General features: G+C 37.6%; 6 protein-coding genes, 1 non-coding gene and 5 pseudogenes across 7 annotated transcripts; all 12 read right to left on the minus strand.

Annotated features, from left to right (window-relative positions):
- Window positions 1-4,498: 4,498 nt before the first annotated feature.
- LOC136168918 (olfactory receptor 8D2-like) lies at window positions 4,499-5,428 on the minus strand. Its single transcript, XM_065936657.1, has one exon. It carries the CDS (start codon window positions 5,423-5,425, stop codon window positions 4,499-4,501), a length of 927 nt encoding a protein of 308 aa, XP_065792729.1. The 5' UTR covers window positions 5,426-5,428.
- A 24,777-nt stretch (window positions 5,429-30,205) lies between these two features.
- On the minus strand, window positions 30,206-31,516 carry LOC136169247 (olfactory receptor 8B8-like; annotated as a pseudogene).
- Window positions 31,517-45,361: 13,845 nt separating this feature from the next.
- Window positions 45,362-46,294, minus strand: LOC136168754 (olfactory receptor 8B3-like). Its single transcript, XM_065936449.1, has one exon. It carries the CDS (start codon window positions 46,292-46,294, stop codon window positions 45,362-45,364), a length of 933 nt encoding a protein of 310 aa, XP_065792521.1.
- Window positions 46,295-55,098: 8,804 nt separating this feature from the next.
- Window positions 55,099-56,098, minus strand: LOC136169248 (olfactory receptor 8B3-like; annotated as a pseudogene).
- A 6,784-nt stretch (window positions 56,099-62,882) lies between these two features.
- On the minus strand, window positions 62,883-63,823 carry LOC136169249 (olfactory receptor 8B8-like; annotated as a pseudogene).
- A 7,481-nt stretch (window positions 63,824-71,304) lies between these two features.
- Window positions 71,305-72,233, minus strand: LOC136169250 (olfactory receptor 8B3-like; annotated as a pseudogene).
- A 4,401-nt stretch (window positions 72,234-76,634) lies between these two features.
- On the minus strand, window positions 76,635-77,974 carry LOC136168755 (olfactory receptor 8B3-like). The gene is made up of 2 exons (XM_065936450.1): window positions 77,059-77,974; window positions 76,635-76,639 (listed from the first exon to the last, which is right to left on the minus strand). Exons 1-2 carry the CDS (start codon window positions 77,972-77,974, stop codon window positions 76,635-76,637), a joined length of 921 nt encoding a protein of 306 aa, XP_065792522.1.
- A 6,078-nt stretch (window positions 77,975-84,052) lies between these two features.
- On the minus strand, window positions 84,053-84,985 carry LOC136168756 (olfactory receptor 8B3-like). The gene has a single exon (XM_065936451.1). The coding sequence runs from the start codon at window positions 84,983-84,985 to the stop codon at window positions 84,053-84,055; it is 933 nt and encodes a 310-aa protein (XP_065792523.1).
- A 6,947-nt stretch (window positions 84,986-91,932) lies between these two features.
- LOC136169251 (olfactory receptor 8B3-like) lies at window positions 91,933-92,892 on the minus strand (annotated as a pseudogene).
- A 12,691-nt stretch (window positions 92,893-105,583) lies between these two features.
- On the minus strand, window positions 105,584-105,689 carry LOC136170082 (U6 spliceosomal RNA). Its single transcript, XR_010663534.1, has one exon. It is a non-coding gene; the product is annotated as a U6 spliceosomal RNA (small nuclear RNA).
- Window positions 105,690-114,766: 9,077 nt separating this feature from the next.
- LOC136168820 (olfactory receptor 8B3-like) lies at window positions 114,767-115,696 on the minus strand. The gene has a single exon (XM_065936518.1). It carries the CDS (start codon window positions 115,694-115,696, stop codon window positions 114,767-114,769), a length of 930 nt encoding a protein of 309 aa, XP_065792590.1.
- A 15,375-nt stretch (window positions 115,697-131,071) lies between these two features.
- Window positions 131,072-132,001, minus strand: LOC136168785 (olfactory receptor 8B3-like). Its single transcript, XM_065936487.1, has one exon. The coding sequence runs from the start codon at window positions 131,999-132,001 to the stop codon at window positions 131,072-131,074; it is 930 nt and encodes a 309-aa protein (XP_065792559.1).
- Window positions 132,002-139,809: the final 7,808 nt, after the last annotated feature.

Consider the following 139,809-nt stretch of genomic DNA (forward strand, 5'->3'; position numbering starts at 1 on the left):
ATGATATGATGCTGACAGTAAATTATAGTTATATTTCTTGGTTATTTGCTTATTTGTTTGCTTATTCTGTTTGAATGAGTATAGTTGAGAGGGTAAAGAATCCACCTGCAATTCAGGAGACACAGGAGATGCAAGGTTGATCTCTGGGTAGGGAAGATCCCCTGGAGGAGGAAATAGCAACCCACTCCAGTTTTCTTGCCTGAAAAATCCCATGGACAGAGGAGCCTGGCAGACTAAAGTCCATGGGTTGCAAAGAGTGGGACACGACTGAGCGACTAAGCACAGCACTTCCGCCAAACTAAAAATGTGGCAGCCCTCTAGAGGTCAAATGCTGTGAACCGCAGAGCTTGGTAATATAGACAAAAGTCTTGTCTGCCTTCCTGTCTAAGGACTCAGAGCCTCATACAGGTCAGAAATCTCCTGGGAGCCCAAGACATATTTTCCATGAATCTTCCCCCCGAACTCATCTTTAATTACCAGAATGCAATGATGGTTCTCTGTCTGCTCTGATACTGTTTGCTGTGACAGGAGTTAATATCATTAAATGGCTTGAGCAACCTAAATCCCTTTTCGTTTATTAAGCCTTTCCAGCGCTCTTCTTATTCTAAGATAATTGTGGCATGTGTTCTTAGCGACCTAGTTGTTGCTCTTCAGTCACTCAGTTGTGTCTGACCCTTTGAAACCACATGGACTGCAGAACGCCAGGTTTCCCTGTCCTTCACTCTCTCCTGGAGTTTGCTCAAACTCATATCCTTTGAGTTGATGATACCATCCAACCATCTCACCACGATCAAAGACAACGGTAGCGTTTAAGGCCCCCTCAGCTTTTCTGCTCTAGGCTTGCCAGAAATACCAGGGTTTTACCACTGAACTCCCTTCTCTAATGACATCCATTTGTAAAGCATCCAAGGATCTCTAGCAAAGTTTACACATAAATGATGTATCAATACAGTTGATTCAGAGTTGGATTTGTTCAATAGTGTGTTTTCATTCTCTTGTTCCAAACCTGTTCCAATAATAATAATATCACTGACTACAACTGCTCTTCCTAGTTTTACAATTAGTACCACTGTTCATAGATGCTTATAACTAAGCATTTTACATATATACTGTCCATTTGGTCAAAATAATTGACCTGAGGAAGTGTCTAGAATTCTCTGAGACTCACTTTCTCCCGCCACTCATATCTGTTCTTCTTTCTCACCCATATAAATGGGAAAAATTATTCTGTATGTAGGCAGTGGTGGAGGTAGATTTGTTGACTAACCATATTGCATAGGATCTGTTTCTGCCAGCTTAGAACCTGTCTGAGTGAAATACAAATGATTAGATAATATGAAAGACATTCCACTTCAAATCAATCCAAGGAGCCAAACTCTCAGAAAAGATAAGTGAGATCATTACTAAAGTACTGGAGTTTGTTTTAAATGACAGAAATGAAAAAGCTATGAATGCCTCTAGTGAGCCTCCAGGGTGTAGAACATAAAACAAAGACATTGCTTTTTTTATATCCACAGGCCTTGATAATAACTTGGACTCAAAGAATATCCTTTTTCCAGGTATCTAGATACATGTCCTGAAAGAGTTACAGTAATATTTTATGGCTTTATGTCTTGTACTTTCAGTCATTTTTTTTTTTTTTTCATTCTGTTGTCTAAGACAAGGTATCTGAGAAGCCTAGAGGATACACACAATTCTGAATTAACCTCATAGGTCCTTGTTTTCCCATGGGCCTGTGATAAGCTGAAAAAATATCTCCCCAAAGATGTCTACTTCCTAAACCCTGGAACCTATGGGTGCTACATTTTAGGGTCACAACAGACTGTGCAGATGTGACTAACTTAAGATCTTGAGATGGGGAGAGTGCAATGGATTATCCAGAGGGCACTAAAACAATCAAGCACATGCTTATAAGAGGGAAGCAAAGGGTGATTTCACACCAAACAGGAGGCAGTGTGTAACCAATCAGAGATTGTGGTGATGCAGTCACAAGCCAAGGAATTCCACCAGAAGCCAGAAGAGACAAGGATCGGATTCTCCCTAGAGCCTCTGGGGGAACTAGGCTCTTGTCCACTCAATGTGATTTTTGGATTTTGACCTACAGAACTGTGAGAGAATGAAGTTCCGTTATGGTAATCTATTGGGCTTCCCTGGTGGTTCAGACGGAGAGCTGGGTTGGATCCCTGAGTAGGGAAGATCCCCTGGAGAAGGAAATGGCAACCCACTCCGGTCCTCGTGCCTGGGAAATCTCATGGACAGAAGAGCCTGGTGGGCTACTGTCCATGGGTTGGCAAAAGAGTAGGACACAAGTGAGCAACTAACATTTTCACTTTCTTTTTCACATGGTAATTCATTACAGTAGCCACAGGGAACTAATAGAAGGCCCAAAACAAAGATTTGCTATATTTCCTTGAGAGAAAGATGCCCCCACACCCCAAATTTCGCCTTCTTAGATGTAAGCTGTTTTCAGGCCAGGAAATGAGCATACGGAGGCTGGAGGCCCACTTACAAATGGTGATGGTATGGAAATGAGAAATTTGAGAAAAAGGCTTTCTTAAATTGTTTAAAAAAAAATGTGACTCTCTGCAACTTTCTTCCTCAAAGCTTAGTTATACCTTGTGGCAAAAACTACCACAAGTTTCACAACCAAACTTCTGCCATTTTTTTTTTTCTTTTTTGAATCTAAGCATCCCCCCAACCATATTCTCTTGCCTTACCTGATTTATTAAAAAAGTATTTTGTGACCTATTACATTACATATATGTATCCTTGTTTATTTTCTTTCTTTGATACCAAAACCTAAATCTAGTGAAGGTAAGGACTTCTGTGCTTTTATTTATCATATTATCACCAGTATGAGGAATAACGCTAGGTATATACTGCAATATTTGCTATATGAATAACCAAGAGAATGAATATAGGAATGGATATATGATTACAAGTCCCTTATTCATCATGCCCATAGACCTCAGAATGCAGAAGGAGCCAATGGCCTTTGAAAAATGATATCCACTGAATGAATTACATTCAAATGGAAGTATTCTAATTATTATAGTGCAAATGATATTTTTGAAGTTTTCTTACTCTGCTAAAATACAGCTATTGCAGCCAAGGTAACATTAACTTTAAAGAAGCTGCACTCTTATTTTATTGACTCTGTTGTCATCAAAAGTTCTTAATTCTCTACAGTTAACCAGTCTTTTCTGCTCATCAATTTTGTAAAAGTATAAATTTTATATTATCCAAGTACATTTTAACTGATTAATTGTGCTCATCATTCCAGCCTCTGGAGGTCTTTAAGAATCATCATTGCTTCATCCACTGATTAGTTGTTATGACAACTTCATACTTAATGAAGGTTAACGGCAAACCTAATTAAAAGTTTTCCAATATTCTTATTCAAGTCACTGAACAAAGATAAAAAATCATTTAGCTAGACCCCAGCCACTTCATTCATATACCTCTAAGAACCCCATACTTAAGAGTCGAGTAAGATGGAAGTTAGGCACTAATGCCCAAAATGATGTCTCAGGGCAAGGAACCACCAAGGAGGCTGTGTTTCTGATCTCAAAGAGGGCTGGATTTCTGCACCACAGGAAAATGGTGGACACAGGCAAAGTCACAAGGTGATAAAAACAAACAAACCAACAAAACAACACTATGATTCATACAGAGGGTGGGTGGGAAGGAGCTATATACAATTCCAGGAGAAAAGAAATAACATTGCCCTCATTAAACTAATTATTCTAATACAGAATAGTAAGTTAAACTCCACAAGTTGGAACCACACTCTATTAGACTTCTAATGGCTAGTTATGGCTTAAGTGATAGCCTCCAAAGAAAGGCAATGTGAGATTTTAGATTAGTTATAATTGATCTTAACTGAATATGATAAGACTAGGCTAACTCTGATATCTCTTACCCTCACCTCTTCACCCTAAAGCTATTCTCCCCCCCCCCCCATACACACACTCCACAATCCACCTCTGTGTGGTTCTTTGCTATAAGTACTGCATCCTCACAGCTCTGTCATGATATCAATATTCTCAATATTTCACTATAATGACTTGGGGATAGAAAAAAGAAATCTTCCCTTGGAAGTTTAAAAATACCTCTCTTCCTGCCCTTCAAGATATTGAATTAGTTAACATGATCTTTTTTCAAATACAACCCTGAACCCACTTCTTATTTACCAAGCACTTTCAAAATTAATATCTTTAACATATTTTTGTTTGTGTTCACTTGTCCTCCCTCTTCCGCCAAATCCTGTTCCTTGAATACAAGTAAAATTTCCAAATATTATATTGGCTATGAGAAAAGCTTATCATTTGATAAAAAATGACTAAAATGCCTCAAACATTCTCAAATACAAATATATATTTTGTAAGTAACAGTGAATTTTGTCTCTAGAGGAAAAAAAGAAATAATACAGAGCTCATGACAACATTTCATCTGGTTCACTTCTTCCTCTCTGCCGAAATTTACTTTGTTGGGGTGACTACTTTCCCCTAAGCACCTTCCTCAGTGCATTCTTCACATCCTTGTTCCTTAAACTGTAGATCAAGGGGTTCAGCATGGGGATCACGGTGGTGTAGAATATTGAGGACACTTTCTCCTGCTCCATAGTATTGCTCGAAGGAGGCTTGAAATACATGAATGTTATAGACCCAAAAAAGATAACCACAGCCATGAGATGAGAGCTACAAGTGCCAAAGGCTTTGGACCGTCCCTTGATGGAGTGAATATGGAGGATACTAGAGAAGATGAAAGCATAAGAGAAGAGTAAAGCCAGTGTTGGTGCCAAGGTATTAACTCCTCCAATAATAAACAACAGTATCTCATTAACATGGGTGCTGGAGCAGGAGAGACTCAACAAGGGAAGAATATCACAAAAATAATGACTGATAACATGAGACCCACAGAAGGACAACATTGACATGCGGGTAGTATGAACTGTGGCCCCAAACAAGCCCAGTGAATATACTACACCCATCATTATGGAACAGACCCTATGGGACATGATAATATTGTAAAGCAGTGGGCTGCAGATTGCAACATAACGATCATACGCCATGGCAGTGAGAAGATAACCTTCTGCTATTACAAAAATAAGGAAGAAGTAAAGCTGAGCCATGCATTCCTGGAAGGAAATAACATTCTTCTCTAACACAAAACTCACCAGCATCTTTGGAGTAATGACAGAGGAGTAGCAGAGATCAATGAATGACAAATGGCTGAGAAAATAGTACATTGGGGAGTGAAGTTGAGAACTGGTAGCGATTAAGAAGATCATGCCCAGGTTCCCCACCACGGTGACTACATAGATTCCAAGGAACAGGAGGAAGAGTGGCAACTGAAGCTCTGGGCATTTTGTTAACCCTTCAAGGATAAATTCACTCACTGAAGAATGATTTAAAGTAGTCATTCCTTACAAGATATTATCTGCAGAAAGAAGTGAGACAAAATAGGTGAATTAGAGTTATTTTCTGATTCCCAAAGCAGCATGACAGATCCTGTCTTGATTGGGTCCATCTTTCATCTGTCTCATGTCTTCATCCTTTCCAGTGATCTCTTGAAAGCTCAAGGACACGGTACTGATGAACCTATTTGTAGGGCAGGAATAAAGATGCAGACATAAAAAATGGACTTGTGGACACAGCTGGGGAAGGAGAGGGTGGGAAAAACTGAGACAGTAGCATTGACATATATATACTACCATATGTAAAATGGGCTTTCCTGGTGGCTCATCTGGTGAAGAATCTGCCTGCAATGTGGGAGACCTAGGTTCGATCCCTGAGTTGGGAAGATACCCTGAAGACGGGAACAGCCACCCACTCCAGTATTCTGGCCTGAAGAATTCCAAGCGCTGTATAGTTTATGGGGTTGCAAAGAGTCAGACATGACTTAACGACTTTCACTCTCATGTGTGAAATTGATAGCTAGAGGGAAGCTATCCATTTTACACATGGTAGTTTATGTACGTCAACGCTACTTTCTCAGTTAGTATAGCCAGCATTGTAGAGCTCATCCTGGCACTCTATGATGCCCTAAAGTGGTTCAGGTGGGAGGGAGTCTCTAGAGGGATGGGATGCACATGTAACTATCACTGATTCAATTTATTGTATGGCAGAAGCCAGCACAACATTGTAAACCAATTATCCTCCAATTAAAAAAAATTATAAAAAATAAGAATCTACCAAAAAATGAAAACAAACAAGCACTCAAAGACAAAGACTAGAAGTATAGCCCAGAGCCTTGGATCTACCCAACATTCAAATACCCTCCTATAAGTCATAGCCTTTTTATTTTACTCCCAGGCTTAAGCCAACAACTACCTCACTTTGAAAGAAAAAGCACAAACTTTCAAGGGCTAATTAGCTTTTCTTTAATATACTTAAAGGAATTCTGCCCATCCCTTTCTCTGACATATATGAATAGAACCTTCAAATTTGATTGAAAAATGGCTTCTAATCTAGCTCTAATGAAATGAAGTCATCCTTTTCAATTTCTCAACCCATCTATATGAGTCATCATAATATTCTCTAAAACTGGGAATTTAGAAACAGACTTATGAAAGAGATTACTTACACAAAAAGAAATTCAATCAGTGGTTTTAATCAATTCAGACTCCTACTTATCTTTCTATTGTTCTCTGGTTGGAACACTTTAGTTAAGCCAGGAAGCTCTTTTCATCCTCTGTCAGCAGATGTGGTTAACAGAAATATGGTGCCAAAGGCTGATCTTAGTCTGTATTTTAAAACCTTCTTGTTCAAGGAACTGCAAAGAAGGAAGATTAGCTTTCAGGTATATTTCCTGAGCCATCAACAAATCAGTGTTTTATCCCTGGTTCTTCCCCGATGTCCATAATCGAGGCCAAACTTGCACTGGCCTTTCTCTCTCAAAGCTGTTATATCAGAACTGAGGGTTTCTCCTTCACTGACTTAGTTTCTCCTAAAGAGGAATCAGGGGAAAGAGATTCCTGCTTTCAGTGCATGCATTCTTTATTACCTAAAGGAATCAAAGTTAATAACTTTTCATTGAGTGAAAAAAAAATAAATGGAGAAAAAATTTTGTACATCGAGTGATATATAATTTGATTTTATTTTGCATGAAAAATAAAAACAAATCCTGTTTCATCACAAACAAAAATTTATGAAACTTTGCTTCAATTTATTTTCTCTCTCTACCTTCCACAACATGCTGACGGTGCTCAATATATGTGTTGATTAAAAGGCTTAATTACACAGGGTCATTATCTTTGGGAACACATGAGAATAAATATCTTTTGAAATCGCTTATATGTGGAATCTAAAGTATGACACAAATGAACTTATTTGTGAGACATAAACACACTCACAGACATAGAAGACAAACCTGTGGTTAGCAAAGGGGAATGGAGGTAGGGGAGGATAAATTAGGGGTTTGGGATTAGCAGACATACACTATTATATAAAATGGATAAACAACAAGGCCATGCTGTATAGCACAGGGTATTATATTTAATATCCTGTAATAAACAACAATAGGAGAAGGAAATGGCAACCCACTCCAGTACTCTTCCCTGGAGAATCCCAGGGATGGCGGAGCCTGATGGGCTGCTGTCTATGGGGTCGCACACAGTTGGACACGACTGAAGTGACTTAGCAGCAGCAGCAGCAATAAACAACAATGGAACAGAAAAATAAAGAACATATGAGAGAGAGAAAAAAAATGTTTCTGAATTGAGAAAATTAGATAAAACTTAAGAAAAGAGAGTCAGAATTGCCAGGATAAAACTCAAAGTAACCAGATTAGCAAAGACCATGAAATTCAAACATCTCCAGGTAGATGCTCTGAATTTGTCCAAACAGAATTAAGACTGAAGGTGGAGGTTTTTGTTATTCAAACCAAATCAAAACTCCTTGAAAGGGAGAGAGGTAGGACAATTTGGGTTGAGATTCACTTTGGATTGAGTACTACAGTTTTTTAATAGGCTCACACATAAACTGAGTAAAATTCTTTTTTTAATCCCAAATAATACTAAAATCATTACCAGAAAGAAGGGTTGTCCAGAGATCAGAAGCACAAAAGATTGTTCTCCCTTTCCAGATATTTGTGCTGATGTTGAGACTAAAGTTGCTGGTCTGTCAAGTCAACAAAGCCCATTATTGGCTTATGCTTTGATGGAGTCCGGTAGAATAAGAAAAGTAATATATATGCACGAACTCTTCACTTATTTGGAGATATTTTTCTAGTAACTTACAACTTACCAAGAAACTGAATGTAAGTAAAAATACCTTGAAAAGTGAAAGTCGTTCAGTCATGTCCAACTCTGTGACCCCATGGAGTGTATAGTCCATGGAATTCTCCAGGCCAGAATCCTGGAGTGGGTAGCCTTTCCATTCTCCAGGGGATCTTCCCAAGCCCAAAGATCGAACCCAGGTCTCCAGTGGGTTCTTTACCAGCTGAGCCATAAGGGAAGCCCAAGAATACTGGAGTGGGTAGTCTATCCCTTCTCCAGCATATCTTCCTTACCCAGGAATCAAACAGGGTCTCCTGCATTGCAGCCGGATTCTTTACCAATTGAGCAATTAGGGAAGCCCCAAACACCTTGAAGACACCAATATAAATGTCACATTTTCATTTAATAAAATTTATGCATTTGTCAATCCACTTAGGATTCTCTTAGTTCCCTGTTATTATTTTCCTTAAGAAATACTTCTAACAAATGTGGATGAGACCACATTGAAGGCAGACTTTTAAAGGAGGGGAGAGTAGACACGAGAAAGAAGGCTCAGGATAGCAAGAAGAGCAGTTTAACAGCAAAAAAGCAGGCCTCCAGAAGAGTGCTTAAAAAAAAAAAAAGGAAAAAGTCCTCAAACTGCATAGGTATATAGGACTCGAAAAAATTTGAATGTATCAAAATGCAGATACATGCACAAAATAGTTCATGTGCATAAAAATAATTGCCCTGAATCACCAAAAGAAAGTTAATTTTTAATACCTTTAGCTAAAAATGTCAGGGAAACATGATATGCAATATTTAATATTCCTATCAAAGTAATTCAGTAAATGAAGCAAGAATAGTAAGATATTTATGTATGTGAGATTTTTACTGGAAGTGAAATATTATTATGCCAAATGAAATGAAAGTGAATAACTACTATATATGTAGGTAATATGCTTCTCTGTGGGGAAAGAAAAAAGACAGTGCTTTGTTTCCCTCCCAATTTTTCTCCCCCATAGCTAGTGGTCTAGGATGCTACTGTTTTTAAACTTTTATAATACAACCAATAGTGAAGGCAGGAAAGTGCCAGCTCCTATCCTTGGAGACCATAAATGGAAGTAGCATCATCAACTACTCAAGGATGTAAAAATACTGCTCCTTATATCCTTCACCAAGTTACCCATAAAAGATTCAGAATTAAAATTTAAATATGCATACAGTATAAGTGTGCTTCCCTGTGGCTCAACTGGCAAATTATCCACCTGCGATGCAGGAGACGTGGGTCCCATCCTTGGGTTGGGAAGATCCCCTGGAGAAGGGAAAGGCTACCCACTCCAGTATTCTGGCCTGGAGAATCCCATGGACAGTAGCATTTGCATATGTGTATGTCTGTGTGTATGTGTCTGTACGCCTAATTAATTTTTTTTTATTGTAAAGTTTTGTTTCTTTAACAGAGATACACAAATCTAAGAAAACTCTTCTTGCAAAGGCCTACTTTTCTAAAGTAGAACTATTTTGCTTTGTTATTTTCTTCTCTGAAAGATAACACTAATAACATTTTCCTAGACTAATTTGTTGCAGGATCTAGAATACAGAGTTATAGTTATGGGAGAAATCCTGTTCTTATTCTTTCTATGATGTAACTTTATTTGAGAGAGAAGAATAAAATTGTCTTGATACCTGAGTCTCAAATACTACCGGGAAAGTAGATGCCTGTCCCTTTAGGATCTGATGAAGTGGGTATTTTTGTCAAAAAAAGTACAATTCATAAAGTTTAATCTTTTGGGTAGAGAATGAAGCTTAATTCTTCATAGAATTCAAATATTGTGGAAAGGAGATACTCCTGTTTGTTTCTTTATCCAAAGCAAATGTTATAAAGCATCTGCATGATTTATATCAGAATAAAATGTTTGTTAATTTCAAATCTTACATGCTGTGATTGCATAATGACACACGGAGTGTGAAGAATGGGCTAAGAGCACTTTGCATAGAGTCTGTGTGACTAACGCAAGTCACCCTCTCTCAATCTTTGTTTCCTCAACTAGAAAAAGAGTAGCTATGAAGACAAAGACTTGTACTGAGATTTGAAAACTTTATACCACTGTGTTACCATTTATTTCTTACAGTTACAAAACATGTTCTGAGTTTACTTTACCTGTATATGCCATTGTTCCCCAAAGTGACAGGCACCCTTACCCACGTAATGAAAGTATAGGAGTGTATTCACCAAGAAAAGCAGTGTTTGTTCCAGGGTCTCATCAAGAAGGGCACTCTCTTTAACCATGAAAAGCAAAAATTTTTTTAAATTATAATTTAAAAATCAAAGCAGTCAGGAGATTCCAGGCATTTCTACAGTGGCTTTGGGAGAATCTTCAAGAGTTTGATGTACATTCAAGGCTATGAATAATAGAAAGTCAGGATTCAGATTTAAGAAGGAGCTGTGTTAGCCACTGTGTCAACTCTGCTGTTGCTGTTTTAGGAATAGATTGCAGTAAACTGGTCAGAAAAGCACTGGGAGCAACAAAAGGATGAGGTCATTAAATGCTGCCTATCCCCGAGGTTCTGTAGTCCATGGGGTCACAAAGAGTTCAATACAACTTAGCGACTGAACAACAATAACAATACAGCTGAGCATTGTGACCTTTGCATTTCATTGTTAAACTTGAACATTTCATTGTTGAAGTTTAACAATGATGGTTAACAACCCAGCAACTTAAGTTTGATAATTTAGAGCTGCATTTGCCAGTTCTGCCTTGAATAGGGCACCATTTTGCTAGTAATTTCCATCTACATAAGAAAGATCATTTAGTGTTCAGTTAAGCCAATGTAACAGATATCAGGACAAGAGGGATTTAGAATATTGGGCTCTGTGAAAATTATTTGGCTTATTGGAGCATCTGATAGGAAATACTAAAACTGAATTGCAGACATTGGGTAATTAAATCAAGAAAATTGTCATCTAGTTTACAGACTGACAAAAAGCAAGTAAGTACATTTAAAGCACAGGATTACCTTTCTCCAGGCAATTTTTCAGAACAGCTGGTTTGTCTTGAAATGTACGTCTTTTTTTTTCAGTCATTGAAAACTTAAATGAGTATAATCTCAAAAACTAAAGGATAGAGTAACATAGTGATTAGAGCTTTAATGCCACTCTAGCCTCAGTCTACGTAGAATTATGCATTGATTTTACCACTTAAGACTTGTGTGATTTGGGACAATTATATCACTTGTATCTCAATGTCTTCATCTGTAAAACCTGTACCTTAGATTTTTTTAGTTAACAGAGGTTAATTAAAAAAATGGTACATATTAAGTACTGAATAACTATTTCATATTATTAACCTAATATCATGAAGAAAAATGAAGAAAAAATGATTAATTAGGCTGTTTAAATAGAACCAATTCAGACATCACTTTGAACTTTTTCTCTGCAAAGAAGTTGATATCCACTCACCTTAAGATATTGGATCTTGATATTGTTTTCAAATATTGTGATGGGGCTTAGAAATACACAATAACTAATTCCCAAAGGTCTACAAATCTCTCAAGATTTGGCCCTATGTGCATTAGGCAATCAATTTTAAAAAAAAGAAAGAAACAAAAAATAGAAATTAGGTCTCAAAAAGATTTCATCACCCAAGGGACTGGTCTCTGTTAGTAAAACACAATAATAATGCAAACATTGTCTTCTATAATACCATAGAATTTACAAACTGTTTCATCAAATATTATTCCTCTTAGCAAAATTTTTTTGTCTGAATCTACTCTAGTTGTTCTCAGATAGCCCCAAAGAGATGTGCTGTCTGGGAAAGCTTTTGAATTTTTTTCTGATAGTCCATCTGTTTTCTGTCATAAGATTAATAAGGGGACATAAGGTTTCAAGTACAGTTGTTTCTGGAATAAATTTAATTCTTTTGTGTAGCATATGATTTCAATATTTTAATTACTTTGGGTCACCAGGTCAAATCTCAGCTTCCTAAGCTATGAAATAATGTTAGATAATTTAAGTATTTCTGTAGCATTACAGCAAAAGTAAATTACTGAGGCTTCTAAACAGGTTGAAAGTGAAAGTTGCTCAGCCATGTTCAACTCTTGTGACACATGGACTCTATTACAGTCCATGGAATTCTTCAGGCTGGAATACTGGAGTAAGTAGCCATTCTCTTCTCCAGGGGATCTTCCCAACCCAGGGATTGAACCCAGGTCTCCCACATTGCAGGTGGATTCTTTACCAGCTGAGCCACCAGGGAAGCCCTCCAAACAGGTTAGGTTGCCTTATTAATAGCTCTTTCTTATACTATCATCTTTTGGTGAGATCTTAGTGTTATTGTTAACAATTTGAGGGAGATATCCCTCTAGTTCTTCTCCACAAAAATGTTCACATAAATTAGAGATAGCTATGTTTGAAGTTATGTTAGAATTTATATGTAAAACCATCACAATATTTTTGTGAAGACAAAATTTTAAGATTTTAAAATACTGTTTTGATTTTTTATTCAGACTATTTTAAGCTATTTTTAATTGAAATTATTACTTTACAATATTGGTTTCATTTCTGCCATTCATTAAAATGAATTAACCATAAGAGGGGACATATGCACAGATGATTTTTTGAAACAAGTTTCTGATAAGTTTTTTTTTACACAAAGTTATTGGTTGCATCTAAACTTTCAAATTTATGTAAAATTATTCATATTCTCAGTATTTTTTAAATTGTATCTGATATTTTAAGTTTGTAACACTTCCTAATACACAATTATATAGTTGCTATTCTGGTCACCATGCTTACTTCTCCCTGCAGTGGGAGGGCCTGATCTTTGGGATAGAGGATGACAACAGAGCACATGAATGCCAAAGAATTGATACTTTTGAACTGTGGTGTTGGAGAAGACTCTTGACAGTCCCTTGGATTGCATAGAGATCAAAACCAGTCAATCTTAAAGGAAATCAATCCTGAATATTCATTAGAAGGACTGATGTTGAAGCTGAAACTCCAATACTTAGGCCACCTGTTGCGAAGAGCCAACTCATTAGAAAAGACCCTGATGCTGAGAAAAATCAAAGGCAGGAGGAAGAGGGGATGACAGAGGACGAGATGGTTGGGTAGTTATAACTGACTCAATGGACATGAGTTTAAGCAAACTCCAGGATATGGTGAAAGACAGGGAAGTCTGGCGTGCTGCAATCCATGGGATTGCAGACAGTCAGACATGACTGAGTGACTGAACAATGAAGGAAAAAGGAGAAGAAGGTAAATGTTCTTTCCAATCAGGTAATGGCTGGCAAAAGACGAGGTGATTTCACTAATGCTCTTACTCCATATGGAAGGAACCTCCGAGGGCAGAGAATAAGTATCCCCTTATCCTCTATTCTTGGAGTCCAAGTAGTCCCACAATATATTTTACAGATTAATATTCTACTAATAAAAATTGTTGAAGTTCTAATGTGTCTGTTTGTTGTTTGTGCTACTTCCCACTCATACTGAATCATTCCCTTTTCTGTTTAAGCATTTAATTTCCCCTGAGAAAATCCCCTACAGACTGACATATGAGAAATTTCCACCCAGAGAAGTTTTGCATATTTTTTAGGCACCCAGTATTATTACCTAAGATGAAGGAACAATTGAATTCAAAGAAGGGGAGGACATTAAGCAAATATACACAGTTAAGAGATATTTGGAATATTAGGGGGAAAAGTGGGTTTTGGGGGGGAGGGACTAGAAGGAGGCAGTATACCAAGAGAAAATGCTATAGCTTTGATAGAGGTTAAATTACCAAAGGCGGTGTTATTATGGTATTTACTTTGAAATATACATACATAGTGGCTATTTTTAATTTTTCCATATTACCTTATTCTGATCATTTAATGTAACCTACATATCTCTACATGGTATATTAGTTGATCTGATTTTGAACAGATATAAGACAGATTTTGTAAAAATAAATAAAGTGTAACTATCCTGGATGATAAATTTAGAAGCATTGGGACTTCTGAGATAGGTTTTCAAAATCATCTTCTTTTACCCAGTGAAATGCATCAGCAGCATATTTCTAAAGCAACCAGCTATGTTTGTCCTTGAGAAATATTCTTAGAAATTGCTACCAATGTTAACAAAACATCTCTAACTGTTCTAAAGCTCTTTTAATTTCTTTCTGCTTTTCATTTATCCTCAATAAAATTCCTTGCTTTCTATTTCACTGCACAATTTCTCTTGGGAATGAGAAAAGCAATATGCTTTCCATGTTTTAATATTTGAAAATTGACCTCTTATTTCAAAACAGCGTCTAAGACAAATATTCACCTAACTCATTGTCAAATCAAAGTGGAATTGTTTGTTGTCAGAAGTTAACAAATACTTTCATATATCTTATTTACGCCTGAAGATATGAAACTGCAACCACTTTTATAATGATTTTTAATGAACTCGTGCTCTAAAACTACAAAAATAAAATATATATGCATCATTTATATTGACTTTCTGAAATTTTTAAATTAAAAAAAATCACTAAGATTAGATGCAAAGATAGACACTGCAGAATTTTTAAGCATTTTAAATATCTCTTAAAATTTTATATAAGCAATATCTTCTTCATACTGAATGGTTGAAACACCAACTTTTATGCTTTAGAAGCAAAAAGTATCATAATTTATTTTATATTACAATATAAAGAATATAGAATACTGAATGATTTCCAAACAACAACTGTGTCAAACACCAGGAATATAAAGATTTAAAAAAGAAAATGTCTGAGTTTTATAGGATTTCATAATCTATTAAAGGTAGCAGAGAAATAATTATTTTTCAAGATTAACTGCGTCAAGTAGTATAAAAGGATTAACAAAGAACACTTAAAATGATGAAAACCCAATTGTTGCTAGAAAAGTTGATAGAAACCGAACTGTGAAAGACAGCATTCACCATAGTACTTATTTTCAACACACATCTACACTGACTACCATTTTATATTTTTTCATTTAATAATTTCTAAAGACTAATAAAAGTTGGCAAAAACTTTGCAGGTGTTAATAAAACCAGGAAATAGTGAAAGTAGTAAATCACAAAAGCTCTTATTCACTGCTTTTTCTTTTGTTAACAAATTTGAAACTGTGTCTGTTTCATATGAATTCTATCACTGACACCAAAGACATACTGGCACTAAGTCCTCAGCTTATTACACATACAGCTTTAGTGTGTAGATAGATATTTTGTGATATTATTCTATTAATTTATTACATAATTTTCAATATTTTCCCCAGAGATAGATATCATCCCACATTGCAAAGACTGAATAATATTAACTTCTCTGTTTTCCTTAATGTTACAATTACATAATTACAATTGTAAAAGCTAAGAGATGAGGGGAGAGGAAATGCTGAGAAACCTCAGAAAGAGAGAGAAAGAGAGAAGGAAGAAAGAAAAGAATGCAAAAAAAAGGAAGGAAAGAAGGATGGAAGGAAGGCAGAGACACTGAATTAAAGTAGAAAATGTAGTCCACTTCCATTTGATTAAGGTTAAGATCCAGCCATGAAGAAACCCAAACAAAATCAGCAGAGCAATCCAGTCCTAAAAACTCTTCACACAAATTGCTGCCCAAGAAAACACATTTCTATGGGGTGCAAGATGAGTCCAAAATTTGTATGAACGACTGAAGAAATATTTCCCTGGCCCATAGACTCTGCATTAGAAGCTGAGAGGTACATGAATGCTGTTGTCCAGAAGAAAAGTGAAATAATCATTATACAGGAACCTGAGGTACTGAATCAAAGCTTTAGCTCTGCTCTCTGTGGAGCTGACTGATGATAAAAGTATAGGTGAAAGTAGTGCTGGTGAACACAAAATGTTCATCCTACTAGAAGACAGACTGCAAGCTCATTGCTTCAAGTAGTGGTACAGGAAAGCTGAAGCACATGAAGAATATCACACAGATGGTGGTTGACAATATTGGCATCATGGAAGTTCAGTCTCGCCATACAAGGAATGTGGGCTCTTGTTCCCCTTGGCAATTTTCCAAATATATTATCACACAATTCAGTGTATATGATATCTTATACAAGACCTAGCTATTTTGTAGAAATGGGGCCCAACAGAGTATCTAATTCAGCATACAGAAAAAGGTGAAAGTTGGTATCTTTTATTCTCCATTTTTATATTTACAGAAGTTTTCATTGTTAACTTTTTGGAAAAAAAAAAGATTTTCTTATAGTTACTTCTTCTGCACTCACCCTGAGATTAGAATACTTCCATGAGTAATCTATGAATATTTTCTACTCCCTCCCTGTCCTCTACTCCTTAATGAACTGCAATCAGACTTCTGCTTCTATCATTTTCATGTTAACTTCCAGAGTTTATAGATCCCCAGTGCAGTTCAGTTCAATCACTCAGTTGTGTCTGACTCTTTGCAACCCCATGGACTGCAGCAAGCCAGGCCTCCCTGTCCATCACTAACTACCAGAGTTTACTGAAACTCATGTGCATTGAGTCAGTCATGCCATCCAACTATCTCATCCTCTGTCGTCCCCTTCTTCTCCCACTTTCAATCTTTCCCAAGATCAGGGTCTTTTCAAATGAGTCAGTTCTTCGCATCAGATGGCCAAAGTATTAGAGTTTCAGCTTCAGCATCAGTCCGTTCAATGAATATTCAGGATTGATTTCCTTTAGGATGGACTGGTTGGATCTCCTTGCAGTCTAAAGGACTCTCAAGAGTCCTTGCCAACACCACAGTTTAAAAGCATCAATTCTTCTGCACTCAGCTTTCCTTATAGTCCAACTCTCACATCCATACATGACCACTGGAAAAACCATAGCCTTGACTAGATGGACCTTTGTTGGCAAAGTAATGTCTCTGCTTCTTAATAGGCTATCTAGGTTGGTCATAACTTTCCTTCCAAGGAGCAAGAGTCTTTTATTTTCATGGCTGCAATCACCATCTGCAGTGATTTTGGAGCCCAAGAAAATAAAGTCTGTCACTGTTTCCCCATCTATTTGCCATGAAGTGATGGGACCAGATGCCATGATCTTAGTTTTCTGAATGTTGAGCTTTAAGCCAACTTTTTCACTCTCCTCTTTCACTTTCATCAAGAGGCTCTTTAGTTTTTCTTCCCTTACTGCCATAAGTGTGGTGTCATCTGCATATCTGAGATTATTGATATTTCTCCCAGCAATCTTGATTGCAGCTTGTGCTTCATCCAGTCCATGTACTGGATGTACTCATGATGTACTCTGCATATATGTTAAATAAGCAGTGTGAAAATATACAGCCTGACATACTCCTTTCCCAATTAGGAACCAGTCTGTTGTACCATGTACAGTTCTAACTGTTCCTTCTTGACCTGCATACAGATTTCCCAGGAGGCAGGTAAGGTAGTCTGATATCCCCATCTCTTTTAAGAATTTTCCAGAGTTCGTTGTGATCCACACAGTCAAAGGCTTTGGCATAGTCAATAAATTGTTGGTCCTTTATTGGACCGGAACCTGGTGGTCCAGAGTCGAAGATGAGAGAGTGAAAGAAGGAAAGAGGCTAATATTCCCTGGGTTACGCAGCCGGCTTCCGCGCTCCAGAGAATCAGCCAGAGAGAGAGAGAGAGACGGGGACCCAAGCTCTGATGGAGCAAAGATGTTTTAATCAACATGGCGTGGGCATATATACTGTCTTACAAGGTAGTTATTCTCAGCAAAGATAAAGATTAAAATTCCAGACTTACAAAACACTAGGTGATCCCTATGAAAGAGAGAAAAGCGTACTTATCACCATAATGAGAAACTAACAAAGTAAGTGCCTGGATTCCTCAGCCCCAGGAAAGGCATGCCTCTCCTCTTTATTCCTGAATATTCAGGAATTAATAAGAGCCAAAGATTTCCTGACAGATACAAAATAGCACACAGGAAGCCTCCTGTTAAATGCATCCTGACAATTCCCCCTATTTTATTATATTTGTAAAAACAAACAAACAAACAAAAAAAAAAAGTCCTGACCAAATGAGTTTGGTTAGTATTAACCAATGTTATAGAAAGGTGATGATAAACAACAAATATAATTTCCAAGACAATCACCAAAGTTACAGTTCCAGACCCGATGCTGTGGGTAATACTTTGAAACCATCCTCGTGGGCTTAGCCTGGATAATTTGTTAAGCTAAAGTTTCCAAATTAGTGGAAGAGGGCAGACGTTTAGAAAAAGTTTCAAAGATTTTCTTTTGCAGTAATTGTACATCCAGAGAGGCATTATCATGTAAATGAAATTTGATTTGTTCCCAGTTGTAGGTACTATGGTTGAATTGAACAAGAGTAACACAAAATTGGCAATTAATACAAGTTACAGAATGTAAAGACTTATTAAATTGTACATTTCCTATGGCCATAACAAAAGGAAGTGGGACACAGGCCTGTATAAAATATGACTGATTATAGGGAAAGAAATAGTTACTATGACCACGACTGGTCTCTGTGAAATGTTTAGTCCAAGTTTCAAGTTCTTCAGTGCTGGCAGCAAGTTTCCCGATGTCCCATTGTTTAGGCCCAGTTTGTTTATGGAGGACGATTCAAGGAGGAGTGGGGGGAAATGCCATTCCACCTTCAAGACAGCCAAGAAGTCCTTTGTCATGGTAATGTTTCAACGTAGTGTTAGTAACCTTTTACACAATGTTTTTTGTTCTTTCCCTAATTCTTTCCCTATAGTTTCAGTAGCAAACATGGTACACAGACAGAAAGGGCAGCAATGTCCAAAAGTCTTCTTTTGGAGGTAGGAAGAAGCCCAAGTTTGTCGGCCGACGTTTATGCATAATTTTCCTGGGCCCAGGCACAGTGGAAGGCCTAAAGGAACCCTAATTAGTTTTCCCTCTTACCCAGGGTATGAGGGTTCAGGGAAGGGGCATATGGGTGAAGTCATTGGTTGATACAATTGGTCTTTTCTCTATTTTATGATCTGTAATAAAGGGGGGTTGGGTAAGTAGTTAGTTAATCTGGCTCAAGAGAGGATCGCACAGGCCAACAGAGCATAGCAATAAGAAGGTTTTCAGGACTCTGAGGCATTCCCTGTTGAGAAATCAGATTTTTAACTTGATTAGTGAGGGTTTTTATTTGTCCCCAAGTGGGGAGGTTGTAGGGTTGATGTCGCCGAGGGCAGTGCTTTTTGGAGATCTTTAGAGCCCCCATGGCCCTTATTGGAATTTCTTCCTCTTGGGGTTCTTGTTGTTTCATCTCCATTTTGATTGCCGGGGGCCCCCTTGGGTCGAATTTTCCAGAGAGAAAGCCATGTGAGTTTGCTAGATCCATCTGGGGAAATACAAGCATATCCCTTTCCCTGTAAGATTAATTTTCCAGATTTCCATTGTTTATTGAACCCATCTTGATACCAAATGGGCCGAGTAAGAGAAATGTCCTTCAATTCCTCAAAATGTCTTTCTGCTCTTGTTAAAATATTTCCCTGTGATAGGTTTAAAAAATTTAAAACAAATAAAGCTGTATTAACAATAATTATAGGTTTAGAAAATATTTTATGTTGGAATCTAGTAAATTCTGCTTTAGATAAGGAAGACAGTAGTGTACCTGTGTATTCCCCCTTCTTTAATTTTTTTTTTTTTTTTTGTAACTTTAGTGTGTGATGTGTCCGTTCTACTATGTGTTGTGTCTATGGATTATAAGGAATACCTGCAATATGTTTATTAGAAAAAGATTGTAAAAATTGTTTAAAGTGTCTAGAAATATAGGCAGGGCCATTGTCTGTTTTAATAGAACTAGGAGTTTATGGTGGAGGTTTCTATATTTTTTAATATAAAAACTGAATATATAGAGTCAGAGACTATATTAATGGGGTAAGGATGTAGGCAAATAACTTGAATAAGAGCATATAATTCATTTTGTTGATCAGAATGAAATTTAGCATAAAAGACTTTATATTTTTTAAGAGACCATAATGAAGCTTTGGTGTTTTTAGTCCCATGTATATAAAAGAAATGTGAGAAATAATAAAGTCAGTGTTTTTGAAGAAATTCCACAGCTTACTAGAGGGATAATGAAATGATATTTCTCCAAAATATTTTAGAAAAGCTAATTGGAAATTGGTAGAAGTTTGTAATGTGTTCTCAAATTGAGATTTATTTGTAATAAAGTTTTATTAAAGTATAAAGGAGATAGAGAAAGCTTCTGACTTAGGCATCAGAAGGCGGCAGAAAGTGTCCCCCTGTTAGTCTTTAGCCAGATGTCATATAACTTCTAGCAGTCTGCTAATTGAAGAAAGGAAATGTCTCAAAACTGAAGAGAATAGCACCAGGCCCCTCACCCACAACATGCATTTTGAGATAACCTTGGCACCAGGTGAGCTGTCCCAGGCCACAAAATGATTGACATGAATCTTGAAGAAAAGCAGATTTCCATGCAAATACAGTTTCATTAACATAGCGTAAGAGAACATTTGCATGAGTAAAACATATGGTTTGTCAAGTAGGTTCTGAGCCATTAGGCAGAACCGACTTGAAGACAGATTCTGGGGTAAATGTATAGCACATTAACATAGCTTAAGACAAACATTTCCATAAGAAAAATGCATTGGTTAACTCAGGGTTTGAGGATAGTTAACGTCAAGTGAAACCAGGTGTCATTATGGCAACACAGTATTTTAAGAGAAACCTCCTTTTAAATTTGTATAGAGAAAGAAAAGAAAAAAAAAAAAAAAGAAATATCTCTAGTTTGCTTCCTCCTGCCACTTAAGAGGGATAAAAATGTCTGACACTTGCAGCCTATTGTCTCCATGTGGAGACCCCCGGCCTTCCTGCCTGTTAAGTCAAACTAGATCGGCCAAGTAAAAGACTGAAGATTTGTGGGGGTAGGGGCCCAAAAAGTCCAGCAGGTATTCTAGAGGACACTGCTTGAGGGTAAAGAAGAAAGCCATTTAGGGTTGGTATATCCACGGCAGCACTGCCGGATGTCAAGGGTTTGAGGGGAAAGGTGGAATTTGCCCCTGGTTTTTGTTGAAGGGGACCTGGAGGATCTCCTAGTGGAGTTTCCTGGAATAGGTTTCCCTTCAATATCAAATTTAGATTTACACTCTTTGGCCCAATGCATTTCTCTATGGCAGCGAGGACAGATTTTTGGAGGGTTTTTATTAGCTTTCTTAGGACAGTCCCTTTTTGAACGGGTTTTATCTCCACATGTAAAGCATCCTTCATTTTCTTTTCTTAAAGCAGCAACCATTGTCTCAGTTAGCATTTACATCTTTTGAGCTTCTGATCTTACATGGCGACAAGTCTTCAAATAATCAAAAATAGTCCCTTTCTCACGAATTGGAGCTATAGACTTTTGACATATTTGATTTGCATTTTCATAAGCAAGTAACTTTTTTTTTTTAGTTGTCTTTTAGCTTTTTTCTTTCTTTTTTTTTTTTTTTTCCAATCTAGAGGCTTTGGGATTTGTGCCCGCTGGCCGGGGAGGACCACTGGGAGCAACTAGGCAGGGTTAGTAGGAAAATTCTGAAATATCTTCAGTTCAGTTAGTTCAGTCATTCAGTCGTGTCTGACTCTTTGCGACCCCATGAATCGCAGCACGCCAGGCCTCCATGTCCATCACCAACTCCCGGAGTTTACTCAAACTCATGCCCATCGAATTGTTGATGCCATGCAGCCATCTCATCCTCTGTCATCCCCTTCTCCTCCTGCCCCCAATCCCTCCCAGCATCAGGGTCTTTTCCAATGAGTCAACTCTTCGCATGAGGTAGCCAAAGTATTGGAGTTTCTGCTTCAGCATCAGTCCTTCCAATGAACACCCAGGACTGATCTCCTTTAGGATGGACTGGTTGGATCTCCTTGCAGTCCAAAGGACTCTCAAGAGTCCTCTACAACACCACAGTTCAAAAGCATCAATTCTTCGGCACTCAGCTTTCTTCATAGTCCAACTCTCACATCCACACATGACCACTGGAAAAACCATAGCCTTGACCAGACGGACCTTTGTTGGCAAAGTAGTGTCTCTGCTTTTTAATATACTATCTAGGTTGGTCATAACTTTCCTTCCAAGGAGTAAGCATCTTTTAATTTCACGGATGCAGTCACCATCTGCAGTGATTTTGGAGCCCCCAAAAAATAAAGTCTGACACTGTTTCCACTGTCTCCCCATCTATTTCCCATGAGGTGATGGGACCTGATGCCATGAGCTTAGTTTTCTGAATGTTGAGCTTTAAGCCAACTTTTTTACTCTCCTTTTTCACTTTCATCAAGAGGCTTTTCAGTTCCTCTTCACTATCTGCCATAAGGGTGGTGTCATCTGCCTATCTGAGGTTATTGATATTTCTCCCAGCAATCTTGATTCCAGTTTGTGCTTCTTCCAGAACAGCGTTTCTCATGATGTACTCTGCATATAAGTTAAATAAGCAGGGTGACAATATATAGCCTTAACAGACTCCTCTTCCTATTTGGAACCAGTCTGTTGTTCCTTGTCCAGTTCTAAGTGTTGCTTCCTGACCTGGATACAGGTTTCTCAAGAGGCAGGTCAGGTGGTCTGGTATTCCCATCTCTTTCAGAATTTTCCACAGTTTATTGTGATCCACACTTTTGAAGGCTTTGGCATAGTCAAGAAAGCAGAAACAGATGTTTTTCTGGAACTCTCTTGCTTTTTCGATGATCCAGCAGATATTGGCAATTTGATCTCTGGTTCTTCTGCCTTTTCGAAAACCAGCTTGAACATCTGGAAGTTCTTGGTTCACGTATTGCTGAAGCCTGGCTTGGAGAATTTTGAGCATTACTTTACTAGTGTGTGAGATGAGTGCAACTGTGCAGTAGTTTGAGCATTCTTTGGGATTGCCTTTCTTAGGGATTGGAATGAAAACTGACCTTTTCCAGTCCTGTGGCCACTGCTGAGTTTTCCAAATTTGCTGACATATTGAGTGAAGCACTTTCATAGCATCGTCTTTCAGGATTTGAAATAGCTCAACTGGGATTTCATCACATCTACTAGCTTTGTTCGTAGTGATGCTTTCTAAGGCCCACTTGACTTCATATTCCAGGATGTCTGGCTCTAGGTGAGTGATCACACCACTGTGATTATCTGGCTCATGAAGATCTTTCTTGTACAGTTCTTCTGTGTATTCTTGCCACCTCTTGTTAATATCTTCTGCTTCTGTTAGGTCCATACCATTTCTGTCCTTTATCGAACCCATCTTTGCCTGAAATATTCCCTTGATATCTCTAATTTTCTTGAAGAGATCTCTAGCCTTTCCCATTCTGTTGTTTTCCTCTATTTCTGCATTGATGGCTGAGGAAGGCTTTCTTATCTCTTCTGGCTATTCTTTGGAACCCTGCATTCAAATGGGAATATCTTTCCTTTTCTCCTTTGCTTTTCACTTCCCTTCTTTTCACAGCCATTTGTAAGGCTTTCTCAGACAATCATTTTGCCTTTTTGCATTTCTTTTCCATGGGGATGGTCTTGATTCCCATCTCCTGTACAACGTCACAAACCTCCGCCCATTGTTCATCAGGCTCTCTGTCTATCAGATCTAGTCCCTTAAATCGATTTCTCACTTCCACTGTATCTTATGTTGTTCTAATTGAACCTTTTGTAAGGCTTTATCGTCTAATACATATTCATGTAATAAGTGTTCTGCCTGTTGCCAAATGTCAGGAGAGCTAGAATTACTTTGAAATGGCAGAATCACAGCTTCAGTGAGAGCCCATAGGGGCCAGAAATCTATTGGAATATTTTTTCCCTGTCTGATGGCTCATTCAACTTTTTTTTTGACCTGATGCCAAATTTTTAAATCAAAACTACTTTCATCAGGGAAGCAAGGGTTACATTCAACCACTGTCTGAAGGCAAGTCTCTGTTTGCTGGCATGAAATCGAAAATCCCTTAACTTTAAATAAGTGATAAAGTAAAGTAGAAAGGTGAGGGGGCTTTCCAGCTGATTGACCCATGTCTTAGTACTTACCGGCCTCAATAGGCCCTCTGGGTTCACTCCGTCCAAATCCACGTATGCCAAGTCCCTGTTTCTGGGCACCACTTGTTGGTCCTTTATTGGACCGGAACCTGGTGGTCCGGAGTCAAAGATGAAAGAGTGAAAGAAGGAAAGAGGCTAATATTCCCTGGGTTATGCAGCCAGCTTCCGTGCTCCAGGGAATCATCCAGAAATAGAGAGAGAGAGAGAAAGAAAGAAAGAAAGAAAGACACAGGGACCCAAGCTCTGATGGAGCAAAGGTGTCTTAATCAACATGGCGTGGGCATATTTACTGTCTTACAAGGTAGTTATTCTCAGCAAAGATAAAAATTAAAATTCCAGACTTACAAAACACAAGGGGATCCCTATGAAAGAGAGAAGAGGGTACTTATCACCATAATGAGAAACTAACAAAGGAAATGCCTGGATTCCTCAGCCCCGGGAATAGCATGCCTCTCTTCTTAATTCCTGAATAATCAGAAATTAATAAGGGCCAAAGGATTCCTGACAGATCCAAAATAGCACACAAGAAGCCTCCTGTTAAATGCATCCTGACCTATAAAGCAGAAGTAGATATATTTCTGGAACTCTCTTGTTTTTTCAATAATCCAATGGACATTGGCAGTTTGATCTCTGGTTCCTCTACCTTTTCTAAATCCAGCCTGTATATCTGGAAGTTCACAGTTTCATACTGTTGAAGACTGGCTTGGAGAATTTTGAGCATTACTTTGCTAGCATGTGAGATGAGTGCAATTGTGCAGTAGTTTGGGCATTATTTGGCATTGCCTTTATTTGGGATTGAAATGAAAACTGACCTTTTCCAGTCCTGTGGTCACTGCTGAGTTTCCAAATTTGCTGGCATATTGAGTACAGCACTTTCACAGCATCATGTTTTAGGATTTGAAATGGCTCAACTGGAATTCCATCACCTCCACTTGCTTTGTTCCTAGTGATTCTTCCTAAGGCCCATATGGCTTTGCCTTCCAGGATGTCTGGCTCTAGGTGAGTGATCAGACCATCATGATTATATGGGTCCTGAAGATCTTGTTTGTGTAGTTCTTTTGTGTATTCTTCAACAGCCCCAGCCTTCAACAGAAAATTGGATTAAAGACTTACTGAGCATGACCCCACCCATCAGAACAAGACCCAGTTTCCCCCTCAGTCAGCCTCTCCCATCGGGAAGCTTCCATAAGCCTCCTATCCCTCTCCATCAGAGGGCAGACAGACTGAAAACCACAACCACAGAAAACTAATCAGTCTGATCACATGGAAAACAGTCTTATCTAATTAAATGAAACTATGAGCCATGTCATGTAGGGCCACCCAAGATAGACAGGTTATGGTGGAGAGTTCTGACAAAATGTGGTCCACTGGAGAAGGGAATGGCAAACCACTTCAGTATTCTGGCCATGAGAACCCCAAGAACAGTATGAAAAGGCAAAAGGATAGGATATGTAACTCCACAGGTTGGTAGGTGCTCAAAATGATACTGGAAATCAGTGGAGAAATAACTCCAGAAAGAATGAAGAGATGGAACCAAAGCAAAAACAACACCCAGTTGTGGATGTGACTGGTGATGGAAATAAAGTCTGATGCTGCAAAGAGGAATACTGCATAGGAACCTGGAATGTTAGGTCCATGAATCAAGGTAAATTGGAAGTGGTCAAACAAGAGATGGCAAGAGTGAATATCGACATTTTAGGAATCAGTGAACTAAAATGGACTGGAATGGGTGAATTTGATGATGATCATTATATCTACTACTGTGGGCAAGGATCCCTTAGAAGAAATGGAGTAGCCATCATAGTCAACAAAAGAGTCTGAAATGCAGTACTTGGATGTGTGAGGCTGTGCCATGACAGGCAGCCTAGATTAGGAGTAGGCCTGGTTTTCCAGGGTAACATGATTATCAGGCCACCTGGAGCCAGCCAATCAACATGTGCCTAGCAATAAAAAGGGAACCTATCAGGGGAAAGCTGAAAAACCTGCAAACGCCTAAGTTTGAACAAAAGCCCTCGAAAGTTTGTACCAATAAAATTGCTTTGCAAACATGTAACCAATCCGCTTAAGCCAGCTACTAACTGCTTATGCATACCTTATAAATTTGGGTAACCGCCTCTGCTCAGGGCTTTCTGACCGTGCACCACTGCGTTGGTTGCGGCAGTAAGCCCTGACTCGAGTCAGCAATAAACTTCCCTTTTTTGCGAGTTGCATTGTCTTGGAAGCCTTCTCTCTTCCCGCTTGGGGATTCGGACATCGGGCATAACAGGATGTAATCTCAAAAACGACAGAATGATCTCTGTTCATTTCCAAGGCAAACCATTCAATATCACGGTAATCCAAGTCTATGTCCTGACCAGTAATGCTGAAGAAGCTGAAATTGAATGGTTCTATGAAGACCTACAAGACTTTCTAGAACTAACATCCAAAAAAGATGTCCTTTTCCTTATAGGGGACTGGAATGCAAAAGTACGAAGTCAAGAAACACCTGAAGTAACAGGCAAATTTGGCCTTGGAGTACAGAATGAAGCAGGGCAAAGGCTAATAGAGTTTTGCCAAGAGAACACACTGGTCATAGCAAACACCCTCTTCCAACAACTCAAGAGAAGACTCTACACATGGACATCACCAGGTGGTCAATACCGAAATCAGATTGATTATATTCTTTGCAGTCAAAGACAGAGAAGTTCTATACAGTCATCAAAAACAATACTGGGAGCTGACTGTGGCTCAGATCATGAACTGCTTATTACCAAATTCAGACTTAAACTGAAGTAAAGAGGGAAAACCACTAGACCATTCAGGTATGACCTAAATCAAATCCCTTATGACTATACAGTGGAAGTGAGAAATAGATTTAAGGGATTAGATCTGATAGAGAGAGTGCCTGAGGAAATACGGACAGAGATTCCTGACATTGTACAGGAGACAGTAATCAAGACCATCCCCAAGGAAAAGAAATGTGAAAAGGCAAAATGGTTGCCTGAGGAGGCCTTCCAAATAACTGTGAAAAGAAGGGAAGTGAAAAGCAAAGGAGAAAAGGAAAGATATACCCATTTGAATGCTGCATTCCAAAGAATAGCAAGGAGAGATAAGAAAGCCTTCCTCAGTGACCAGGGCAAAGAAATAGAGGAAAACAATAGAATGGGAAAGACTAGAGATCTCTTCAAGAAAATTAGAGATACCAAGGGAATTTTTCATGCAACAATGAGCACAATAAAGGACAGAAATGGTATGGACCTAACAGAAGCAGAAGATGTTCAGAAGAGGTGACCAGAATACAGCCAGTGCAAAGGTTATCTAAACTCTCTGCAGTCCTGAATACTACTGACTACTCTTTCCTTCTTGAAATACCTAGTTAACTTTCTTGATACCATGAAACTGCTTATTATTAAAGTTTATATGTGCCCACATACCTCCTTGTCCAGAGATAATTTTAGAATCACAGAACATTAGAAGTGGAAAGCTCTAAATTACTAGTTAACCAAACAGTAGCATAATCATTTGAAAAGAGTTTTAAAAGTGCATAATCTTGAGCCCTGATGACAGATCCATTCCAATACAGTGGGTCTTGAAATGGAAAAGAAGATAATAATATTAATTATTATTCTGAGTGACTCCAACACACACCCAAATAAGAATGATTAATCCAGTTCAGTCCTATTGGCATATGAGTCAAGAAATTGAGACACAGTGATTGCAAGATTTTTTTAATAGAACATGTTATTGTCCAGTCAAGGCTCTTATTTTTCAGATTATTAAATTGAGACTCTAGATGTGAAATGATACTACTATGTAGGGTCAAATCCAGGACTATACTTCATTTACTGTAGCTTGAATCCCAAACAAATAAATAACAACCTTCACAAAAATCCTTTTAAGTTGATATTATTATTTTTCTAATTTTGGAAATGAGGAAATAGATATTCTGAAATGTTAAGTAAGTCTTTCAGAGTCACATATTTAGCAAATAACAGAACTAAATTTTAAACACAGGTAGTAAAAATTTAAACCAGAAACTGTGAGCTTACTCACCCTAATGGGCTTCTAGGAGTCTGTCCAACTCATAACTTCATTTCCTGACTCTTAAACACACACAACAATCTACATAAAAATAAATCAATCTTTGTTTTCCATCACTGTGCAATAAGAAAAGCACCGTGGAAGTTAATTGTTACAAAACTCATTCCAGGAGGAAGTGGTAATAATTCTTAGGATGACTCACCTTCTCCCCAAATATCTCTTCTTTATGACTCAAAATTTAAAATCAAATTGAAGGACTCACTTATTCCAGACATAAATTACTGAGCCTTACCAAATATGTTAAGCCCTAGAGATATAAATGAGAAGACACCCAAGGTGCTTTCCCTCACAGGCAAGACAGATAATCAGATGATTAGAAAAGCATGTGAAAATTGCTCTCATTACTCCATGTCAGGCCTGACTGCTACACTCCGGGAAATTTAAAAAAAAAAAAAAAAGAGTACCTAAACTTTACAAGGTGGATTACACAGGTTTCCATTCAACTGATACCTAAAATATCAATAGAAAACAAAGTGGGTTATAAAGATAATAAGAGTATGCTAGAAAAAGGAAAGTACATAGAATATAACCAGGGAGCAAAATGAGTTTTCACAGAAAGGTAGGAAAAAGAAAACAAGAGAAACCCTTTATGTTCTCTATAAGTTATCATGTGATTCTCTTCCCAGTTTTGAAAGTTCAAGTTGAATAAATAAACATGTCTTACTTTACATATTCCTTTGTATTGAACTGAAATTTTTCCTGCAAATAAATATCTAAAAATTTTCTTATCTTTAAATACATAGAGTGAGATTGAATATTTAGGAAGGAAAGAAAATTCAGTACAGTGGAATATTTGCCACAACAGGGTAATCATATACCTGAAGGTCATCTACCCATCTTTCGGGAAAGACCTCCTGGAGTTCTGGATAACCTAATACCTGAAGGATAAATGGGCTGCATAGGACAAAGGTCTCTTTCTCTGTACATGAAGGTGTTCCAGGCTAAGAGAATAGATTGTAGAAATGTATCCAAAGGAACAAGGGTTTATTTAATTTGGGAAAGTTCAGTATAACTTTAGCAGAGTACTGGGAAGAAGCAGGGAGGAAGGAATTGTAGTGACAGTAGATCAGACTGGAGAGGTGAACAGGGTTCAGACCAAAAGATCCTTGTTTGTTCTACTATGGAAATTTGGTTTTACCTTGAAAGAAATTCCAATGAACACAGTAAACCAAGGTAAATGTGATATTATTGGAAGTAAGGAAGGAGCTTTCAGATTGCATTGTGGAGAATGGATTTTAAGGGGAAAGACCAGAAAGGGAGAAGCCAATTGAAAGGATGGTGTCTGGATAGAAATGAGAAATGTTCATGAGGAGAACAAGATTTATTAGCACTTGATAAGTTGGGTGTGGAGGACAAGTAAAGAGACAGGGCTCAAGGAAGATACCAATTTGGGATTTGAGCAATTAAGTAGATGGTGCCATTCACAGTGACAGAGACCAAAAGAAGAGAAGAGAGCTTGGTAGGCTTAGTGATGTTTCTGTGATTAAGTTGATTCTTACAAATTAAGTTCAGATGCCTGTTGAGCATTCTAACAGAGATACTAGGCAGTTAAACAGGTTTAAAGTTCAAATGTGAGTTTAATCTGTGTTTTCTGTGTAGAAATTTTCCATAATCAGAACATTCTTATTTGCTATGAACTAGTCAACTTACATTCAAAAGGTGTGAATATTCTTTCTGATTTCTAAGAGGAAAACACTGGAAGGGAAGATAGAGATATAGTAAGAAGAGAAAGGAGGAAGGAATACATTTCACAACTGTAAGACCGCCTATTCTTTGCTACAAATGTTAAGTTGCATCAACTTCTTCCCAATAATCCTATAAAGTAACAGGATGCCCGTATTTTGCAGGGTTCAGCTCAAACCTTCTATGTCAAAGTCTTTCTATTACACCTCTTTCTATTACACCTCACTTCTTCCTGTGTGAAAGAACTCTATACAGAAACAAAAATAATTTTGAAAGAAAGCTGTATTATATTATAATAATTAATACTGCACCAGCTCAGAAAGATATTTTTCTATTCAAGGTTTTTTTCAGGGCAACTTTAACCTCCTTGTATCTGAAGCTGTAGATCAGAGGATTAAGCATGGATACCACAATGGTATAGAATATGGTGGATACTTTCTTCTGGTTCATGGACAAAACAGAAGAAGGATGAAGATGCATGAATGCCCCTGGCCCAAAGAAAACAGGAATATGTGAGCTACAAGTACTGAAGTCTTTGGACCTTCCTTCCATGGAACTGATGCAGAGGATACTGGAAATGATAAAAGCATATGAGACAATGATGGTGAGACCAGGCACAGCAACATCAAAGCTGAAATGATGAGAAACACCAGTTCATTGATGTGAGTGCTGGTGCAGGAGAGCTCCAGGAGAAGGAGGATGTCACACATGTGGAGGTTGAGGGTGTTGGCATCTCACAAGGTCAACCTTAACATGCAACTAGTGTGGGTCCAGGCAGCAATAAAGGCCCCCAAGTATAAAATCACAGCCAGCAGAGATCAGACCTGAGTGGACATGGTGACCTTGTTCAGCAGGGGCTTGCAGATGGCCACATAGAAATCCTAGACCATCACTGTCAGTACATAGCACTCTGGTTTGACAATGAAGCAGTAGAAAAACAGCTGAGTCATGCATTCTGCATAGGAGATGATGTTCCTCTTCAACATAAAGTTTACCAACAGTTTGGGGGTGATGACAGAAGAGTAACAGAGATCAATATAGGATAAATTAAAGAATTGATGCTTTTGAACTGTGGTGTTGGAGAAGACTCTTGAGAGTCCCTTGGACTGCAAGGAGATCCAACCAGTCCATCCTTAAGGAGATCAGTCCTGGGTGTTCATTGGAAGGACTGATGCTGAAGCTGAAACTCCAGTACCTTGGCCACCTCATGCGAAGAGTTGACTCATTGGAAAAGACCCTGATGTTGGGAGGGATAGAGGGCAGAAGGAGAAGGGGACGACAGAGGATGAGATGGCTGGATGGCATTACCGACTCAATGGACATGAGTTTGGGTAAACTCCAGGAATTGGTGATGGACAGGGAGGCCTGGCATGCTGCAATTCATGGGGTCACAAAGAGTTGGACAAGACTGAGCGACTGAACTGAACTGAACTGAAAGAGGAAGTAGTACATAGGAGTGTGGAGGTGAGAAGTCAGTCTAATTAGAGTGACCAAGCCCAGGTTTCCTGCAACAGTGATGATGTAAATTCCCAAGAAGGGGAAGAACAGGGGCACCTGGATCTCTAGATGTTTAGTTTAACCCATAAGGATAAGCTCAGTGACCAATAAGCCATTTCCAGTATCCATTCTCTCCAGTGGGATCTGAAAGATAGGTGAATAGAGTCATATTTGAGGCAGAACTCAGATTCTCCATGCAATCCCATGCCCATTCTGGAGCCAAGAATCCCAGAGACTGCTGAGGCTTAACTTTTTTACAGAAATAAATAATAAATGGATCTGTCTCTGCTCATATGGAGAAAAATAAGTGCATGGAAGTCATCAGCATAGTAATACTGGGAGAATGTAAGAGTGCAAGAGAATATAAGAAGAGCAGTCATTTCTTACCTTTTCTCCCCTCAATTTGTCGCTAACAGTTTTTATTCCTTCACCTGCTAAAGTTTGTATTTGTTAATATTTACTCACCACACTTCATTTACCCTGTGCTAGCTACCAATCCAGATTGGACACTATGTAGGGGCAGATCATAATCACATGTCCACAGCAGAGTTGTGGAAACAGAGATTCAGAGAGAACCTTTGGCTTCTCAAGCATACACAACAAGGAAGCCATTAAGTCAGGCATAGAACCTGGGTCTCCTGCATAAGAAATTCCCTAAAAGGCACAAAGCTTAGAAACACTGCAAACCCACTGATCTCAGCACTACCTTTAATTTCTAATTTCCTCCCCCACAGATCTGTTAGTCATCTCTATACAGGGCCAGAACTGCAGGAAGCAGAAAAATCTATTACTTTCCAATGGCTATGGGTTGTGAAAGAAGTAAAAACAAAAAGGATTCAGTGCTCACTATTCTTTGCCTACAGGCACCAGAACTGTCTTTGTGGTTCCCCCTCCACCATGGCTCTCCAAAGAGGAAGAGCTCTTCTGCTGCAGCGGGCAGCAGAACTGAACTCACCCCATCTCCTCCATCCCTGTGGAGGGGCTCAGAGCATTTATAAGTCTCAGCATTTCTTTTGCTCTGAGAGTCAGTCAGATGAAGATCATGATTTTTAATTAAGGTTTTGCCCAGAGGTGATCATTAAACCACAAAAAGGAATCCAAACAGCATTTTTTGTTTTCAACATAATAATACGTATTTTATTCCGAGCTTCAAGGTCTCAGAGATTTGATAAAGAGATTTTCTCAGGAGCCTCTGCATAGTGCAAATCCTCGAGGAAGTATAGATTTATGAAATTGTTTACACAATGTGAAGATAATTTAACCCTGGTGTCTTTGGAAGCTCAATATTTTACTCAAAATTTCATATTAGGGATTGTACATTCTCCCAGGTAAAAATATTTTCTCTTCCCTTGTCTTTCTTCTAATGCTTCTTTGACTTTAAGGTACAATTGCTAACACATAGCTAATGATATTTTAAAACCTATAAAAATATGACATGCACATGCACATCTTCCCACACATACATGTTTTTAGCATTATGGCATAAATGACCATATAATGCATATTTTATATTTTTAAAGCATATCATTTCCTTTTCCTTAGCACTCTCCTTCCTATATGATCTCCTGTCCATCAATCACCTTCAATTATCCATGTTTATTTATAACCAAGAACACCTTTCTATATCTTCCTACTCACTAATATAAAAAATAATTACAACTATAAAGACTTTACAAATGATTACAAACTTCATATTTTTGACCCTTTGCTTTTTTCATCTAACAGAACCTTACTAAAATATCTCCAAAAGTCTATGTTGTGAACATATTGCAATACATCAAACCACTCCCTATTGATAGAGATCTATAATTTCTATCGAATAGCAATGCTAAAATATTCAACATTGTACATACTTTTGATATTCCAGTACTTTTGTTTTAATGGGATAAATTCCAGAATGTCTCCCACGGGCCCCCTCCTTAAGTTCAATTCATCAGCTAAAGTGACTCACAGAACACAGGAAAAGTTTACTTACAGTTACCATCTTATTATAAAATGATCTGATATAGGATACAGATGAACATCTGGATAGAAGAGATGAATAGGGCAAGGTCTGCAGAAAGAGTGTGGAGCTTCCTGCCCTTCTCAGGTACACAGCTCTCCCAGCATCTCCACACTTTCACCAACCCAGAAGCTCATGGAATCCCATCATTCTGAGGTTTTATGGTGGCTTCATTGCACAGGCATGATTGATTACATCACTGGCCATTGGTGATTGAACCCAATCTTCAGCCCCTCTCCCCTTCATGGAATTCTAGAAGTTCTAAGAAGAGACTGAAATCTCCAACCGCCTAATAACAAGGTTGGTTCTTCTGGCAACCAGTCAGCATCCTTAGATGAGGCCCCAAAGTCACCTCATTAACATTACAAAGTACACCTTTATCTTTGTCATCCCTTGAATTCCAAAGTCTTTAGGAGCTCTGTGCCACAAATGGGGTGGGAGACTGAATGTATTCAATACATTTTATATTATAGACCTGACAAGAATAGATATTAATCTAATGTTTGTCACTGTCATTAAACTATACATTTTTCTGATCTATTATTAGCCCCCTGGTTTGCTTAAGGTATCTCTTCCCAAACAAAAGTTTTAAATATCATGCAAAATAAAATGTGACTACTTTTATATTCATAATGCATCCATAATTATACTATATATCGCAACTCTGATACAGCCACCTAAATTTGAGAAAATGTTATTTCTTACTTTTGTTACCACAAAGTAAGTCCTCCTGACTAAATCCTTGATTCATCCATTGCCTCATACAGTCTATTCCCAACACAGCAACCAAGATCATTTTTTAAAGCATGTCACTGTGTTATAAATTCCTGCATTCCATTTCACTCAAAGTCCCAAGCTTTACAATGGCCGAATAGGGACCAACATACTACATCTCTGTCCTTATCATCGTCTCTTTCCCTCACTCCTGTCAATACATAATACCACTATGTTTTCCTCAAGCATGCCAAATTATCACCTTAGATCCAAGAACCCTATTCCTAGGCACATATCCAGTCAAAACTGCAATTCAAAGAGATACATATACTCCTATATTCATAGCAGCAATATTCACAATAGCCATGATATGGAAACAATCTAAATGTTCTTTGACAGATGATTGGATAAAGACGTGGTGCGTATATAAACAGAATGTGGTGCTGTGTGCTTAGTTGCTCAGTCATGTCCAACTCTTTGCAGCCCCTTGGACTGCAGCCCACCAGGCTTCTCTATCCATCGGGATTCTCCAGACAAGAATACTGGAGTAGACTGCCAGGCCCTCCTCCAGGGGATCTCCCCAACCCAGAAATCTAAATCAGGTCTCCCACATTGCAGCTGAATTCTTTACTGTCTGAGCAACCAGGGAAGTCCATGAATTAGTGGAGTGGGTAGCCTATCCCTTTTCTAGGGGATCTTCCCGGCCCAGAAATCAAACCACGGTCTTCTGCATTGCAGGTGGATTCTTTACCAGTTGAGCTACCAGGGAAGCCCAAAATAGAATACTACTCAGCCATAAAAAGGAATGAAATAATGTCATTTCCAGCAACAAGGATGGAATTTGATCATCATACTAAGTGAAGCCAGACAGAGTGATATGATACCATATGGTATCACTTATATTAGAATCTGCAATACAATACAAATGAACTTATCCACATAACAGAAACAGACATAAAGAACAGGCTTGTGTTTGGAAGGGGGGAGGACTGGTAGGGTAAGGATGGAGTGGGAATTGGAATTAGCAGGTGCAAAGGTTTATATATAAATGGATAAACAGTAAGGTCCTACTATATGACATATGTGACTATATTCACTATCCTGTGATAAACCAAAATGGAAAAGAAGATTTTTTTAAAATGTGTGTGTGTGTGTGTGTTTGTGTGTGTGTGTGTATATATATATATACACATATATATAACTGAATCACTTTCCTGTACAGTAAAAATTAACACAGCACTGTAAATCAACTATGTATGTGTGTGTGATAGTCGCTCAGTCATGTCCAACTTTTTGCAACCCCATGTACTGTAGCCCTCCAGGCTCCTCTCTCCATGGAATTCTCCAGGCAAGAATACTGAAAGGGTTGCCGTTCCCATCTCCAGGGGATCTACCTGACCAGGAACCGAACTCGGGTCTCCCGCATTGCAGGCAGATTCTTTAATGTCCGAGCCACCAGGGAAGCCCATACTTCAATAAAAAATAAATTATTTCATTTGAAGAGTTTGTTAAGAGCTGCTAGTCAAATAATATATTTCTATTTTAAATGAAACAAAATCTATGGTAATAAATGTGGTTGGATTTATAGATGAACACAACACATCTGCTGCATGATTCACCTCTAAAGGAAATGCACTCTGATATTTTCTTATGTGAAACTCTACTGCAGAAGGAAGGGAAATATAGAAGACAAGTATAGTTGATTTTCATTTCCTGTTTAATTTCCCCTTCATTTTGATTATGTCACATGTAACCTTGTATATCTCAGGAAATTAATTTTTTAAAGATGGATTGTATTATGACTACAGATCTGTCCTTAGGGATGTCAATCAAGATATTACCAATAGTTCTAAATCAAAATGAGTGATGGAAAATAGGTGAAATTAAGTAGTGTTTTAGAAATAGAAGTTATGATTATTGATTAAAAGCAGTCATAAAGGTGCTTAAATAAAACCCTAAATTTGAAAGTCATGTTTTTTTCTTTGCATTGCATAGCTTTTACCAATGCATACATGTTTGAATAAAATAACATATACTGATCCTAACAGGAGAATTCCTGATTTAATTCTGATGAAGCTCAGTACTTACTTAAAACTCCCAAAGAATTCTAATCTGCCGAGAAAGACAACCCAACAGGAATCAATCACTAAGCCACTGTATTAAACTTCCAGTAAGCATATATCACACTTGGCAGCAACATACTTATAGCTCAGCCACTAATTATTCAAATATTATTCAAATAATATTAGTTGAGCAGACATGATATACTAGAAACTAAGGATATACCAGTTAACAAAGTAATGGTATATCCCTAAAGATCTTACATTTTGGTAAGGAATGAAGGTACATGCTGGGCAGAGAAGCCCCAAACAATCTGCAGTTGGAAATTGTTGCTCTTCACTCAAATATCCATTTATTTGAGTTCATTTCACTTAAATATATAACTGAATAATACACTCAGATTGTGATACAGTAGTATGCATTTAGACACCAATTCTATGTTTGAAATGTAAACTTTTCAGTGAGATAGATTGATAGCCTGTATTTAGTAGTTAATTAATCAGTTCAGCTACCAAATGGCTGGCAACTGTCCACAGGAGTCAGGACTATATCCAGTGGCCCCATAAGAATAAAAGTAGACATCACTTTAGGGAAACTAAGGTGACAAGACTTGTATCTGCTGAGACTTGAACATAGTAGTGGTTTTGCTGCCTGTCCAGACAATAGAAGACCAGCTTGGTGGAAACCTCAGCATGTTCCATCCACCAAGCCCATTGAGGATGGATCTCTCCTATTTACTGGTGGGAATTTGTTAAGCCTTACTTCATTCAATTTTCCTCTCCACTGCCTCGAAGAGAGGAGATGGCATTGAACTATATGTGTGTATGTTTTTTTGTGCATACATTTGGTAAAAAAAAAAAAAAAACCCACCCACTTGTTTTGAAGAAAAACATATCTGCTTCTAGTGGTATTATATTCAGATGGACAAACACCTGTAAAAAGATAATTACAATATAATGTGATACATGCTACAGTAGAAGAAAATACCAATGGGATGTAAAACAGTCTCATAAAATCAGATTCTGCTTTCTTCGGGACCAGTAAGTAATAGAATAGGAAAAAGAAGGAGACAATGGGTCCAAGCAGAGTAAGAAGTAGAGATGAAAGGTTATAATTGTACCAACAACAAAATAAGTGTTCTCAGGTGTGATGGATGGCATTTCACTCTGCACGTACACAGATACTTTTCTGTCACATGCTGAAGCTCTATAATGAGCTCCAATTCCAAAGGAAGATTTCATTAAGCAGGAAATATCACCTCACTGGTGCTAATTTCCATAAATTAGCTTTCCATAGAAAATAATGAAGGGTTTAGAATTGGAAGGAAAATCAAAAGCTCTCCACCCCATTTTAACTTATATGAAGAGCACATCATATGAAATGTTGGGCTGGATGAAGCACAAGCTGGAATCAAGATTGCCGGGAGAAATATCAATAACTTCAGATAAGCAGATGACACCAACTCATGGCAGAAAGTGATGAGGAACTAAAAAGCCTCCTGATGAAGGTGAAAGAAGGAAGAGAGTGAAAAGCTTGTTTAAAACTCAACATTCAAAAAATGAAGATCATGGCATCTAGCCCCATCATTTCATGGCAAATAGATGGGGAAACAGTGATAGACTTTATTTTCTTGGGCTCCAAAATGACTGCAGATGGTGACTGAAATGAAAAGATGCATTGATGATTAAAAGATGATTTAAGGATGAAATTAAAAGATGCTTGCTCCTTGGAAGAAAACCTGTGACAAACTTAGATAGCATATTAAAAAGCAGAGACATTACTTTGCCAACAAAGATCTGTCTAGTCAAAGCTACAGTTTTTCTACTAGTCATGTATGGATATGAGAGTTGGACTATAAAGAAAGCTGAGTGCCAAAAAATTAATGCTTTTTGAACTGTGGTGTTGAAGAAGATTCTTGAGAGTCTCCTGGACTGCAAGGAGATCCAACCAGTCAATCCTAAAGGAAATCAATCTTGAATATTCATTGGAAGGACCGATGTTTAAGCTGAAGAGTCAATACTTTGGCCACCTAATGCAAAGAATTGACTCATTAGAGAAGACCCTGATGCTGGGAAAGATTGAAGGCAGGAGAAGGGGACAACAGGATGAGATGTTTGGATGGTATCACTGACTCAATGGATAAGAGTTTGAGCAAGCTTTGGGAGATGGTGAAGGACAGAGAGGCCTGGCATGCTGCAGTCCATGGGCTCACAAAGAGTCTTTTAATTAAAAATAATAGAAAACTATATAATATGCAAAGAGAAGTAAACCCTCTTTACTCTTAACTTAAGCACAATGATATATAACATACCTAAAGTCCAGGCAATAGGATTGTGCACTAACTTTTCTCTCTCCACAGACAGGTGGAAATTCTTAATTGTGTTGGGAAAGAGGAGACTCTCTTCCCTGGACTGGTCTGGGTAACTTTATATGTGTTCACCTTCCTCTGCTGGTTTCTTCTATGTGGCATATTCTGTACAAAGATTGTTTCACATACTTGGGCCTTTCTTCTCAGTCTTTATCCGTGGATTAGGTTAATGTTCAAGAGAGCCCTAATCAATGTTTTGTAACCTTAATTTATCATAAAATTTAACATAGATGCATAAATAAAAGGGTATAAGGTATATAATTCACACATCTTAATACAATGAACAGTATGCAACCAACATGCAGATCTATAAAAAGACTACTGCCAGTAGCCCAGAGACGTCTGTGAGTTCTATTCTTCCATTCTCCATCTGGTCTCTACTGCAATCTTTTTCTGGCTTTGCTTATACCTTCCTCATCTACATAGGGCCTCACTGTCATCTGCATCAAAGCCTACACAAAGGCAAAGAAAATCCAGAAAGGGCACACCTTGACCCTAGAATGGTGCTGACTACTTAGCACAGATGCGTGCCATATTTCACTGGGAGAGAGACGGAGAAATGTATATTCTAGAAGAAGAGGTGAACAGCTATCAGTTTTGGCCACACTGGGCTAATCATGAATCTCATTGGTTTGAAGGTTAAATAAGATGTTGAAAGTAAGAATTTAGTGCTGAGCTGAACCTGGTGAAACACTTACATCAATATTGAATACTATAGGCTGACTTTATGTGTTTCCATTTATTGCAAAGGCATTTCACTATATCAAATGAAAAGATGCTCACACATTCTAAATTGGGCAATAAAGATGCTAAATATGAAATATAAAAGAGAGTTTCTGGATATTTTTCTTATTTGAGTATGTTGCCCTTATTTATGCTCAGAGGCATTTTTATTCACTAAAATTGCTGTTCGTGTTTGCTGATTTTTTAAGTATAGTAAATTTTGTACAATAATTTTAAAACAACCACAAGAGGTTTAGAATCAAAACACCCAAGACCTAGTCACAGCTGTACCACTTATTAACTGTGATTTGGAACAAGCCATGAACATATCTGGGAATTAGTTTCATAATCTAGGAGATGGACGTTTTCCAGTCCTATGGCCACTGCTGACTTTTTCAAATTTGCTAATTGACTGAGTGCAGCACTTTCACAGCATCATATTTTAGGACTTGATATAGCTCAATTGGAATTCCATCACCTCCACTAGCTTTGTTTGTAGTGATGCTTTCTAAGACCCATTTGACTTTGCATTCCAGGATGTCTGGCTCTAGGTGAGTGATCACACCACTATGGCTATATGAGTCATGAAGAATTTTTTGTACAGTTCTTCTGTGTATTCTTGCCACCTCTACTTAATATCTTCTGCTTCTATTTGGTCCATGCGATTTCTGTTCTTTATTGTGCCCATCTTTCCATGACATGTTCTCTTGGCATCTCTAATTTTCTTAAAGAGATCTCCAGTCTTTCTCATTCTGTTGTTTTCCTCTAGTTCTTTGCATTGATCACTGAGGAAGGCTTTCATATCTCTCCTTGCTATTCTTTGGAATGCTGCATTCAATGGGTGTTTCTTTCCTTTTCTCCTTTGCCTTTTGCTTCTCTTCTTTCCTCAGCTGTATGTAAGGCCTCCTCAGACAACCATTTTGCCTTTTTTCATTTCTTTTTCTTGAAGATGGTCTTAATCACTGCCTCCTGTACAATATCATGAGCCTCCATCCATAGTTCTTCAGGCATTCTATCAGATCTAACCCCTTGAATCTATACTTCCACAGTATAATCGTAAGGGATTTGATTTAGGTCATACCTGAATGGTCTAGTGGTTTTCCCTCTTTTCTTCAGTTTAAGTCCGAATTTGGTAATAAGCAGTTCATGATCTGAGCCACAGTCAGCTCCCAGTATTGTTTTTGATGACTGTGTAGAGTTTCTCCATGTTTGGCAGCACAGGATATAATCAGTCTGATTTCAGCATTGACCATCTGGTGATGTCCATGTGTAGAGTCTTCTCTTGTGTTGTTGGAAGAGGGTGTTTGCTATGACCAGTGCATTCTCTTGGCAAAACTCTATTAGCCTTTGTCCTGCTTCATTTTGTACTCCAAGGCCAAATTTGCCTGTTACTCCAGGTATTTCTTGACTTCATACTTTTGCATTCCAGTCCCCTATAAGGAAAAGGACATCTTTTTTTGGGTGTTAGTTCTAAAAGTATTGTAGGTCTTCACTGAACCATTCCTTCAGCTTCTTCAGCATTACTGATTGGGGCATAGACTTGGATTACTGTGATATTGAATGGTTTGCCTTGAAAATGAAGAGAAATCATTCTGTCATTTTTGAGATTTCATCCAAGTACTGCATTTCAGACTGTTTTGTTGACTATCAGGGCTACTTCAATTTTTCTAAGGGATTCTTACCCACAGTAGTAGATACAATGGTCATCTGAGTTAAATTCACCCATTCCAGTCCATTTTAGTTCACTAATTCCTAAAATGTCGATATTCACTCTTGCTATCTCCTGTTTGATCACTTTCAATTTACCTTGATTCACAGACCTAACACTCCAGGTTCCTATCCAATATTGTTCTTTACAAAACTGCATTTTACTTCAATCACCAATCACATCCAAAACTGGGTATTATTTTTGCTTTGGCTCCATCTCTTCATTTCTCTATTGTTCTCCAGTACCATATTGGGCACCTACCAACCTGGGAAGGTCATCTTTCAGTGTCCTATCCTTTCGACTTTTCATACTGTTCATGGGGTTCTCAAGGCAAGAATACTGAATCCCAAAGAAAGGCAATGCCAAAGAAAGTTCAAACTACCGCACAACTGCACACATCTCACACACCAGTAAAGTAATGCTCAAAATTCTCCAAGCCAGGCTTCAACGGTACATGAGCCACGAACTTCCAGATGTTCAAGCCGGATTTAGAAAAGACAGAGGAAGCAGAGATCAATTTGCCAACATAGACTGGATCATCAAAACAGGAAGAGCGTTCCAGAAAAACATCCACTTCTGCTTTATTGACTATGCCAAAGACTTTGACTGTGTGGATCACAACAAACTGTGGAAAATTCTTCAAGAGATGGGAATACCAAACTACTTTACCTGCCTCCTGAGAAATCTGTATGCAAGTCAAGAAGCAACAGAACTGTATATAGTACAACAGACTGGTTCCAAATCAGGAAAGGAGTACATCAAGAGTGTACATTGTCAACTTGCTTTTTTAACTTACATACAGAATACATCATGCAAAATGGCGGGCTGAATGAAGCAAAAACTAGAATCAAGTTTCCAAAGAGAAATATTAATAACCTCAGATATGCAGATGACACCATCCTTATGGCAGAAAGTGAAGAGGATCTAAACAGCCTCTTGATGAAAGTGAAAGAGGAGAGTGAAATGACTGGCTTAAAACTCAACACTCAGAAAATTAAGATCCTGGCATCCAGTCCCACAACTTCATGCCAAATAGATGGAGAAACAATGGAAACAGTGAGAGACTTTAAGTTTTGGGGCTCCAAAACCACTGCTGTTTGTGACTGCAGCCATGAAATTAAAAGATTCTGCTTGCTCCTTGGAAGAAAAGCTATGACCAACCTAGACAGCATATTAAAAAGCAGAGACATTACTTTACCTACAAATGTCCGTCTAGTCAAAGCTATGATTTTTCTGATAGTCATGTTTGGATGTGAGAATTGGACTATAAAGAAAGCTGAGCACTGAAGTATTGATGCTTTTGTACTGTGATGTTGGAGAAGATTCTTGAGAGTCCCTTGGACTGCAAGGAGATCCAACCAGTCCATCCCAAAGAAAATCAGTCCTGAATATTCATTGGAAGGACTGATGCTGAAGCTGAAACTCCAAGACTGTGGCCACCTGATGTGAAGAATTGACTCATTGGAAATAACCCTGATGCTAGGAATGATTGAAGACTGAGGAGAAGAGTACAAGAGAGGATGGGATGCTTGGATGGCACAACCAACTCCAAGAACGTGAGTTTGAGTAAGCTTTGGGAATTTGTGATGGCATGCTGCAGTCTATGTGATCACAAAAAGTCAGACACAACTGAGCAACTGACCTGAACTGAGAAGATGGAAGCCAAGTTCCCCTTTCCTATTTACCTCAAAGTTCTCCCAGGAGTTACACATATACTGACAGAAGTAATAGTAAAGAGAAAAGTACAACACTAGTTCTAAGAGCAATGGTAACACTCTATTCATTCTCTTTATTATTAGTAGAAGTGGATTAATTCAGCTTGATGTCAGAGAGAATTTAAATATCCAAGGTGACTCCATTGTCCTACCACTCACTGAGGGACCTGGAAATTCCACCCTCAGAATGTAAAACTTCCCCACCCAGAGAGGAATTCTAAGATACAAAGGTATATATTTTGTACAGCAAAGCCTTGCATATAAACCACCTACTTCATCTGAAGCTAAAATGAATATACAATGAAATGTCATAAAGATGGAGAAAACACCAAGTGTGCCAGACTAAGGGAAAAATGGCATGTCTATCTTCAACATGGGCATTTGCTGACATAATCACTTTTGGGGAATAATTGTAACCATGTAAGATCTATTTTTGGATCTACCCACATGTAGAATATAAGTCTGTTGTTTAGTCACTACATCATGACCAACACTTTGGGGCCCCATTGACTGTAGTAACCGGGTTCCTCTGATATGGGATTTCCAAAGCAAGAATACTGGAGTGTTTTGCCAAAGCCTACTATATAGAAAATGAAAATTTAAATGTATACCTATCTCTTACATTTCTTCATTTGTGTGTGCTAGACTCTTCACAGTTACAAAATGTGTGTGGTGTTTTATTCTGTTTTTCTTTTACATAAACAATGAATAGTTGAAGCAATAATTATTATTTCTTCCTGAAATCAGCAAGCATTTCTAGTTCAACCCTTGTTCTTAGGAGGTGAAAACAGGAACCAAGTACCTGGAAGTGCTTGCAAAGATGGCAAGTGCATTGCATGCTCCCAGTAGGTTTTAGGCAATAATTTCACAAAACACAAGATTTGAAGGCAATCTTTGTATGTCTGTCTCTGTGTGTGCTTGTTTGTAGGGAGGTTGTGTAAAAGAGTGGAGGATGCAATGAAAACAATTAGTAAATTTTCTTTCTGCTTTCTATAATTGCCTAGAGAGTCCATGCTTTCACACTGAATTGGGTGGAAAAAAGAAGTGTTAGTGACTCAGTCATGTCCGACTCTAAGACCTGATGGATAAGCCTGCCAGGCTTATCTATCCATGGAATTCTCCAGACAAGATTATTGGAATGGGTTGCATTTCCTTCTCCAGGGAATCTTCCCAATCCAAGGATCAAACTCATTATAATCTGAGCCACCAGAGAAGCTCTCCTATTACACAGACACAGGAGAAACTTGACTTGCCTGTTTAACTCTCAGCTGTAAAATTTCAATAGAATTATATTTTCTCTCATAATTTCTTTAGTACATAACACAAAAAAGCAAACACTATAAAGGATAGCTCTGGGTTATACATGTAAACACTCTACGTTGATTCCCCCCTTTTTTTAGTGAGGTCCAAATAAATACTTGGTGGCTCAGATGGTAAAGAATCTGCCTGCAATGCAGGAGATGTAGGTTCAATCCTTGGATCGGGAAGATCTCTAGAGGAGGGCATGGTAACCCACTCCAGTATTCTTGCCTGGAGAATCCCATGGACAGAGGAGCTTGGTAGGGTATAGTCCATAGGGTCGCAAAGAGTCGGACACGACTGAGCAACTAACACAAAGAAACAAACAGAGCTTGAGTTGATAATTAAAGTGAGAACTAGGTTATTTCTTCTAAAACTTTGCTAAACACAATGTCTACAATGGTATGCCAATTTTAAAATTACTTTTTCCTTAAATAATCTGAAAGAATGAAATCTAATTTTAAAGAAAGCTTATTGTTTCTAAAAATGAAATGTTTGATTTTTATTTTAAGGCTTCTCAAATGAAAGATTTTTGACCAACTTTTAACACAATTTTGGCACCTCTAATAGTGATAAAATATATAATGGAATAGATGGGCCTCTATAATGCCTACAAATGTTCCCAAACTGTGTAATTATTATTTGCTTGTTTAGATACACTTTAGAGGCAGAAGTATACTAAGATTAGTGGACTTAAAATCAGAAAGCTAAATTTGGTCTAGACTTTTTTATTGAAAAGATATATAACTGCAAATAAGGCAATAACTACATTAAATTTTATTCTCCCAAACAAGCAATAAATATATATTGACAATCCATTATGTACAGGACTGGGTGTGCAAAAGTAAGAAAATCCTTTGCCAAATGAAGCATAATATGAAGTGTTTACAGATGCAAAATGGGATATACTAAACAGTCAGTATAGAACCTTCCATCTCAGGTGTTAAAGGAGAAATAAATATTCTTTCTCAGTGAAGGCTAGAGAGAAAAGAAAATCAAACATTGTCTGATTCATGTTTCCAATGGCAACAGGCAGATAAAACATCTTTAATGACACTGTGTCAGTCTAATATTCCCTGATTTCATCATCTATAGAACGGTCTTCTATTTCCAGAGAGAAAAACATTCAAAATGATAATGAAAAAAACCCAGAGATAGTACTTTTCTTCTTACTAGTATTAGTAAGTGGGAAAAGAGGAAAGGAAATTGTGCAAATAGTGAGGAAAGAGAGAAGACCTACTCTATAAAAACTGAAAATAAATTAAGAGAAGATTCAAATTTTCTTCAACATGATGAGAAAGAAAAAAGAAGATTGTCAATAAAATTATTCTAAACACAGAAAATTCCTGCCCTGTGACTAAGTGCACAGAAAGATAGTTTCTAATTAAATTTGTCTTCTACTCAGAGTTTTTCTCAGAGCAATTTTCACATCTTTATTTCTCAAGCTGTAGATTAAAGGATTCATCACGGCAACCACATTGGTGTAAAAGAGAGAAGAGATCTTTCTCTCATTCATAGACCCAGCAAAAGATGGTTTGAGATACATAAATATACATGATCCAAAGAACAGAGAAACAGCAATGATGTGGGAACTGCAGGTATTGAAGGCTTTGGACCTGCCCTCTGTGGAGCGTATTCGGAGGATGTTGGTGAGGATGAGGCCATAAGAGACAATGATGGTGAGATTGGGTACAATGATATTAATACCTGCCACAATGAAAAGTTCTAGCTCATTGACATAGGTACTTGTGCAGGAGAGCTGAAACAGAGGGAGAATATCACAAAAATAATGGTTGATGGTGTTTGCATCACAGAATGTCAGTCTCAGCATGCATCCAGTGTGAGCCATGGCACAAGAAAATGCCACCAAGTAGGAACCAAGAATAAGGCTGGAACACACTTTAGGAGACATAACAACATTATACAAAAGTGGGTTGCAGATGGCCACATAGCGATCATAGGCCATTGATGTCAGCACATAGATTTCAGAAATACAAAAAAAACAGAAAAAATAAAGCTGAGTCATGCACCCCAAGTAAGAAATAATATTCTTCTTTGATATGAAATTAATCATCATTTTGGGTGTAAACACAGAAGAATAACAGAGATCTATGAAGGACAAGTTAAAGAGGAAAAAGTACATGGGGGTGTGTAGGTGTGAATTTAGCCCAATTAGAACTATCAACCCCAAATTCCCCATCACAGTGACCACATACATTACTAGAAACAGGAGAAACAGGGGGAGTTGGAGATACGGTTGGTCTGTTAATCCCAACAGAATGAATTCAGTCACAAAAGAGTCGTTTCCAGGAGTCATACTTCTCTAAGGGCATCTGTGGATTTAGGAGAAAATAATAAGATTAGAAAACACCTCAGTTCTTGCCATAATATTTCATCTTACAATAGAGTGTATACACTGTCAATGCATGAGCTTAGACCTTACCTAGATGCGTGGAATTTACCTTTACCATTATCATGATACAGAGTGAAATGGACTTTCACTTTATCATAGCTTTTATAAGCTAATATAGCAAAGGCATCACAAACTTAGCCTATAGTGGGAAGACCACAGGCAATGATGACACTGGAAAAACTAAGGGAGAACTGTTGATCAGGACAGGGTTGTATGACTTTCCTCTCAAAGTTTCCTCATTCACCTCAACTCTTTCCTCACCAGTAAAATCGGAGGCAGTGTTCCTAGCAACCTGGTGCCAGCTTCTAACGCAGATTAGTCTTGACTGGTAGGAACCAACAACACTGTTTCTAATACAAAATGAAGGCACCAGAATCCTCCTGAGGTTAAGTTACTTTCCCTGTTAGAGAGTAAAAGCTACAAAGGTAGAAGACAGAGTTCCACCTACTTAGAGGAGACTTCCTGATTGATATACTCTTTGAGCCCCTGAATGACTCTAAATATTCTCTGACCAATCCCCTGAAGAGATTTTCCCACAAGCTTCACTTGAGTCTCAGAACTACACAGAATAGGAAAGAATGAACTTTAGGTCCCTGGATTTTCGTCTCAAAACAAGGATTATATGTTGTAAATTGAATTCAGAAACTTACCCTCCTTAGTTCAGAAAACCTCAGGGCTGGTTCTCTTATCAGTGGTCTCTACCCAGTTGATACTGGAAATGCATTTTCAGATTCTTGAGGCTTAATTCCTTTGATTCTAAGGGAGACAACCTGACTTAAATCAGCATATTTCTTGGAAATTTTTCTTAACTAATATAATATCTGATAATTATTTTCAGTGCCTTCGAACAGCAGAGAAAAATAAGCCTTTTTATTATTACACTTGCTACCTGATTAGACACAGAAGATTTAATGTGCATGTAATGATGTGATGCATTTGGTTAAAAATAGGCTAGAAGCTTGTTCAATCTTTTCCCCAGGGTATAGATTATATGTATAAATGGGAATAAGGCAATTATATATCTTGGATCATGACCTGTCTTTTGTTTCTTGGGGGATCACTGTTTTACTCCTTTTCATTTTAGGTAATATACATCCCTCAGTATAAATATGAAGTAAATTCTCATCTCCTCATTACTTTCACCTCAAAGGAAAAACTACTTAATTATTTCATTCCCTTTTTATTCCCAGTTCCCCAATGTACATATTCTCTGTAAGGCTCCTATTTCCGGGTTTCCTTATTTCTTTACTGAAATTTTTCAAGTGTTGCAGTAACTCATTTCAATTCTTCTCTCTCTAGAATATCTGTGAAATAATTTGCAATGTTGTATACTCCTTCTATGGGGCTTCCCCAGTAGCTCAGTGGTAAAGAACCTGCCTGCCAATGCAAGAGACACAGGTTTGATCCCTGGGTCAGGAAGATCTCCTGGAGAAGGAAATGTGCAACTTCTTCCAGTATTCTTACCTGGAAATTCCATGGACAGAGGAGCCTGGTGGCTTATAGTCCATGATGTCACAAAGAGTTGGACATGACTTAGCAACTCAACAATATATTCCTTCTATAGTTTATACTTTTAAAAAACTTACTTGAAATTTCTACCTGATTCTCCTGCTGGGTCATTTTCTGTAACATTTCAGTAACTGAGATTATCAATTTCTTCTCATCGCAGAAAAGAATAGGGGCTATGGAGTTAGAGAGAGTGTTGTTAATCTTAAATTCTTACTTACAAACTATAATTCTTTGGGCAGGTGACTTCTCTTTCTGTTCCATCCTGTAAAATAGTGGTGGTAGAGACAGCTTCTGTTTCATTGGACTACCATGCTAATTTAATGGAAAAAGTCTAAGTGAACTAGTTGAGAAAGTACCTGGAATATGGTAAATAGTCAATAAATGTCAGCTGTCATTATCCATGCACATAAATTCCACTAGGTTCTCCACCATAACACTCAACAGAACTTTTTGCCACCTGAATACCTGTGTTCCTCTAGAAACTGTAAATTCTATAAAGAAAAACATTTCTTTTATTTTGTTTACTATATGGTTCCCAGATCTAAGACAATGCAGAGTACATAGAAGAAACTCAATAAATATTTCTGAAAATCATGTTATTTTTCTCTAAGATCCATCAGAAAATATTCAACATTTCTCTTACACCAAATCACAACATCTACAATCACAATATCTACAACCACAATGACCTCCACCTATGTCCTTTAGCCACCACACAACTTCTGGCTTTTGATGTTTAAACTGAACTACTGTAGTACTGAACTTTAATGGCTTCTAATGATTATTTTAGCATTTTCCAACATACTCATTCTTATTTAGCCATAAACATTGTCATGAAGCTCACTCTTATTTAGCTATATACACCGAAATCAGAAATCATTGCTCTCTCTCTCTCTAGTTCAGGTACCTTCAATGATTCTCCATTACCCACTTGAAAATTCAAGCAGTGTAATAAAAATATACTTCTCAAAATTATGATTAAATATTGGTTAAAACTAAATAAGAAATTGAATCAGAGTCATCTTTGATGAGAAGCCATGAAAAGACCAATTTGATTTATGAAGTCTTTTGCACAAATTAACCATTGTACAAAATTTAACCTTCTTAAAACCATAAAAAAGAAAATTAAAGAATGTTACTTTTCTGAGACAATGCAGTTGCTTTGGGAAATTCGATCTATTTTAGAAATATATATGTGTGTTTGTATGTGAAAAATAAACATTTATCAGTTCAGTTCAGTCGCTCAGTCCTGTCCGACTCTTTGCGACCCCATGAACCTCTCAGCACGCCAGGCCTCCCCGTCCATCACCAACTCCCGGAGTCCGATCAAACCCATGTCCATCGAGTCAGTGATGTCATCCAACCATCTCATCCTCTGTAGTCCCCCTCTCCTCCTGCCCTCAATCTTTCCCAGTATCAGGGTCTTTTTGAATGAGTCAGCTCTTTGCATTAGGTGGCCAAAGTATTGGAGTTTCAGCTTCAGCATCAGTCCTTCCAAGGAACACCCGGGACTGGTCTCCTTTAGGATGGACTGGTTGGATCTCCTTGCAGTTCAAGGGACTCTCAAGAGTCTTCTTCAACACCACAGTTCATTTCCCTTTTTTTTTTTTTTTTTTTTCATTTATTTTTATTAATTGGAGGCTACACCACAGTTCAAAAGCATCAATTCTTTGGCACTCAGCTTTCTTTATAGTCCAACTCTCACATCCATACATGACCACTGGAAAAACCATAGCCTTGACATAAGTCTATATTTATACACACATTGCTTACATTTAGTGGAAGGAGGGAAAAGATTACCATTTACAATATAAGAGGCTTCTCTTATTAGTAGGAAAGCATCAAACTCTCAAAAAAGTAGTTCCCCACGCACAAAGGAGTCACTTGTGCTACCAAAATTAAGTGATTTTTTTTTTCATAACAACTCCAAAGAGAGAAATGGAAAAGACCAATAGGAACTGAAATTCTAATGAATAAAAATTAAGAGTATGGCATCTAAAATTTTGGAGCTTTTTGCAATTTTTTCATAGCTCCCTTCTTGTTTAGAATCTTTCTAATATATTGTATAATATTTAAATCGACTAGTCAACTAAATTAGGTAAGAGAAGGTATGATACATGATACAGCATTTTGGAAAAGAGTCCAATGAAAAGAAAAAAGTACTAATTATGTGAACACAGGTCAGAAATACCCCCAAGAAACTTTACAAATGCTTATGATATTAATATTAAATAAGAGAGACTAGCCTCTCTTCAGGGAAATCCTTGTACCAGTCTTGGCTCTCCATCTCAAAGAAAGTCTGATTATACACGATAACGATTCCAGTGGAAGTTACGACGTATTGAGCTGACTAAGCAGACTGTGCCTCTGAGACACGAAGTAAAGATAATGAAGCAGAAAGAAGACCTGTCAGTCCATGTGATCAGAGGTCAGTTTTCATGTCCTCTTCAGAACCAAGTGTCCATAGTTGAGTGCCCTTTCATTTCCTCAAAAAATTCCATAGCCAGAAATTTCTGAACAAATAAAAGAATGAAAAATGCATGCAGAAATGCGTCTTAACAAATCCCGCAGTGTAACAGTATATGCATTATTTGAAAAGACGTGCTGTAATCTGGGGTTCACTCTATTTAGGGTATAAACTATCCTATCAATGAACCATTTACAAGAAAGATATCTTGCCTCTGAGATACATTAGATCATAAATTCTCCAAACAGTCTACACATAGTAGATGACAGGTGAGGAAAAAGAACATTGGGTCTAAAGATCCTCTTTTCCTAAAGGGGAAAAGAAAGCTTTCTTACAAATATCTGTCCTAAAAGTAACAACTGATTTGATTGTTCTGAAGTAACAATTTGATTCTTCTGAATCAAAACTACCAGAGAGTGAAAAATCAATCTCTGATAACTCTCCCTGTAAATTAAGGAAGAATGTTATTTGTCTCTGAGTAGGTCCTTGTCAGAGAATGTGGATTTTATCATTTGGAAATGTTTTGGAAATATTTTAAAATGTTTTCAAGATAATCTAAGTAGCCAGCTCCCATTGGTGGGAAATTTTGACTTGGATAAAACTTAAATTAATTTAAAAAATTGCTTTAGCAAATTTCCCAAATGAGGCCTCTTAAGAAAAATTTTAAAAATCAGATTAAGATACTTGAAATATATGGCTAACATTTTTAATTGCAGAAAAATTTATAATATTATGGGAGAACAATTTGGCAATTATTTTGCAAGCTACTTTCACATCTTATCTCACTCTAGGAAGACTTTGAGTTCTTCAGAGGAATGTTAATAGGTCCTCTGGAAAGCAGTTCTTTCTCTAATTTAAACTTTTTATTTTCAATTGGAGTATAGCTCATTCACAGTATTGTGATAGTTTCAGTTGACAGTGAAAAGATTCAGCCATATACATTCATTTTTCCCTTCTCCCCCAAACTCCTCTCCCATCCAAGCTGTCATATAGCATTAAGAAGAGTTCCCTGTGGTATACCAGAGGTTATCCATTTTTAAATATAGCAGTGTGTACATATCCATTCAAAACTCCCTAACTGTCTCTTCTCCCTTCCTTCCCCCAGCAACCATTAGTTGGTTCTCTAACTCAATGAGTCTCTTTCTGTTTTGTAAGTTCATTTGCATTATGTCTTGTTAGATCCTGAATATAAGGGATTTCATATGATATTTCCCCTTCTCTGTCTGACGTACTTTGCTCAGTATGACAGTCTCTAGGTCCATCCACATTGCTGTAAATGGCATTATTTCATTCTTTTTTAATGGCTGAGTAATATTCCATTTGCACCATAACTTCTTTATCCATTCCTGTACTGATGGATATTTAGATTGCTTCCATGTTTTGGCTATTGTAAATAGTGATTCAGTGAACTTTGGGGTACATGTTTATCTGTTCAGATCATGTTTTTCTCTAATATATGCCCGGGGGGATTGCAGGGTCATATGGTAGTTCTATTTTGTTTGCTAAGGAACCGCCATGCTGTTCTTCATAGTGCCTATACAAATTTACATTCCCACAAGCAGTGTAGAAAGGTTCCCTTCTCTCCACACCTTTTCCAGTATTTATTCTTTGTGGATTTTTTTGATGATAACCATTCTGGCAGGTGTGAGGTAATACTCAACCTAAAGTTAGTAGAAGTAAAGAAATCCTAACGAAAAGAACAGAAATAAATGCAGTAGACAAAGAAAACAGTTGTAAAGATCAATGAAATGAAAATATGGTTCCTTGAAAAGAAACAAAATTGATAAACCTTTAGCAAAACTTATCAAGTAAAAAGGAAGAGGACTCAAATCAATAAAATTAAAAATGAAAAATAAAAAGTTACAAATGACTCCACAGAAATACAAGGAATCATAAGAGACTACTATGAGCAACTGTATGCCAATAAAATGGACAACCTGGAATAAATGGACAAATCTTATAAACGGTCTCCTAAGACTGAGTCAGGAAGAAATGGAAAATATGAACAGACCAACCACAAACACTGAAATTGAAACTGTGATTAAAAAACTCCCAAAAAACAAAAGCCCAGGACCTGATAGTTTCACAGGCAAATTCTACCAAGAATTTAGAGAAGAGTTAATACATATGTTCCTGAAACTGTTCCAAAACATTGCAGAGGAAGGAAAACTTTCAAACTCATTCTATGAGGCCACCATTACCTGAAACCAAAGCCAGACAAAGATACCACAAAAAAAGAAAATTATAGGCCAATAGCATTGATGAAAATAGATGCAAAATGCCTCAACAAAATCCTAGCAATTTGAATCCAACAATATTTTGAAAAGATCACACACCATGATCAACTGGAATTCATCCCAGGTATGCAAAGATTTTTCAAATTCTGCAAATCAATCGATGTGATATACCACACTGACAAATTGAAGAATAAAAACAATATGATCATCTCAATAGATGTGCAATAAATTTTTGACAAAATTCAGCACCAATTTAAGATGAAAAAAAAAAAAAAAAAAACTCTCCAGAAATTGGGCATAGAGGGTACATATGTATGTGTGCTAAGTCATGTCCGACTCTTTGTGACACTATGAACTCTAGCCCACCAGGCTCCTTGGTCCATGGGATCCTCCAGGCAAGAATACTGGAGTGGGTTGCCATTTCCTTCTCCAGGGGATCTTCCCAACTCAATGGTCAAACTTGGGTCCCCTGCATTGCAGGCAGATTCTTTACCACCAGGGAAGCCCATAGTAATTAGGGACTAACAAAGACCCTTAGGCTTTTGAAAGTCTGTTTCTACCTGGTTTTGAACCACAGATCTTTGGCATGTGAGGCAAAAGTGATAATCACTATACTACAGAAACAAGGACTAGAGGGTACATATCTCAATATAATAAAGGCCATGTACAACAACCCACTCCAGTATCCTTGCCTGGAAAATTCCATGGGCAGGAGTCTGGTGGGCTACAGTCCATGGGGTCCCAAAGAGTAGGACACAACTGAGTGATTCTGCAGAGTCGTTTAAGCATTTTAAGGTATCCATTTCCCCATATTTTCTCAAAAGGAAAGTAATCCAAAAATCTATTCAAGAAAAGTCACAACTTGAGTTAGTCACCAAATATTTCTTTCAAATTATCATTCCTTAACAGCAATTTAAGGATTTTATACCTTAAAATCCATGAGGAAGTAGCCGGCAAAAGCAGAAGTGGTTTAGTTTTGCCCAGGTCACACAGTGTTGGAGTTTGATGAGTTTAATTTTTTAATTAGCAAATAAGTTTTCATTCTATTCATAGAAATCCTGTGATCTCTTTCATATTTCTAGGTCTTCCAGAAAAAAAGAAGGAATCATAAAAAAAGGATTTTATTTTCAAAAGTTTATTTCCTAGACTCCTTATCTCTAATTTGAGTTTTAATCAATAATAGTTATTTTACCTTCAGGGAAAAAAAAATGTTTTCTAGCTTTTTCCTCACATGTAGCCACAAGTTTTCTACTTTCATTTCAAAAAACACTACTATCATAAGCTCACTGTGTATCATAAATGTATGAAAGCTTTATTGACTAAACATTTAATGTACTGGTGGAATAGGTTAAAAAAAAAAAACCCATATTTAAATGCAATTCCTAAGCCTCATGAGAAATCCCCACAAAAACCTCTTATTTATTGGCAATGTGGCCTGTTGAACCTTGGCCTCATGACAGGATTCTGGACTCTTTAATCTCCCAAGCCCTGTTCCTTGAATTACAAACACTTGAAAGTGTTCCATTTTTTTTTCTTAGTTTATTGGAAAAATAATGTCCTTACTTAAACCAATCATCTCCCCACTATTCACATCCATAAGGCTTCCTATTTCCCAACAACAAGAACAAAATTAATTATTTTAATAAACAAACAAACAAAAAAACTAAAAAAACAAAAAATACTCATCCTGAGAAAAATTCATGTACCATCCCAGAGAAAAAGCACAATCAAATTTCAGATTAGAATGTTTTGCTCTGTGCCATGTTTACTGAAACAAAAATAATGAGATAAAGCAGAAGCGAAGTATACTGAGATTAGTAGACTTTAAATCATAAAACTGAATTTAGTCTAGATGTTTTCATTAAAATATATGCAACTGTAAATAAAGCAATAACTGCTGTGAGTTATACTTTCCCATCCAGGCAGTATATGTTAATAATCTGTTATGTGCAGGACTGGGTGTGTAAAAGTAAGAAAATTCTTTGTCAAAAAAACCAAAATGAGGACTGTTAACAAAAACAAAATTGTTTATACTTAGCCATTATGTAACTTTATATCTCAGGGATTAAATGAAATATACTCTTTCTCAGGGAAGACTGGAAGGAAAAGAAGAGAAAACATTGTCTGATTCATGCTTCCAATGGCAGATAAGACAACCATAAAGACACGACATCACACTGTGTTCCCTGATTTGATCATCCATAGACCAGTCTTTTATTTCAACAGGGAAAAAGTTCAAACTGATAGAAAAAAACAGATTTAATAATTTTTTTGAATAGTATTAATAAATGGCAGAAAGTGAGGAAAGGAAATTGTGTCAGTGTTAAGAAAAGAGAGACCAATTCTAAAAAAGCGGAAATAAATTGTGAGATGATTCAGATACCCTTCCACATGGTGAAAAAGAAATAAGAAGATTGTCAACAAAGTTACTATGATGAAACACAGAAACTTTCTGCCCTTGACCAACTTCACAGAGAGAGATACTCTATTCAAAATTATCTCCTACTCAGATTTTTGCTCAGAGCAGTTTTGACATCTTTATTTCTCAAACTATAGTTTAAGGGGTTCATCATAGCAACCACATTCGTGTAAAAGACAGAAGGGATTTTTTCCATATCCATAGAACCAGCAGAAGATGGTTTAAGATACATGAATGACATTGATCCAAAGAACAGAGAAACAGCAATGATGTGGGAAGTGCAAGTGCTGAAGCTTTGGACCTGCCCTCTGTGGACTTGATTTGGAGGATGTTGGTGAGGATGAGACAATAAAAGACAGGCTGTGAAACTGGGCACAATGATGTTGATGCCCACCACAATGAAAATGACCAACTCACTGACATAGGTACTTGTGCAGGAAAGCTGGAGCAAAAGCGTGGACATCACAGAAATAATGGTTGATGGTGTTTGCATCACAGAAGGTCAGTCTCAGCATGCATCCAGTGTGAGCCATGGCACCAGAAAATGCCATCAAGTAGGAAGCAAGCATAAGGCTGGAACACACTTTAGGGGACATGGCAGCATTATACAAGAGTGGATGACAGATGGCCACTTAGCGGTCATAGGCCATTGATATCAGCACACAGCATTCAGAAATGACAACAAAACAGAAAAAGTAAAGCTGAGTCATGCACCCCACGTAAGAAATAATATTCTTCTTTGATATGAAGTTAATCATCATTCTGGGTGTAAACACAGAAGAACAACAGAGATCTATAAAGGACAAGTTAAAGAGGAAAAAGTACATTATGGTATGTCGATGTAAATTCAGCCTAATTAAGATTATCAAGCCCAGGTTCCCCATCACAGAGACCATATACATACCTAGGAACAGGAAGGAAAAGTGAAGCAGGAGATCTGGTTGGTCTGTTAATCCCATCAAAATGAACTGAATCACGAAAGACCCATTTCCAGGAGCCATTCTTCTCTAAAGGACTCTGTGGATACAGGAGAAAGGGTTCCATTAGAGAACAACTCACCTCATCCAGTGTCCCATCCTACAAAACAGTATACACACTGCGAATGCCTGACACCATCCTGACCTGATCCCATACAGTCTGCCTTTTCCATTATCAGGATACAGAGTGAAGTGGACTTGCCTAATTAGAGTTTCAATAAGAAAATATAACAAAGGACATCACAACCATGCTATAGAGGGAAGGCAAGAGCTGCCATATGTAAATATACCTTCTGGAAACACCCAGGGAAAAGAAAGATGGACAAGGATTCAAGTCTTCTACTCTCTTCTCAACATTCCCTCATTCCTGTGAACTCTTCCCTCACCAGTACAAATGGAGGCAGTGACCCTAGCAACCTGGCACTGGCTTCTCATGCAGATTAGACCTTATGTGGCAGGAACCAGGAGCACTGTTTCTAAATCTAGATGAGGGGACCCGAGTCTACGAGAATTAAGTTACAATTTGTCACAGAGTAAAAATCATAAAGATAGAAGAGTGAGAGATCTACCTATTTAGAGGAAACTTCCTGACTGATATGTCTTTTGAGCCCCTCTAATATTCTCTGATTCCTCTCCAACAGATGCTTCCAGTAGTTTTCCTTGAGTCTCAACTGCACAAAATGAGAAAGAATGGACATATAATAGGTCCCTGGACTTTCATAACAAAACAAAGAATGAGTATTGCAAATTAAATTCAGAAACTCACCCAACTTTGATCTTAAAACTTCACTCCTGGCTCTCTTACCTAGGTCTTTTTTTTTTTTTTTTAATTGGAGGCTAATTACTTTGCAATATTGTGGTGGTTTTTGCCATACATTCACATGAATCAGCCATGGGTGTACATGTGTCCCCATCCTGATCCCCCCTCCCACCTCCCTCCCCATCCCATCCCTCAGGGTCATCCAAGTGCACCAGACCTGAGCACCCTGTCTCAGGCATCAAATCTGGACTGGCGATCTATTTCACATATGATAACATACATGTTTCAAATCTATTCTCTCAAATCATCCCATCCTCTCCTTCTCCCAAAGAGTCCCAAAATCTGTTCTTTATATCTGTGTTTCTTTTGCTGTCTCACATATAGAGTTATCGTTACCATCTTTCTAAATTCCATATATATTTGTTAATATACTGTTTTTCTTTCTGACTTACTTACTCTGTATAATAGGCTCCAGTTTCATCCACCTCATTAGAACTGACTCAAATGCATTCTTTTTAACAGCTGAGTAATATCCCATTGTGTATAGCTACCACAACTTTCTTATCCATTCATCTGCTGATGGACATCCAGGTTGCTTCCATGTCCTAGCTACGGTGTTGTGATGAACACTGGGGTACACATGTCTCTTTCAGTTCTTGTTTCCTTGGCATGTATGCCCAGCAGTGGGATCGCTGGGTCATATGGCAGTTCTATTTCCTGTTTTTTAAGGAATAGCCACAATGTTCTCCATAGTGGCTGCACTAGTTTGCCTTCCCACCAACACTGTAAGAGGCTTCTCTTTTCTCCACACCTTCTCCAGCATTTATTGTTTGTAGACTTTTTGATAACAGCTATTCTGACCAGCTTGAGATGGTACCTCACTGTGGTTTTGATTTGCATTTCTCTGATAATGAGTGATGTTGAGCACATTTTCATGTGTTTGTTAGCCATCTGTATGTCTTCTTTGGAGAAATGTCTGTTTAGTTCTTTGGTGCACGTTTTGATTGGGTCTTTTATTTTTCTGGAATTGAGCTGCAGGTGTTGCTTGTATATTTTTGAGATTAATTCTTTGTCAGTTGCTTTGTTTGCTATTATTTTCTCCCATTCTGAAAGGTGTCTTTTCACCTTGCTTATAGTTTCCTTGGTTATACAAAAGCTTTTGAGCTTAATTAGGTCCCATTTGTTTATTTTTGCTTTTATTTCCATTATTCTGGAAGGTGAATCATAGAGGATCCTTCTATGATTTACATCAGAGAGTGTTTTGCCTAAGTTTTCCTCTAGGAGTTTTATAGTTTCTGGTCTTACCTTTAGATCTTTAACCCATTTTGAGTTTATTTTTGTGTATGGTGTTAGAAAGTGTTCTAGTTTCATTCTTTTACAAGTGGTTGACAAGTTTTCCCAGCACCACTTGTTAAAGAGATTGTCTTTTCTCCATTGTATATTCTTTCCTCTGTCAAAGATAAGGTGCCTATAGGTGTGTGGATTTATCTCTGGGCTTTCTATTTTGTTCCATTGATCTATGTTTCTAGGTCTTTACCCTGTTGGTTCTGCAAATGTCATTTCACATTCTCCAGGCTTGATCCTTTTGATTTTAGGGGAGAGGAGTAGACATTAATTCACCTATGGCATGGAAATCTTTCTGAACTTCTGTAATTTCTGATATTTTCAGTGTTTTCATAAGATAGAAGAAAATAATACATTTATCATGCTTGTTACTTGATTAGGCACAGAAGATTTAATGTGAGTGTAATGATGTAATACATTTGGTGAAAAATAGGTCAGAATCTTGCTTGTTCCTACCCAGGGTTTAGGTTATATGGAATAAGGAAATTATGGATCTCAGTTCATGATCTGTAGAGTTCCTTAGGGACTCACTCTTTTAATCATTTTTTATTTTCTCTAAGGACTGTATACCCCTCAGGTAGATCCATAGTGAATTCCCATCTCCTCATTATCTACACCTCTGAGGGGAAAGTTACCACATTGTCTCATTCCCTCTTTATTCACATGTACTAAATGGACATGTTTCTACAAGAGATCTACTTTCAGGTTTCTTTATTTATTTATCAGAAATTCTTCAAATGTTGCAATCACTCATTTCACTTGTTCTCTCTCTGAGATGTCTCTGAAATAATCTCTAATATAGTACATCCCTCCTATAGTTTATCCTTTTAACATATACCTGAAATTTCTACCTGACTCTTCTACGGCCCATTTTCTGTAATATTTCAGTAACGGAAGTTATCAATTTCTTCTCATCATAGAAAAGAGTAGAGGCTATGCAGTTAGAGAGAATATTGTGAATTCTACCTTTCTTCTTCCACTTTTTACAAACTACATCTCTTGGGACAAGTTACTTAATCTCTTGGTTCACCTATGTAGAATAAGGAATGTCAAAACAGCATCTCTTTTTTTTTTTTTTTTTTTTTTTTTTGAGCTGTTGTGTTAAATAAATGGAAAGAAAAATAAGTAAAATTGTTGGAACACTGTCTGGCTTATAATAGTCAATAAATGTCAGCTGTTATTCACGTTCTTATAACTTTCAGTAGATTCTGTTTCATAACATTCGTCAGTCTTTTTCCCTTTAACTTGTGTTCCCCATAAACTGTAAATTCTATAAGGACAAAAGCTTATTTTATCTTGTTAAGTGTTTAGATCCTGAAACTAAGAACAATGCAGAGTACACAAAAAATAATTCAATGAGTACTTCTGAAACTCATCTTATTTTTGTCTAAGTGCTTTAAGGAAACATTCAAAACTTCTCTTATGCTAAGCTATCACAACTACAACCACGATGACTTCCATCCATGTCCCTCAGCCTCCACCCAACTTCAGAATTTGTCTTTAAACTAAACTATTGTAATGCTGAACTATAGTGACTCCTAACTATTATTTTAGCATTTTCCCACATATTCACTCTTATATGGTCATGAATACTGCTCCTTGAATAAGGTCTGAAAGCACAGATTTGTTCTTCCCTAGTTCAAGAATTTTCAATGGTTCTCTATACACTTGAAGAATGGAGCTATGTAATAAAAATGCAAGTCTCAAAACTATGATTTAGGCTTGGTCAAAATTAAATAAGAAATTGAGTCAGCATTATCCTTGATGAGAAGCCATGAAAATACCATTTTGATCCATCAAAGTATTTTGCACACATTACATATGGTACAAAATTTTAACCTTCTCAAAGACATAAAAAAGGAAGTTGGATAATGTTTACTTTTCAGAGACCACTCAATTCTCTTGGGAGATTCAACCCATTTTAGAAATATATATGAGTCTGTGCTAAAAATAAACCTACATGAGTCTATATTTAAACACACTACTTAAACTGAGTGGAAAAAGGGAGAATATTATTCTATGATAAAGAAAAGAGTTCTTTCATTGATAGAAAAGCATCAAAATCTCAAACAAAACAATGACTTGTGCTCCCCCAATTATGGGATTTGTTTGTTTTTAGTACGGTGATTTATTTGCTAAGTCATGTCCAATCCTTATGACCCCTGTGAACTGTAGCCTGCCAAGTTCCTCTATCCATGGGATTCTCCAGGGAAGAATACTGGAGTGGGCTGCCATTTCTTTCTCCAGGGGATCTTTCCAACCCAGGACTTGAACCCAGGTCTCCTGCATTGCCAGCAGATTTTTGACCAACTGAGCTACAAGGAAAACCCATTTTTAGTACGGCAACCTTTAAATGAGAGAGCTGGAAGAGACTGTTTGGCACTGATGAATGATGATGAATGAAAGTTCATCATTTCTGATAAATAAAAATTAAAACTATGTCATGTGAAATTTTAAATGTAGTCTTCTTTGAAACATCTTAGCTCTCCATCCCTTGTTTAGAATCTTTCCAATACATTATATAATATTTGAAATCACTAGTATAGCTAAATTAAATAAGAAAAGGAATATATACAGTGTAGCATTTTGGAAAAGAATCCACTCTTCACACCAACGCAGAGAAAGCTCTATCCTGGTTCACAAGCACAGGAGAAATCCAGGGCTTACGAGGTTGACTCTTAGCTTTAATACCTTCAGCAGAACTGCAACTTCCCTCAAAACGTGTCAGTGCCAATCACATAACTCAAGAAAGCAAAAACTACTAAGGGTAGCTGTGTTATGAATGCCAAATACTCTGACTTGATCTCCCCTCTTAAAAGAAGTATAAATATGGAAATACACAGCTTCCATTGCTAACTAAAACATGATTAAGTTGCTGAACAATCAGCAAAGTTGCCTCTTTTAAAATGTTACCATCTACAGTTTTCACAAACTGTATTCTAAGTTACTTAAAATTTTTTTTTTCTTTCCTGCTGTACAGTTCTTTTTTTTTTTTCATTTATTTTTATTAGTTGGAGGCTAATTACTTTACAATATTGTAGTGGATTTTGTCATACATTGACATGAATCAGCCATGGATTTACATGTATAAGTTACTTAAAATTTTTCAAATTAACTAATGGTACAAATTACTCATTTTAAAGAGCAGTTCTTTTATGTAAATGAGCAGATTTCATATTAATTTTGAGGGTCTTGTAATGAAAGATTAGTGACCAGGCTCAACTCACTCTTGGGGATCCTCAAATTGTTATAAAATACCTAACAGAGTGGATGCAGCTCTACTCTGTAGGTTTCCAAATGGCCCAATTACGTTCACTTGTTGAGAGGCACATTCGTTTCCACTCAAAAAACAAGTTTATATAGGGAAACACTAATTTAAACATGCAAACTCTAACCAAGATCAAACATTTTATATGAATAGAAATTGTTAAGAGAAAATCAATCATGTTCATATTGCAGTCAGGTGATGGAATATGAGTGGTCATTGAAAACCATCAGCTAAGGATTTCTCTGTGCTGAACATCTAAAAACAAACCAGTCAAAAATCAGCTTTGAGAAATTTCAAAATGTACAAATACTGACTGGAGATTAAGAAGGTTTTAAATAAAGAAAATTATTCAAAATACCTTAGAAAATGTATATATTGTCACTGGTACAGCATATTGAGGAGTTTTAAAATAGCACATATTTAATAAAAAATAAAATAAAATAGCACATTTTTGCCTTAAAAAATAATCCAACATCATCTCATAATTTGCTTTATTCACCAAATATTGCTTTCATATTGTCATTATCCTCCAAGCTGCGATTTGATGTTTCTGTACCTAAAAATCTAAAAATCTGTACCTAAAAAAAGTCAAAAAAAAAAATATATCAGAAATAATCTAGTTGTTCAAAGGTCATCTAGCCCTGTTGGTTTAACATTTTAAATCATAAATAACTTAAGCTTTCACCTTATCTAGAGAAACTTGGTGATCTCAATAATATTTCTAGGGTCTTCCAACAGGAGTGAGTCCCTTGGTAAGATTTTCACTATCCAACACTTCTCGGTGTAAGTTACTTCCTTTCTTAATGCAATTACTCCTCACAATTTATCTCCTATAAACTGATGTCCTCTATCTACCTATTTTTCCTTCTAAAGTTGTGTTGAGTTTATGTAAATCATTATTCACTCTTGGCTTCACTTTCCCATCCATGCAAAACATGTCTTTTGATGATCAGCTATATGTCAATTTGACTTACAAAAGTAAAAAATAAACCTCTTTGCCAAGAAGTTTACACCAAACATTTACAGATGCAAAATGGATTATCCTTGATGGACTTAGAACCTTCAATCTCTGGCATTTAAACTAGGTATATTCTTCCCAAGTGAAATATGAAAGATAGGAGTAGAAACAGAGTATTTTATTCATCCTTATTGCAAGTGACAGATAAAAACACCCCCAGTGATATGTTTTCAGTCTAGTGTAATGAAATGCAGTATTTGGAGAGTATTCATCTTTCCCAGTGGAAAAAAATTTCAAAATAACAAAGAAAATAAAAAGAAAATATTTACTATTTAATGATTTTACAAAGAAGGAAATAGAGATGATATGTATTGTAAAAACAGTGGGGAAAACAAATACTTACCAAAAATGGAAATAAATTATTCAAATAGGACTCAAATTTATTTAAGGTATTAGGAAAAAAAGGTAATAGAAAGAATATGGTAAGAAAGCTGTGACTAAAATTAAACAGAATCTCACTGTCCTGTAATTCATGCGTGGTGAGTGTTTCTAATCAAAACTGTCTCCTCCTCAGGGTTTTTCTCAGAGCAAGTTTAACATCTTTGTTCCTCACACTGTAAATTAAGGGGTTGAGGAAGGGAACAGTCTTGATGTAAAAACAGAAGAAATTTTACCCTCATCCATAGACACAACAGAAGGTGGTTTGAGATACATAAATGCCCCTGATCCAAAGAAGAGAGAAATAGCAATGATGTGGGAACTGCAGGTGCTGAAGGCTTCGGACCTGCCCTCCATGGACTTGATGTGGAGGATGTTGGAGAGGATGAGGCCATAAGAGACAAAGATTGTGAAACTGGGCACAGTGATATTGATGCCCACCACAACAAGCATTTCCAATTCATTGATGTAGGTACTTGTGCAGGAGAGCTGAAGCAGTGGGTGAATATCACAGAAATAATGGTTGATGGAGTTTGCATCACAGAAGGTCAGTCTCAGCATGCATCCAGTGTGAGCCATGGCACCAGAAAATGCCATCAAGTATGAACCAAGCATAAGGGTGGAACACACTTTAGGGGACATGATAATATTATGCAAAAGTGGTATACTGTTGGCTACATAGTGGTCATAGGCCATTGATGTCAGCAGATAGCATTCAGAAATGACAAAAAAAAAAACCAGCAAAAGTAGAGCTGAGTCATGCATCACATGTAAAAAATAACATTCTTCTTTAATATGAAATTAACTAATTAACATTTTGGGTGTAAACACAGAAGAATAACAGAGGTCTATAGAGGACAAGTTAAAGAGGAAAAAGAACATGGGGTTGTGTAGATGTGAATTTAGCACAATTAGGATTATCAAGCCCAATTTCCCCAGCACAGTGACCATATACTTTCCTAGAAATAAAAAGAATAGGGGGAGTTGGAGATCTGGTTGGTCTGTTAATCCCAAGAGAATGAATTCGGTCACAAAAGAGTCATTTGCAGGAGCCATTCTTCTCTTAGGGAATCTGTGGACACAGGAGAAAGGGTTCCATTAGAGAACAACCCAGCCCTTGCCACAGGGTCTCATCTACAAGGCAGGGTAAACACTGGGAATGTCAGAGACTAGTCCTACCTGGTCCCACAGATTTTGCCTTTACCTTTATCAGGATACAGAGTGATGTGGACTTGTACAAGCTAAATGCAGCAATGGAAACCACAAACTTCAGAGTTAAGGCCAACGCTGCTCTATGCAAACGTAACTGCTGGGAAAACAAAGGGCAAGAAGGACAGATCAGGACAGAGCGGCCTAATGTCTCTGAACATTCTCTGATGACCCTCTGACAGATTTCTCCTCCAGTTACACCTGAGTCTCAGATTTGCACAAAATGAGAAAGAAAGAGCATGTATTAGATCCCTGTACTTTCATCTCAAAACAGGGAATAAGTATGTAAATTGAAGTCAGAAATTCACCCTCCTTAGTTCAGGAAAAAAAAGAAAACAGCTTCTGGGCTGGCTCCCTTATCCTTGGTCTTTACCCAGTTGGGACTGGAAATGCAATTTCGGATTGCTGAGGCTTGATTTCTTTGATCCTGAGAGGTACCAACCTAGATATATGCCTGAGAAGTCTTTCTGAACTACTATGATTTCTAATAATTATTTCAGTCCTTTCAAGCAGTAGGGAAAATAAAGCCTTTTAACTATCACACTTGATACTTTATTAGACACAGAGGATTCAAAATGAGTGTAATGATGAATGAACTTGGCTAGAAGCATCTCAGTCTTTTCCCCAGGAGTAGATCACGTGTATAAAAGGGAATACAGAAATAATATATCCTGGATCATGATCAGCCTTTACTTCCTTAGGGGTTCATTCTTTCACTCTTTTTCATTTTAGGTATTACATATCCCTCAGTGTAGAACCAAAGTAAATCCCCATCTCTTCATTACATTCACCTCTGAACAGAGAGCCACTATGTTGTTTCATTCCCTTTTTATTCCAATTTACCAAATGGACATATCTTTGGTAAAGCTCCTATTTCCAGGTTTCTGTACTTCTTCATCAGGAATTTTTCAAATGTTTCAGTAACTCATTTCAGTTCTTCTCACTCTGGAATATCTCTGAAATAATTTGCAGAGTTGTATATTCCTTCTACAGTTTATACTTTTAAAAAGTCAGTAACTGAACTTCTCAATTTCTTCTCATCAAAGCAATGAGTAGGGCCTATGGAGTTAGAGAGAGGGTTGTGAATCTTAATTTAAGTACAAACTATAATTCTTTGGGGAATTTATTTAATCTTTTAGTTCAAAGTTGTAAAATTGGATGGTAAAGATGGCAACCTTTCATCGTCCTGCTGAGTTAATTAAATGAAAAATGTCTAAGCAAAGTGGTTGAGTCAGTGACTGGCATATGGTAAATAGTCAATACATGTCAGCAGTCATTCATTTTCACCTAAATTCTACTAGATTCTCAATCATAACACACATAGAGTTTTTCTCCCCTGAATACCTGTGTTCCTTGCTAAACTGTAAATTCTATAAGGAAAAGTATTTTTCCTATCTTGTTACTGTTTGGCTCTTAGATCTAAGCACAATGCAGAGGACATAAAGGGAACTTAATAAGTATGTCTGATAACCATGTTATTTTTGTCCTAGAGTGTTCAGAATGTATTCAACATTTTTCTAATGCTAAACCATAGCATCTGCAACCACAATGACCTCCACCCATGTAGCTCAGCCACCACATCTGGCTTTTTGTGTTTTAACTGAGGTACTGTAATATCGAACTATATTGACTCCTAATGATAATTTTAGTATTTTCCAACATACTCCTATTTAGCCCTAAACACTGAGGTCTGAAATCACAGTTTTGTCCCTCCCTAGTTCAAGTACTTTCAATGGTTCTACATTACCCACTTGAAAATTGAAGTAAGAATTAAAAGTATAATTCTCAAAATTATGATTAATCCTTGGTTAATTTCTTCCTAAAGGAGAAATTGAGTTAGTTATCTTTGATGAGAAGCCAAGAAAGTACCATTTTGATTGATATATGTATTTTGTGCAGTTTAACCTTTGTACAAATTTTTCACCCCAAAAATCTAAAAAAGAAAATTGAAGAATGTTTACTCTTCTTAGTCCATGTAATTGTCTTGTGAAGCTCAACCTATTTTATAAATATATGTGTGTTTGTGTGTGAAAAATAAAAATATATGCCTATATTTACACTTATTGCTTATATGTACTGGAAGGAGGGGTAAGAATATCATTCTGTAATAAAAAAGGGTTCTCTTGTTAGTTGAAAAGCATCAAACTCTTAAAAAAGGTCTTCAAACTGCTCATAAAAAATGAACTCCTCCACACAAAACAGTGACTTGTGCTATCATGATTATGTGATTTATTGATTTATTCATTTGCATGGCAATGCCAAAGAAAGAGAGATGGAAAAGACCAATAGGCACTAAATTTCTGATGAATCAAAATAAAGATTATGCCATATAACTAAAGCTATGGTTTTTCCAGTAGTCATGTATGGATGTGAGAGTTGGACCATAAAAAAAGCTGAGCACCGAAGAACTGATGCTTTTGAACTGTGGTGTTGGGGAAGACTCTTGAGAGTCTCTTGGACTGCAAGGAGATCCAACCTGTCAGTCTAAGAGGAAATCAGTTCTGAATATTCATTGGAAGGACTGATGCTGAAGCTGAAACTCCAATACTTAGGCCGCCTTATGCGAAGAGCTGACTCATTAGAAAAGATCCTGATTCTGGGAAAGACTGAAGGCAGGAGGAGAAGCAGATGACAGAGGATGAGATGATTGGATGGCATCACTGACTCGACGGACATGAGTTTGAGCAAGCTCTGGAGATGGTGAAGGACAGGGAATCCTGGCGTGCTGCAGTCCATGGGGTCACAAAGAGTTGGACACGACTGAGAGCCTGAACAACAACAAAACTCTCTTCAGTGGTGTCCTTATATGGGACCTGGCTTTATATCTCAAAGAATGTCTGATTATAATGGCTTCCTTGAGCATTTTCATTCCTTGATAGCTCAGTTGGTAAAGAATTGGCCTGCAATGCAAGAAACTCTGGTTTGATTCCTCGGTCGGGAAGATCTGCTGGAGAAGGGACAGGCGACCCACTCCAGTATTCCTAGGCTTCCCTGGTAGACAGCCTGATTTTAAATAAAAACATTTACTCAAAGTTGTGATGTATTGAAGACTGACTAACCTGACTGTGTTCCTGAAACTCTGAATCCTGGATGGGTTGTCATTCCCTTCTCTGGGTGATCATGCTGACCCCAGGTCTCACACTGCAGGCAGATTCTTAGCATCTGAGCCAGTTGGGAAGATCCTAAGTAAACATAAAGAATCACAAGGAGGACCTGACAATCCATGATTCATGTGATCAGTGCTATTTTCACGTTCTCTTCAGAGCCAAGTGACCATGTTTGAGTGCCTTTACATTTCCTCAGACAGTTTCGTAGCTGAAAACTTTTGAAAAGATCAAAAGAGAAATAGGACTCAAAAATTCATTCTAGCAAATTCCGCAATGTAATGCAATCTGCATTATTTGAAGGAAAGTGCAATCATCTGGAGTTTATCCTATTTGGGGTGCCAACAATCCTATCTACAGCCCACTAATAGGAACATTTTGTTGCCTCTAAGATTTGTTAGATCATAAACTCTCTAAAAAGTCTGCAACATAATAAATAATACATGAAAAAAATAACATTGGCTCTAAAGACTTTTTCCTAAAGGGGAATGTCTTCCTACAGATTTCATCTGTCCTAAAGTAAAACTGTTCTTTTGAATCAAAACTACTACAGTGTGAAAACTAATCTCTGATAACTCTCTCTGAGAATTAAGGATGAAAGTTATGTGGTCCAAGTAGGTCCTTGTCAGAGAATGGGAACTTTATCATTTGGAAATATTTTGAAATGTTTTCATGATAATCTAGGTAAAGAGCTGCCTTTGGTGGAAATTTTTGACTTGGGTAAGATTTGAATTAGAAGAAAAAATTGCTTTAGGGAATTTCCCACATGAGGGCTCTGAAGAAACTTTTTAAAAATCATATTGAGATCCTTGAAATATATGTCTGATATATTTTAACTGCAGAAAATTTTATAAATTATAATACTAAGGATAACAAATTGGTAATTATTTTCCATTCTACTTTCACTACATTTTATCTCATTGGAAGAAAGCTTTGAGTCCTTTAGAGGAATATTAATAGGTAAAGGAAGTAGTTTTTCCAGAAATGAGTTCAGGAGAAAAAAGTGTAAATAAAGCCTCTTCCTTTTACCTCTCTACCCTTTCTCTTACTGTCAGGATGGTCATAAGTTGTAGCTTGAAAACATTATGACACCATGCCTACCTTTGTTTTTAACCAATGGAAATAAAACAATTTTAAATAAATACATTTAAAAACAGTGATGCAAGCACAGTAGAGAAATGAAGTGAAAGAAAATGAACAGTTAGAGCATAGATATGAATTCACTGCATTTACATACACACATGAAAGTCTGAAAATAAGCCATTCCATTTATGTTCACTTGATTTTCAACAGAGATGCCATGATTATGTGATGGACAGAGTAGTCTTTTCAACAGACATTTCTAGAATAATTAAGTCCATTTTGAAAGAATGGATTTGGAGCACTCCACAAAATAAGAAAGTTAACTCAAAATAAACCTTATATCTAAATAAGAAAGGTAATATTACTAAACCCCTAGAAGAAATCATCAGAGTAAATCTTTTTGACTTTGGGATGGACAATGGTTCTTTGACATAACTAATAAAGGACAAATGAAAAAAGAAAAAGAAGTGAATGCTGAGCATCATGAAATTAAAACTTTTGAAGTTTCAAAGATATCATCAAGAGAATGAACAGAGTACTAACAGAATGGAAGAGATACTTGTAAATGATATAACTGATAAGTACCTAGTGTCCAGAATACATTCAAATCCAAACACATGCATTTTTTCCCGTTTTTAAACATGTTTCTTCTGTGTTTTAAAATATAATCTGCTTCCCTGATGGCTCAGATGGTGAAGAATCTGCCTGCAATGCAGGAGACCTGGGTTCAACCCCTGGGATGGAAAGATCCCTAGAGGAAGGGAATGGCTACTTACTTCAGTATTCTTGTCTAGAGAATACCATGGAGCTTTTGGATACAGTCGATGAGGTCGCAAAGAGTAGGACACTACTGGAAAGCCTAATATTTTCACTTTTTTTCATATGATATTGTGTAAGTTTAAAGTGTACAGTATAATTATTTGATTTACATGCATCATGAAGCAATAACCACAATAAGAATATCCATCATATGATATGGATACCAAAAAAAAAAAAAAAAGGGAAAAAGTAACTTTTTTTCTTTGTGATGAGAACTCTAAGGATTTCCTCTCTTAACAATTTTCATATAAAACATACAGCAGTGTTATTTATATTTATCATATTATACATTACATCTAGTACTTTTGTGTCTTAAACTGGACATTCATCCTGTCTTCATCCACTTCACCTTCCCTCCAGATCCCCGCCTTTGGTAACCATAAACCTGATCTATTTTTCTATATACATCTGTTTGTTTGTTTGCTTTTAATGTATACTTTTCCAACAACATTAAATTAATTTCTAATGGGTAATAAGATGATTTGCTATTTCTATACTCTTTGAAATTAACACCAATATGTCTTGCTACCAACTTTCAGCATACAAAGATGCTACATTATAATCAACTACATTCCCCACACTGTTCATGCCTATCACTTGTTTATTTTGTAACTGGAAGATCATACCTTTTAAACTCTCTCACCAATTTCTACCCTATCCTCTCTTCCTTCCCTCTGGCAACAATCTGTTTATTCTCTGTATCTGTAACAGTTTCGGTTTGCCTATGGTTAATCTTTTCCATTTTGTAGATTCCAAATATAAGTGAAATCATACAGTACTTGTCTTTCCCTATCAGACTTATTTCACTTTTCACTTTGCATTCTATAAGTTCATTTATGTTTTCTCAAATAGCAAGATTTCATTCTCTTTCATGTATAAGAAATGTTCCATTGTATAAATATACACCACATCTCCTTTATCCATTCACCTATTATATCATCAGGTCTTTAAGCATACATAATTTGGCCATTATAAATAATGCTGCAGTGAAATTCAGGGTATGTATATATTTTTGAATTGGTGATTTTGTTTCCTTTAGGTAAATACTCAGGAGTGGAGAGGCTGAATTGTGTAGTAGTTCTATTTTTAATTTTTTAGGAAACTTCATACTGTTTTCCATTGTGTTTACATGCTGCCGACGGTGCGTGAGAGTTCCCTTTTCTCCACCTCTTCACCAACAATTGTTGCTTGTTGTCTTTTTGTTTGCCTTTCTGACAGTAGAGAGGTATCTCCTTGGATTTGATTTGCATTTTCCTGAAGATTAGTGAAGCTGAGCATTGTTTCATGGGTCTGGTAGTCATCCATATGTCTTTGAAAAAATACACCTCTGCCTATTTTTCAATCGGGTTCTTTGTTTTCCAGATGCTGAGTAATACAGATTATTTGTATATTTTGGATATTAGCCTGTTATCAGGCATATTGTTTGCAAATATCTTCTCCCATTCAGTAGACTGATTTTTCATCTTACTGAGTTTCTTATGCTACACAGTGTCTTTTCAGTTTGATGAAGTCCCTTTGGCTTAATTTTGCTTTTATTTTTTAGATTGAGTAGGCATGTGCAAAAAACTTTTCTGATACTGCTGTAAACTTTTCTGATACCCACCCTGAGAAAAAGCCATATACCACCCAAAGACGAAGTCAACTTTCAAATTACAGTATTTTCTCCTTTCCATGTTAACTGAAACAAAAACAATGACATAAAGTAGAAGCAAAATACTACTCTGAACTTAGCTCTCTCATCCAGGTAGTATATTTTAACAATCTGTTACATGCAGGACTGGATGTGCAAACTAAGAAGACTGTTTTCCATAAGCATACTGTGTAATGTTCAGAGAAGTAAAGCTGTTTACACTTAACAGTCATTATGGAACCTTCCATCTCAGGCATTTAAGGAGATACATTCTTGCTCAAGGAAGACTGAAAAGATGAGAAGAGAAAATAATGTCTGCTTCATACTTCCAATGGCAAGAGGCTGATAAGACATCCCAAATGATGCTCTTTTACCCTAACGTCCCCTGATTTCATCAACTATAGAGTACTTTTCTATTTCCAGAGGGGAAACATGTTCAATGAGAAAAAAACATAAGAGGTAATAAATTTTTCTAAATAATATTAGTAAATGGGAGTTGGTGACAAAGTCTGCAACTTGTTAGGTAAGAGAGAAGTCTGGCTTTACACAGAGTGAAAATAAATTGAGAGATGACTCAGATTTCCTTCTACCTGGCTAAAAAGAAACAAAAAAATTGTCAACCAAATTATTATGATTAAACACAGAACCTTTCTCCCCTGTGAACAACTGCACAGAGAAATACTCTAGTCTATTCAAAATTTGTTTCTACTCAGAGTTTTTCTCAGAGCAGCTTTCACATCTCTATATCTCAAGCTGTAGATTAAGGGGTTCATCATGGCAACCACATTGGTGTAAAAGAGAGAAGAGGCTTTTTGCATATCCAGAGATCCAGCAGAAGATGGTCTGAGATACATAAATGCACATGATCCAGAGGACAGAGAAACAGCAGTGATGAAGGAACAGCAGGTACTGAAGGATTTTGACCTGCCCTCCGTGGAGCTGATGTGGAGGATGCTGAAGACAATGAGACCATAGGAGACAAAGATGGGGAGACTGGGCACAGTGATGCTGATGCCCACCACAGTGAAAGTACCAGCTCATTGACGTAGGTACTGGTGAAGGAGAGCCGAAGGAGAGGGTGAATGTCACAGAAATAATGGTTTATGGTGTTTGCATCACAGAAGGTCAGTCTCAGCACGCATCCAGTGTGAGCCATGGCACCAGAAAATGCCATCAAGTAGGAAGCAAGCATAAGGCTGGAACACACTTTAGGGGATATGGCAGCATTATACAAGAGTGACTTACAGATGGCCACATAGTGGTCATAGGCCATTGATGTCAGCACATAGCATTCAGAAATGACAAAAAACAGAAGTAAAACACAGCTGATCATGCACCTCATGTGAGAAATAATATTCTTCTTCAATGTGAAGTAAATCAGCATTTTGGCTATAAACACAGAATAACAGAGGTGAATGAAGGACAAGGTAAAGAAGAAAAAGTACATAGGGGTATGCAGATGTGAATTCAGTGCAACTAGGATTATCAATCCCAAATTTCCCAGCACAGTGACCATATACATTCCTAGAAACAGAAGGAACAGAGGGAGCTGGAGATCAGGTCAGTCTGCTAATCCCAACAGAATGAATTTGGTCACAAAACAGACACTTCCAGTAGCCATTCTTCTCAAAGGGAATCTGTGGATACAGGAGGAAAGTGTTCCATTAGAGAACAACTCAGCTCTTCTAACAAAAGATCTCATCCTACAAAAGAATATTTTTGTTGTTGAGTTGCCAAATCATGTCCAACTTTTTTGTGACTCCATGGACTGTAGCCCGGAAGGCTCCTCTGTCCATGGGATTCCCCAGGCAAGAATACTAGAGTGGGTTGCCATTTCCTTTTCCAGGGGATTTTCCCAATCCAGGGATTGAACCTGTGTCTCCTGCATTAACAGACCGATTGTTAGCACTGAGCCACCAGGAAAGAGTATACACACCGTGGATGTCTGACACTATCCCAATCTAGTCCCATACAATCTGACTTTACCTTTATCACGATATGGAGTGAGGTGGAGTTGCCCTTAATTAGAGCTTTTATAAGCTAAATATAGCAAAGGATATCACAGACAGCCTACAGAGGGAAGACCAGTGATACCATACACAACCATACCTGCTGGAAAAACCAAGGTAGAGGAGGGGCGGATTAGTACACTATCATTCTACTCTCATCTCAACATTTCCTCATTCACTTGAGCTCTTCCCTCACCAGTAGAATTGCAAGCAGTGACCCTAGCAACCTGGCGCTGGCTATAAAAACACATTAGACTTCATGTGGTCAGAACCAAGAATTGTTTCTAACCCAAGAAGATAGTCTATGAGAATTAAGTAACTTCCCTTGTCACAAAGTAAAAGCCATAAAGTTAAAAGAGTGAGAGCTTTATCCTCTTACAGGAACTTCCTGACATGCTTTGAGCCCACTCATGTCTTGGAACATTCTCTGATCCCTTTCCAACAGATTCTCTGGATTCACTTGAGTCTCAGAACCACACAAAATGAGAAAGACTAGGCATATATTAGGCTCCCCAACTTTTGTCTCAAAACAAGGAATAAGTATTGTAAATTGAATTAGGTATGTAAGTTGAACTCAGAAACACCCTTCTTAGTTCAGAAAACCACAGAGCTGGTTCCCTTATTGCTGATTGTCACTCTGTTGATATTGAAAACATGACTTCAGGTGCTTGAGGCTTGATTTCTTTGATTCTAAGAGGAGACAGCCTAGACATAAGCCTAGGAAATGATTATGATCTAGTGTGATTTCTGATTATATTAAGTCCTTTCAAGCAGTAGAAAAAACAAAGCCTTTAGTTAAACACTTGCTAGTAATTAGACACAAAGATTTAATGTGAGTATAATGATGTAATGCTCTTGGTTAAAAATTGGGTAGAAGCTTTCTAAGTCTCTTCCCTGGAGTGTAGAATATATATATATATATATATATATATATAGAATAAGGAAGTTATAGATCCCAGTGCGCCCAGTGTGTGATCTGTCTTTAGTTCTTATGGACCTACTCTTTTACTCATTTTTGCTTTACTCTGGGAACTGTGCATCCCTCAGGTAGATCCAAAGTGAATTCCCATCTCTCCATTATCTTCACCTCTGAAGGGAAAGCTAGGACACTGCTTCAGTCCCTCCCTAAGCCCATTTCCTAAGTGGACATATCTCCATAACAGTCCTAATCCAGGTCTCTTTATTTCTTTATCTGAAATTTTTAAAATGCTGCAATGTTCAAGTTTTGCAATAATATGCTCCATATTATACACATAAGCATCCTAACTTGATTCCCCTCTTTTAGTGAGGTCCAAACAGACACACAGAGCTTCAGTTGCTAACAAGAAATGATAATTAAGTTGATTCCTTAAACCATTGCCAAACGTAAAGTTTAGAAGTATTATTTAAACTTCTATATTATTTTATACACAATATTCTGATAGAATGAAATCTAATTTCACAGAAAGTTTATTTAAAAAAAAAAAGAAAGAAATGAATTGTATTTTGAGGCTCCTCAAATGGAAATCTTGTGACTAACTTTAACATATTTTTGGCACATCAATTAATGCTAAAATACAAAACAGAGTGTCTGCACCTCTGTATGCCTACAAGGGTTTCCAAATAGTGTAATTATTATTTAATTCTTTAGATATACTTCTTTTTCAATAAGGAAGACAACTTTATAAAAAAGGGGTAAGATGTAAATGAAAAAAAATTGCCAACTAGGTAGACTATTTATAAAAATAGGCCCTGGTATGTGAAAGTAATATATGTTGATATTGAGATCAAGGGATGTGGTATGAGTGCCACTGAAAATGATAAATCAAGGATATAGCAAGGAGTTAAAAACTGTAGGTCAATGCTGAACATCTAAAAATACAACAAAAGCAAGCATATCAGTATTGCTAAATTCACAATATCTAACTCTTCAGAGGAGGTGAGAAAGCAAGAAAAATTTTAAAATATTATTAAAGTTATCTTTAAAAATGCTGAAATTGCCACAGTAAGGCAAGCATTTCAATAACCATTTCCTCCTATTTTCTCAAAAGAAAAATAATCCAACATTCTATTCCAGAAAAGACACTGTCACAATATTTGATTCATCCACCAAATGTTTCTTTCAAATTATCACAGTTCTCATAGTTCTAACTGCATACTGACTTACGATTTCATGCCTTAAAATCCATAAGAAAATACCATATGGAAACCAACAGAAGCAGGAGTGATTTAGTTGTGCCCAGGTTACACCAAATGGATGCAGGTTCGTGGGTTTAACTTTTTTTCTTTAAATATCAAACATTTTAAGCTTTTATCCTATCCAGACAAATCCCATGATCTCTGTAATATTTCTATGGCTGTCTAGAAATAGGAGACTCATAAATAGAGGTTTCTGTTTTCTATCATATTTTTCTAGATTCCATCTTTCTAATTTGAGCTTTAATTACTACTCACCATTTTATCTTATGAAAAAGTATCTTATTTCTTTCTGGTTTTCCACAATTATGGCCACAGCTTGTTCACCTTTATTCCTGCGAATACTAATGCTGTATGGTCACTGTGCATTATAAGTTTAGAAAAACTTTATGGACTGGATATATTTACTTCACCAGATGACACAGAATAAACATCCAGATTAAAATGCAGGTCCTAAGCCTCACGACTACTCTCCACGGGGTCTTCTTATTTATTGGCAATGTGTCTGTTGAGGTCCAGCCTCATGAGAGTTTTCTGGGCTCCTTTCTCTCCCATGCCCTGTTCTCTGAATTACAAACATTTAAAGCATTCCAAAAACTAATTTTTTTAAATTTTGTGAATGAAGAAATATTCTTAATTACCAATCTTCTCCCCAGTAGCCCAAAGGTAATATCTTTCCCATAAACAACTATAACAAAACTCCCGAAGAACTCTTTTCCTCAAATATTTAAATAAAATAACAAAAAAGCAATATACACTCTGAGAAAAATTCACGTAACACCCTGAAACAAAGCATACTCAGATTAAAAACTAGAATAGTTTTTCTCGTGCCAAGTTTACATTAACAAAATTAAAGAGATACAATAGAAGCCAAGTATATTGAGATGAGTAATCTTGAAATCATAAACCTAAATTTATTCTAGACTATTTCATTAAAAATGCATATGACTGCAAATAAATCATTAACCACTCTATGTAATGACCATATAATGAATACATTTTGACAATCCATTACATGCAGATAACAAAATCCTTTGTCAAAGGAGGCATGCACAGTGCTTACAGATACAAAGTGGGTTATACTTAACAGTCACTATGAAGTCTTCCACTTTAGAAATTAAAAGTGATATAATCTTGCTCAAGGAATTCTGGAAAGATGGAAAGAGGAAACATTCTCAGATTCATATTTCTAATGGCAACTGGCAGATAAGACATCCCCAGTGACATTATGTCGCCCTCAGGGTCAGTCACTCAGTCAGGTCCGACTCTTTGCAACCCCATGAACTGCAGCACACCAGGCCTCCCGGTGCATCGCAAACTCCTGGAGTTTACTCAAACTCACGTCCACTGAGTCGGTGATGCTATCCAACCATCTCATCCTCTGTTGTCCCCTTCTCCTCCTGCCTTCAATCTTTTCCAGCATCAGGGTCTTTTCAAATGAGTCGGTTCTTCCCATCAGGCGGCCAAAGTATTGGAGTTTCAGCTTCAGCATCGGTCCTTCCAATGAATATTCAGGACTCGTTTCATTTAGGATGGACTGGTTGGATCTCCTTGCTGTTCAAGGAACTCTCAAGAGTCCTCTCCAACACCACACTTCAAGAGCATCAATTATGTCACCCTAATGTTCCCTAATTTGATGATTTGTTGACCAGTCTTCTATTTTCACAGGGAAAGGTAAGTTCAGACTAATGCAGAAAATATATTATAATAAATAATATGATAAATAAAATGATTATAATGAATGATAAATAAGATAGTAAATGTTCTTCTTAATAGTATTAATAAATGGGAACATGTGAGGAAAGGAAATTATGCAAATGGTAAACAAGGAGAGAAGTCTACTCTGGGATAAGTAAATTGAAATGTCAAAAATTTCTTTCATATGATACAAAACAGGATAATAAGACTGTTAATAAGATCATTAAAATTAAAAAGACAATATCTCTACTGCTGCTGCTGCTAAGTCACTTCAGTCGTGTCCGACTCTATGCGACCCCATCCCTGGGATTCTCTAGGCAAGAACACTGGAGTCGGTTGCCATTTCCTTCTCCAATGCATAAGAGTGAAAAGTGAAAGTGAAGTCGCTCAGTCCTGTCAGACTCTTTGCGACCCCATGGACTGCAGCCTACCAGGCTCCTCCGTCCATGGAATTTTCCAGGCAAGAGTGCTGGAGTGGGATGCCATTGCCTTCTCCAGACAATTTCTCTATCTTGTGATTATCTGCACAAAGACATGTTGTTTCTAATCAAAACTGTATTCCACTTACAGTTTTTCTCAGAGCAGTTTTTACATCTTTGTTTCTCAAACTGTATATTAAGGGGTTCATCATAGCAACCACATTGGTATAGAAGAGAGAAGAGACTTTTTGCTCATCCAGAGACCCAGCAGACGATGGTTTAAGATACATAAATGCACATGATCCAAAGAAGAGAGAAACAGCAATGATGTGGGAACTGCAGGTACTGATGGCTTTGGACCTGCCCTCCGTGGAGCTGATGTGGAGGATGCTGGAGAAAATGAGACCATAAGAGATAAAGATGGTGAGACTGGGCACAGTGATGTTGATGCCCACCACAGTGAAAACAACCAACTCATTGACATAGGTACTTGTGCAGGAGAGCTGAAGCAGTGGGTGAATATCACAGAAATAATGGTTGATGGTGTTTGCATTACAGAAGGTCAGCCTGAGCATGCATCCAGTGTGAGCCATGGCACCAGAAAATGCCATCAGGTAGGAAGCAAGCATAAGGCTGGAACACACTTTAGGGGACATGGCAGCATTATACAAAAGTGGGTTGCAGATGGCCACATAGCGGTCATAGGCCATTGATGTCAGCACATAGATTTCAGAAATGACAAAAAAACAGAAAAAGTACAGCTGAGTCATGCACCCCATGTAAGAAATAATGTTCTTCTTTGATATGAAGTTAATCAGCATTTTGGGTGTAAACACAGAAGAATAACAGAGATCTATGAAGGACAAGTTAAAGAGGAAAAAGTACATGGGGGTGTGTAGATGTGAATTTAGCCAAATTAAGATTATCAAACCCAGGTTCCCCATCACAGTGACTATGTACATTCCTAGGAACAGGAAGAACAAGGGGAGCTGGAGATCTGGTTGGTCTGTTAATCCCATCAAAATGAACTGAGTCATGAAAGACCCATTTCCAGGAGCCATTCTTCTCTAAAGGACTCTGTGGATACAGGAGAAAGGGTTCCATTAGAGAACAACTCACCTCATCCAGTGTCCCATCCTACAAAACAGTATACACACTGCGAATGCCTGACATTATCCTGACCTGATCCCGTACAGTCTGCCTTTTCCATTATCAGGATAGAGTGAAGTGGACTTGCCTAATTAGAGTTTTTATAAGCCAAATATTACAACGGACATCACAATCTTACTAGAGAGGGAAGGCAAAAGCTACCATATGCAAATATACACTCTGGAAAAACCCAAGGAAAAGAAGGATGGACAAGGATTCAAATCTTCTACTCTCTTCCCAACATTCCCTCATTCCTGTGAACTCTTCCCTCACCAGTACAACTGGAGGCAGTGACCCTAGCAACCTGGCGCTGGCTTCTCATGCAGATTAGACCTTATGTGGCAGGAACCAAGAGCATTGTTTCTAAATCAAGATGAGGGGACCCGAGTCTATGAGAATTGTTACCAACCTTGTCACAGAGTAAAAATCATGAAGGAAGAAGAGTGAGAGATCTACCTATTTAGAGGAAACTTCCTGACTGATATGTCTTTTGAGCCCCTCTAATATTCTCTGATTCCTCTCCAACAGATGCTTCTAGAAGTTTTACTTGAGTCTCAGCTACACAAGATGAGAAATAATGGACATATAATAGGTCCCTGGACTCTGAACACCAAACAAGGAATAAGTATTGTAAATTAAATTCAGAAACTCACCCAGTTTGATCTTAAAACTGCAGGACTGTCTTCCTTACCCTACATCTTAACCCTGTTGGTTCTGGAAATGTTATTTCACGTTCTCCAGGCTTGATCCCTTTGATTTCAGGGGAGAGGATCTAGACATTAATTCACCTATGCTCTGGAAATCTTTCTGAGCTTCTATAATTTCTGATATTTTCAGTGTTTTCAAGCAACAGAAGAAAAATAACGCTTTTATTATTATACTTTCTACTTGATTAGACACAGATTTAATGTGAGTGCAATGATGTAATGTACTTGGTGAAAAACAGGTTAGAAGCTTGTTTGGTCTCCTCCCCAGGGTGTAGATTATATGTACAATATGGAGTAAGGAAATTATGGATCCTGCTTCATGATCTATCTTTAGTTCCTTGGGGGCTCACTATTACTCATTTTTGCTTTTACTCACTATTACTCATTTTTGTATATCCCTCAGGTAGATCCAAAGTGAATGTCCATCTCCTCATTATCTACACCTCTGAGGGGAAAGCTGCTACATTGTCTTATTCCCTCTTTATTCACATTTACCAAATGGACATATTTCCACAAAAGACATACTTCCAGGTTTCTTTATTTATTTATCTGAACACATCAAATGTTGCAGCAACTAATTTCAGTTGTTCTCTTTCTGAGATGTCTCTGAAATAATTTGCAATATAGTGTATCCCTTCTATAGTTTATACTTTTAACATATTCCTGAAATTTCTACCAGACTCTCCTGCTACCTAATTTTCTGGAATATTTCAGTAACTGAAGTTATCGATTCTTCTCATCACAGAAAAGAGTATTTATTATGGAGTTAGAGAGACTGCTGTGAATCCTACCTTCTTTCTTCCACTTTTACACACTATAACACTTGGGATAAGTTATTGAATCTCTTGGTTCTCCTATGCAAAATAAGGAATGTAAAAATAGCATCTCTTTCATTGAGCTGTTGTGTTAACCAAATGAAAAAAAAAAAAAAAACTAAGTAAAATGGTTAGGCCAGTATAGGCATATGAGTGTCAATAAATGTCAGCTGTTTTTAATCATGTTCTCAGAAATTTCAGTAAATTCTCTTTTCGTAATACTCATCAGACTTCTCCCCTTTAATTCATGCTTTTCTATAAACTGTATTCTATAAGGACAAACATTTATTCTATCTTGTTAACAATTTGGATCCTGAAACTAAGAACAATGCCGGAACACTGCTGAGTACACAGAAAGAATTCAATGAATACTTCTGAAACTCATCTTATTTTTATCTAAGAGCTTTCAGAATACATTCAAAACTTCTCTTATGCTAAACCACAACATCTACAACCACAATGACCTGTACCCACCTGTCCCCAGCCACCACACAACTTCTGGCTTTATGATTAAACTGAACTAGTGTAATGCTGAACTATAGTGGCTCCTATTATTTTCACATTTCCCCACATATTCACTCATATTTGGTCATGAATAATGCTACTAGTCCCTCCCTAGTTCAAAAACTTTCAGTGGTTCTCCATCACCCACTTGAAAATTGAAGCTATGTAGTAAAAACATAATTCTCAAAACTATGATTAAGGCTTGGTTAAAATTCAAGAAGAAATTGAGTCAGATGACAAGCCATGAAAGTACCATTCTGATTGATCGAAGTATCTTGCACACTTTAAATATGGTACAAAACTTTAACCTTCTCAAAAACATAAAAAAGAAAATAGGAGAATGTTTACTTAACAAAGACCATCCAATTGTCTTGGGAGATACAACCCACTTTAGAAATATATATGTTTTTGTGTGAAAAATAAACCTACACGAGTCTATCTTTAAGCATACTACTTATATTAAGTAGGAGAGAGAAGAATATCATTCTATGATAATAGAGTGTTCTCTCTTATTGATAGAAAAGCATCAAATGCTCAAAAATATGTCTTCAAAATGCTTCCAAAAAAGAGGACATCCACAAACAAAATAATGATTTGTGCTGCTACCACAATTATAGAATTTGTTTGTTTGCTTTTAGTGGGGCAACCCTTAAAAGGGAGATGGAAGAAACCACTAGGCACTGAATTTCTGATGAATGAAAATTAAAATCATGCCATGTGAAATTTTAAACGTAGGGGTTTTTTGAAACACCTTCTTAGGTCTCTATATCTTGTTTAGAATCTTCCCAATATATTGTATAATATTTGAAATCACTAGTCTAGCTAAATTAGGAAAGAAGATATATATTCATGATTCAACATTTTGGAAAAGAATCCAATTTCACACCAGTTTAGAAAAAGTTCTGTCCTGGTTGATGGGCACAGGATAAACCCAGGGCTTACAAGTTTGACTCTAAGACTGAACACCTCCAGCAGAACCACAACTTCCCTCAAAACCTGCCAGTGCCAGTCACATAACTCGAGAAAGGAAGAACTACAAAGAGATCAAACCAGTCAGTCCTAAAGGAACTCAGTCCTAATATTCATTGGGGGGACTGATGTTGAAGCTGAAGCTCTAATACTTTGGCCACCTGATGCAAAAAATGGAGTCATCAGAAAGGATGCTAATGCTGGGAAAGACTGAAGGCAGGAGCAGAAGGGGACGACAGAGGATGTGATGGCTGGATGGCATCACCAAATCGATGCACATGAGTTTGAACATGCTCCAGGAGTTAGTAATGGACAGGGAAGTCTGGAGTGCTGCAGCCCATGGGGTCACAAAGAGTCAGACACAACTGAGCAACTGAACTGAACATTTAAAATACTCTGGCTTGATTCCCCCTCCATTTAGTAGAAGTCCAAACACAGAGATGCACAGTTCCATTGCTAACTAAAACATGAATAATTTGTTGAACAATCAACAAAGTTCCCTCCTTTACAACATTACTACAGGTAATTATTACAAATTGTATTTTAAGTTATTTATATTTTTTCAAATTAACCAAAGATATAAATTACTCATTTTAAGGAGTAGTTCTTTTATGTAAGTGAACAGATTTCATTCTAATTTTGAGGCTCATGAAAGGGAAGATTAGTGACCAGGTTTAACTCACTCCTAGGGTTACTCAAATTGTTATAAAATACATAATAAAGTACCTGCATCTGTATTCTATAGGTTTCCAAATGACCCAGTTAATTTTACTTGTTTAGATGCATTTGTTTCCATTCGAAAAAAAAGTTTATAGAGGGAAACATGAGTTTAAACAAACAAACAAAAAAAAACCTCTAAGAAAGATCAACAATATTATGTAAATATAACTTGTTAAGGAAAAGTCAATCATGTTCATATCGCAATCAAGAGATGAAATATGAGTGATCATCTAAAAATATCAGCCAAGGATTAAGCTATGCTGAACATCTCAAACACAAACAAGTCAAAAATCAGCTTTGCCAAATTTCAAAATACACAAATAGTGAAGTGTTAACAAATGAATATTATTCAAAATATCTTAGAAAATGATCACAGTGTCACTGATACAGCATATTGAAGATTTTTAAAGTAATACATTTTTGCTTTCAAAAAATAATCCAACATTCATGTTATAACTTGCTTTATTCTCCAAATATTTCTTTCACATTGTCATTATTCTCCCAGCTGCAATTTGATGTTTCTGTACCTAAAACTCCATATGAATGTAGCACACAGAAGCCAACAAAACAGGAAAAAATCTACTTGTTCAAAGGTCATCTAGTCCTGTTGTTTTAACATTTTAAATCACAAATAACTTAAGCTTTTATCTTATATAAAGACATTCTGTGATCTCAACAGTATCTAGGGTCTCGCACAAGGGGTGAGTCCATGGGTAAAGGTTTTCATTATCCAACACTTCTCTGTGTAATTACTTGTTCCTTTCTTTATGCAATTACTCCTCACAATTTACCTCCTGTAACTGGTGCCTTCCTTCTATCCACTTCCCCAAATGAGACCACAGCCCTTCCACTTTCATTCTCCAAAATACTAATAATGTGTGCTCATTATGCAAGTAGTTTAAAAAAATCAAAGATTTAAGAATAGCAAAATATATTTACAGTACTCTGCAAACAGGGAACAGTTTCAGAATAAAAATGAAAGTGAAAGTCACTCAGTCATGTCCAATTCTTTGCAATTCCATGCACTTTACAGTACAGTGCATGGAATTCTTCAGGCCAGAACAGTGGAGTGGGTTCCCTTCTCCAGGGAATCTTCCCAACCCAGGGATCAAACCCAGATCTCTCGCATTACAGGTTGGATTCTTTACCAGCTGAGCCACAAGGGAAGCCCGGGTACCTAAATCTCACAACCAAGTCCCACACTGGGACATCTTATTTATTGGCCGTATGCCTCCTTGAGTCCTGACATAATTACATGTTTCTGAGCCCTTACTGCACGTGCCCTGCTCTCTGAAATACAAACACTTGCAAGCATTCCACATTCAGGTTTTTAATTTTGCAGAAAGAGTAATTTCCCTTTTTGAGCAAATAATTTCTATAATATACGAGCTCATAAGGCTTTCTCTTTCTGACAACAACAGCAAAAGACAATCAAACTGTTTTGCTAAAAAGAAAAGAAAGGAATACCCAGCTTGAGAGAAATTCATATGTCATTCTGAAACAGAGGAGAGTCAACTTTAAATCAGGAATGTTTTCTCATATTTCATGCTCACTGAAATAGAATAATGTAATCAAGAATGATGGAGTTTACTGAAGAATAATACACTTGAAGTCAAAGTGATAAGAATTTAGTCTACAATTTTTCTTTCTAAAGCTGTGTGACTTTAAGTAAATCATTATCCACTCTTGGCTTCACTTTCCCACCCATGCAAAACATGTATTTTGATGATTGGCTATGTGTCAGTATTACTTACAAAGGTGAAAATAAAACTCTTTGCCAAAAGAAGCTTAACACTAAAGGTTTACATATGGGAAAGAGATTATCCTTGATACTCTTAGAACCATCAATCTCTGGTATTTCAAGAAGGTATATTATTGCCAAGTGGAATATGGAAAGATAAGAGTAGAAACACGGTATCTTATTTATCCTTCTTATTGCAAGTTGATAGATTAAAAATAACCCTAGTGATATGTCTTCAGTCTAGGGTTATGTAAGTCATTATTTGAAGGCCATTCATCTTCCCCCAGAGGAAAAATAATTTCAAAATGATTATGAAAAAAGATAATATATTCACTATTTAATGTTTATGAAAGAAAAAGAGATGATATGTATTTTGAAAATAGTAGGAAAAATATATAAAAATGGAAATAAATTATTCAAATTGGACTTAAATTTCTTTAAGATACTATATTTTAAAAAGATAATAAAAATATGGTAAGAAGGTTGCCATTAAAATTAAATACTCAAGTTACTTGTGCACACAGACAGTTTTAATTAAAACTGTCTCCTACTCAGAGTTTTTCTCAGAGCAAGTTTAACATCTTTGTTCCTCAAACTGTAGATTAATGGGTTCATCATAGGAATCAAATTGGTGTAAAAGACAGAAGAGATTTTCCCCTCATCCATAGACACAGCAGAAGGTGGTTTGAGATACATAAATGCCCCTGATCCAAAGAAGAGAGAAACAGCAATGATGTGGGAACTGCAGGTGCTGAAGGCTTTGGACCTGCCCTCTGTGGAGCTGATGTGGAGGATGTTGGTGAGGATGAGACCATAAGAGACAAAGATGGTGAGACTGGGCACAGTGATATTGATGCCCACTACAATGAAGATTTCCAGCTCACTGACATAGGTACTTGTGCAGGAGAGCTCGAGCAGAGGGAGGATGTCACAGAAATAATGGTTGATGGTGTTTGCATCACAGAAGGTCAGTCTCAGCATGCATCCAGTGTGAGCCATGGCACCAGAAAATGCCATCAAGTATGAACCAAACATAAGGCTGGAACACACTTTAGGGGACATGGCAATGTTATACAAAAGTGGCTTACAGATGGCCACATAGCGGTCATAGGCCATTGATGTCAGCACGTAGCATTCAGAAATGCTAAAAAAACAGAAGAAGTAGAGCTGGGTCATGCAGCCCAGGTAAGAAATAATATTCTTCTTTGATATGAAGTTAATCAACATTTTGGGTGTAAATACAGAAGAATAACAGAGATCTATGAAAGACAAGTTAAAGAGGAAAAAGTACATGGGGGTGTGTAGGTTTGAATTCAGTGCAATTAGGATTATCAATCCCAAATTTCCCAGCACAGTGACCATGTAGATTCCTAGGAACAGGAAAAACAGAGGGAGTTGGAGATCTGGCTGGTTGGTTAACCCCAACAGAAAGAATTCAGTCACAAAAGAGCCATTTCCAGGAGCCATTCTTCTCTAAGGCGATCTGTGAGCACAGAAGAAAAAGGTTACATGGAGATCAATGACTCAATTTTCACACAGTATCTCCTCTCGCAAGTGTGGTGTTTGGGCTGGGAATCTCTGAGAGTAACCCAGCCTTTCTCACAGAATTGTCTTACCTACTCTCTTATGGAACTGTGTTACCATTATCCTGAAACTGAGTGACAGGAAATTTCACTTTTCCGGGTCTTTATAAACTAAGTAGGAAAGAGTATCAAAACTCAGTTTACAGAAGGAAGGAGACACCTGCCCTGTGCAGACTTGACTGCTTGGGGAAAAAACAAAGAGTGGATAAAGGAGAGGTCTGGACCAGGACTGACTCATTCTTCCCACATCTCAACATTTCTCTTTTCACTTGGAATCTCCCCTCACCAGTAAGACTATAGGCAGAGACTCTAGCAATTTGGTGCTGGTCTCTAAAGCAGATTAGACCTGGTGGGGTGAGAACAAAGAAAATTTCTTCTTAACTAAAACTAAAAGGCCAGAGTCTATGAGAGGTTAACCCTTCACCCCACATCACAGAGTAAAAGCTTTAACTGTAGATGAATGAGACTTCCGTCCATGGAGAGGGAACTTACTGACTGATCTAATACATCCTTTTAGGCTTCTAGTGTCTCTGAACATTCACTGATCCATGCTTTGAATAGACATTTTTCTAAGTTTTATGTGAGTCTCAGGGTTCTAAATTGGAAATAAATTGTGGTATCTTAGATCCTTATACTTCCATTTCAAACAATAAGGACATGAATAAATGGAATTCAGCAACTCACCTTCCTGTCTCCAGAAAACCCCAGGGCTTTCTTATCACTGCTTTTACCCTCAGGTCTTAGTAGGACAATTTCAGGTTCTGAAGCTTTGGTTCCGTTGATTCTAAGAGAATGCAGCCCACATGTATTTTCTGATTTGACTTCAAAATCTTTTAGAAATATAGATCATAATTTCTGTTTATGACTTTCAGTCCACTCAAGCAGCAGAGAAAAATAAACATTCTTCTTCATATTATTTGCCACTTGATAAGTCACAGATTTAATGTGAGTGTAATGCTATAATGCACTCAATTATAAATGTGGCTGAAGTTGTTCAAGCTCTTCCCCAGGGAAACAGTCTATGTATAATAGGGACCAGGGGGATTGCATTTGCATACTGTTCCTTAATCTGTCCTTAGTCCCTTAGAGATTCCATAGTTTACTCAAGTTTTCCCTTCACTTAGGGATTGTCCATTCCCCAAAGAAGAGCCAAATCTCCCATTTTCTGTTCATTTAGATTACAGAAATGAAGAGGAAGCCCGAGTCTTTTTTCCTACAAAAACAACTGACGCAAAAACAATTGATGTATCAAATATGTAAGATTCAGAAAATTGATAGAGAGTCTTTCACCCAGTTCATGCATGAAGCCAGACATATTGAAGCTGGGTGTAAGGGCAATGAGCAATTGCATTTCTGCACAATATGATTCAGAAATGAGTCCTAGCCAATCAGTGCTGGCGCTGTGTGTACTCGCTCAGTCTGTCCAACTCTTTGTGACCCCATGGACTGTAACCTGCCAGGCTCCTATGTCCATGGGGATTCTCCTGGGAAGAATACTGGAGTGGGTTGCCATGCCCTCCTCCAGGGGATTTTCCCAACCCCAGGATCGAACCCATGTGTCCCTCATTGCAGATGGATTCTACCATCTGAGAAACCAGGGAAACCCAAGAATGCTGGAGTGGGTAGCTTATCCCTTCTCCAGGGGATCTTCCTGATCTAGGAATAGAATCAGTTTCCCCTGCATTGCATTTGGATTCTTTACCAGCTGGGCTACCAGGGAATCCCAATAAACTGGCCTATCAATGACTCACTTATAGGAAAAATGTTCCCTCTGAGATTTTCTAATCCATCAATTCTCTACACATCCTAGAAAATAATTCTTATTAAAGGAGTAAAGGAACACTAGGTCTTCAGGTGAAAGCTTTCTTATAATTTAAACGGTTCTGAAATAAAAATTTTCCTCTGTATCAGAACTTGAACAGTGCAAAAAACTCAGGTTTGTGAGTATCCTCACCATTTTTGGTTTCTGTACCAGGGTAGAGTTTATCGTGCGACTGTATCTCAGCCTGTTCTATTGACCTCAGTGTGACCTTTTTTTCTCACCTTACAAGGTGACGAAAGTGCTCAGCAAGTTTTCAAATCTTTTTCAGATATGATCGTTTCATATATACCTGTAGAATCACTTTATTCATGGAGGGAGATGAGCTCAGGATCTTCCTATGTCACCATCTTGAACCATGTTCCCTAAAATTGTGCTTCTCTGATAGCTCAGTTGGTAAAGAATCTGCCTGCAATGCAGGAGACCTCAGTTCAATTCCTGGGTCAGCAAGATCTGCTGGAGAAATGATAAGCTACTCACTCCAGTACTCTTGGGCTTCCCTTGTGGTTCAGCTGGTAAATACCCACCTGCAATGCAGGAGACCTGGGTTCGGTCCCTGGGTTGGGAAGATCCCCTGGTGAAGGGAAAGGCTACCCACTCCAGCATTCTGGCCTGGAGAATTCCATGGGCTGTATAATCCCTGGGGTTGCAAAGAGTCAGACATGACTGATCAACTTTCACTTTCACTAAATGTATACAGTCAATTTTTTCTCAATAAAACTACAAAAGTATGAAAAAGTTACCAAATTAGATATTTTATTTTTAAATGACAGAAAATGTATGGCCATTGGACTTCCCTGTTGGTCCAGTAGTAAGGAATCCACCTGCCAATGCAGTAGACATGGGTACAATTCCTGATACAGGAAGATTCCACATGTCCTGGTACAACTAAGTCCATTCACCACAACTACTGAGCCCTAGGGCCAGAACAACTGAAGCCCATGCTCTAGAGTCCAAGTGCGGCAAATACTGAGTTCGCGAGCCACAGCTTGAGAGCAACCCTCACTCGCCACAACTAGAGACAGCCCAGATACATGCTTGGAACAACTTAAGTATGGGACTCTATCTCTTCAATTGTAACTTTAATGAAATCTAAACAGAGATCAAGTGCTCTTAATACTAAAAATTTGGTGCCACATTGATCTGGGTTGTTCTGAGAACACTTTGAAGGCTTAGCACAATAAAAGGTAAAAATGTCTTAATTTTTATATTGGTTGCATGATGAAGTGATAATATTTTGGGTCTGTTGAGATACAGGAAACATTATTGTAATTAACATCACATCTTTCTCTTTTATCTTTTTAATTTGGCTAACAGAAAATTTGAAATCACATGTAAAAAGACTTCAAGTATATTTAAATTGGATATTGTTATAATCATTCTTTTTTTAAAAATTTCCTTCCCATTTACGTCACTACAGAGAATTGAATAGAGGTTTTTGTGTTATACAAGCGGTTCTCATTAGTTATCTATATTATACATAGTAGTGTTTATATGTAGGTCCCAATATCCTAATCCATCCCACCGCCTCTTCTTTTTTGTTGTTGTTGTTCAGTTTCCCAGTCTTGTCTGACACTTTGCGACCCGGTGGACTATAGCACGCCAGGCTTCCCTATCCTTCACTATCTCCCAGAGTTTGCTCAAACTCTTGTCCATTGAGTTGATGATGCCGTCCAACCAGCTCATCCTCTATCGCCCCCTTGTCCCCCTGCCCTCAGTCTTTCCCAGCATCAGGGTCTTTTCTAATGAGCTCATTCTTTGCATCAAGTGACCAAAGCTTTGGAGTTTCAACTTCAGCATCAGTCCTTCCAATGAATATTCAGGGTTAATTTCCTTTAGGATTGAGTGATTTCATCTCCTTTCTGTCCAAGGGATTCTCTGTGAACCCTGAGCTGTAGCCCACCAGGTTCTTATGTCCATAGGGATTCTCCAGGCAAGAATACTGGAGTGGGTAGCCATTCCCTCTCCAGGGGATCTTCCCGACTCAGGGATCAAACCCAGGTCTTCCATGTTACAGGATGATTCCTTACCTGTCTGAGCCACCTGGGAAGCCTCTTCCCTTCTTAGTACCCATAAGTTTGTTCTCCACATCTGTGATTCTCTTTCTGCTTTACCATTTTAACTAACGGTCGTTAATCTCTACCATTTTTCAGGATGTAATTTAGGAACTTTCTGGTCTGTGATTCAGAGGACCATTTTTGTTAAAACTAGAAAACCAGAGTTTTCAGCTCTGTTTAGTACATAAGTACAGTCACATTCCATGGTTTACCTGATGAACTCTCAGTTGCGATAATTTTAACAGCTTCCCTTGTTACTCATCAGCTCCATTCACGTACGTTAAAAAAGCAAAAACAACTAAGAAAAGCTATGCTGTGCAAGTAAAATACCCTAAGATTTCCCTCTTTAGAAAGAAGTACAAATAGATAGACACAGTACTTATTTCTAACTAAAATGTGTTCAAATTGCCCAACTCTCTGCTAAGTTATCTCCTTAGAAATGTCACCACTCTTTATTATAACAATTACTATTTTAATAATTCTATTAATTTTTTTTCAATTAGTCAAAGGCAAATTACTTTCAAGGAAACGTTCTGTTTTCTGTAAATAAAGCACATTTCATTTGCATTTTGATGTTCATGAAAGATTAGTAACTGGGTTTCAGCCACTCTTGTGGCCACCTCAAATTATGATAGAATGTATAACCTAGTGAACACACCTCTGTGATGTCCACAGATTTCCAAATATCACTTGGATATTATTTATACCTGTTTATATATACCTTTCTTTCAGCAAAGAAAACAAGGTTTTCAAAATGAAGAGTAAGCAAAAGAAAGGGGAAAAGGCAGAAAGCTTCAGCCGAGATAAAATATTTCACATTATTAGAACTTGTAAAGTTAAAATAAATTGTGTTAATATTGGGATCAGGGGAAGGGAATGAGTGGTCTTTTTAAACTAAGAAAGGATTTAACAATCACAACATCCAAAAAACTAACAGACAAACAAACCAGTTATGCTGAATTTTAAAATAGTTGAACAGTGAGTGGAGACTAAGAATGTGGCAAATGGTGAATATCATCAAAGGCATCCTAGAAAATATTTAAATTCTCACTTGATACATTCAGTTGAGGATTTTTAGAGTTGCTTTTTTTAACCTTTTTACCCCCAAAATGATAATAATTCAGGATTCCTTCCAGAAGTCATGGTTACAACTTGGTTCATTCATCCAGTATTTTTTTTTTAATTTCTTTAATTTCTCATTGCTATACCAACTGCAGTTCAAGGTTTTCATACCTAAATATCCAAATGGAAATAGCATATGGAAGCCAACAAGAAGGTGCTATTTAGTCATTTCCGAGTCCTCCAGTCCTGTGGGTTTAGTTTATTTTTTCTTTTAATTCAAGTAAATTATGCTTTTATCATCCAAATAAATTATGTGACCTCCACAATATATCTAGGGCCTTCCAGAATGGAGAAAGCAATAGGTAAGAGCTTCCATTATCTACCATTCTTTGTTCTAAATTCCTTTTTCTTAAACTGAGTTCCAATTATCCCTAGCTATTTTATCTCCTGGGGCTTCCCAGGTAGCTCAGTGGTAAAGAATCTGCCTGTCAGTGCAGGAGACAAAGGTTCAATCCCCAGGTTGGGAAGATCCCCTGGAGAAGGGAGTGGCTACCCACTCCAGTATTCTTGCCTGGAAAATCCCATGGACAGAGGTGCCTGGCAGGCTAGAGTCCATCGGTTCACAGAGTTGGATGTAACTTAAGCTATTGAACAACAATTTTATCTCCTGAAGGTCTGTCCTCTCTCTACCTGCTTCCCCAAACATGGCTATAACTTTTCCATCTTCATTTCCAAACACCACCAATTTATGGACATTGTGTATTATAATTTTATCAAGGCCTTACAGACACTGGAATGTATTTACAATACTCAATGGGATATAAATTCAGATTGAAATTGTACCATGACCACTCCCAAGGGGGACCTCTTATTTACTGCCCATGTGTCTGTCTCGGTCCTGACATATTGCATGATTTAGGCTCCTTTTTCTCACATTCTTTTTCTCACATACTGTTCCTGAATTACAGATAGTTGCAAACCTTCTAAATTCAATTCTTTAAATTTTTTTTCAGAAAAACTAACTTCCTTGTTTGAACCAATCTGCTCCCCAATATATTAACCCCAAAGGTTTCCTAGGTCCCAACAAAAAGAACAATCAAGTTTTTTTCTACAAAATAACTCTAAAAAGTGATAGCCACATTGAGAGAAATTCATTTATCATCTTGGGGCAAGGCAGAGTCACTTTTGAAATTAGTGTTTCCTCATATTCTACTATTACTGAAATAAAAGTAATATAAGAAAGTAAAGCAAAATAGATTACAAAGTAGCAAATTTGAGATCAGGTTTTTTTTGTAAAGTTAGGTGACTGAAGTAAATCTAACCACTCTAAACTTAACTTTTGCATGCATACAATCAATATAGTTTGATGAAATGTTATGCCTATGCTTGACTGTACAAAGGTTAAAAAAAAAAACTCTTTGCCAAAAGAAGTTTGAAGCATAACATTTATATATGTAAAATGGATTATCCTTGATAGTCACCACAGAACCTTTAAACTCTGGCTTTCTTGAAAAGAGCATGAAAAGAGTAGAAATATTTAATTCATGCTTTTAATAGCAAGTGGTAGATAAAAACACCCTCGATGATACAAAGTCACTCTATTGTTATAGAATGCCATTATTTGTAAACCATGCATGCTCCAAAGGAAAAAAAAAAAAAAGAGTTCAGAAGTGACAATAAAAAGACGGAGATAATGTTATGATTTAATTAATGCTATTACTAAACAGGAACAAAAAGGGCAGAGAAGATATTTTGGTAATTGTGAGAAAAAAGACCTACTCCAAAATGACTAGACATTACTTATTAAAAAAGACTCAAATTTCCTTTATCAAGTTAAGGGAAAAATAGGATTAAAAGGCTGCCATAAGTAATATATAATTGCAGCACAGAATCTCATATAACCAACTGACATAAAACCAACTGCACAGACAGATACTCTTTGATCAAAACTATCTCGTACTCAGGGTTTTTTTCCAGAGTAAGTATAATGTCTTTGTTCCTCAAGCTATAAATTAAGGGGTACAGCAAGGGAATGGTATTGACATAAAAGATAGAAGAAGTTTTTCCCTCACCCTTCGGCCCAGCAGATGGTTTGAGATTCACAAATGAAGCTGATCCAAAGAACAGGGAAACAGCAATTATGTGGGAACTGCAGGTGCTGAGGGCTTTGGATCTTCCTTCCATGGGCTTGATGTGGAGGATGCTGGAGAAGATGAGACCATAAGAGACAAAGATGATATTGATGCCTACCACAATGAAAAGTACCAGCTCATTGACATGAGTACTTGTGCAGAAGAGGTGGAGAAGAGGGAGCATGTCACAGAAAAAATGGCTGATGATATTTGCATCACAGAAAGTCAGTGTCAACATAGAGTGTGAGCCATGGCACCAGAAAATGCCATCAAGTAGGAACCAAGGAAGAGGCTGGAATACACTTTAGGGGACATGATAACATCCGACAAAAGTGGATTACAGATGGCCACATAGTGGTCATAGGCCACTGATGTCAGTACATAGATTTCAGAAATAGCAAAAAAAAACACAACAAGTAAAGTTGTGTCATGCACCCCATGTAAGAAATAGTTATTCTTTGATATGAAGGTAACCAGCATTTTTGCTGTAAACACAGAAGAATAACAGAGATCTATGAAGGACAAGTTAAAGAGGAAAAAGCACATGGAGGTGTGTAGATGTGAATTCATCCCAATTTAAGTTATCGTGCCCAAGTTTCCCAACACAGTGACTGTTATATGTTACTAGGAACAGGAAGAACAAGAGGACTTGGAAATCTGGTTGGTCTGTTAATCCCAATAGAAGAAATTCAGTCCCAAATGAACCATTTCCAGAAGCCATTCTTCTCTAAGAGAACCTGTGGACAGAGAAGAAAGAACTACACAGAGAAAAATTCAACTTTCCCACAATATCTGTTCTCAAAAGAATGTTGCATGCACTGGCAAGATCTGAGATCTGACCAATGTAGACCGTGATCTATTTTATCATTATCATGAAGCTGAATGACATGGGCATTCCCTTGTTAGTCTTTATGAGCTATATGAGCAGAAAGTATCAAAACTTAGCCTACAGCATGAAGCACTTTGCTTTCCTATGCAAACTACTTCTGTAAAAACCACAGAATTGTGGAGAGGTTTGGACCAGGACATAATCACCCTTCTCTCTTTCATCAATTCGTCCTTCACATGACCCTTCTCTTCACCAGTAAAACTGGAGGCAGCAACCCCACCAACCTGGTACTGACCTCCAACACAGATTAGACTTGGTGGAGGGGGAATCAAGAAGATTTTCTAAACCAAAACTAAGGGACCAGAATCTAGAAGGGATTAATCTATTGCTCCATGTCACAAAGTAGAAACCATAAATACAGAAGAGTGAGATGTCCATGATGGAACTGATTGAGATAATGCATTCTCTGAGCGAAATAATGTCTTTAAACTTTCTCAGCACCCTTCTTTTAATGCATTCTTCTGTCAGTTTCACTGAATCCCAGCACTACAAAATTGAAAACGAAAGTCATCTATCTTAGCTCCCTGAACACCTATCACAAAAGGAAGGTATTAATATAAGTGGAATTCAGAAACTCACCTTCCATAGGCCATCAAACCATGCAATTTCCTTATCTGAGTTCTTACCCCCATGTCTTGGAAGAGCAACTTCAGGCTCTGAAACTTTCTTTCCTTTGCTTCTAAGAGGATGCAGTCTACACTTAATTTCTGATATGTACCATAAATCTTTCAGAACTACAGCTCATAACTTTTGAGCAAAATTGAGTTTTTATTATTATCATCTTTGCCACTTGGTAAACCACAGAACTCGATGGACATGAGTTTGAGTAAACTCCGGGAGTTGGTGATGCACAGGGAGGCCTGGCATGCTGCGACTCATGGGGTCGCAGAGTCAGTCACGACTGAGCAACTGAACTGAACTGAACTGAACTGAACTGAAGCCACAGAAGACTTAATGTGAGTGTAATGATGTCATACACTCAGTTATCCCAGGGCAGAAGCTTGCTCAGACACTTCCTCAGGAAAACATTCTAGGTGTAATAGGGACCTGAAGGGATTTTATTTACAAATATGACCATTATGTGTTTTTCGTCACTTAGGGATTCAAATGTTTACTCAAGTTTTCCCTTCACTATAGGTATTACTGACTTCCCTGGCAGTCCAGTGGTTAAGACTCTGAGCTTCCAATGCAAGGGGCCGAATTTGATCCCTGGTCAGGGATCTAAGATCCCACATGCCACGTGGTGCAGACAAAATATATTTTGAGTTTCCCTGGTGGCTCAACTGGTAAAGAATTTGTCTGCAGTGTGGGAGACCTGGGTTCAATCCCTGGGTTGGGAAGATCCCCTGAAGAAAGGAATGGCTACCCATCCCAGTATTCTGCCCTGGAGAATTCCATGGACTGTATAGTCCATGGGGTTGAAAAGAGTCAGACACAATTGAGTGACTTTCACTTTCATAGAGATTATACATCCCCCAAGGAAAAGCCGAAAATAAATTCCTGTTACCTATTCAGCAAGATGACAGAAAAGGAAGCCCTAGAACCATCTAGCCCCCGCCCTGCTTCAGAAACATTTCAGGTACAGATTTCCTTTGTAAGAAATCCAGAGAGTCATTAAAAAGGTCCAGCTCCTAGTAATGTGTGAAACCAGTTATACAGAAACTGTTAGAGAAATTCAGGAAATCCTCTTTTCAAAGTACTTATTCTTCCAAAGAACCTTCAGGTTGGGACCAGCTCCCCAGTTCTAGCTTCCCCCGGGGAAGGAAAGGTATGCACTATGTGGCCAATGCCCCAAGTCCAGAAGACAGGCTTCAAGACTGCCTGTGTCAGAAAGCATAGGGGACCCAGGATACAGAATTCTGTGGCTATCCTGGGTGAGAGAGAACCACCCAGGGCTGGAAGTCACTATAGCTTCCCCTCACCAGATCAGCATAGAACAAAATATTGAAAACCCCTCTCTTACAGCCTTTCCTGGAGAGGAAGGAAGTGCACCATGCATCTCAGGACACAGCATATCTGGGGGCTGCATGTGGACCTGGCTTCGGTCTTGCTTGTTTTAGGGCACTGAGGGGACCACACATACCTGGAATACCTGGAAGCCCACTAAGAGCAAAGAGAGAAGCCTGAACTAACACAGAGGTTGAGCAGTCCACACTGGCCAGGCTTATTAGTGTTTTCTCCAGCACAAGGCCAGCCCATGAAAATCAGGACAGGTGGGTGTTCCGTGTAACATGCAGACACCAAAGTAGAGAGTCAATGAAGATGAAAACTAGTTGAAATATTTTCCAAAAGAGATTAAGATAAAGCACTCCAAACTGACTTTAATAGAATGGATATGTAAATTATCTGACATAGAATTTAAAAATACATCACACTTGCTGTAATCAGAGAATAATACATGAACAAAGTGAGAATTTCACAAAGATACAGAAAACTTAAAAATACTAAGCAGAAATCATGGAGCTGAAGAGTAGAATAGAGAGAACAGTCACTCAGTCCTGTCCGACTCTTTGTGACCCCATTGACTATAGTCCGCCAGCCTCCTCTGTCCGTGGAATTCTCCAGGCAAGAATACTGGAACAGGTTTCTGCTTCTCCAGGGTATCTTACCAACCTACGGATTGGACCCGCACCTCTTTCACTGCAGGACTCTTTACCGTCTGAGCCACCAAGGAAGCCTAAAGAATACATACACATTTATTTACACACACACATTGTCTGAGCCACCAAGGGAGCCTAAAGAATACATACACATTTATTTACACACACACATATTTAGTAGGGCTATCCTAGTGGCTCAGTGGTAAAGAATCCACCTGCAAAGGAGATGTGGGTTCAATCCCATGGTCAAGAAGATACGCTGGAGAAGAGACTGGCAACCCACTCCAGCATTCTTTCCTGGGAAATCCCATGGACAGAGGAGTCTGCTGGGCTACAGTCCATGGGCTCACAGAAGAATCAGACACAACTTAGCAAATAAACAACATTTATAGGGGAAAACCGTATCACTTTTACCTATATAGCAAGGTCCCCTTAGTAGTAAAAGAAAGTACCAGACTCTTTGAAATTTGTCAAACTGCACAGAATAAGAAGTGCTCACAATTCAAAACTCAGAACAATGACCTGTGCTACCACAATTATGGGATATTTTTTGCAAGGCAACTCTAAAGGGAGAAATATTGAAAAGGTTAAAAGACATAGTATGAATAAATAAAAAATACAATAAAATAAATCTGGGGCTTCCCTGGTGGCTCAGATGTTAAAGTATCTGCCTACAATGCAGGAAACCCAGGTTCGATCCCTGGGTTGAGAAGATCCCCTGGAGAAGGGAATATCAACCCACTCCAGTATTCTTGCCTGGAGAATTCCATGAGAATTCAGGACAGAGAAGCCTGGTGGTTCCAGCCCATAGGATGGCAAAGAGTCAGACATGATTGAGAACTAACACACACATACACACACACACACACACACACACACACACACACACACACAGAGTAAAAATCTACAGATTGAGGTACTTATAAAAAAGAAACCAAAGTTTATTTCTCAAAGTTCTGGATCCAAGGAAGTCCAAGATCAAGGCTTTGGAAGATTCAGAGTCTGGTGAGGTCCCTCTACCTGGTTCAGAGCCTGCCATTTCTTGGCTATAATCTCTCAGGACCAAACAGAAAGGAGACCTCTCTGCTGTCTCTTTTACAAAAGCACTGATCCCATCCATGAGAGCTCTATCCTTATGTGAGATCAACTACCACAGTTCTCACCTCCTAAGGCCATCACGTTGAGGATTAGGTTTCAACATATGAATTTCAGGAGGACACAAACATTCAGTCTATAGTAATCTTCACTCGAAGATTACACATGTTGACATTTTAATTTTAGGTTTCACTTTGAATTTTTTCCTTCATTCTTTGTATCTACAACCTAAGATCTATGTTTAGGATCATTACAGTATATCACACTGGATTTTGAAAATGCTATCCTCACACAGTTATGTAGAATGGGGAAAATCATGATGTAGCATTTTGGAAAAGAATCCAAATAAATAGAAAATTATTAATTATGTGAATTGTGATTAGATATCCTGCTAGGAAACTCCAGAAATGTTTAGTCCATGGCTGATTCATGTCAATGTATGGCAAAAACCACTACAATATTGTAAAGTAATTAGCCTACAACTAATAAAAATAAATGAAAAAAAAAAAAGAGAGAGAGAGACACCAGGCAGGCTCTCTTCACAAGAATCATTTTAACAACCAAAACTCCCCATTTCAAAGCAAGTAGCCACGATTGAGGGATATTCTTTTAGTCAAATCTTGTCATATTTTGAATTTTTAAACAGATGAAAAGAATAGAAATCCTGGCTGCAAAGGCAATGGATAATTGCATTTCTGGACAACAGAACTTAGAAATGTGTCCTAGCAAATCCCACAATGTTACAGTGCATGTATTATTAGAAGAGAAGTGCAATTATCTGGGGTTTACCCTACTATGCATATCAACAGTCCTATCAATGACTTATAGGAAAAAGGTTTTCTCTTAGATTTACTAGTTCATATAGATAAATTGTCTACATAGTCTAAAACATAACTCTTGGCAAAGGAAAGAGAGAACACTGGGTTTTAGGGGACAGATTTCTTAAAATTTCAAGTATCCTAAAATAAGCTTTCCTTCTGTATCAGAACTACAACCTTGTGTGAAAAAAAATAATGTGTTAATTGTCCCTGTCTATTAAGGAATAGAGTTATGAGGTATGAAACAGTTCCTATCAGTGAAGAGAATTAGTCTCAGTTGGAAATTGTTTCAGCAATAATCTAAGTAAACAGCTCCCTCTGATGGGGACTTCTGCCTTAAATAATATTACAACTAACTTAAAGAAAAAAAATCGCTCTAAGAAATATACCAAGAGTATAGAAGAGATTTTCCTAGAAACACACAACCTACCAAAAATGAATCAAATAAAGATCTGTGGCAACCAAAAGAGTAAAATTAGACCATTATCTTACACCAAACACAAAAATTAATTCAAAATAGATTAAAGAATTAAGTGAAAGACCTGAAACCATAAAATTTCTAGAAGAAAACACAGGCGGTAATCTCCAAACAATCCTAGAAATGTTTTTTATTAATCCATTTTTAATGAAAGAATAGTTGATTTACATTGTTATATTAGTCTCACATTAGTTATATTAACAGCATAGTTATTCATTCACGTAAATTTTTATATTTCATTTATAAGTGAAAAATGTAGAATTTATCTTTCTCTATATGACTTATTTCACTAAGCATAATAACTTCCCAAGTCCACCAGTCTTGCAAATAGCAAAATTTTTTTTGACTAATTAGTACCTACTGCATATATATTCCAAATCTTCATTTACTAATGAACACAGGTTGCTTCCACATCTTGACAGTTATAAATAATGCTGCTATGAGCAATGTGGTTGGAATCAGTGTTTTCATTTTCTTCAGATATATACACAGAGTAGGAATTGCTGGATCATACAGTGATTCTATTTTTCTTTTCTGAGGAACCTCCATAATGTTTCACATAATGACTGTATCAGTTTACATTCCAACCAGACTCCATGTGGGTCTCTCTTTACAGCCTTGGTTGTGAACAGCTGTTCTGCTTGTCCCCAGGCTGATTTCAGCAAGAGCTGCTCTATATGTGGTTGTAGTGTGATTTGTTCTTCAGGGAAGGTGAACCCACTGTCTTCCTACTGTGCTATCTTGATCTCCCTTTTTATATTTGTAATTTTGATTGTTATAGGCAATCTCTGTGCTGAGGGTTAGGCTCAAGCAAAACAAGTTCTCTGGTCTTTCTGAGCCTGCACCTCTCACTGTACATGCATGAAGACTTTCTAATTTTTTGTGTGTATGCTTCTTAAAAGTCCCAGTCTTTAATGTCTGGCTGCCAAAAGAAAAAAAAAAAAAAAAGAAGAAGATGGAAAGGATACAAGGTACTGATCTTTAAATTCCCTGAAACTCACTTCAGCTGGGCTGGGGAGGCGGGGAGGGAGGGGCAAAGCCATGGTGGGGAGATGCACCAGTTATGGCTGCTCTCCTCTCTGCACCTCTGATTCAGAAGCAACAATCAATAATCAGAGAACAGACATTGGATATTTGGAGGAAAATGTCCTATTTACCACCTGGCTCCCATAAGCATTCTTGCAAAATTCAACTGGAACTTATGCAGGTGGGTTAGCCGTAGAGTTGTGTGGAGGCTTGGGTACCTGCACTACAGTGAAGTGACTGAAATCAACCACAATTAACTGTTCAAGTTTCCTGGAAGTTGTGAGGCTTCAATAGACTACACAGCTCCAAAATAGTTATATAAGAGATTCTGGCAGTGCAATTGTTTTTAAGTGGGGAAATATTTGCAGTGCTTCCTATTTGCCCTCTTCCCAGAATCCTCCTCCTTCCCCTTTTACATAGCAATCTGTTCCCTTTCACAGCTACCCTCCAGCTCATCAACCCAGTTACACGTGTTTAAACCTAGCATACCCTCTCCTATTTTCTTACTTGTTCGATATACTCAAATACATTTAGAAGGGCTATGTCCTTGATTAAAAAAAAATATTATTTGAAAGAGTATCTGACCTCTTGTTTTTGAAGAGCATTTCTGACCATTTAAAACAACTTTATCGAAACCTCTTCAGTGTTCTATGCTGTAAACATAATTTATCCAACCATCTCACATAGACAGATTTTATAAACTTCCAGTTTTTATCATCAAAAGCAATGACAAAATAAACACCAGTATACATACATCATTTTATGCCAGTTCTTTTACTTCAATAACATCCCAGAAGGTTGTCTTTCTGCGTGTTATATAAACCAAATATTTTTCTGAAGTGAGTCAGTCAGTCAGTTCAGTCACTAAGCCTTGGACTCTTTGGAACCCCATGGATGGCAGCACTCCATGCTTCCCTGTCCATCACCAGATCCCAGAGTTTGCTCAAACTCATGTTCACAGAGTCAGTGATGCCATCCAACCATCCCATCCTCTGTGTCCCCTTCTCCTCCTGCCTTCAATCTTTCCCAGCATCATGGTCTTTTCAAATGAGTCAGTCCTTCACATCAGGTGGCCAAAGTATTGGAGTTTCACCTTCAGTATCAGGCTCTTCCAATGGATATTCAGGACTGATTTCCTTTAGGATTGACTGGTTGGATCTCCTTGCACTCCAAGGAACTCTCAAGAGTCTTCTCCAACACCACAGTTCAAAAGCATCAGTTCTTCAGTGCTCAGCTTTCTTTATAGTCCATATATCACATCCATACATTACTACTGGAAAAACCATAGCTTTGACTAGATGGACCTTAGTCAGCAAAGTAATGTCTCTGCTTTTTAATATGCTGTCTAGGTTGGTCATAGCTTTTCTTCCAAGGGGCAAACATCTTTTAATTTCATGGCTGCAGTCACCATCTGCAGTGATTTTGGAGCCCTCAAAAATAAAGTCCGTCACTGCTTCCAGTGTCTCCCCAATATTTGCCATGAACTGATGGGACTGGATGTCATGATCTTAGCTTCCTGAATGTTGAGGTGTTTTTTTTTTGTTGTTTTTAATTTATTTCCAATTGAAGGATAATTGCTTTACAGGATTGTTTTTTTTGTTGTTTGTTTTTTGGTTTTTTTTTGCTTTACAGAATTTTGTTGTTTTCTGTCAAACCTCAACATGAATCAGCCATTGATATACGTATATCCCCTCCCTTCTGAAACTCCCTCCAGTCTCCCTCCTCATCCCAACCCTCTAGGTTGATTCAGAGCTCCTGTTTGAATTTCCTGAGCCAAATTACCATTGGCTGTCTATTTTACATATGGTAATGTAAATTTCCATGTTACTCTTTCCATACATCTCACCCTCTCCTCCCCTTTCCCCATGTCCATAAATCTATTCTCTATGTCTGTTTTTCCATTGCTGCCCTATAAATAAATTCTTCAGTACCATTTTTCTAGATTCCATATATATGTGTTAGAATATAATATTTATCTTTCTCTTTCTGACTTACTTCACTCTGTATAATAGGCTCTAGGTTCCACCTCATTAGAACTGACTCAAATGTGTTCCTTTTTATGACTGAGTAATATTCCATTGTGTATATGTACCACAACTTCTTTATCCATTCATCTGTTGATGGACATCTAGGTTGCTTCCATGTTCTAGCTACTGTAAATAGTGCTGTAATGAACAATGGGATACATGTGTCTTTTTCAATTTTGGTTTCTTCAGGGTATATGCCTAGGAGCTGGGTAAAATGGTGGTTTTATTCCTAGTTTTTAAAAGAATCTCCATACTATCTTCCATAGTGGCTGTATCAATTTGCATTCCCACCTACAGTTCTCCACATCCTCTCCAAACTTTTTGATGATGGCCATTCTGACTAATGTCAGGTGATATCTCATTGTAGTTTTGATTTGCATTTCTCTAATAATGAGAGATGTCGAGAATCTTTTCATGTGTTTGTTAGCCATCTGCATGTCTTCTTTGGAGAAATGTCTGTTTAGGTCTTTCCCCTATTTTTTGATTGGGTTGTTTGTTTTTCTGGTATTGAGTTGTATGAGCTGCTTGTATATTTTGGAAATTAATATTTTGTCAGTTGTTTCATTTGCTATTATTTTCTCCCATTCTGAGGGTTGTCTTTTCACCTTGTGTATAGTTATGTCATCTTTGATTTCTTTCACCAGTGTCTTATAATTTTCTGTGTACAGTTCTTTTGTCTTCTTAGGTAAGTTTCTTCCTGGATATTTTATTCTTTTTGTTGCAATGGTGAATGGGATTGATTTAATTTCTCTGATTTTTCATTGTTAGTATATAGAAATGCAGGTGATTTCTGTGTATTGATTTTATACCCTGCAAGTTTGTTAAATTCACTGATTAGCTCAAGTAATTTTCTGATACTATCTTTAGGGTTTTCTATGTACAGTATCATGTCATCTGCAAACACTGACAGCTTTATGCCTTCTTTTTTGATCTGGACTCCTTTTATTTCTTTTTCTTCTCTGATTGCTATAGCTATGACTTCCAGAAATGTGTTGAATAATAGTGGTGAAAGAGGGCACCCTTGTCTTGCTCCTTACCTTAGGGAGAATGCTTTAAGTTTTTAACCATTGAGAATAATGTTTGCTGTAGGCTTATCATATATGGCCTTTACTATGTTGAGGTAGGTTCCTTCTATGGCCATTTTTGAAGTTTTAATCATAAATATGTGCTGAATATTGTCAAAGGCTTTTTCTGCCTCTGTTGAGATTATCATATGGTTTTTATCTTTCAGTTTGTTAATATGGTGTATCACATTGACTGATTTGTGTATATTGAAGAATGCTTGCGTTTCTGGGAAAAAAACAAACTTGATCATGGCGTATGAGCTTTGTGATGTGCTGCTGAATTCTGTTTGCTAAAATTTTGTTGAAGATTTTTGCATCAGTGTTAAAAAGTGATATTGGCCAGTAGTTTTCTTTTTTTGTGTTGTCTTTTTCTGGTTTTGGTATCAGGATGATGGTGGACTCGTAGAATGAGTTTGGAAGTGTTCCTTTCTCTGCAAATTTTTGAAAGAGTTTTAGAAGGATAGGCATTAGATCTTCTCTAAATGTTTGATAGAATTCTCCTATGAAGCCCTCTGGTCCTACGCTTTTGTTTTTTGGAACATTTTGATCACAGTTTCAATTTCAGTGCTTGGAATTGGCTTGCTCATAATTTCTATTTCTCCCTGCTTCAGTCTCAAAAGATTGAACTTTTCTAAGAATCTGTCCATTTCTTCCAGGCTATACATTTTATTGCCATATAGTTTTCTATAGTAGTCTCCTATAATTCTTTGTATTTCTGCATTGTCTCTTGTAACCTCTCCTTTTTCATTTTTAATTCTGTTGATTTGATTCTTCCTTTTTTCTTGATGAGTCTGGCTAAATGTTTGTTAATTTTGTTTATTTTCTCAAAGAACCAGCTTTTAGTTCTATTAATCTTTACTATTGTTTCTTTCATTTATTTTTCAATTATTTCTGCTCTGATAATTGTGATTAATTTCCATCTACTAATTTTGGGGGTTCTTCTTTTTTCAGTTGTTTTAGGTGTAAAGTTAGGTAGTCTACTTGATGTTTTTCTTGGTTTTTGAGGTATGATTACATTGCTATAAACTTCCTACTTAGATCTGCTTTTGCTGCATTCCATAGGTTTTGAGTTATTGTGTTTCATTGTCATTTGTTTCTAGAAACTTTTTGAATTCCCTTTTGTTTTCAGTAACTTGTTGGCTATTTAGAAATGTGTTCTTTAATCTCCATGTGTGTGTGTTTTTTCAATTTTTTTTCTTGTAATCAATATATAGTCTCATAGCTTTGTGGTCAGAGAAGATGACTGATACAATTTCAATTTTCTTAAATTTACTGAGGTTTGACTTGTGACCCATAATGTGGTCTATCCTGGAGAATGTTTAATGTGCACCTGAGAAGAAGGCGTATTCTTCTGCATTTGGATGTATGTCCTGAAGATATCAATGAAATCCATCTCATCTAATGTATCATTTAAGACTTGTGTTTCCTTAGTAATGTTCTGTTTTGATGATCTGTCCATTGGTGTGAGTGGGGTGTTAAAATCTCCTACTATCATTGTGTTACTACCAATTACTCCTTTTATGTCTGTTAGTGTTTGTTTTATGTATTGAGATGCTTCTATATTGGGTGCATACATATTTACAATTCTTATGTCTTCCTCTTGGATTGAACCCTTGATCATTATGAAGAGTCCTTCCTTATCTCTTGCAATATTCTTTATTTTAAGTTCTATTTTGTCTGACATGAGTATTGCTACTCCAACTTTCTTTTGCTTTCCATTTGCATGGAATAAATTTTTCTATCCTCTCACTTTTAGTCTATATGTGTATTTAGGTCTGAAGTGAGTTTCTTGTAGACAGCATATATATGGGTCTTATTTTTTTATCCATTTAGCCAGTCTGTGTCTTTTGGTTGGAGCATTTAATCCATTTATATTTAAAGTAATTATTGATATGCATGTTCCTATTGCAATTTTCTTAATTGTCTGGGGTTGATTTTGTAGATCCTTTTCTTCCCTTGTATTTCTTGACTATATAAGTTCATTTAGCATTTGTCATGAAGCTGGTTTGGTGGTACTGAATTCTCTTAACTTTTGCTTCTCTGAAAAGTTTTTTATTTCTCCATCAATTTTGAATGAGATCCTTTCCAGGTGCAGTAATTTTGGTTGTAGATTTTTCTCTTTCAATACTTTAAATATATCCTGCCATTCCCTTCTGGCCTGCAGAGTTTCTGCTGAAAGATCAGTTGTTAAACCTATGGGGTTTACCCTGTATGTTAATTGTTTCTTTTCTCTTGCTTTTTTTTTTTTTTTTTAATATTTTTTCTTTCTGTTCAGTCTTTTTAGTTTGAATAGTATGTGTCTTGGCATGCTTCTCCTTGGGTTTATCCTCTATGGGACTCTTTGTGCCACTTGGACTTGATTGACTGTTTCCTTTTCCATGTTGGGGAAATTTTCAACTACAGTCTCTTCAAAAATATTCTCATACTTTTTCTTTTTCTCTTCTTCTGAGGCCCTTATAATTCAAATGTTGGTGCATTTGATAATGTTGCAGAAATCTCTGAGACTATTCTCAGTTCTTTTCATTCTTTTTGACTTATTCTGCTCTTCAGAAATTATTTCCACCATTTTATCTTCCAGCTCACTGATTCATTCTTCTACTTCAGATATTCTGCTATTGATTCCTTCTAGAGTATTTTTATTTTCAGTAATTGTGTTGTTTGTCTCTGTATGTTTATTATTTGATTCTTCTAGGTCTTTGTTCATTGATTTTTTCATTTTCTCCATTTTGTTTTCAAGGTTTTGATCATCTTTACTATCATTATTCTGAATTATTTTTCAAGTAGTTTGTCAATTCCTCTTCATTTATTTGAACTTCTGTGTTTCTAGTTTTTTCCTTCATTTGTGTTGTATTTCTCTGCATTTTCTTTATTTTTTTTAACTTATTATGTTTGAGGTCTCCTTTTCCCATGCTTAAAGGCTGAGTTTTTTCTTTCTTTTGGTTTCTGTCCTCCTAAGGTTGGCCCAGTGGTTTGTGTAAGCTTTGTATAGGTTTCTGCTGAGTTCCCGCCCCCCTCCCCCCCTCTGATGGGCAAGGCTGAGTGAGGTGATAATCCTGTCTGCTGATGATTGGGTTTGTATTATTGTTTTGTTTAGTGTTTAGATGAGGCATCCCACACAAGGTGCTACTGGTGGTTGGGTGATGCCGGGTCTTGTATTCAACTGGTTTTCTTTGTGTGAGTTCTCATTACTTGATACTCCCTAGGGTTATACTTTCTCTGGCAGTCTAGGGTCTTGGAGTCAGTGCTCCCACTCCAAAGGTTCAGGGCTTGATATCTGGTCAGGAATGAAGATTCCACTAGTGGTTTGCTATGGCATTAAATGAGATTAAAACAAACAACCAAAAATGAAAAACCAAAGACAAACTCCAGACAAGTGGCAGTTACAAACTCAGGCAAATAATTTTTTTTTTTTTTTAAATATATGGAACACTTCATGACTTTGCATGCCATCCTAGCACAGTGGCAATACTATCTTCTCTGTAAGGTTCCAATTATAGTATATGTGCTGCTGAAGCGAGCAATGAAGATTGTGTTTTAAGTAAGCTTTTAAACTCTCCTTTTTCAATTTCATCACCAGTCTCTTTAGTTCTCTTTTGCTTTCTGCCTTAACGTTGATGTCATCTGCATATCTGAGGTTATTGATATTTCTCCTGGCAATCTTGATTCCAGCTTGTGCTTCCTTCCACCCACCATTTCGCATGATGTAGTCTGAATAGAAGTTAAATAAGCAGGGTGATAATATACAGCCTTAGCATACTCTTTTCCTGATTTGGAACCAGTCTGTTGTTTCATGGCTAGTTCTAACTGTTGCTTCTTGACCTACAGACAGATTTCTCAGGAGGCAGGTTACATGGTCTAGTATTCTCATCTCCTTAAGAATTTTCCACAGTTTGTTGTGATTCACAAAGGACTTGGCATAGTCCATGAAGCAGAAGTACATGTTTTTCTGGAACTCTTGCTTTCTGATGATCCAACAGATGTTGTAATTTGATCTCTGGTTCCACTGCCTTTTCTAAATCCAGCATGAACATCTAGAAGTTCACAGTTCACGTACAGTTGAAGCCTGGTTTGGAGAATTTTAAGCATTACTTTACTAATGTGTGAGATGAGTTCAATTGCACAGTAGTTTGAACATTCTTTGGCATTGCCTTTTCTTTGGGATTGGAACGAAAACACATTTTCCAGTCCTGTGGCCACTGCTGAGTCTTCAGAATTTGCTGGTATACTGAGTGCAGCACTTTCATAGCATCATTTTTTAGGATTTGAAATACCTCAACTGGAATTTCATCACCTCCACTAGCTTTGTTCATCGTGAAGTTTCCTAAAGGTCACTTGACTTTGCATTCCAGGATGTCTGGCTCTAGGTGAGTGATCATGAAGATCTTTTTGTGTAGTTCTTTGTGTATTCTTGCCACCTCTTCTTAATATCTTCTGCTTCTGTTAGGTCCATACAGTTTCTATCCTCTATTGTGCCCATACATGCATGAAATTTTCCCTTAGTATCTCGAATTTTCTTGAAGAGATCTCTGGTCTTTTCCATTCTATTGTTTTCCTCTATTTCTTTGCACTGATCACTGAGGAAGACTTTCTTATCTCTCCTTGATATTCTTTGGAACTATGCATTCAGATGCTTATATCTTTCCTTTTCTCCTTTGCCTTTAGCTACTCTTCCTTTCTCAGCTATTTGAAAGGACTCCTCAACCATTTTACCTTTTTGCATTTCTTTTTCTTAGGGATCCTTTTGTTTTTTGATCACTGCCTCTTGTTCAATGTCACAAACCTCTGTCCAAAGTTCTTCAGGCACTCTGTGTATCAGATCTAATCCCTTGAAATGATTTGTCACTTCCACTGTACAATCATAAGGGATTTGATTCAGGTCATACCTGAATGGCCTAGTGGTTTTCCATACTTTTTTCAATTTAAGTCTGAATTTGGCAATAAGGAGTCATGATCTGAGTCACAGTATGCTCCTGGTCTTGTTTCTGCTGACTGTATAGAGCCTCTCCATCTTTGGCTGTAAATATAATCAATTTGATTTTTATATTGACCATCTGGTGATGTCCAAGTGTAGAGTCTTCTCTTGTGTTGTTGGAAGAGGGTGTTTGCTATGAGCAGTGCATTCTTTTGGCAAATCTCCATTAGCGTTGGCCCTGCTTCATTCTGTACTCCAAGGCCAAATTTGCCTGTTACTCCAGGAGTTTCTTGACTTCCTACTTTTGCATTCCAGTCCCCATTATAATGAAAAGGACATCTTTTGGGAGTGTTATTTCTAGAAGGTCCTGTAGGTCTTCGTAGAACCATTCAACTTCAGCTTCTCCAACATTACTGGTTGGGGCATGACGTGGAATATTGTGATATTGAGTGGTTTGCCTTGGAAACGAACAGAGATCATTCTGTCATTTTTGAGATTGTACCAAGTACTGTATTTTGGACTCTTTTTATGACTATGAGGGCTATTCCATTTCTTGTAAGGCATTCTGGCCCACAGTAGTAGATATAATGGTCATCCGAGTTAAATTCATCTATTCCAGTCTATTTTACTTCTCTGATTCCTAAAATGTCTACGTTTACTCTTGCCATCTCCTGTTTGACCACTGCTAATTTACTTTGATTCATGGACCTAAGATTCCAGGTTCCTCTGCAATATTGTTCTTTACAGCATGGAGCTTTACTTCCATCACCAGTCACATCCACAACTGGGCATTGATTTGACTTTGACTCCATCTCTTCATTCTTTCTGGAGTTATTTCCCCACTGAATTCCAGTAGTACATTGAGCACCTATTGACCTGGGGTGTTCATCTTCAAGTGTCCTATCTTTTTCCTTTTCATACTGTTCATGAGTTTCTCAAGGCAAGAATACTGAAGTGGTTTGCCTTTCCCTTCTGCCATGAACCACATTTTGTCAGAACTCTCCACCATTTTCTCAAAGGCTATAACAATTCCCATTCTCACAGGGAATAAATGAAACTTGCCATTCTTCCCCAAACATTTCTAAATTACATTCCTCTATTATTCAACTTGAGAATCTTTCATTAACTTCTAAATTGTTTGAATTTGCTTTTCTGTGACTTACACTTAGGTCCTCCCACCATTTTCCATGAGGTCAATTCTCATTTGTTGCTCAGTTACAGAGTACAATGGATAGTAATCCTATACTTGTTACTTGCAATTAAATTCAATTTTTTTCCTAATCTACTATTGTCCACTGATTTACTTAGGGTATATTTTGACCAAAAAAATTAAATTTAACTCAGTAAAAGATGACTATATTTATTATATATATATATATATATATATATATATATATACATATATACACACACACACATAAAATTAGACTTAGACAGTAAAGAATCTGCCTGCAAAGTGGGAAACCCAGGTTCGATCCCCTGGAGAAGGGATAGGCTACCCACTCCAGTGTTCTTGGGGCTTCCCTGGTGGCTCAGATGGTAAAGAGTCCACCTGCAATGTGGAAGACCTGAGTTTGATCCCTAGATTGGGAAGATGCCCTGGAGAAGGGAATAGCTACCCACTCCAGTATATTTGCCTGGAGAATTCCATGGACAGAGGAGCCTGGCGGGCTACAGTCCATGGAGTTGCAGAGTCAGACACGAATGAACGACTAACACAACATTTATACAACAACAACATCGTGTATATCACATCTATGACACCACCCCGTTGATTTGAGAACCATAGTCTGTTACTATTATTAGTGCTACTACAGACTTCCCCTAAGTAGATCTCTCATTTATTCATTGCCTTCTACAGTTAATTACTCCCATTAGAATCATGCTTAAAAATCTTAATTCAATTTAATTTTCTGGACTCCATTTCACTCAAAGAAAAAGTCCGATTTTCACAGTAACCCATAAGATCCAAGGTGATCTTCCTCTTGTTACATCCCTGTCCTCATCTCCTTTAACTCTCTCCTTTACACCATCATTCAGTACAGGAGCCCTTATTATTTCTCAAACACATAAAAGCATCACCTTAGGGGTTTTGTATTGGCCATTAACCCCTCCAAAACTATTTTTGCAAATATCCACTTTAAACATCACTTTCTCAATGAAACAGGATTTATGTCCAATTTATCTTTGTATATTGATCTTTAACACATTTTGTTATCTAGGGATTGTGATGTATTTGGATAAGTTTTCCTTCTTTCACAACACCTAAGCAGGGGTGGGGTTACAGTGAGGATCTCTTGAAATGGAAGGTTAATTTGACTGGCTTTGAAATATTCTGAAGTGAGTGAAAATATTCTAGTAGAATAATTCCTTTAACAGCCTTTAATAATTCCTTTTTAAATTAATGACAAATTTTTCTAACAACCTTTAACAATTCCTATTAATTAATTAATAATTCCTTTTTAAAGTAATGTCATATTTTTATTTTGAAATTTGAGGAAAATGTATGGTCATTTTTTTTGTTCAGTCGCTCAGTCATATCCAGCTCTTCACAACCTCATGGACTGTAGCACATCAGACTTCCCTATCCTTCACTAGTTCCTGGAGCTTACTCAAACTTATATTCATTGAGTGGATGATACCATCCAACAGTCTCATCCTCTGTTGGCCCCTCTCCACCTGCCCTCAATCTTTCCCAGGATCAGGGTTTTTCCCAATGAGTTGGCTCTTCACTTCAGGTGGCCAAAGTTTCGGAACTTCAGGTTCAGGATCAGTCCTTCCAAGGAATATTCAGGGTTGATTTCCTTTATGATTGACTGGTTTGATCTTGCTTTCCAAGGGACTCTGGTCATAAAACAGATAATCAAATGTCAGGAGCAATGCTGATTATATAAGGTGAATTTTAGAATTCATTTCTGTGTAAGATATTATTCTATTGTGTTGCATTATCAAAATCTGTCATCAGTTTCTTACATCGCCATCTTAATGTCTCAAATACAGCATACTGCAACACATTACCAGGGACTCAGTGGGTTAAAAGAAAAAAATGGTTGCTGTTGTTGGGTTTTTAATCGAAGCAAATTAATGTCTGAAGCAATAACTATACCTTCTTGTTAGATTCAGCAAGTACTTCTCACTCAGTCTGAGAGCTGGAGCAGGAACTATCTACCTGAATGTGCTTGAAAACATTAAAAGTGGGCTCCACAGCATGCAATAATAGACAGTGACCTCATCAAATACAAGACTTGAAAACACTGTGTGTGTGTGTGTGTGTGTGTGTGTGTGTGTAATCCCTGTGAAGGAAAATAGAGGATGAAATTCAATATAGTGCAGTTTCAGCAAATAAATGGATAAAGAACTCAAAATGCCTTTTACTTCTCATTTCCATCAACCCTTAACCACAGTGACCCTTCATCATGCTCATTCCAAACCCAATCTTGAGTAATTAATATCAGCTCTCTCAGAGAACATTTACATTGAACAAATTTGGGATGTAACCAGGGAACAAACTTTCTGCTCTTTAACTTGGAGGACCATTTTCTGTTAAACTTACAAATGAAGTTTTCACACTGACTCAGACACATCTCTGTCCTTTTACAGAAGCACAGGGGAATCCCACGGCTCACCCAATTGATTCTCAGCTGTGGTAACTTCATTAGAACCATTCTGAGAGGGTAACAGGCAGCTAGGCTAGGTGTCTCCAAAAGGAGGAAATAGGCTGCAGGTGTCAGACATTTTTTTCTCTCTCTCTCTTAAGCGGCGGCTGCTGCTGCTGCTAAGTCGCTTCAGTCATTTCTGACTCTGTGCGACCCCACAGACAGCAGCCCACCAGGCTCCTCCCTTCCTGGAATTTTCCAGGCAAAATACTGGAGGGGGTTGCCATTTCCTTCTCCACTCTTAAGCTGCAGGAGGAAACAAACTATAAATGTTAGGGTCTTTTTCCCCTTCTCTATACAAATGTTAAAAAAGGTTTCTTTTAAAGTTCTGTGTTGCCTTGACGACACCTGGTTCCACCTGAACTCAACTTTTCTTAAACTTTGACTTAACCAATGCGTTTTTCTATTGAAATGTTTGTTTTAATCTATGTTAATGAACCATGTATTTACCCTAGACTATGCCTTCAAGTCAGTTCACCTAAGATTCAAACCCTACTTGACAAGCCAGTATGTTTTACTCATGCAAATGTTCTCTTAAGCTTTGTTAATGAGACTGTATTTGCTTGGAAACCTGCCTTTCTTCAAGATTCATGTCAATCAATTTATGGCCCAGGACAACTTACCTTGTGCCAATGGTATCTCAAAATGCATGTTGTGGATGAGGGGCCTGGTGCTAGTCTCTGAGTTTTGAGACATTTCCTTTCTCCAATTAGCAGAATGCTAGGAGAAGGAAATCGCAACCCACTCCAGTGTTCTTGCCTGGAGACTCCTGTGGAAGGAGGAGCCTGGTGGGCTGCTGTCCATGGGGTCACACAGAGTCAGACACGACTGAAGCGACTTGGCATACATGCATGCATTGGAGAAGAAAATGGCAACCCACTCCAGTGTTCTTGCCTGGAGAATCCCAGGGACAGAGGAGCCTGGTGGGCTGTCGTCTATGGGGTCGCACAGAGTCAGACACGACTGAAGCGACTTAGCAGCAGCAGCAGCAGTAGCTACATAACATCTGGCTACAGACTAGCAGGGGGGCACTCTTTCTGCCCCTTTCTGATGCCTATGTCAGAAGCTTTCTCTATATCTTTTATGCTTTAATAAAACTTTATTAAACAAAAGCTCTGAGCAATCTAGCCTCATCCCTGGCCCCGGATTGAATTCTTCTCCTCTGGAGGCGAAGAATCCCAGCATCTTTCATGGCTCAGCAGCAACCTTTCAATTCCTTCCCTCAAAAGATGTCAGTGTCATTCATATAACTCAATAAAGCAAAAATGATTAAGAAAAACTATGTTGTGCATGTAAAATACTCTGACTTGATTTCCCTCCTTTTGATGGAAATCCAAATGATAGATAGGCTTATTGTTAAATAAAAAGTGCTTAAATTGATCAGCTATCAGCAAACTTGCCTCTCAAATTTAAATTGCCACCCTTAACTATTACAAAGTGTAATTTTAAATATATTTATTACTTTTTTTCAAATAAGTCAAATATATAATTAACTGTGAAGACAGTTTACCTTCTCTGAAAATGAACACATTTTATCTGAATTTTTAGGCACATGAAATTAAACATTAGTGACCACACGAACCCACACTTTGTTTTTGTTGTTGCTCAGTTGCTAAGTTGTGCCAACTGTTTTGCAACCACACAGACTGTAGCCCGCCAGGCTCCTCTGTCCATGACATTCTTCAGGCAAGAATACTGGAGTGGGTTGTCAATTCTTCCTTCAGGTGATCTTCCCGACCCAGGGATCGAACTCGAGTCTCCTGCATTGTCAGGTGGTTTCTTTATACTGAACCACCAGGGAAGTTGTACCCTTGGGAAACCTCAAATATTTATACATACATACAAATATTTATACATAACAGAGTGAGTGGATGGAGATATGAAACGTTTCCAAATGGCTCGACACACGAACTTGCTTAGACACACATTTGTTATTATTGGGGAAACAAGCTAGAGACAGAAAGTAAAAAAACAAAAGGAAATTCCAACCAAGATCAAGTATTTTAAATAAATATAACCTTTTCAGTGAAAAAGAAGCATGTTGATATTAGAAGTCAGGAGATGCGAGATGAGTGGTCATTTTAACCATAAGATAGGGATTTAGCCATGCCAAACAACTAAAGACAAACAAAAAAAAAATTCAACAAATAATCTATGCTAAATTTCACAACACCCAAATATTGAGTGGAGATTAGGAAAGTGATATATAATAATATTGTTAAAGTATCTTAGAAATCATTTTCATTAGATCTTCACATATCATATTGAGGATTTTTAAGGTAGTATTTTTCCTTTAAAAAAAATCCGACATGCTTTTCAGTAAAGTCAATGCCAAAATTTAGTGTATCCGCCAAAGTGTTTTTCAAGTTATCATTATACTACCAGCAGGACTTTGAGGCTTAGCACCATAAAATGCATATGGAAGTAGCATTTGGAAGTCCACAGAAACAGGAGTGATTTCGCTGTTCTCAGGCTCTCCAGTTACATTGATTTCACTGTTTTAAAAAGTCCAATAATTTGGGATTTCATCCTACCCAGAGAAACCCTATGAGCTCCATAATATAGCTAGGCTCTTCCAGCAAGGAGAGGGGAATCATAGGTATGGACTTTCTTTATCCATCATTTTTCTTCTCTAAATTCCTATTTCCTAACTGAGTTTCAAATGCTCTTAACAATTTTATTACTTGTACCTGCGGCCTTCTTCTTTCCTGGTTCCAAATGTGAGCACAGCTTTTTCACCTTTATTTCCCAAAGCACTATTAATTTACAGTCATGTACATCATAGCTTTATCAAAGATCTACAGACAGTTAAATACATTTATAGTCCTGTACAGAAAGCATACAGATTCAGAACAATATTTGTCTCCTAATGAACATGAATACTTCCCACACAAGACCTCTTATTTATTGAACATGTGTCTTGTTGAGGTCTGGCATAATGACATGATTCTGGACTCTTTTCTCACCCATATTCTCTTAATTAAAAAAAATCTCAAAATCAGTTTTCTTAATTTTGAAAAAAAAAAAAAAGAAAAAAGCTCCCTATTTGAGTCAATCATCTCACCAATACACTAGCCCAAAAGGCCTTCTTTACCCACCCAAATAAACCATGAAACTCTTTGCCTAAACAAGCAAACAACAAAAAAGCAGCAAACAGCATGAGAGAAATTCATGTATTTCCCTGAATAAACAAAAGTTAAGCTTCAAATTTAAAATGTCTTCTCATTAATGATCATACTGAAGGAAATAGAGTAGAATGAAGTGGATTTAAGCAGACTACAAAAGTAGCAGACTTGAAATTAGAAGGTTAACAGTTTAATCTAAATCTTTTCTTTATTTAGCTGTGACATTAAATCATTAACCATTCTGAGCTTCATTTCACCATCTATGAAATAAACATATTGATATTATCTGTCACTTGCTGGTTTCATTGAACAAAAGTAAAAAGAAAACACTTGCCCAAAGAAGTTTGGTGTAAAATATTTAGAGATGCAAAATAAACTTATAGTCAACATCTTAAGGAAGGCTCAAATCTCTGACATTTAAAGGAGACATAGTCAGATAATAGAAAAATTGGAGTAAAAACAGTAAAAACATCTGATACATGCTTGTAAAGCATGTGGAGAATACACACAACTCCAATAAAACAATGCTACTCTAGTGGTATCCAGCTGATTTTCATCATTGCTGTCTCATATCAAAGGTATCTCAAATTTGATCACTCGGAGACAATTTTTTTCAGTAAACATTAAAACTTTGAAATGAAGCTAGAAAATAACAGAGTTACATTTATAATTCAATATTATTAGCTAAAAAGAAAACTGGAGGAGATATTGTGCAAATCACTTGGGGAAAAAAGAAGTCCCAGACAGAAAAATTGTAAATACATTATTGAGAGAAGTCTTAAATTTTTGTAGGCATGTTATTTAAAAAAAAATAGAAAAATAAGGCCATTGACTAAAAATATTTAATTGAACACACAGAATCTCCTTGTCTTGTAACTATATGCACAGACAGATAATGTCTCTAATCAAAACTCTGCCACACGTAGAGTTTTTCTCAAAGCAAGTTTAACATCTTTGTTCCTCAAGCTGTAAATTAAGGGATTCATCATGGGAATCACATTGGTGTAAAAGACAGAGGATATTTTTCCGTCATCCGCAGACACAGAAGATGGTTTGAGATACACAAATGCACTTGATCCAAAGAACAGAAAAACAGCAATGATGTGGGAACTGCAGGTGCTGAAGGCTTTAGACCTGCCCTCTGTGGAGTTGATGTGGAGGATGTTGGAGAGGATGAGACCATAAGAGATAAAGATGGTGAGACTGGGCACAGTGATATTGATGCCTGACACAATGATAACCTCCAGTTCAATGATGTAGGTACTTGTGCAGGAGAGCTGGAGGAGAGGGTAGATGTCACACAAATAATGGTTAATGGTGTTTGCATCACAGAAGAGCAGTCTCACCATGCATCCAATGAGGGTTGTTGCCTCAAAAAATGCCATCAAGTAGGAACCAAACATAAGGCTGAAACACACTTTAGGGGACATGGCAATGTTATACAGTAGTGGGTTACAGATGGCCACATAGCGATCATAGGCCATTGATGTCAGCACATAACTTTCAGAAATACCAAAAAAACACAAAAAGTAAAGCTGGGTCATGCACCCCATGTAGGAGATAATCTTCTTCTCTGATATGATGTTGATCAGCATTTTAGGTGTAAAAACAGAAGAATAGCAGAGATCTATGAAGGACAAATTAAAGAGGAAAAAGTACATAGGTGTGTGCAGGTGTGAACTCAGCCCAATTAGGATGATCAAGCTCAAATTTCCCATCACGGTGACCATATACATTACTAGAAACAGGAGAAACAGGGGGAGTTGAAGAACTGATTGGTCTGTTAATCCCGCTAAAATGAACTGAGTCATGAAAGAGTCATTCCCTGGAGCCATTCTTCTCTAAGGGGATCTGTGAAAACAGGGGAGAAGGGTCTCACAGAAGAAAAAGAGTATTTCTCACATCTCCTCACATAAGTGATATACGCACTGGGAATGACTTTGGATAGCCCGAACTGAATCCATAGAATTTACTTACTGTTACCATGGAAATGAGTGACAAGAATTTCCTCTATAAATGCTTTATAAACTAAGTAGCAAAAAGCATCAAAATTTAGCTTTTTATCCAAAAGGATAATGGAAAAGAAGTTTGAACCAGGACAGAATCTTCATTCTCTCATCTCACCATTATTTCATTCACTTGGACCTTCTTCTTACTTCTCCTCTTCTTTTGGCAGCAACCCCCAAAGCCTGGCTTTTGTCTCTAGTGCAGATAAGAATTTACAAGGTAGGAACCAAGAACATTGCTTCTAACTAAAAAAAAAAAAAAAAGAAATAAAGAAAAAGAAACACAAGAGCAACCAAAGTCTAGGGAAGGATAAGTCACTCCATATATCACAGAATAAAAGCTATAAAAGTAGAAGAAAGAGTCTTCTATCTGTGGAAAGGGAACTTACTAAGAAACTGTATCACCTTTATTCTTTAATATTTCTGAACATTCCCCGCTCTCCCTTCAAACAGTTTTCTCTGCAAGATTCAGTTGAATCTCAGGACTGCACAAAGAGGAAATGAGCTGTCATATCTGAGTCTCAATTGTGTCGTATCTCAGTCTTCATCTTGGACAAGGAAAACATGAATATAAATGTAATTCGGAAACTCACTCTCTTAAGCCAGAATATTCCAGGCCTTTCTTCTTAGTGATTTTACCGCTATGGTCCTGGAAGGGCAACTTCAGGTTCTTAGGCTTTGGTTTCATTTTTTCTAAGAAAATGTCACCTGTAAATAATTTCTGATGTACCTTAGAAATCTTGCAGAATCATAGATCATAATTTTGATTATGATTTTTGTCCTATCCAGCAGCAGAAAACAATAAATGGACTCTAAAATCATTTTTGGTGCATACTAAGTCACAGAGGATTTTAGTGTGCATGTAATAATAACAACGCACTTGGTTATAGACATGGAAGCAGCTTGTTCAGTCTCTTCCCTAGGGAACAGTTTCTACCTATAATAGGGAACTAAGGGGTTTGTCTTTACAGTCTGTCTTTAGTCCCTTTTAGCTTCAATATTTTACACAATTTTATCCTTCACTATCAGGATAGTTCCCCAAGGAACAGCCAAAATTAACAACTTCCCATCAACAAGATTGCAGTACAGCAAGCCCTAGAATCTCGTTCCTGGCATGAACACACTGACTCAAAAACAGTTTATGTCAGATTCTCTCTGTAAGAAATCCAAAACTTAGTTTAAAGGATCCTGAGCACAGTTCAATCATAGTATCAGTTATGTTGAACCTGTTAAGATAATTCAAGATATGTCTTCCATATACATTTGGAGGTCCAAAACCATGTGACTGGGACAAAATCGCCATTTCCCAGGTTCTCCCTGGGAAGAGAAAGAGATGCATAAAACATCCAAAGCTCCAACTTTTCTAGGGGCCATCCAGGAGACTGGTTTCTGTTTAGCCCGTGTCAGAAAGCAGGACAGGGACAGGAAATGGCATAATCTAGCTGCCTCAGGTGAGAGAAGAGAGACAGCAGTTTATGATAAAACTCCCTGTAGCCACCCCCCTCACTTTGGTTTAACACAGCTAGAAGTAGAAAATACTTTTCCTACAGCTTCTCCTTATAAAGGAAAAGTTGCACTGTGCAGCCACTAACACAACCTACCTAGGGGCTGCCAGGGGAATTGACTTTACTCTCCCACATTAAGGGTGTGATGGGATCCTGACATTCTCCTGACTCCAGGGACCTACTAAAAACTAGAAAAGTGGATTGTGCTATGACAAGATTGAGAGGTCTGCCTTTTCTAACCAGGCTTATTAATAGGATCAGGCCAGTTCATGAGGATTAAAATAGTTTGCTATTTTTGTCTGTGTGAAGATATGAGTGCAGAAAGTCAAGGAAAAATAAAGAAAAGTTCAATTACATTAAAAAAAGAAACATTCCAAGAAAATGAGCATACAAAGTGAACCTAAAGAAATGGAGATATATTACTTAAGTGACAGAGAATTCCTTTAACTGTCATAAAGATGCTCGATGTAGTCACAGAACAATGCATGAACAAAGTGTGACTTTTTTCTTCAAAGAGTACCAAACAGAAGTCATGAAGTCAAAAACATGATAATTTAACTGAAAAATTCAGTAGAAGGTCAAAACCACAGACTAAACAGACAAAGCAAAGGATTATAGAATTTGAGGAAAAAAGGACAATTCAAACAATTCAGTAAATGGAATAAATAGATAAAAGAATGAAAAAGAATGTCAAAAGTCTAAGATTTATGGAATGTATTATATCACATGACACACAGGCATTATAGGGATCACCAAAAGAGAAAAATGTGAGTAATAGTCTAAAAGATTTCCCAAAGAAAAACTAGCTGAAAAAAAATCCCCAAATCTGTGCAAGGAACTGGACATCCCGAATGAGGAAACAAAAATATTCCAAATCCCAAAGAAATCCACTACAAGGGACATTATAATTATCAGAAGTCAAAGAAAGATTTTTTATTGAAGTATATTTAATTTAAATACTATGTCAATTTTAGGTGTACAACATAGTGATTCAATATTTTTATAGATTATAGTTCACTTAAAGCTATATAAAAATATTGGCTATATTCATTGCATATCCTTCTTCTTTATATATTTTATATACAATGGTCTGTATACCTTAATGCCCTCCTCCTATATTTTCATTTATCCCTTCCCTCTCCTCATTGATAACCACCAATTTGGTCTCTATATCTGTGAGAATGTTTCTGTTCTGTTATATTCGTTTTTTTCTTGTATTTTTTTTTGTATTACACATATAACTAATAACATACCATACTGATCTTTGTGTTAGTTCCCTGAATATACTATTCTCTAGGACCAGATACATGACTGCAAATGGCAAGATTTCATTCTTTTCATGACGAATATAATATATATATTATTGAGCCATTAAATGTATGTGTATATATTATATAAATTTCAGGTGTACAACAGAGTGATTCAAATTTTAAAGTTATATTTCTTTTATATTTATTATACAACATTGGTTATAGTCCCTGTGGGTACAGGATATTCTTATGCCTTATTTACTTTATACATACTAGCTATATCTCTTAGTCCCCTACCCTCTTCTTGCTCCTCCATCTTCTAATTCCTCATTGGTAACCATTAGTTCGTTTGCTATATATGTGAGTCTGATTCATTTTTATATTTACTAGTTTGCTGTATTTTGTAGATTAAAATATAAATGATACTATGTAGTGTTTGTCTTTCTCAGTGACTTATTTCATTTAGTATAATAACCTCCATTCATTTATTGCTAATGGCAAAACTTCATTCTTTTTAACCGCTGAGCAGTATTCCATTGTGTGTATTTACCACATCTTCATCCATTTGGTCCTTCATGGACATTTAGGTTTCTTCCATATCTTGGCATTATTTTCACTTTTAACCACTATATTAGCTTAAAGTGGTTGATCCACAGCCTTTACTATATACTTGCCTTTACCAATAGAAATTTCCCTTCCTCTAATTTCTTATTCTTCTTGTAGTCTTTTTCAATAAAGAAGACTTTTTAACATTTCTTCTATAGTTGGTTTAGTATTGGTCAACCCTTTTAGTGCTTGCTGTTGGAGATGCTCTTTATTTTTACTTCAATTCTGAATGATAGACTTGGCTTGGAAGAGTATCCTAGGCTGCAGGGTTTTTTGGTTTGTTTTTGGTTTTGCTTTTCCCTTCAGCACTTTAAATATTGTGCTACTTCCTTCTGTCCTGCAGAAGCCCTTCAGAAAAATCAACTTATAATAGATTCATGTGGGTTACCACAAATGAGATTCTTTGTTTTCCTCTTGCTGCCTTTAAAATTCTATTTTGATCTTTAACTTTTGCCATTTTAATTATGATATGCCGTAGTGTATTTCACATTGGGTTCATCTTGTTTGAGACTCTCCGTAATTCCCAAACCTTGATAGCTATTTACTTCAAATGTTTAGCGAAATTTTCATTAAATACATATTTCACATTTTCTCTTTTTTCCTGCTGCTTCCACTAGAACATGAATGTTAATAAGCCTGATGTTGACACAGAGGTCCATTAGACTACTCATATTTTTTAAATCTGTTGTTCTTTTTTGCTATTCTCATTGTGTTATTTCCATTATTCTGTCATCCATATCACTTAAGCATTCTTCTTTATCACTAAAATGCTGCTAATTCCTGCTAATGTATTTTTCACTACAGTTATTGTACAGTTGATCTATAACTGTTTTTTCTAGTTCCTTGTTAAAATACTCATGGTGTTCATCTATTATTTCCCCTGGTTTCATTAGCATTCTTACTACTTTTGCTTTAAATTCTTTATCAGGTAAATTAGTTATCTACTTTTCATTAGGGTTTTAATAAGGATTTTACTTGTTCTCATTCTTTGGTCTGAAACAAATTTTTATAACTTCTGATTTTTCTTAACTTTTTCTGTCTCTCTGGCATTCAGTTCAATTCAGTTCAGTTCAGTCACTCAGTCATGTCCGACCTTTGCAACCCCATGAATCGCAGCATGCCAGGCCTCCCTGTCCATCACCAACTCCCGGAGTTTACTCAAACTCATGTTCATCGAGTCGGTGATGCCATCCAGCCATCTCATCCTCTGTTGTCCCCTTCTCCTCCTGCCCTCAATCCCTCCCAGCATCAGGGTCTCTTCCAATGAGTCAACTCTTCATATGAGGTGGCCAAAGTATTGGAATTTCAGCTTCAGCATCAGTCCTTCCAATGAACACCCAGGACTGATCTCCTTTAGGATGGATTGGTAGGATCTCCTTGTAGACATTAGATAAAGCAATTACATATTCCAGTCTTGAAAATGGTTTCTTGTATGGGAGTGTCCCTATGAAGTCTATGTATGTTCAATGGCTTTGGTGGGAGAATTGGATCTGAAGTAAGCATGTACTGTATCTTCCCCTGAGGTGTGATGGCAGCTACTGCATTGGTAGGATGTAGGGCTGGAGTTGGTGGGACCAGGGCCAGAGCCATGTGTGAGCAAGGGCTTCCCAGTTCTCAATGGTTTTCACCACCTTATCAGGGGATAGGCATGTGGGCGGAGGAGCTGGAACAAGAGCCTTGAGAAAGTGGGTTTTTCCTGTATGTGATGGCAGTTTCTGAATTATTCCAGGCCATGATCAAGGTATGAGAGCGTGGGGTTGCATTTCTGGGCTGGTTTTGCTTTTTCCGTAGTGTGCTAAAGGCTTCCTTGGTGGTTCAGTGGTTAAAAAAAAAAAGAAAAGAAAAGCAAGAAGTGTCTACCAAGGGCAGGAGACCCAGGTTTGACTCCTGGGTCAGGAAGGTCCTCTGAAGCAGGAAATGGAAACCCGCTCCAGTATTCTTGCCTGGGAAATCCCATGAACAGAGGAGCCTTGTGGGCTACAGTCCATGGGGTCACAAAAGAGTCAGACATGACTTAACAACTAAATATCAACAACATCACCTCAGTTAGTGGCTGAGTAGTAGTGAGGGGTTGGTGCCACAGAATAGAACTGAACCTTCCCCCTCCCAACATGGACAGGAATGTGCACACTGGTGACAGTGTTCTCTCCCCTGGACCTAACTTCACTCCTGGAGTGCCTGCAGAGACATATGAGCTGACAGTGGCTCAGTTGCAGCCTCAGTGTCCAAGTCACGTCCCACCCCTCCAAGGCTGCACACGCTTGTTAGCAATGGAATCCATCCTCCCCTTTAGTGGGCAGCAACCACAGGAGCATGAGAGATTGGGGCAGGAGCTCAGTTAGGGCTGGGTAGAGGGGATGCTGGGGTGGTCCTTGCCATCCAGAACATTGGCCTCTGTATAGTCTCTGTGAGAAAGCTGAAGGGATATGGGATATGGCATAGTTTAGCTGCCTGAGGTGAGAGAGAAGAAAGACAGCAGTTTGAGCTAAAATTCACTATAGCCACATTGGCTTAACACAGCTAGTAGTAGAAAATAGTTTTCCTTCAACTTCTCTTTGGTAAAGTAAAAGGTACACTGTTCAACCAAAGTCCCAAATGATCTGCGAGCTGCCCAAGGAATTGACTAATCTCCTGTGTTAAGGGACTATGGGATCCTGACATTCTCCAGAGGCCTGGAGCTACTAAAAACAAAGAACTGGGTTATATTATCAAGAGATTGAGAGGTCTGCTTTCTCTAGACAAGTTTATTGAGAGGGTCAACTCCTTTACAAGGCTCAGTCCAGTTCAGTTCAGTCATTCAGTCATGTATGACTCTGTGACCCCATGAACCGTAGCACAGCAGGCCTCCTTGTCCATCACCAACTCCCATAGTTTACCCAAACTCATGTCCATTGAGTCAGTGATGCCATCCAACCACCTCATCCTCTGTCATCCCCTTCTCCTCCTGCCCTCAATCTTTCCCAGCATCAGGGTCTTTTCAAATGAATCAGCTCTTCGCATCAGGTGACCAAAGTATTGGAGTTTCAGCTTCAACATCAGTCCTTCCAAAGAACACCCAGGACTGATCTCCTTTAGGATGGACTGGTTGGATCTCCTTGCAGTCCAAGGGACTCTCAAGAGTCTTCTCCAACACAACAGTTCAAAAGCATCAATTCTTCAGTTCTCAGCTTTCTTTAGAGTCCAACTCTCACACCCATACATGATCACTAAAAAAACCATAGCCTTGACTAGATGGACCTTTGTTGACAAAGTAATGTCTCTGCCTTTTAATATGCTGTCTAGGTTGGTCATAACTTTCCTTCCAAGGAGTAAGCGTCTTTTAATTTCATGGCTGCAATCACCATCTGCAGTGATTTTGGACCCCCAAAAGTTGTCACCCACTGTTTCCACTGTTTACCCATCTATTTGCCATGAAGTAATGGGATCAGATGCCATGATCTGAATGTTGAGCTTTAAGCCAACTTTTTCACTCTCCTCTTTCACTTTCATCAAGAGGCTCTCTAGTTCTTCTTCACTTTCTGCCTTAAGGGTGGTATCATCTGCATATCTGATGTTACTGATATTTCTCCCAGCAATCTTGATTCCAGCTTGGGCCTCTTCCAGCCCAGCATTTCTCATGATGTATTCTGCATATAAGTTAAATAAGCAGGGTTATAATATATAGCCTTGATGTGCTCTTCTTCCTATTTGGAACCAGCCTGTTGTTCCTTGTCCAGTTCTAACTGTTGCTTCTTGACCTGCATACAGGTTTCTCAAGAGGCAAGTCAGGCGGTCTGGTGTGCCTATTTCTTTCAGAATTTTCCACAGTTTATTGTGATCCACATAGCCAAAGGCTGAAAGCAGAAATAGATGTTTTTCTGGAACACAGTTGCTTTTCTGATGATCCAGTGGGTGTTGGCAATTTGATCTCTGGTTCCTCTGCCTTTTCTAAAACCAGCTTGAACATCTGGAAGTTCACAGTTCATGTATTGCTGAAGTCTGGTTTGGAGAATTTTGAGCATTACTTTACTAGCATGTGAGATGAGTGCAATTGTGTGGTAGTTTGAGCATTCTTTGGCATTGCCTTTCTTTGGGACTGGAATGAAAACTGATCTTTTCCAGTCCTGTGGCCACTGCTGAGTTTTCCAAATTTGCTGACATATTGAGTGCAGCACTTTCATAGCATCATCTTTAAGGATTTGAAATAGCTCAACTGGAATTCCATCACCTCCACTAGCTTTTTTCGTAGTATGCTTCCTAAGACCCACTTGACTTCACGTTCCAGGATGTCTCGCTCTAGGTGAGTGATCACTCCATCGTGATTATCTGGGTTGTGAAGATCTTTTCTGTACAGTTCTTCTGTGTATTTTGCCACCTCTTCTTAATATCTTCTGCTTCTGTTAGACCCATTCCATTTCTGTCCTTTATTGAGCCCATCTTTGCATGAAATGTTCCCTTGGTATCTCTAGTTTTCTTGAAGAGATCTCTGGTCTTTCCCATTCTATTGTTTTCCTCCATTTCTTTGCATTGATTGCTGAGGAAGGCTTTCTTATCTCTCCTTGCGGCTAGTTCATGAGAATTAAAATAGTTTGCTGTTTTGTCTACATGCAGACCTGAGTGCAGAAAGACAAGGAAAAATGAAGAAAAGAGCAAGTACACTGAAAAAAAGACCCTTTCCAAGAAAGTGATCCTAAAGTGGCCCTACTGAAATGGAGATACATGATTTACCTGACAGAGAATTTCTTTAACTATCATAAAGATGCTCAAGCTAGTTGAAGAACAACACAATGAACAAAGTGGCAGTTTTATTCTTTGAAGAGTACCAAACAGAAATCATGAAACTAAAACACAGTAATTGAACTGAAAAATTCACTATGTCAAAATAGCAGACTAAACAAATATAAGAAAGAATTATAGAGATTGAAAAAAGGATATCTGAAATAATTTAGTAAGTGGAGCAAAAAGAAAAAAGAATGAAAAGTTGCACCAAAGTCTAAGATTTGTGGAAAGTACTAATATCACATGGACCACATAGGCACTCCATTGATCACCAAAGGAGAAAACGCAAGTGCTAATCTAAAAGATTTCTCAAAGAAAAGCTGACTGAAAAAATTCTCAAGTCTGTGCAAACAACTGGACATTCAGAACTAGGAAACAAAAACATCCCAAATAAGATGATTCCAAAGAAATCCACCGCAAGGCACACTACAATCAAGTTAACAGAAGTCAAAGAAAGAGCTTTTTCTTCAAGTATAGTTGATTTACAATATCATTTTAGTTTCAGGTGTATGATATAGTGATTCAATATGTTTATAGATTATACTTCATTTAAATCTTTATGAAAATATTGACTATATTCTCCATCTATATAATATATCCTTGTTGATTTATTTTATGCATACTGTTCTGTATCTTTTAATCCCCTACTCCTATATTTCCCTTCACCCCTTCCCTTTCCTCACTGGTAACCACTAGTTTGGTCTCTATATCTGTGAAAATGTTTCTCTTCTGTAATATTCATTTTTCTTTCTTTTTATATTTCACATATAACTGATAACATATAGCATTGATTTTTGCACTATTGTCTATGGTCAACTACATAATTACAAACAGCAGAATTTCATTCTTTTTCATGACATATATATATATATATATATATATATATACACACACAAATATATAAAACTCAGCCATTAAATGTATATATGTATCTATGTATAATTCATCTGTTGATGGATACTTAAATGACTGCCACATCTATGCTATTAAAAATTATGCTGCTATGAACACTGGTTTCATATATTTTTTCATATTATTATTTTTGTTTTCTTCAAATATATACCAATTGTTGGATCATATAGAAGTTTTATTTTTAGTTTTTTGAAGAACCTCTGTAATTTTTTCCATAGTGGTTGCACCTGTTTGCAGTCCCAGAATTGTATTAAGGTTTTCTTTTCTCCACATCCTTGCCAAATTTTGTGATTTGTGTTATTATCCATGATAGCCATTCTAACAGGTGTGAGGTGATAAGCTCATTATAATTTTGACTTACATTTCTCTGTAGTTCAGCTAAAGCGGAGAAGGCAATGGCACCCCACTCCAGTACTCTTGCCTGGAAAATCCCATGGACAGAGGAGCCTGGTAGGCTGCAGACCATGGGGTCGCTAAGAGTCGGACACGACTGAAGCGACTTAGCAGCAGCTGGTAAAGAATCTGCCTGTAACGCAGGAGACCCCGGTTCGATTTCTGGGTTGGGAAGATTCCCTGGAGAAGGGATAGTCTACCCACTCCGGTATTCTTGGGCTCCCCTGGTAGCTCAGATGGTAAAGAATCCACCTGCAGTGTGGCAGACCTGGGTTTGATCCCTGGGTTGGGAAGATCCCCTGGCGGAGGGCATGGCAACCCACTCTAGTATTTTTGCCAGGAGAATCCCCATGGACAGAGGAGCCTGGCAGGCTACAGTCCATGGGTCGCAAAGAGTCGAACACGACTGAGCAAAGAAGCACAGCACAGCATTCCATTGTGCACATATACCACATCTTTTTCATAAACTCAGTTCTTCATGGCCACTTAGGTTGCTTTGATTTCTTGGCATAATCTCACATTTTTCATTTTTAACCATTCTACTAGCTTATTTAAGTGGTTGATCAACAGCCTTTACCATATATTTGCCTTTACCAGTGGAATTTTCTCTTCCTATATTTCCTAATATTCTTTTAATATTTTCTTTTTCAATAAAGAAGACATTTTAACATTTCTTATATGGTTGGTTTAGTACTGATGAATGCCTCTAGGTTTTGCTTATTGGAGATGCTTTTTATTTCTTCTTCAATTCTGAACAATAGCTTGGCTTGGGAGAGTATCTTAGGCTATAGCTTTTTACTTTCAGCACTTTAAATATATTATGTTACTCTCTCTGGCCTTCAAAGTTTCTTCAGAATAATCAGCATATATTTATGTAGATTTCCTCACATGAAATTCCTTATTTTTCTATTGTGACCTTTAATATTCTACTGTGATCCTAAATTTTGCCATTTTAAATATGATATGGATTGGTTTGGTTCTCTTCGGGTTCATCTTATTTGAGACTCTCTGTACTTCCCAAACCTAGATATCCTTCTTCAGGTTCAATAAGTGTTTAGCCATAATTTCACTAAATACCTTTTTTTTTTTAACCACTTTCTTGCTTTCTTCTGCTGCTGGGTTCACTAGAATACAAATGTTAGTAAACTTGATACTGTCACAGAGCTCCCTTAAACTATTCATATTTTTAAATTTTATTTGCATTTTTTTTGCTGTTTTAACTGGGCTATTTCCATTATTCTCTCTTTCATGTCGACTTAGGCATTATCCTTTATCACTAATCTGCTGTTAATTCTCCTCCAGTGTATTTTCCACATCAGTTATTATATACTTCAGTCAAGATTTTTAAATATTTTACAGTTTCTTGTTAAAATTTTCATGGTGTTCATCTATTCCTTTCTGCACTTTAGTTAGATATCTCATTACGATTGCTTAAACTCTATCAGGTAAACTATTTGTCTCCTTTCTGTTAGAGATTTATTGAAGTTTTTTTCTGTTGTTCTTTTGTTTGAAACAAATTCTTCTAACATCTCATTTTACTTAATTTTCTCTATCTCTATGACACTAGGTAAAGCAATTACCTATCCCAGGCTTGAAGGTGGTTTCTTGTGTGGGAATGTCCCTATGCAGTCTGTGAACGTCCAATGGTTTTCCTGGGAGAACTGGATCTGAAGTGAGCATGGACTGTGTCTTCTCCTGGAGTGTGATGGCAGTCACTGCACTGATGGGATTTAGGATGGAGTTGGTGGGACAAGAGCCGGGGTGAGCAAGGGCTTCTCCAGTTCTCAATGGCTTCTCCAGTTCTCAATGGCTGTCTCCAGTTCTCAATGGCTGTCACTTCCCTATCAGGCCCAGAGCTGTAGCCTAAGGAGGTGGTGCAAGAGTCTTGAGAAACTGGGTTTCTTCTGCATTTGATGGCAGTCAGTATTCTGGGACAGGACCAAGGCCTGAGAGCTTGGAGCTATGTTTCTGTGCTGGTTTTTCCCCAGTGTGCATGCCTTGGTTAGCAACCTTTTTCCCCAGTGTGGTTAGTGACTTGTTAGTGACCTTTCCCCACATTTTCCCCAGTGTGCTCGCCCTGGGTAGTGACTTGTTAATGACTTTTCCCCAACTTTTTCCCCAGTGTGCATGCCTTGGGTACTGACTTGATAGTGACTTTTTCCCCACTTTTCCCCCAGTGTGTTTGCCTTGGTAGTGACTGAGTCTTGGTGGAGGGGTTGGTGCCACAGCACAGAGCTGACCCTGTCCCCTCCCAATATGGACAGGAATGTGCACTCTGCTGACAGTGTTCTCTTCCCTGGACCTAACATCCCTCCTCCTAGAGTACCTGCAGAGATATATGAGTTGACAATGGCTCAGTTGCTGGTTCAGTCCAAGTCACCTCCCATCCCTCCAAGTGTGCACACTTGTTAGCTATGGTATCCTCCCTTTTAGTGGGCAGCAACCACAGGAACATGAGAGGCTGGGGCAGGAGCTCAGTTAGAGCTGGGGAAGAGGGGATGCTGGGGTGGTCCTTGCCAGCTGGCCAGAGTCCCAGACAGTTTTCAATCTGCTGCCTCCATGCTGTGGTTGGGAGTGAGCAGGTCTAGCACATGTTCTTCAAGAGCAGAGTCTCAGTTACTTGCAGTACTCAGGTAAATCTCCACTGGTTTTCGAGCCAGAAAGGGGGTTTGTTTCCTGTTTTTAAACCCCAGGGCTGGTGTGCCTAAACTCTGGCTCCAAATCCTTGCTCCTCCAGGAGTATTTCGAAGCTTGTGATATCCCCTTCCTCTTCTCTGTTCCAGGTGAGAAGTATAGGTCCCAACCTTATCGCTTCTCTCCCCTTCCTGGCAGACTCCATACAAATCATTCTTTACAACCTTGGTTATAAAACAGCTGTTCTGCTCTTGTCCAGGTGGATTTCAGCAAGAGTTTCTCTATATGTAGTGGTAATGTGATGTGTTCCTAAGGAGAGGTGAGCTTAGCATCCTGTCAACCTGCCACATAGAACGCCCTCCTCATTTTTGTAGTTTAGATTGTTATAAGCAATCTCCGTGCAGAGGATCAGGCTCAGGAGAAAATTTAAATTATTTTATGGTCTTTTTGAGCATGTATCATTCCAAGCACAGGCACAAGAACTTTCTCATTATCTCTATATAGGCTTCTTGCTTTTTAAAAGTCCTATCTTTAATGTCTGGCTCATGAAAGACCAAAAAGAGAAAATAATGATGACAGGGCAAAAGTGTGCTGGCCTTTAAATTCCCTGGAAGTCACTTCAGCTGGATTAGGAGCAGCTTGTAGCCACGGTGGAGAGGTGCACCAACAGTGGCTGTTCCCCCTATGTCTGCACATCTGATTCAGAAACAACAATTAGAAATTAGAGTACAGACACTGGATATTGGAGGGGGAAAGGTCCTACTTTCCCAATTTGGGTTTCATAAGCTCTATGGAAGCTTCTCCTGGACATTTGCATGCCTGACATCCATGGAGAAAATATTTAAATTATCCCTTGCCACATCACATTGAGGATTTTTAAGGTAGCACTTTTGCCTTTAAAAAAAAAATAAAAAAGCAACATCTTTTCCAGTAAAGACAGTGCAAAAATTTGTGTATTCACAAAATATTTCCTTCAAGATGTCATTATACTGTCAGCTGCACTTTGAGGTTTAGTAATTTAAAATCTGTATGGAAGTACTAGGGGCTTCCCTGGTGGCTGAGACAGTAAAGAATCCACCTACAATGCAGGTTTGATCCCTGGTTCAGGAAGATCCTCTGGAGAAGGGAATCACAACCCACTCCAGTATTCTTGCCTGGAGAATCCCATGGAGAGAGGAGTCTGGTGGGCTACAGTTCATGAAGTTGCAAAGAGTCAGACATGACTGAGCGACTAAGCACACACAAGGAAATATTAATAGATATGAAGGTCCACAAGAGCAAAAATGATTTAGTTGTTCCCAGGTTCTCCAGCTCTGTTGGTTTAACTGAAAAAAATCAAATACCTTAAATTTGTGTCCTATCCAATGAAACACCATTGAGCATCACAATATTTCTATAAAAAGGAGATCGATGTCATAGGTAGGATCTTTCATTATCCATCAATTTACTCTCTAAATTTCTTCTTCCTAACTTGAGTTTCAAATGCCCGTAGTTATTTTATCACCTCCAGCTTCCCTCTTTCTCCCTGTTCCAAATGTGACCATAGCAAATATGACCATAGCATTTTCACCATCATTTCCCAATCCACTAGTACTTTACAGTCATGCACATTACAACTTTATCAAAGATTTATGGACCATGAAATACACATACAGTTCTGTGTAGATGAACAAAATTTCAGAATAAAATTTGTTTCCTAAATCTCATGACCACTTTCCACAAACAACCTCTTATTTGTTGGCTGTGCCTTGCTGAAGTATCTCCTAATGACATGATTCTGGATTCCTTTCTCACCCATATCCTGTCCTTTTAATTAAAAATAAAAAAGAAACATTTTCAAACATCCCAAATTCAGTTCTTTTAATTTTTCAGAATTAGTAACTCCCTATTTGAAGCAATCATCTCAACAATATACTAGTCCAAAAAGCATTCCTTTCCCACCCAAAGAAAACCGTGAAACACTTTGCCTAAACTAAAAAACATCAAAAGCAACACATAGTATGAAGGAAATTCATATATCCCCCTTGAAAAAATAACAGTCAGTTTTCAAATTAAAAATATTTTCTCATAGTATGGTCTTAATGAAACAAATATAATAGAGTAAAGTGAATATAAGTACAAAAGTCATAGACTTGAAATTAGAAGGCTAACAGTTAAGTCTAGATTTTTTTTATGGAGCTGTGAATTTAAATCATTAACCATTCTGAAGTTCATTTTACCATTTATGAAATAAATATATTTATATGATCTGACATGTAATAGTTTCACTGTAAATAGTAAAAGGAAAACACTTGCTAAAAGCTAGATGCAAATATTTAGAGATGCAAACTGAATCATAATCTAAGCCTTTATGGAAACTTCAATCTCTGGCATTTAAAGGAGACATAGTCTTCCCAGTCAGAAAATGGAAAGACAGGAGTGAAACAGTATCTAATTCATGCTTCTGACAGCAAGTGGAGAATAAGCACAACTCAATAGAATAACGTTACAATAGTGCTATCCAGCGGAGAGGGCAATGGCACCCACTCCAGTGCTCTTGCCTGGAGAATCCCATGGACGGAGAAGCCTGGTGGGCTGCAGTCCATGGGGTCGCTAAAAGTCAGCCACGACTGAGCGACTTCACTTTCCCTTTCCACTTTCATGCATTGAAGGAAATGGCAACCCACTCCAGTGTTCTTACCTGGAGAATCCCAGGGACCGGAGCCTGGTGGGCTGCCGTCTATGGGGTCGCACAGGGTCGGACACGACTGAAGCGACTTAGCAGCAGCAGCACCAGTGCTATCTAGTTCACTTTGATCACAGATCTCTTAGTATATCACAGGTATCTCAAATTTGATCACTTGGAGACCATTTTCTTTTAAAAACTTTTTTTTTTAAGTTGGAAATGACAATAAAAAATAACAGCGATACTACATATATCATTTAAAGTTATCAAAAAACAGTTTAAAAATGTGAAAAAAGATAGTATGCAAATAGGGAAAAAGAAATCCCAGACTAAAAAACTGGAAATACAGTATGGAGAAAACTCTCATATTTTCTTAATCATACTAAAAGAAAATATTTATACGAATAAGGCTGAAACTAAAAGCAAGTAATCACACTGAATCTCCTTGTCCTGTAACTATATGCACAAACATCATTTCTGATCAAAACTTTCTCATCCTCAAAGTTTTTCTCAGAGCAAGCTTAACATCTTTGTTCCTCAAGCTGTAAATTAAGGGATTCATCATGGGAACCACATTGGTGTAAAAGACAGAGGATATTTTCCCATCATCCACAGACACAGAAGATGGTCTGAGATACATAAATGCACTTGATCCAAAGAACAGAGAAACAGCAATGATGTGGGAACTGCAGGTGCTAAAGGCTTTGGACCTGCCCTCTGTGGACTTGATGTGGAAGATGTTGGTGAGGATGAGACCGTAAGAAACAAAGATGGTGAGACTGGGCACAATGATGTTGATGCCTCCCACAATGAACACTTCCAGTTCAATGATGTGGGTACTTGTGCATGAGAGCTGGAGCAGAGGGTGGATATCACACAAATAATGGTTGATGGTGTTTGCATCACAGAAGGTCAGTCTCAACATGCATGTAATAAGGGTCGTGGCATCCAAAACTGCCATCAAGTATGAACCAAGCATAAGGCTGGAACACACTTTAGGGGACATGGCAGCATTATACAAGAGTGGGTTACAGATGGCCACATAGCGGTCATAGGCCATTGATGTCAGCACATAGCATTCAGAAATACCAAAAAAACTGAAAAAGTAAAGCTGGGTCATGCACCCCATGTAAGAAATAATCTTCTTCTTTGATATGATATTAATCAGCATTTTGGGTGTAAACACAGAAGAATAACAGAGATCTACGAAGGACAAGCTAAAGAGGAAAAAGTACATGGGCGTGTGTAGGTGTGAACTCAGCCCAATAAGGATGATCAAGCCCAAATTTCCCATCACAGTGACCACATACATTACTAGAAAGAGGAAGAAGAGCAGGAGCTGGAGATCTGGTTGGTCTGTCAATCCCATCAAAATAAACTGAGTCATGAAAGAACCATTCCCCAGAGCCATTCTTCTCTAAAGGAATCTGAGAGCACAGGAGAAAAGGGTCACAAAGAGGAAAAACAGGGTTTTGTATAACATCTCCTATACAAGACAGTGTATGTGCTGGAATGACTATGATAGCCTATCCTGCACTCATGGAACTTCCTTATCATTATCATGGAAATTAGTTTCAGGAACTTTCCCTTATAAACCCTTTTTTAACTAAGTAGCTAAAAGCATTAAAAGTAAGCCTATGGAGTGAAGGGAACTGCATATGCAAAGATAATTATTGGAAAAAACCAAAGGATCATGAAAAAGAACTTTGAATGAGAACAGAAATTTTATTGCCTCTTCTCACAATTTCTTCATTCACTTGGCCTTCCCCTCACCAGTAAATTTAGAGGGAGTCATCCCAAAAGCCTAGTACTCACCTGCAATGCAGATAAGATTTTACAAGGTAGGAACCAAGAAGATTATCTCTACATCAAAAAAAAAAAAAAAAAAAGGCGGTGGGGGGGGGAAGGGACCACAGTCTAAGAGAGGTTAAGTTAACTCACCATGTCACAAAATAAAACTTATAAATCTAGAAGAATGAATGTTCCATCCATGGAAAGGGAATTTACTGAGAAACTGCATCACCTGTGCCCCTTAGTAATTCTAACATTCCCTGCTCTCTCTTCAAACACATTTCCCTGCAAGATTCAGCTGAATCTTAGGACAGCAAAAACAGGAAATGAACTGTCATATTGTAGGTCCTCATTCTCCATCTCCAACAAAGGAAACATGAATATAAATGGAATTCAGAAACTCACCCTCTTTTAAGTCAGAATATCCCCAGGGTTTCTTCTTATTGTGTATAATCCCCCTGGTCCTTAAAGGGTAATTTCAGGTTCTGAGGCTTTAATTTCTTTGATTTTAACAAAATGTCACCTGTAATTAATTTCTGATATGCCCTCAAAAGCTTTCCTGAACTACAGATCATAATCATGATTATGACTTTGAGTCCTATCAAACTGCAAAAAACAATAAACAGCCTCTATTATTATCATTTTAGCCACTCAGTAAGCCATAAAAGATTTAATTTGAGTGTAATGGTATAAGGCACTCCATTATAGATGGCAGCAGCTTGTTCAGTCTCTTCCCCAGGGAACAGTTTCTACGTGTAATAGGAACTAAGGGGACTGTATTTAAAATCTGTCTTTTAGTTCCTTATAGACTCAATCTTTTACTCAAGTTTTCCCTTCACTGTAGAGATTTTCATCATCCTAGGAAGAGCCAAAATTAACTCCCATTTCCCATCAGCAAGATGGCAGAACAGGAAATGCTAGAATCTCCTTCTCTGCATGAATACATGGCCTCAAAAGCAATTTATGTACAGATTCCCTTTGTAAGAAATCCAAAACTTGGTTAAGAGGATCCTGCACACAGTTCAAGTATGATACCAGTCATGTTGAATCTATTAGAAAAATTCAATATACATCTTGTCATATAGCTATGGTGGTTCAGAACCATGTGACTGGGACAAAATCACCAGTTCCCAGATTCTCCTCAGGAAGAGAAAGAGGTGCACAAGGCATCCAAAACCCCAGCTTTCCTGGGGCCATTCACAAGATTGACTTCTGTATAGCCTGTGTCAGAAAACTAAAGGGACATGGGATACGACAGACTTTAGCTACCTGAGGTGAGGGAGAAGAGAGAGAGCAGTTTGGTCTAGAATTCATTATGAACCCTCCCCCTGACTTAACACAGCTAGCAGTAGAAAACACTTCCGACAGCTTCTCCTTGGTGAAGGAAAAGATGCGCTCTGCTCACCTGGAGGCTGCCTGAGGAATTGATTCTAGTCTCCTTTCTTTTAGGAGTCTGATGGGACCCTGACATTCTCCAGATACCTGGAAGCTTCTAAAAACAAGGCAAGTGGATTATACTATCACCAGATTGAGACGCCCACTTTTTCCATCCAGGCTTATTAATCTTGGTCTTCTCCAGTACAAGGCCAGTTCATGAAGAGTAAAATATGTTGCTAGTTTGCCTATGTGCAGACACGAACAAAGAAAGTCAAGGAAACATGAAAGAAAGTCCAATTAACACACCCCTCTGCTTTACAAGAAAGTGACACTACAAAGTGACCCTAATGAAATTAAGATATATGATTTACCTGACAAAGGGCTCATTTAATCATCATAAAGATGCTCACTCTAGTCTCCTGTAATGCAGGAGACACAGGTTCAATTCCTGGGTCGGGAAGATCCACTGGAGAAGGAAATGGCAGCCCACTCCACTATTCTTGCCTGGAGAATCCCATGGACAGAGGAGCCTGGCAGGCTACAGTCAAAGGGATAGCAAGAGTCAGGCATGACTTAGTGACTAAAGCATCACCTAGTCACAGAACAATACATGAACAAAGTGAGAATTTCAGCTTTAAAGAGTAACACATATGGCTGATTCAAGTCAATGTATAACAAAAACCACTACAATGTTGTAAAGTAATTAGCCTCTAACTAATAAAAATAAATGGAAAAAAAAAAGAGTACCACACAGAAATAATGAATCAAAAAGCACAATAACTGCACTGAAAAATTCACTAGATGGTCAAAGCAGCAGATTAAATAAAGGAAAGGATTGTATAATTTGAAAAAAAGACATTTGAAATAATTTATTAAATGGAGCAAAAAGAAAAATATATATACTATTAAAAGTCTAAGGAATTTATGGGAAGTATCACATGGATCATATAGGCACTACAGAGATCCTAGAAGGACAAAAATATGAGAAATGATCTAAAAGCTTTCTCAAAGAAAAACTGACTGAAAAGTCCCCAAATCTGTCAAAGGATATGGACATCCAGAACCAGGAAACAATAAAGATATCAAATACAGTAACTCCAAAGAAATCCACAGCAAGACACATTACAATCAAGCTACCAGAAATCAGACAGAATTTCTTCCTGAAATAGAGTTGATTTGCAGTATTATATTAATTTCAGATATACAAATATAATGATTCAATTATTTTATAGATTATACTCCACTTGAAGCTACTATAAAACACTGGCTACATTCTTCACCTGTATAATATATCCTGTTTGTTTATTCATTTTATACATGCTGGTCTGTATCTCTTTAATCATCTGCTCCTGCATTGACCCTCACTGCTTTCCTCTCCCCACCAGTATCAATACTTTGGGCTCTGTATCTGTGAGATTGTTTCTGTTTTGTTATATTCATTTTTTCTTTTATTTTTTATATTCCATACAGAATTCATCTTTCTTTGTCTTATTTCACTAAATATAATATTCTCTGCTGCTGTTGCTGAGTCACTTCAGTCATGTCCGACTCTGTGCAACCCCATAGACAGCAGCCCACCAGGCTCCCCCGTCTCTGGGATTCTCCAGGCAAGAACACTGGAGTGGGTTGCCATTTCCTTCTCCAATGCATGAAAGTGAAAAATGAAAGTGAAGTCGCTCAGTCGTGTCCGACTCTTAGCGACCCCATGCATAATATTCTCTAGGAACAACCATATATTTGCAAATGGCAGAATTCCATTCTTTTTAATGGCCGGGTAATATAGTGTACCTGGGATTCCCAGGTGGTGCTAGTGGTAAGCAACCTGCCTTTCAGTGCGGGATACATAAGAGACATGGGCTTGATCCCCAAGTTGGGAAGATCCCTTGGAGCAGGGCATAGCAACCCACTCCAGTATTCTTGCCTGGAGAATCCCATGTACAGCGGAGACAGTCAGGCTACAGTTCATAGGGTTGCAAAGAGATGGACATAACTGAAGCAACTTTGCACTTACACATGCAATATACTGAACACATCACTGACCATTAAATATTACATTTTTTAATCTATTTAATCTTTGTTACTGAAAATATTTTTGCTATGAACACTCAGCAGCATTAATCTTTTCTGACTACTCTTTTCACTTTCTTCAGATATATACCCAACTGTTGGGTCATATGGTAGTTTTATTTTTAGTTTATTGAGGAACCTCTGTACTTCTTTCCATAGTGGTTTCACCTTTATATTCCCTCCAACAGTGTACAGGGGGGTTTCCTTTTCTCCACATTCTAACAACATCTGATATTTGTGGGAGTTTTTTGATGACTGCCATTCTAAAAAGTATGAAGTAATATCTCATTGTTCTGATTTGCATTTCTCTAAGGATCACTGATGGTTGAGCATCTTCTCATGTATCTGTTGTTACCTGTGTATCTTCTTTGAAAAATTGTCTATTCAGTTCCTTTGTCCATTTTTTGATTGGGTTGTTTGGGTTTTTTGATACTGAGTTGTATGAGCTGTTTATATATTTTGGATATTAACTCCCTTTGGTTATATCATTTGCAAATTTATCTCCCATTCAGTAGATAGCTTCTTCATTTTGCTGATGATCTTTATGGTAAAAAACCTTTTAACTTTAATTAGGTCCCATTCATTCATTTTTGCTTTTCTTTCTTTTGCCTTAGAAGACAGATTCAAAAAAAAAAAAAAAAAGGTTTATGCAGAAAGAGATTTCCCTACGTTATCTAGGAGTTTTATGGTTTTAGATCTTACACTGAGGTATTTAAATAATTTTGAGTTTATCTTTCTATGTAGTGTGAGGAAATGTTCATATCTCATTGTTTTATATGCACCTGTCCACTTCTCCCAGAACCACTTGCTGAAGAGACTGTCTAATCTTCACTGTATATTTTTATCTCCATTGTCATTGATTAATTGATCAAAGGAAAGTGGGTTTATTTCTGAATTACTTATTCTGTTCCACTTATCTATGTATTTATTTTTTGTGCCTGGGCCACGTTGTTTTGATTGTAGCTTTATAGTATAATCTGAAGTCTGGGCATGTGATACATCCACCTGTGTTAATTTTTTCTGAATATTCCTTTGGATAATAGGGGTCTCCTGTGATTCCATATAAATTTTAGGATTATGAGTTCTACTTTTGTTGGAAATGCCATGGGTATTTTCTTAGGAATTGCATTAAAACTGTAGATTACTACAGACTTCTAACAATAGTGATTCTTCCAATCCATAAACACAGAATATCTTTCCATTTAATTGTTTTAAAATTTTCAGAGTATAGGTTTTTCACTTATTTGACTAAGTTTATTCTTGGGTATTTTATTCTTTTTGATGCATCGTTAAACAGGACTGTTTTCCTGCTGTCTCTTCCTGATAGTTCATTTTTACTGTACAGAAAAATAACAGATTTTAGTATATCAATCTTGTATCCTTCAACTTTACTGAATTCATTTATTAGTTCTAATAGTTTTTTTGGTGGAGACATTAGGTTTTTTTATATATAGTATTATGTCAATCCACAAACAGGGACAGTGTTACTTCTTCCCTTCCAATTTGGGTGTTTTTATTTCTTTTGCTCGTATGATTGCTGTGGCTAGAATCTCCAATACCATGTAAAATAGAAGTGGTGAAAGTGGGCATCCATATCTTGTTCCTGACTTTAAAGGAAAGTCTTTCAGTTTTTCATTTTTGAATACGATGGTTATCTGTGAGTTTATCATACATGACCTTTATTAAGTTATATTTTCTCTATACAAACATTGTAAGAAATTTTATCATGATTGGATGTTAAATTTCATCAAAATTTTTTGCATTTATGTAGATATCATTTGATTTTTATTCTTCCTTTTATTAATGTAGTGTATCCCATTAATTGATTTCTGGATATTGAATCATCCTTGCAGTCCTAGAATTAATCCCACTTGGTCATGATTTATGACCCATCACTTTAGTTTAAGAATAGTTTGTTGAATATTTTTTACATCTATATTACTCAGACATATTGGCCTGTAATGTTCTTTTTTTTTGTAGTGTCTTCCTGTGGTTTTGGAATGGGGAGGTGCTAGCCTTGTTGAATGAACCTGGGCGTGTTCCTTGTTCTTCAATATTTTGGAATAGTTTGAGAAGTTAGGTATTAGCTCTTTCTTTCTATGCTTGGTAGAACTCCCATTTGAATCTGTTCAATCCTAAACTTTTTTCCTTTGCTGGGATTTTTTTTTTAATTACAAATTCAAAATTAGTGATCAGTTGGTTCAGATTGCCTCTTTCTTCCTGATTCAGTCTCCAGAATTTCTATGCTTCAAAACGTTGTCCATTTTTCTAGGTTGCCAAATTGATAGCATATAACTGCTTTTTGTATATATACCTTTATGATTTTTGGTGTCTCTGCTGTTGGTTGTTATTTCTATTTCATTTTTTCATTTTACTTGGATGCTCCCTTTTTTTTCTTGATGAGCCTGGGTAAAGATTTATTAAATTTTTTTATCTTTTTTTAAAAAAAAGCTCTTGGTTTCATTGTTTTTTATACATTTTTAATATCTAATTTATTTAGTCTCTGAATTTTATTATTTCCTTCCTTCCACTGACTTTGAACTTTATTTGTTCTTTTTTTCTAATTTCTAGGTTGTTTGTCTGAGATTCTTCTTCATTTTAAGGCATACCTATATAGCTATAAATATACCCCTTAGAACTACTTTTGGTATCCAAAGAACTGCAAAAAAAAAAAAGTTGCAGTTTTATTTGCATTTGTCTCAAAGTATTTTCTGATTTCCTATTTGATTTCTTCTTTGACCCATGCAGTTTTTTAGTAGCAGGTTGTTTAATCTGCAATTGCTTGTGGTTTTCCCATTTTTCTTCCTGCAGTTTCTTCCTGTAGTTTCATACACTCCAAATAGGTGTTTGATATAATTTTTATCCTCTTAAATTTGTTAAGATTAGTCCTGAAGCCTAGTATGTGATATATCCTGGAGAAAGTTCCGTAGGTACTTGAAGACAGGGTGTGACTTCCCCTGAAGTGTGATGGGAGCCACTACATTGGTGGGATGTAGGGCTGGAGTTGGTGGGGTTAGAGCCAGATCCAGGGGTGAGCAAGAGCTTCAATTCTCAGTGGCTTTCACCACCTTATCAGGAGTAGGGTGCAGCCTGCGGTGCTGGAACAAGAGCCTTGAGAAACTGGGTTTCTCCTGTCTGTAAAGGCAGTCTGATTTTTTCTGGGACAGTACCAAGGCCTGAGAGCTTGGGCTTGTTCTTCTGGGCTGGTTTCTCTTCTTCCCCAGTGTGTATGTCTCAGTGAGAATCTGGGCAGGACTGGAGGGTTGGGGTCATACCACTGAACTGGCCCTGCTCCCTCCTAAGTTCACAGAGGGATGTACACTCTATTGATAATGTTCTCCTCTCTGGAGCTAACTTCACTCCTCCTGGAGTGTGTGCAGAGACATATGAGTCGACAATAGCTCAGTTGCAAGCTCAGTGTCCAAGTCACCTCTGTTTTGTCCAAGACTGCACACTTTCTTTAGCAATGTTGGCCTCCCCTTAGCGGGCAGCAGCCACAGGGACAAGAGGGACTGGGGCAGAAGCTCAGTTAAGGCTTGGTGGGAGTGTTGGAGTGGCCTCTACCAGCTGCCAAGAGTCCCTGGCAGTTTTCAGTCTGCTGTCTCCGTGCTATGACTGGGAGTGAGCAGTTCTGGCACAGGCCCTTCAAGACCAGGGTCTCCGTTTCTTACAAACTCAGGTAAACCTCCACTGGTTGTTAAACCAGATAAGGCGGCTCATCTTCCTGCTGTTAAACCCCAGGGCTGGTGTGCCTGAAATCTGGACCGAAATCTTCCCTCCTCGGGGAGGATTCCCCAGCCTGTGATCTCCCCTTCCTCTTCTCTGTCCCAGGCTAGGGGTATGTGCTCTGACCTGATGACTTCCCTCCCCTTCCTGCAGATTCCATGTGGGTCATTCATTACAGCCTTGGTTGTATAAGAGCTGTTCTGCTAGTGCCCAGGTTGATATCAGCAAGAGTTGCTCCAAATGTAGTTGTACTTTGAG

The sequence above is a fragment of the Muntiacus reevesi genome, chromosome 5 (genome assembly GCF_963930625.1).
Source record: "Muntiacus reevesi chromosome 5, mMunRee1.1, whole genome shotgun sequence".
Taxonomy (NCBI): domain Eukaryota; kingdom Metazoa; phylum Chordata; class Mammalia; order Artiodactyla; family Cervidae; genus Muntiacus; species Muntiacus reevesi.

Excerpts from the sequence above, each read along its gene's own strand:
- LOC136168918 (XM_065936657.1), bottom strand. The coding sequence starts at position 5,425 with ATGACTACTTTAAATCATTCTTCAGTGAGTGAATTTATCCTTGAAGGG.
- LOC136168754 (XM_065936449.1), bottom strand. The coding sequence starts at position 46,294 with ATGACTCCTGGAAACGACTCTTTTGTGACTGAATTCATTCTGTTGGGA.
- LOC136168755 (XM_065936450.1), bottom strand. The coding sequence starts at position 77,974 with ATGGCTCCTGGAAATGGGTCTTTCATGACTCAGTTCATTTTGATGGGA.
- LOC136168756 (XM_065936451.1), bottom strand. The coding sequence starts at position 84,985 with ATGGCTCCTGGAAATGGCTCTTTTGTGACTGAATTCTTTCTGTTGGGG.
- LOC136168820 (XM_065936518.1), bottom strand. The coding sequence starts at position 115,696 with ATGGCTCCAGGGAATGACTCTTTCATGACTCAGTTCATTTTAGCGGGA.
- LOC136168785 (XM_065936487.1), bottom strand. The coding sequence starts at position 132,001 with ATGGCTCTGGGGAATGGTTCTTTCATGACTCAGTTTATTTTGATGGGA.